Source organism: Colletotrichum spaethianum, assembly GCF_022836535.1.
Source record: "Colletotrichum spaethianum MAFF 239500 DNA, contig39, whole genome shotgun sequence".
In the NCBI taxonomy this organism is placed as follows: Eukaryota; Fungi; Ascomycota; class Sordariomycetes; order Glomerellales; family Glomerellaceae; genus Colletotrichum; species Colletotrichum spaethianum.
Window position 1 is genome coordinate 1 of NW_026054809.1, and position 136390 is coordinate 136390.

General features: G+C 48.0%; 37 protein-coding genes and 4 non-coding genes across 41 annotated transcripts; 24 read left to right on the top strand and 17 right to left on the bottom strand.

The window, feature by feature from the left end:
* Positions 1 to 1306: 1306 nt before the first annotated feature.
* Positions 1307 to 2082, bottom strand: ColSpa_10751 (uncharacterized protein; the record flags this gene model as incomplete). The annotated part of the gene is made up of 3 exons (XM_049276963.1): positions 1307 to 1531; positions 1659 to 1934; positions 2011 to 2082. 3 exons carry the CDS (start codon positions 2080 to 2082, stop codon positions 1307 to 1309), a joined length of 573 nt encoding a protein of 190 aa, XP_049132920.1.
* Positions 2083 to 4528: 2446 nt separating this feature from the next.
* ColSpa_tRNA_281 lies at positions 4529 to 4609 on the top strand. Its single transcript is given in 2 exon segments — positions 4529 to 4564; positions 4575 to 4609. It is a non-coding gene; the product is annotated as a tRNA-Gly (tRNA).
* Positions 4610 to 5846: 1237 nt separating this feature from the next.
* ColSpa_10752 (NADH-dependent flavin oxidoreductase nadA) lies at positions 5847 to 7344 on the top strand (the record flags this gene model as incomplete). Its single annotated transcript, XM_049276964.1, has 3 exons — positions 5847 to 6439; positions 6518 to 7087; positions 7152 to 7344. 3 exons carry the CDS (start codon positions 5847 to 5849, stop codon positions 7342 to 7344), a joined length of 1356 nt encoding a protein of 451 aa, XP_049132921.1.
* Positions 7345 to 8575: 1231 nt separating this feature from the next.
* Positions 8576 to 9394, top strand: ColSpa_10753 (target of rapamycin complex 2 subunit bit61; the record flags this gene model as incomplete). Its single annotated transcript, XM_049276965.1, has 2 exons — positions 8576 to 8631; positions 8665 to 9394. 2 exons carry the CDS (start codon positions 8576 to 8578, stop codon positions 9392 to 9394), a joined length of 786 nt encoding a protein of 261 aa, XP_049132922.1.
* Positions 9395 to 10647: 1253 nt separating this feature from the next.
* On the top strand, positions 10648 to 11382 carry ColSpa_10754 (uncharacterized protein; the record flags this gene model as incomplete). Its single annotated transcript, XM_049276966.1, has 2 exons — positions 10648 to 11041; positions 11150 to 11382. The coding sequence occupies 2 exons, from the start codon at positions 10648 to 10650 to the stop codon at positions 11380 to 11382; spliced, it is 627 nt and encodes a 208-aa protein (XP_049132923.1).
* A 49-nt stretch (positions 11383 to 11431) lies between these two features.
* ColSpa_10755 (uncharacterized protein) lies at positions 11432 to 12190 on the top strand (the record flags this gene model as incomplete). Its single annotated transcript, XM_049276967.1, has 1 exon — positions 11432 to 12190. The coding sequence occupies one exon, from the start codon at positions 11432 to 11434 to the stop codon at positions 12188 to 12190; it is 759 nt and encodes a 252-aa protein (XP_049132924.1).
* A 1529-nt stretch (positions 12191 to 13719) lies between these two features.
* ColSpa_10756 (putative acetylxylan esterase A) lies at positions 13720 to 15248 on the top strand (the record flags this gene model as incomplete). The annotated part of the gene is made up of 4 exons (XM_049276968.1): positions 13720 to 14039; positions 14119 to 14578; positions 14645 to 14669; positions 14803 to 15248. 4 exons carry the CDS (start codon positions 13720 to 13722, stop codon positions 15246 to 15248), a joined length of 1251 nt encoding a protein of 416 aa, XP_049132925.1.
* Positions 15249 to 16659: 1411 nt separating this feature from the next.
* On the bottom strand, positions 16660 to 17566 carry ColSpa_10757 (uncharacterized protein; the record flags this gene model as incomplete). Its single annotated transcript, XM_049276969.1, has 4 exons — positions 16660 to 17023; positions 17080 to 17269; positions 17326 to 17440; positions 17501 to 17566. 4 exons carry the CDS (start codon positions 17564 to 17566, stop codon positions 16660 to 16662), a joined length of 735 nt encoding a protein of 244 aa, XP_049132926.1.
* A 92-nt stretch (positions 17567 to 17658) lies between these two features.
* Positions 17659 to 18263, bottom strand: ColSpa_10758 (UNC93-like protein; the record flags this gene model as incomplete). The annotated part of the gene is made up of 3 exons (XM_049276970.1): positions 17659 to 17795; positions 17874 to 17967; positions 18069 to 18263. 3 exons carry the CDS (start codon positions 18261 to 18263, stop codon positions 17659 to 17661), a joined length of 426 nt encoding a protein of 141 aa, XP_049132927.1.
* A 1303-nt stretch (positions 18264 to 19566) lies between these two features.
* On the top strand, positions 19567 to 20908 carry ColSpa_10759 (uncharacterized protein; the record flags this gene model as incomplete). Its single annotated transcript, XM_049276971.1, has 3 exons — positions 19567 to 19592; positions 19693 to 19942; positions 20006 to 20908. 3 exons carry the CDS (start codon positions 19567 to 19569, stop codon positions 20906 to 20908), a joined length of 1179 nt encoding a protein of 392 aa, XP_049132928.1.
* Positions 20909 to 23198: 2290 nt separating this feature from the next.
* ColSpa_10760 (2-haloalkanoic acid dehalogenase) lies at positions 23199 to 23978 on the top strand (the record flags this gene model as incomplete). Its single annotated transcript, XM_049276972.1, has 2 exons — positions 23199 to 23797; positions 23852 to 23978. 2 exons carry the CDS (start codon positions 23199 to 23201, stop codon positions 23976 to 23978), a joined length of 726 nt encoding a protein of 241 aa, XP_049132929.1.
* Positions 23979 to 24854: 876 nt separating this feature from the next.
* ColSpa_10761 (endo-1,4-beta-xylanase G) lies at positions 24855 to 25618 on the top strand (the record flags this gene model as incomplete). The annotated part of the gene is made up of 2 exons (XM_049276973.1): positions 24855 to 25144; positions 25204 to 25618. The coding sequence occupies 2 exons, from the start codon at positions 24855 to 24857 to the stop codon at positions 25616 to 25618; spliced, it is 705 nt and encodes a 234-aa protein (XP_049132930.1).
* A 1459-nt stretch (positions 25619 to 27077) lies between these two features.
* On the bottom strand, positions 27078 to 28149 carry ColSpa_10762 (uncharacterized protein; the record flags this gene model as incomplete). Its single annotated transcript, XM_049276974.1, has 2 exons — positions 27078 to 27765; positions 27899 to 28149. The coding sequence occupies 2 exons, from the start codon at positions 28147 to 28149 to the stop codon at positions 27078 to 27080; spliced, it is 939 nt and encodes a 312-aa protein (XP_049132931.1).
* Positions 28150 to 28967: 818 nt separating this feature from the next.
* Positions 28968 to 29729, top strand: ColSpa_10763 (uncharacterized protein; the record flags this gene model as incomplete). The annotated part of the gene is made up of 2 exons (XM_049276975.1): positions 28968 to 29024; positions 29193 to 29729. The coding sequence occupies 2 exons, from the start codon at positions 28968 to 28970 to the stop codon at positions 29727 to 29729; spliced, it is 594 nt and encodes a 197-aa protein (XP_049132932.1).
* Positions 29730 to 30681: 952 nt separating this feature from the next.
* On the bottom strand, positions 30682 to 30933 carry ColSpa_10764 (uncharacterized protein; the record flags this gene model as incomplete). Its single annotated transcript, XM_049276976.1, has 1 exon — positions 30682 to 30933. The coding sequence occupies one exon, from the start codon at positions 30931 to 30933 to the stop codon at positions 30682 to 30684; it is 252 nt and encodes an 83-aa protein (XP_049132933.1).
* Positions 30934 to 33760: 2827 nt separating this feature from the next.
* On the top strand, positions 33761 to 34203 carry ColSpa_10765 (uncharacterized protein; the record flags this gene model as incomplete). Its single annotated transcript, XM_049276977.1, has 2 exons — positions 33761 to 33842; positions 33908 to 34203. 2 exons carry the CDS (start codon positions 33761 to 33763, stop codon positions 34201 to 34203), a joined length of 378 nt encoding a protein of 125 aa, XP_049132934.1.
* A 163-nt stretch (positions 34204 to 34366) lies between these two features.
* On the bottom strand, positions 34367 to 35212 carry ColSpa_10766 (endoglucanase cel12B; the record flags this gene model as incomplete). Its single annotated transcript, XM_049276978.1, has 3 exons — positions 34367 to 34455; positions 34504 to 34742; positions 34812 to 35212. 3 exons carry the CDS (start codon positions 35210 to 35212, stop codon positions 34367 to 34369), a joined length of 729 nt encoding a protein of 242 aa, XP_049132935.1.
* A 5809-nt stretch (positions 35213 to 41021) lies between these two features.
* On the top strand, positions 41022 to 41900 carry ColSpa_10767 (uncharacterized protein; the record flags this gene model as incomplete). The annotated part of the gene is made up of 3 exons (XM_049276979.1): positions 41022 to 41462; positions 41517 to 41752; positions 41810 to 41900. 3 exons carry the CDS (start codon positions 41022 to 41024, stop codon positions 41898 to 41900), a joined length of 768 nt encoding a protein of 255 aa, XP_049132936.1.
* A 266-nt stretch (positions 41901 to 42166) lies between these two features.
* Positions 42167 to 43092, bottom strand: ColSpa_10768 (uncharacterized protein; the record flags this gene model as incomplete). The annotated part of the gene is made up of 2 exons (XM_049276980.1): positions 42167 to 42707; positions 42803 to 43092. 2 exons carry the CDS (start codon positions 43090 to 43092, stop codon positions 42167 to 42169), a joined length of 831 nt encoding a protein of 276 aa, XP_049132937.1.
* A 977-nt stretch (positions 43093 to 44069) lies between these two features.
* Positions 44070 to 46814, top strand: ColSpa_10769 (nitrogen assimilation transcription factor nit-4; the record flags this gene model as incomplete). The annotated part of the gene is made up of 7 exons (XM_049276981.1): positions 44070 to 44132; positions 44414 to 44536; positions 44636 to 45040; positions 45242 to 45707; positions 45757 to 46069; positions 46126 to 46442; positions 46501 to 46814. The coding sequence occupies 7 exons, from the start codon at positions 44070 to 44072 to the stop codon at positions 46812 to 46814; spliced, it is 2001 nt and encodes a 666-aa protein (XP_049132938.1).
* Positions 46815 to 46855: 41 nt separating this feature from the next.
* Positions 46856 to 47939, bottom strand: ColSpa_10771 (tricarboxylate transport protein; the record flags this gene model as incomplete). Its single annotated transcript, XM_049276982.1, has 3 exons — positions 46856 to 46954; positions 47018 to 47179; positions 47235 to 47939. 3 exons carry the CDS (start codon positions 47937 to 47939, stop codon positions 46856 to 46858), a joined length of 966 nt encoding a protein of 321 aa, XP_049132939.1.
* On the top strand, positions 46941 to 47654 carry ColSpa_10770 (uncharacterized protein; the record flags this gene model as incomplete). The annotated part of the gene is made up of 1 exon (XM_049276983.1): positions 46941 to 47654. One exon carries the CDS (start codon positions 46941 to 46943, stop codon positions 47652 to 47654), a length of 714 nt encoding a protein of 237 aa, XP_049132940.1.
* A 2141-nt stretch (positions 47940 to 50080) lies between the features above and the next one.
* Positions 50081 to 50164, top strand: ColSpa_tRNA_282. Its single transcript is given in 2 exon segments — positions 50081 to 50116; positions 50129 to 50164. It is a non-coding gene; the product is annotated as a tRNA-Thr (tRNA).
* A 3396-nt stretch (positions 50165 to 53560) lies between these two features.
* Positions 53561 to 54577, bottom strand: ColSpa_10772 (4-sulfomuconolactone hydrolase; the record flags this gene model as incomplete). The annotated part of the gene is made up of 1 exon (XM_049276984.1): positions 53561 to 54577. One exon carries the CDS (start codon positions 54575 to 54577, stop codon positions 53561 to 53563), a length of 1017 nt encoding a protein of 338 aa, XP_049132941.1.
* A 1601-nt stretch (positions 54578 to 56178) lies between these two features.
* On the top strand, positions 56179 to 57909 carry ColSpa_10773 (quinate permease; the record flags this gene model as incomplete). The annotated part of the gene is made up of 3 exons (XM_049276985.1): positions 56179 to 56245; positions 56346 to 56768; positions 56828 to 57909. 3 exons carry the CDS (start codon positions 56179 to 56181, stop codon positions 57907 to 57909), a joined length of 1572 nt encoding a protein of 523 aa, XP_049132942.1.
* A 490-nt stretch (positions 57910 to 58399) lies between these two features.
* Positions 58400 to 60421, top strand: ColSpa_10774 (putative hydroxyacylglutathione hydrolase; the record flags this gene model as incomplete). Its single annotated transcript, XM_049276986.1, has 1 exon — positions 58400 to 60421. The coding sequence occupies one exon, from the start codon at positions 58400 to 58402 to the stop codon at positions 60419 to 60421; it is 2022 nt and encodes a 673-aa protein (XP_049132943.1).
* A 2706-nt stretch (positions 60422 to 63127) lies between these two features.
* ColSpa_10775 (uncharacterized protein) lies at positions 63128 to 64918 on the top strand (the record flags this gene model as incomplete). Its single annotated transcript, XM_049276987.1, has 2 exons — positions 63128 to 63263; positions 64572 to 64918. 2 exons carry the CDS (start codon positions 63128 to 63130, stop codon positions 64916 to 64918), a joined length of 483 nt encoding a protein of 160 aa, XP_049132944.1.
* Positions 64919 to 66571: 1653 nt separating this feature from the next.
* Positions 66572 to 67421, top strand: ColSpa_10776 (uncharacterized protein; the record flags this gene model as incomplete). The annotated part of the gene is made up of 3 exons (XM_049276988.1): positions 66572 to 67074; positions 67221 to 67287; positions 67353 to 67421. The coding sequence occupies 3 exons, from the start codon at positions 66572 to 66574 to the stop codon at positions 67419 to 67421; spliced, it is 639 nt and encodes a 212-aa protein (XP_049132945.1).
* Positions 67422 to 71237: 3816 nt separating this feature from the next.
* ColSpa_10777 (aquaporin-1) lies at positions 71238 to 72233 on the top strand (the record flags this gene model as incomplete). The annotated part of the gene is made up of 3 exons (XM_049276989.1): positions 71238 to 71546; positions 71612 to 71915; positions 71977 to 72233. 3 exons carry the CDS (start codon positions 71238 to 71240, stop codon positions 72231 to 72233), a joined length of 870 nt encoding a protein of 289 aa, XP_049132946.1.
* Positions 72234 to 72444: 211 nt separating this feature from the next.
* On the bottom strand, positions 72445 to 73778 carry ColSpa_10778 (putative esterase; the record flags this gene model as incomplete). The annotated part of the gene is made up of 3 exons (XM_049276990.1): positions 72445 to 73145; positions 73198 to 73395; positions 73454 to 73778. 3 exons carry the CDS (start codon positions 73776 to 73778, stop codon positions 72445 to 72447), a joined length of 1224 nt encoding a protein of 407 aa, XP_049132947.1.
* A 760-nt stretch (positions 73779 to 74538) lies between these two features.
* Positions 74539 to 75457, bottom strand: ColSpa_10779 (N-carbamoyl-L-amino-acid hydrolase; the record flags this gene model as incomplete). The annotated part of the gene is given in 2 exon segments (XM_049276991.1): positions 74539 to 74644; positions 74661 to 75457. 2 exon segments carry the CDS (start codon positions 75455 to 75457, stop codon positions 74539 to 74541), a joined length of 903 nt encoding a protein of 300 aa, XP_049132948.1.
* A 77-nt stretch (positions 75458 to 75534) lies between these two features.
* ColSpa_10780 (N-carbamoyl-L-amino-acid hydrolase) lies at positions 75535 to 75837 on the bottom strand (the record flags this gene model as incomplete). Its single annotated transcript, XM_049276992.1, has 1 exon — positions 75535 to 75837. One exon carries the CDS (start codon positions 75835 to 75837, stop codon positions 75535 to 75537), a length of 303 nt encoding a protein of 100 aa, XP_049132949.1.
* Positions 75838 to 76696: 859 nt separating this feature from the next.
* Positions 76697 to 77491, bottom strand: ColSpa_10781 (endoglucanase-4; the record flags this gene model as incomplete). The annotated part of the gene is made up of 1 exon (XM_049276993.1): positions 76697 to 77491. One exon carries the CDS (start codon positions 77489 to 77491, stop codon positions 76697 to 76699), a length of 795 nt encoding a protein of 264 aa, XP_049132950.1.
* Positions 77492 to 78228: 737 nt separating this feature from the next.
* On the bottom strand, positions 78229 to 78300 carry ColSpa_tRNA_287. Its single transcript has one exon. It is a non-coding gene; the product is annotated as a tRNA-Ala (tRNA).
* A 1004-nt stretch (positions 78301 to 79304) lies between these two features.
* ColSpa_tRNA_283 lies at positions 79305 to 79393 on the top strand. Its single transcript is given in 2 exon segments — positions 79305 to 79342; positions 79359 to 79393. It is a non-coding gene; the product is annotated as a tRNA-Gln (tRNA).
* Positions 79394 to 81247: 1854 nt separating this feature from the next.
* Positions 81248 to 81905, top strand: ColSpa_10782 (putative efflux pump mfs2; the record flags this gene model as incomplete). Its single annotated transcript, XM_049276994.1, has 2 exons — positions 81248 to 81567; positions 81686 to 81905. 2 exons carry the CDS (start codon positions 81248 to 81250, stop codon positions 81903 to 81905), a joined length of 540 nt encoding a protein of 179 aa, XP_049132951.1.
* Positions 81906 to 115689: 33784 nt separating this feature from the next.
* On the top strand, positions 115690 to 116598 carry ColSpa_10783 (uncharacterized protein; the record flags this gene model as incomplete). The annotated part of the gene is made up of 1 exon (XM_049276995.1): positions 115690 to 116598. The coding sequence occupies one exon, from the start codon at positions 115690 to 115692 to the stop codon at positions 116596 to 116598; it is 909 nt and encodes a 302-aa protein (XP_049132952.1).
* Positions 116599 to 120604: 4006 nt separating this feature from the next.
* Positions 120605 to 121249, bottom strand: ColSpa_10784 (uncharacterized protein; the record flags this gene model as incomplete). Its single annotated transcript, XM_049276996.1, has 1 exon — positions 120605 to 121249. The coding sequence occupies one exon, from the start codon at positions 121247 to 121249 to the stop codon at positions 120605 to 120607; it is 645 nt and encodes a 214-aa protein (XP_049132953.1).
* A 1625-nt stretch (positions 121250 to 122874) lies between these two features.
* On the top strand, positions 122875 to 123203 carry ColSpa_10785 (uncharacterized protein; the record flags this gene model as incomplete). The annotated part of the gene is made up of 2 exons (XM_049276997.1): positions 122875 to 123025; positions 123076 to 123203. 2 exons carry the CDS (start codon positions 122875 to 122877, stop codon positions 123201 to 123203), a joined length of 279 nt encoding a protein of 92 aa, XP_049132954.1.
* A 444-nt stretch (positions 123204 to 123647) lies between these two features.
* On the bottom strand, positions 123648 to 125558 carry ColSpa_10786 (high-affinity methionine permease; the record flags this gene model as incomplete). Its single annotated transcript, XM_049276998.1, has 4 exons — positions 123648 to 124028; positions 124293 to 124552; positions 124611 to 125309; positions 125375 to 125558. 4 exons carry the CDS (start codon positions 125556 to 125558, stop codon positions 123648 to 123650), a joined length of 1524 nt encoding a protein of 507 aa, XP_049132955.1.
* Positions 125559 to 132081: 6523 nt separating this feature from the next.
* Positions 132082 to 132514, bottom strand: ColSpa_10787 (uncharacterized protein; the record flags this gene model as incomplete). The annotated part of the gene is given in 2 exon segments (XM_049276999.1): positions 132082 to 132118; positions 132129 to 132514. Coding segments are annotated over 2 exon segments (423 nt in total).
* Between the last annotated feature and the right edge of the window lie 3876 nt (positions 132515 to 136390).

Consider the following 136390-nt stretch of genomic DNA (forward strand, 5'->3'; position numbering starts at 1 on the left):
CTTCAACAACATCCCAAGCCAAGGACTAAAGTCGGAACGGGAGAGACGTAGATGAGAGCCGTGACCATCATTACTACACAATCTAGGTACCCATGATCTCGTCTTGCTCCCGTGGCACTGGTAATATCATCAACGCCCAGCATCCCCACCCCCTCCCCAGTCAAAACGCTCCAGGCGTAGTTGCAATTCTTGATGGGCCAGTCTGGTGCGTCCCAGTACCTCGCTTGAATTCCGCTGCGGCTTGCCTTGTAAGTTTGAGCCCGAAGTATTGCTCTTTGCCGCTTGCTAAAACCACAGTGGACAGATTCGATGGTGGCCTTGAGAGAAGCCCTGGCATGATACGAGTTTTCCGGATAACACAAACGCCTCGAAACAGTAGTAAGTCCGTCCGTTGTTAACGTGAAGGTTTTTGGTGTCAGAAAAGCCCTCGAGTGGGGCATCAAGAAATGTGTGGTGATACTGGTGATATTCGCGGTGTTCCTTTCCATCAGTGACGTTGGCGTATGCTTCTTGAACTGTCGAGACGTCAATGGTCCCTGAGCCGACAACTACAAGAGGCGCAGTTGTGGTTTCTGGCACTCGGTATGAACGACTTCCGACTGAACTTCATCGTACCGCGTGAGGAATCGGCGCTCTCGCAGGCGGCGAAATTGACAAAGAACTATAGGCCAGGTTTTCCTGGCATAGGTCTTGACGTCAATGAGAAGAACGACGTGGGCATCATCTTGCGAGGGGTGGACGCTACGAATTCTGTTATCGGCGACAGGATTCTCGGTTTCGGATGATCTTATGTTACGTCGAGTGAGTATCTCATGCAGTGGGTTGAAGACAGGTTCTCAAGGGTTCGCTCCGGAGACAGCTCTGTCTCGCCGTGTCCTCACCGTTTTAAAGCCAGACATCTGCCTCAATACTAACCTATCCCGCTTCTAGGGCCGAGAAAAGAGGAACGGGGCGCTTGTAGTCGTTATGGGAGTGGCATTTGGAGTGCGTTACGGAGGATGAAACCTTTTCAAGCTAGAGGGAGACGTAGTCCTCGGGCATTATAGTTTGGAAATCGTAACAACGTTGGGATATTAGGTCAGTCAACCGCCTATGGCGAAAGAGTAATGCGTGATGAAGAAAAATTTAAACTTTGTATCCGTTGACCACTGAAGTTCCACTTCTAGCCATGAGATAACTCCGTGCTTATAACGGCCAATGGACCGAGGTTCTTGGGTCTAGCGAAGATTGTACACCGACAGTCGGAAGAAAGCCTCATAACAATGAACAGCAATACCGGAATTTCAGCATGAGATTGATTCCACCACTAAATGTCCAAGAAAAAAGTCTCTCCTCGCGATTTCATGGCCTCCACATTCTCCTCAGACATGTCCATCAACTTGTAGTACTTTGTTACCATCTCGGGCAACTTCGGTTCAGATTGCACAAGATCTACGACCTGTTTGCGAACAGTATCGGTTTTGTTCTCTTCCCGCTGCAGCAGTTTGGCCACCAGGAACCAAACTTTCTTCTCTTCATCCTTAAAACAAATCTGAAATTGACAATCATTGGCAATCGCTCGTCGTTGAGTTTGTTTCAATGGTGTGAAACAGAAAGAGGAGTTGTTGCTCACCTCTGCCTCACGTACAATTTCAACTGACCCAATTTGAATTTCGTACAACCTCCCTTGTCATAGGCATCACGCCCAAGCTGCCAGAAACGCGGCAAAGGGTCGCTATGGCTGCATCCTCGTCTTCAGCGGACGCGAGAGGGGCATCCAGGAATCCTGCATATGCATCTCGGACCTTTTCTTCGTCGGCGAGGTCGACGAGCTGGTTGAACGCAGCCTGCGTTTCCGAGATGGGTACTTGGGTTGAGAGAAAATCGGTCCAGGCACGACTGTATTCCTTCTCAAGAGCATCGGCATCGGCAGGGACGTTCCTGCGTAGCGCAGCCTGTATGGATCCGAGCATTGTGTTAGCTTCAGCATCACAGACAATTAGAAGCATAGTCCAGGGGACTTTGTCTTACCACAAAAAGATCTCGAAGGTCAAAGGTTGCCTTCCATTGCTCCTGGCTCATAATCCCGTCAGTAGATGGCATTTTCAGCTCTTTAATGCGGTGCTGTAAAAAAAGGGAGGTGTGACTAAAACAAAGCAGAATTTGTCTTTCAACGTTGAAAAAACACTCTTCCTCAGTTATCCAGGCAGCAGAGGGAGTTCCTCACAGTACGGGCGCCTGGCGTTGGTTGGACGACTAGTTTTATTTTGCAAAGCCACCGTTGCTTCTGTCCGTTCTGCTCAAAACAGCTGCATGCGCTCGCAGGGTTGCCTAACAGTTGGACCTGTGAGCACGCATACTGTCATCTTATTTGCGGGCCTTGCACCTGCAGGCATCACTTATGAGCGCAGGTTTATGTGGCTGAGGCTTGGCAACAATTTTACGGGCATTTCACTTCAAACTTCGGAAAAGATCTCATAGTCGAACATAGCTTCCACAAAACAGACATAAAAAGATTAAGTTTAAGAACAAACAAGTATAGAAGCATTTCAGCAACTACAGCCGATTTCCTGCGTGTATGCACAAACCTCTGGAGTCAGCCTAGAACAAGCGTTCACCCTAGTAGTGTCTCAAAATCGTCAGTAGCCTACCCCCGGCGAATAGGTGTTGCGAATACAAGCACCTTCTTTAGGGTCGGCCTTAGTAATGATTGTGTTAATTAATAATATCCGAGAAGTCCGGAGATTGGCCATGGTTTGTTTGACCTCCCATTTTCAAACGTGGCAGAAGACCTCGGCCCTTGTGCGACCTAGGCAGCCGCTTGCGCTGATTCCACGCTGTGCACTGCCAGTGTTCTAAGCTCTCATTCAGAAATGAATTATGAGAGCCCATGGTAGTTTAACGCACCTTACCCGGACGTCACACTTGCCTAGCCCTTTTGTATCAATCAGACAGAGTCGACTGACTTCCTCTTTGACATGTTTTCAGGCAAGGAAATGGCATGTAAGATTGAGATCCACGCGTTAAGGGTAAGGATCAACGAGTTCGTCTTTTCTTCCCCTGCTGTAGTAGCCAACGGCCACGGAAGAAGCTGTAAGGAGGCTGAGAAGAAACGTGGCTGGTAGTTGACGCGCTATCAGAGAGACTTCTACAACAGTTTTGCTCCTTATGCTTATTCCAGTCGGTTCCTTTGTATCTGAGTCATGGGCGGTGTCGATTAATTGCAAATGATGGAATCGATTTGACTTCACCAATTTCGAACCCCTTTGTTATTGAATCCTTCCAAGATGCACTAACCCAAATGCTTTTATTTTGTTATCGTTTGCTACTTTTCTTTGGATCCGCTCCACCTCCACGCTCTTATCTCCATATACGAACGATTTTGATTTTTCCGTTTCCCTGTGGATACTACTTTGGAGGAATGCGGTACATATTGCCTGTCAATATATTCTCTCCTGGAATAGGTTCTTTTCTGCATTCAATTAAAATCTCCAGGGTCGCCCCCCAGGAACTAACAGCAGCACGTTCCGGTGTCAGAGCCGCATCAACCTATACAGTACCTTTCGTGACCCATGGAGCTACACTTTGGACTACCCACAAATAGGGGACGAGCCTCAAAACCCAAAGTGCAGAATGCCGACATGACCAACGATTAACGAAGGCTGGCTGGAAATTCCAAGAAATCTGCTGTTGCCAAACCCTAGTATAGCCATTAGAAGAGCTTATAATTCCACTACGTGATTCACTAAGTTCCTTGGGGTGCTAAAGTTGCTAAATGTAGTTGACTTTGGGTGAGGGGCTGAAATTGACCGGTTTCTTTGATGATGGCTTCCGGTAAATATGGTATGCAGCTCGCTGACACACAATGTTTCGAACGTCTCTGGTGGGGTTAAAAGTGCAGTGAAATGGCTGGCAAACCGGAACACAATTCAACCTCCGCCCTCCCCCCCTCCCATCCTTGCTATCTGCAGTGCGAGAACGGAAACGACAACATGGTTGGTGGGTGATCTGGTCAATCTGCGCCCAGTCGCAGTCAGACTCCTGGAATTGGTTGTAGTTGGTTGGACATGTGGCCATCCCACCGACTGCGGAAACACGTCAACCCCCCTGCCGCAGGACAGAGCCAATAAATACGTACGAAGCCATTCCATCTATTCACGGATTTTCTGGAATTTTCGAGACCTCTATTCCCTATACATTTTGGCTGGGACAGAAGTATCAGTGATTGGGATATCTCGTGGGTTGTAACGGCCACGTGCCAGGCACAAAGTGAATGCGGCCTGAGGAGACCGGAGCGACGCGGTTCCGATTCATGTGTGGCAATGTCACGATGTCTATACTGAGGGCATTGCAACATTTTATTACAGCAGTGGTCCGGCTGTAGTCTCCAGCCATGAGCGGATCTCCAGTCAACGTGCGTTGGCACAAGCAAAGTGCTAGAGCGTGCGACGACATCTCTCTGGTAATTCTCGGGTTCCCACGGGTTCTTGATGCATCCCGTACGAAGACCAGCAACAGCGGATCATGGAAGCAAGCGATCCCATCACCAGCGCCGATGGTTTAGTGGTAAAATTCTCCGTTGCCATCTAGCAGCGTCGGGGAGCCGGGGGTTCGATTCCCCCTCGGCGCAATTCTTTTGCTTTTTGCCGTTATCCCCCGAGAGGAATGGGACGGCGGCTGCCCCGGGAATGACGAACTTTTGATCTGATGACCATGCTACCGGTATCTATCTATCTATGTATGGGCAGCGGGCCGGACCGTTGAGGCCGAGTCATGGAGCGGGCATCGGCATGACGTGCCGGTGCAGTCATTTTTGCCCCAGATCGAGGGAGCATCCATCCATCAGAAGTGGGATTTGGGGCCGTCTGCCATCGCTGTTATCCTCACAAACGCCGGCCGGGCACGCACCGTCTCCATCTCGCCGCTGAAGCTGCAGAAGCCAGCGAGGTACCCTGATGCATTGGAACCCCGTCAGAGACAACCAGAGAGTGTTACGATATGGGAGCCCGTGGACCCTAATGACCCTGACCCTGCCGCGGAACAGCGGATCGAAGTTGGATTAGAAATCTGACGGGGCGCTTGGCGGAGGGGTTTGAAGAAGAAGCGGAAAAGCTTCGCTCGGCTTCTGGTTCGGTCGCAGCAAAGCCCTTTGGCCACTAACGAGTCGCGGAGCCCTACGCTAGTCCGGGGCCGCGTCCCCCACCATGACGCACACGACTGTTTGGCTCTCGCGGGTGCCCGGTTTTGGCGCCGGGGGTGCTGGCCGATTGGATGGGGATGGGCGACTGTCTACCGAGCTGGTGGCCTGGATGGGGGTCGGGAAGCCGAGGTGTCTCTGTGCGCTGCTTACGCCGGCTCTGCGGTCGGTGCGGAGCGGGGCGGTGCGGTAGTTGCAAGACGGCGTGCTGAGAATGGTTGGATGTCAGGAGGGACAGCCGACAGGCAACCCGAAGCAACCCCGAGGGGGAGCCCTAGTCTCCAGTCATGGTGGCGTGGCAGCGGTGTGTCTGTGTGTGTGTGCCGGCTCGAGGATAAACAAATCATTACCAAGCAAACGTCCGTTTCACGTCAGTGGGCGTCGGTTTGGTGCTCCACGGAGCTTCCAAATCCATGGTAGTAATGACGAGACTGGGAGAGCGGCGAGCGAGAGAGTGGGACACGCATGTCCATGGACGCGTACGTACAAAAGCGCCGGTCCCTCCTCCGGAGCATCTCTCCAGAGACTGGTGCAGAGAATCAATATACTCTTATTGCTGTTTTTTGCTTCACCCAAGAACCATACACGCAAACTTACGTTTCGATCCCTTCTCGAGGCATAATTATTTTTAGACTTTGGATACCTCACACACACGCACATTACCTACAACATGGCGCCCAGGAGATTCGCCGCCGAGGACGTGGACCCCAAGCCCCTCGCGGAGCCTCTCAAGTTCGAGTTCTCGGGCAAGACGGCCAAGAACCGGTTCATGAAGGCGGCCATGACGGAGCGGCTGTCGACGTGGGACGCGCAGCAGGTCGAGAAGCGCGGGGTGCCGACGCCGGAGCTCGTCAACGTATACCGGCGGTGGGGCGAGGGCGGGTTCGGCGTCATCCTGACGGGCAACGTCATGATCGACTACGACCAGCTCGAGGCGGCCGGCAACCCCATCATCCCGCCCGGCGCGCCGTTCGAGGGCGAGCGCTTCGAGGGGTTCCGCAAGGTCGCCGAGGCGTCCAAGAAGCACGGCAGCCTCGTGCACGCGCAGCTGAGCCACCCGGGCCGCCAGGTCGCCTCCCAGATCAACCCGCACCCCATCTCGGCGAGCGACGTGCAGCTCGAGGGTGATGTCATGGGCATGACATTTGGCAAGCCGCGCGCCATGGAGAAGGAGGACTTTGAGAAGGTCATTAATGGCTTCGCGCACGCCGCCGAGTACCTCTACCGCGCGGGCTTTGACGGAGTCGAGCTCCACGGTGCACAGTGAGTCCCTCCATTCCCCTTCCCCTCTGTCGGTGGACAAGAAGTTTGAACGATGAACTAATACCGCTTCTCCCGCAGCGGCTACCTTCTCGCGCAATTCCTCGCGCCGAGCACCAACAAGCGCACGGACCAGTACGGCGGGTCGCTGGCCAACCGGGCACGGCTCATCCTCGAGATCGCGTCGGCGATCCGGGCGCGGGTGACGGATCCGTCGTTCAGCCTGGGCATCAAGGTCAACAGCGTCGAGTTCCAGGAGGGCGGGTTCACGACGGACGACTGCCGCGAGCTGTGCGCGGCGCTCGAGGCGCACGGGTTCGACTTTGTCGAGCTGTCGGGCGGCACGTACCAGAGTCTGGCGTTCGAGCACAAGCGCGACTCGACGCGCAAGCGCGAGGCCTTCTTCCTCGACTTTGCCGAGAAGATCATCCCGGAGCTGCACAAGACAAAGGCCTACGTCACGGGCGGCCTGCGCACGACGGCCGCCATGGTGCAGGCGCTGCAGACGGTGCACGGCATCGGGCTGGCGCGCCCCATTGCCAACGAGTTTGACCTGCCGCAGAAGATCATTGATGGCAAGGTCAAAAGCGCCATCGACACGCTGCTCGGCGAGGACAACTTCGGCCTCACCAACATGCTGGCCGGCACGCAGTAAGTTTGCCCCCCGGGTGTTTGACATCTAACGAGAGAGAGAGAGAGGACTGACAATCGACAGGATGCGCCTCGTGGGCCAGGATAAGGAGCCGCTGGACCTCACGCAGGACAAGTACAAGGAGGTGTTTGAGAAGTCGATGGCCAAGTGGTCGGAGAAGATGGGCAGCAACGCGGACAACTCGGCGTACGGCTACATTGACATTGAGGGCACGACGGTGCAGCCATTTGGCACGCCGTACGCCGCGGCGGCGTAAGTTTACGACGAGACGAGCACATGATGCATAGAACTGGCGTTGCTTAGACATAGAGGAATGAAAAAGTTTGGATTGTATGAGCAGTCGTGTTGCGAGTGGTGCCTGATGTGGTTGATGGTGATGGACGCTGATTGGTGTACTTTGCATGCAGCCTCGGCTATTCTAGTAAAAGATTGAAGACAAGACTGTTAATCACAGCAACGGACGGTATCATACCCAAACAAATGGCCGAACCAGCCGGGATAGCCCATGTCGGCATGTCAATTCCTCACGGCATCCTCAGGTTTCGGCGGTGCGAGCTATGGGATTCAATGCTTCGGGCTTCCCGGGAGCGCCAGGAACATAAGCGCCGGCCAACACACAGACGTGAAGAACAGGGGACCACGGATGACAGGCCGACAGGATATACACTACTAGGTACATACCATAGTCGTATGCAGGTTATCAGACCGCCAGCATGGAACATGCCAACCAAACCCTGCGGCGCGGAAGATCAGACTGGACAAAGTCAATTGCAGGCCACGGACGCTTCCATGACACAGCCACGCGGTGGAGGGCGTTAACCGCATGTGCATCAGAGGTCGATAAATGAATAAATGAATAAGAACAGAGATACAGAGGCAAAAAACCAAAAAGATACAACTGGGATGTACTATGTACCATGTACTGTATTCTACGTACTATGAATGCACTATGGGAAAAACGCCGGCGGGCAGTGACGCCCGCAAGCCCCACCTTCCCCCGCCAATGCGACCCCGGGACTTCCTTCCCTCCCCTGCGTACACATGGCACATAGTATATAGTACTACTTTTATGTATGGCAGGCACGTACACAGCACAGCACCCCTGCGCCTTCCTCCCACTTCCGCCCGCTTCCAGGGACCTTCCAGGCTCGCGGCACTAAATCCGGCGCCTGGCTGTCACCGACCCAAGCGGCAATCTCGTCCCAAGTCCCGCGAGCTTCCCCTAAACTAAACTCCCGTCCCTCTCTCATTTCCCTCCTCCCCCACCCTCGCGTCACCACCTCCTGAATGTGAATGTGAATGTCATAGCAGCTCGACCTCGCGGCGCCTCCCACTCTCGTTCAACTTGTGCATCGCAGCTTCGGCGGCAGCAGCAGCACACCAGCACCACCAGCAACAGCGATGCCGCGGACGACATCCGCCATTGCTCGACGCAAACACGTTCGCTAGATTGATCCAGACCACACCCTCGCTTGAGCTTCTCAAACATGTACGTAGCCACGCCCGCTCTCATTCCTATCTACCACCCTCGCACCCTTCGCAAGTGACGTAGCCTAGCTGACGGCCCCCCCTCCAGGATCGAGCCCGCCCTCCGTGTGCGGCGCGCCATCACGGCCAACGATGCCCTCCTCGTCAAGCGCATCCTCAAATCCCACCCGCGCCTCCTCCACAACCCCGATAGCTCCCCCGAGGGCCTCTCCAACTCGAACCTCCACCTCGCCGCCTCGCTCGGCCACCTTGCCATTTGCCACGTCCTCGTCGACCTGGGCCACGAGGACCCGGATCCGGCCCTCAACGAGCACCACCAGACAGCCCTGATGCTCGCCGCCGCCGCAGGCCACACCGAAGTCGTCCACTTCCTCTGCGAGCGCAACCCCGACGTCATCCTCCGCCGCGACGTGCGCTGGCGCGACGCCATCATGGAGGCCAGCCGCGGCGGCCACGACACGGTCCTGCAGATCCTGCTGACCTACGTGCCCCACGGCGCCCAGGAGGCCGTCCAGCGCGCCGACCTCGACGGCAACACGGCCTTGCACTTCGCCAGCAGCAACGGCAACCTGCTCGTCCTCCGCACCCTTCTCGCCGCCGGCGCCGACGCAACCCGCCGCAACGTCTGGAGCTGGACCGCCATGTCCTACAGCGCCACCGTCCAGGCCGAGGTCTACCTCAAGGGCCTCGTCACCGAGGTCGAGAGGCGCAAGACGGTGAGACACGAGGTCGAGCAGCTCAAGAACACGGTCAAGGGTGCCGCCGCAAAGGCCGGCAGCGTGCGGGTTGTTGAAGAGGACATTGACGTCGACGATTGAGCCACGGTGCCCGGCCAAGACGCCCACGCCGCTGTGCCTTATCGGTTGCAGCGTGGCGGTTCGGAAAGAGCATCATGATATCCCATTCGTGCCCGTTTTACGGGCTTTTCGCCAAAAAAGCGTATCGGCGGCGGCGACAACAGCGAACTCTGCACCGTCGGTGGGGAGCACCACACAGCTGGACGGAACACGGATGTGACGGAGCTGGGAGCTCCAGGCTCAAGATAAGCGCCGATAACCAACGGGCCCCACACAGCCGGCCACTACAAGAGACTCGCGGAACCCGACGGATTCTTAGTCCTGAATGCCGGCGACACATCGTTAAACATCCGCAAAAGCCTGCGTCACACAACACCATCCTGAAGCTTGCTTCCCCGTCTCTGCCAAGTTCAAGAAGACGGTTCCCCTGATGTCGTAGTGGACTTGCCAGTCTGGAAACCCTTCCGTCTGGGTGGGGAAGATGCCAAGTTTGGTCTGGCGGGCGGTTGTTGACTGGAAGAGGATGGCAGTGGCTGACCTTGCTTGAAACTGGCTCGAGAGAGTGCTGGGGTTAGTCAAGCTCTAGGCTGGTTCATCGCATCAAGCTCAATGAGCTGGCAAAGCAGACTCCTTCAACAGATGCAGTTGACAATCAACGAAGCTGCACGTAAGTGGAACGAGTCCTTGCAGACTACATGACTGCAGCTCAGCTAGAGCCCAGAGCTTTAGGTGTGGCTTAAAGCACAGAGCTACAGTCGACAAGGAACTCGAACACTTGGAGGAGGCGAACAAAGTGTTTTACTTCAATCCCTCAGTCGACGCTTCGGACTCGTTTGCCAACCACCAGCCACATGTGCGACACGGGCCTAGTCAGAGAGATGAACAACTTACACTAGCAACATGGCACATTTAGTTGAACAAGAGACTGAATTACCAACTATTCTCCGGCCAGAAGTGCATGCATGAAACTCGTCATGAAGAGCAGAAGCTCGCAAGTTGATTTCCCCAGCCCGCTTCGTGCTCAGCAGCGGTTTTTGCGACGGCAACACGGCGTTGATTCACCGCTAAGGCGTCGTGGGCTTCTTACTCGTCTCAACTCGGTTGCGCTGATGACGACGGGCCTCGTGGTCGATTGGATGAGCATCACCGCAATCACACGAGCAGGCGTCTCATGTATCAACGGCAGCGAAGTTGCATCACTTCTGGTCTCAACTCTGACGTTCTTCCAGTCACCGAATCAAACGCCGCCAAACACCATTATAAGTTATGCCGCGATGACTGGTCCTTTTTTATTCTCCATCCATCTCGCATCATCATTCGCTTCCAGAGTTTACAAGCCTTCAAGCTCGACTAGGCCAGCATCCTGCAAAGTCCCAGGACAACCGCTCAATATCTGCTCCCCCGTAACCACTCTCACAGAGGTCATCGTGGCTTCTCACAACTCCTCCTCCGAGGAACCGGAGCACTTACCGTACCCAGCGACCAAGCTCATCATCGCCCAGTATTGGCACTGCTCGCGAGACCCTCCATTCTGGGGATATCTCATCGTCGGCACCTTCTACGACCCGCACAACAATATCGTTTGGAGCACCGAGATCTTTGCCTTTCAGCCCGACACGCGTCGAGATCGAGGCGCTCGATCAGACGCATCGTCGGAGTCGGACGTGGGTGAGTCACTCCTATTCACCCGTGGTCATTCACTGCCAGTCAGCCACTGCGTCGGCTTTCCAGCCGTATAAAACCAGCCCCTATTCCCGGTTGCTGACCGTTTCCCAGAATCAACTTCTAGCAGAGAACTGGACGACCGATTCGCCCGCAGCCTCAACCTTGCTCAAAGCACCAGCGCAAGAAACCCAGCATACGCCCCGGCATACCCATCACACCTCAACGCTCAGCATTTCTGGGACCCGACGCTCGCAGGACCCGTCCCCGGCCACTGGGTCACTGAATACGACCACCGACTCGGAAACTGGGTAAACACCTGGCAGCCGGACCTCCCTTACTTCTAACCTTTCAACTCCAACGTTGCATCAAGCCCGCTCACACACCCCGAACAACATGTCCAACCCCGTCAACGGCCACGACATGGACCCCCGCCGGCCACTTTTCAGCCCAACCAATGGCGTGCCCATCCCGCGCTATGGCGACGCCTACATCCCGCATGCCGGGTGGGCCGGCGCCTACGGAGGAGCACCAGGCTACGGTAACTACTACTACTGCCAACCCGGCCCGTACCCGTACCCCTCTTACCCCGCCGCAGCAGCGCCGGTGCCCTACCCGGGCTCGACGGCCTACACGTGGCCCCACGCGCAGCAGCCCGGAGGCTACAGCACGTACCCCCTCCAGCCGGGCGGCCAGGCGGCCTACGGCGCGCGCACGGCGCAGGGCCACCCGGCGCTGGACCCGCGCAACCCGGCGGCGCAGCTGAGCAACTCGACGGGCGGCACGGGCTGCGAGCCGGGCTACAACTACTTCTTCCCGGCGGCGCACACCAAGATCCACGTGTTCCGCACGGCGCAGCCGCCGTGGCAGCTGCCGGCCAACGCTCGCGTGCCGTTCGCGGCGTTCCACGTGCCCGTCAACACGACGCTGGCCGAGGTGCTCAAGGGCTTCGGCGCGTCCAACCCCAACCCCAAGAAGAACAAGTGCTTCGAGATCGTGCAGGCGGGCAACGGCAAGTGGTACAAGGGCCTGTGCTTCGCCGGGGACGACAAGGACATGATGAAGAAGGCCGTCGCCGACATTGGCTGGGACGCCGGGCGGACGGGGCTGCCTGGGCAGAAGCCCGTTGTGTGTGTGTGGCTGGTCAAGGATTGAGGGTTTGGTAGACACGGGTTTGCAGGGTTGAGACTTGGGTTGAGTTTGCGGGAGGTGCGGGAGGTTTGAGTCTATTTTCTACTGCGGACGTGGGGACAGCGGGGTTGGTATTGGGTTTTTGTGTTGAAGTACAGATGAAGTATTGCGCTGCGCGTGGAATCCACTCTCTACTCTGGTTTGTTTCTTTCCTGTCCAATGCTGGGAAAGGTCCATGTCTGTTACACTGGAAGTTGGTGTGCCCAAGTGCCGTGTTACCCAGTTCTTCTTGCGCGAGATGCCGCTGGCGTCTATTGTAGAGTCCAATCGTCGCATACAAGCTTGTCGTGGCCTGCAATGCTCGTATTGACGCGGAGGTCATCTCTGTTAAGGACAGCGCCCCTTTTGCGGAGACTCGAGGGCAAATGTCCGTCTCTGATTGGGCGTTCCTGGCCCAACGATGCATGGGGCGTTGATATGAAAAAGAAAAAAAAAGAACCATTATAGTTGGTCATGGAGATGGAAATGGATAATGTCGTGAATGCTGGCCTTGTTTCTGTAGTTCATCTTGAGCTGGTCTGGTCCAAGTCCTCAACTCCCATGAAAAGGGCATGTCGACACGCAATCGTACCAATAATCAATGACCTGTCTCCCATCAACCTCCACCGCCGCGTATCGAGTACAATAACTATTGCACATCAACGCTCAAGCGCGGGATCTCGACTCAAAGGAGTCTTTGTCCTCCGTCACCGCGAAGGCGAGACTTTCCCATCTCAGCTGCAGAGGACCCGAGGAGAAAGTCTGCCCGGCTAGCGCCTTGGCGCGAATATATCCCCGACGAACGACGACCGCTCCCCGGCCAGAGTTTGTCACGGTTCGACCGTACCCTGCTAACGACCTCAGCAAGGGAGATCCGCTAGCCGCAACCGCGCGGAACGGTCCTTAATCTTGGTTCGGGGCCCGCATCAACGTGGTTATGCTTCTTCTTCGTTGTTCTGGACCAATTAGGGCCGCGTGTCTTGCCGGGCCAGGGCTCCGAGGTTCGTCGAAAGAAGCACTCCTCGCCGTAGGGCTTCGACGATGTGGGCTCGTCGCTTCCCGGGGGTTTGGATCTAGGAAAATCGCAATACGCGGTTTACGTTGTAGGGATGAGGCAAGATGAGGACGTAGAACGGGGAATTGGATGATGGGTTTCTGGCGTTGGTCTAGCCCCTTTTTCCGCCTGAGTGAAGAGGATCGAGCTACTTATATGCCGTGATGGATAGCTCGTTCTAGTAATGCTTTTTTCTCTGGCTTTTGGTCTTGTCTAGTTCCCTCCTATCTTCACTTTCTTCATTCGTTTGTCCAAAAGTGCGGTCTCGAGGAATTTGGCTGGTTCATGTTCTGATTGCCGCTTCGTTGACAGCATTACATTCCTTGTCAGTTTGACGCTTCACTCGTTTATCATTGTCATTCGCTACAAACATATTTTCTGAGTTCGACATAGACTCGACTCAAGACTCTTTCCAGTCACTCAACCATCTTGAACCGACCAGTTCAACACCAACACCAACATGCCGTCTCTTACCTCGACCGCTGCCCTCCTGGCTCTTGCGGCCACCTCGACCTTCGCACTGACCTCGACATCGACCAAGTCTGACCTCGACGGCTCCGTCTGGAAGGCTCTCGAAGGCACCAGCCAGCCTCAATCTCGCGCCGCGTTCGCCGGTCCCCAGCAGCGCAACCGCCCGACCAAGCGCCAGTCCGGGTGGAACCCGCCCTCGGAGCTGTCAGGCGCGCTGACCGAGGTCTGGGAGCACTACGAGAAGACGTACGACGGGTCCGTGTTCAACAACAAGAACTGGGGATGGGACCAGGTGGTCGCGAATAACGGGTGAGTCGTGCACCCCTTCCCGGGAGAGAGGCCCCCCGTACTTCCAGAAGAACTGACACGGTTATAATCCCACCCAAAGATCCCTCAACATCTGCGTCCGCTGGGACTCGACCGCCTCCGTGACCGCCGCGCAGCGCACCAAGATCGCCAGCGTCTACGCCGCGCAGTACCAAAAGTGGTTCAAGTGGGTCTACGGCTTCGACGGCTTCCCCTATGCCAACGTCGACGTCAACATCGTCGGCTGGGCCGTCCGCGACGAGGCCCTGCTGCAGGGCTCCACCGACGACGTCGACGTCTACACGTCCTACAAGGACGGCGAGGGCGTCCCAACCTGCGCGCCGGCCTGCGATCGCGCCGCGCACCTGAACGGAGATTTCAGCGCGTGCAAGGGCGGCGAGGGCAGCCACTTTGACCACTCGCTCTGGCTGACGGACGGGCTCGAGGGTGGCTTCGGGTACGACTGGGGGCAGCAGGTCGGCCGGGAATATCTGCTGAACAACATTGATTCCGGGAGCGTGCACATTCTGCTACACGAGATGGTGAGTCTGGTCGAGGGGGGATGAGCTGGTGGAGCGGTGTGTGCTGACGGTTGGTTCTTCGTAAAGGGTCACACGTTTGGTCTGGATGACTGTGAGTTTCCCCAAACACGAGTGTGTCTTGCTGAAGATGGAATGCTAACTCGAACACAGTCTACGGTATGGCACACTCATGAGCGGCGATTTCTTTGCGCGCACTTTGACCGGACTATGACTGACAATTGCAGACTGGACCCCGACCGGCCAATCCAAGTTCATCATGCTCGCCGGCTCCTCAATGGAAATCACCGACTTTGACGGCTGGATGTACCGCAACTGGTGGTACGAGCTCTCCAAGAACCGCGGCTGGACGAAGTCGTCCTCGTCCAACTCCGGTGCCACTGCATCGGCATCCGCCTCCGCCTCCGCCGCACCGACTGTCAAGGAAGAGGCCGTCGCGAGCCCCACTCCGGCGCCCGTTCAGACCTCCGCACCCATCGTCGCCGATCCCGAGACCACCGCCCCTGCCGCGGCAGAGCCCAGCGCACCCGCTGCGGGAGACTCGGATGCCGAGTCGGGCGTCACGGTCGCGCGGTGGGGCCAGTGCGGCGGTGGTGGATACGCTGGTACGACGGTCTGCGCCGCTGGGCTGACTTGCGTCAAGACAAACGAGTGGTACTCGCAGTGTCTGTAAACGATTCCGCTGCTGCGCCGTTCGCCTTGTGGGCCATCTACTTCGGTTGAGCGATGAGAAACACCGTTTGGCTGACCCATCCGTCAGGGAACTGTCGGGGTGTAAGTCGGTTTTTATCTTCTTCGTTTCTATATTTTCGGGGCTCTTGGAGGTCTCTCTGTATATAGACCTATTTTGAACTGGTTCTTTGGGGTATCCCCTTGCCATAGGGTTTTCTGGTCTAGCTCTCGAGTTCTATTCGCATTACTGCCTGCATCCCTCACCGTGATGGGTACTTGCCACGATGCAGCAGTCGAATTCGAGACCATTCTCCTGCAGTGCGCTTAAGAGCATAACTGAATGCTTGGTACCTATCCTGATAGACTCGAAGCAACAACGGGTGGAAACGAATTTGGAACGCCACCCCGGTAGCCCTGGCCCATCAGTAGTACTGGCTCGCCCCAGTGCTTCCGGTCCTATGATAAATCCCAATCCATCAACGACAGTTGCTGGGATACAAGTAGTCGTATCCGTGTTAAGGGAAGAGAAGTAAAGAGGTGCCGGGTGCTGGATGTAAACACTTTTAGGTAGTGAGTTCCGAAAATCCGCAACGAACCCAAGAGGACATGACGGCGCACAAGATTTGCAGGTGTTCAAGGCACACCCTTACCAATATGCCTGAGCGGGGGGTAAAGGGGATGCACTCTTCTATGTACTCTATATAAACCTGCAGAGATACTCATCTAGGGGACTCCCTCGTAAAGTCGCACAGGTACCAGCGGCACCAAAACGCGGTTTGAGAAAAGATAATCGATACTCCAGCACCGTACCCTGTGCAGTCTTTATAGCGACAGGGGTGAATGCATGCGCACGAGGGAGACCCGGTGGGATAATGTGTCAAGATCCACATCGACTTGTAGCAGCCTTCATGATGGGGGTGCCCTGACTAGGATATTTCCTTTTTGGTGCACAAGCTCTCCAAGCTTGGCAACCTTTTACGTCAAATACAACGACATTGCTGACGTAATGTCAAGCGCTCATCCCCTTGATTAGGACGCAACAGACAACCATCGTGAATGGGACCGCAGTGCTTTTGTGCGCGCGATATGTTACTCGCATACACGAGTGAATCTTGGAATGAGGCACACAAGAGAGGACAGCCGTCAACAACCAGCAGTCACACAAGTTCTGAAGAATTGGCTTTATATTGCAAGCCGGATGAATATACGTGTGCAAGAAAAATCAATAAAGGGCTGCGCGGAGAAAACTGTCCCTGCACAGTTGACATGGAGCAATCAAGTTCACCTTCTGAATGATTGGACATAACAAGCACCAGAGCATTTTCGGTTCTTGATGACGAGACTAAACACACATTATTGGTCGTCTGGCTGCTACAACCCCAATATTCCGCAAAAGTTAAACCTGACGTAGTCTATTTCCTATCCGGATCCGCGGCACCTTCGATTACGTCCACTTCTCCTGCATCGATGTCTGTGGTAGCAGGCGCCTCTGGAACCATCCGGATCAGGAATACCATGCATGGGATCGTAATGGCCAGAACAGCGGCGTTGATATAGAATGGAATCCTAGGGTCGGCACCGCTCGTGGAGTTGAGAGCATATGAGACAGCTTGGCCAGCGGTTTCAAAGGCTCGGAACAAGCCACCTGAGCGAGAGGAGGACCCCACATCCGTGGAGAAGGTACCCAGAATCCAGTACAATGACAGCTGAGTCCAGTATCCTGTCGAGAACATGATCAGGTAAGGAAGGTAGGCTTCGGCCCATCTCGCGGTGTGTCTATGAAGTTGCAGTCGTTAGCTTGCTTTCCAAGTATAGAGCACAGAACGACATACGTTTCATAGTCAAGGGCAACTTCCAACTTGCCCCCGCCGAACTTGCCGTACTCGATGCCGATCCAGATGAAACAGGCCGCCTGGGGAATGACCCAAAAGATAAACGAGATCCATGCGCGCTTGGCCTGCGACCACCGGCGCATGTCCAAGATTTTCCCGTAGACGATGACCATAACGATAGTAAGGCTCGCTAACAAGGTATGTTAGATTCAGTTTCGGTCATCTAGTGCGCACGAGTGCACTTACGTGTGATCAAAGAGGACAATGCGCGTGCCCGAACCGAAAAGTGTAGAGAAAGATAAGTCCCCATCGTTCCGCCGTAGAAAAACGAGTAGAAGGCGGGGATAGAAATGAGCCACGTCTGGTTATGCTTGTCAGCTACGCTCGAAGCAGTTTGAAAACTCAATGGCAGAATGCTCACCTTCTTGCGCTGTAGGTGCTTCCACAAGGCAACAAGCTCCCTCTTCCAACTTATATTGCTGTTCATGGGGACTTTTATACCATTACTACGTCGTACGCGTCGGGTGGGAGACAGAAGGGCAGCCCAAATCGGTCCGGTGCATTCTGTCAAATCCACGGTTAGAGGTTTCCATTAAGAACATTGCAGCAACACCCACCAAATGCAACAAAAACAAGATAGGTAGACCACGCAATGCCTCCTGCGGATGCCTTGGAGTAGTTGGTCGAAAAGTTGATCGCGCCTCCCATGACACTGCCTGAGTTTCGCATGGCAGACCATATACCTGCTCGACCACGTTATTGAAAGTAACTTTCACTTTTTTCAGAATGCTTACCCAAGTAAAAGCCCCTGTCATTTGGGTCCGGATAGGACAACATGGCGGTAGTCTCAGCAACGTACAGAAACCCGTTGGTGAAGCCCCCAACCAGCTACGTAGAATTATTAGCATTACAAATAACATTAGAATGGGCGTCGGCAGAGTTACCTTTGCAAAGAGAAGATACCAATCCACATCATACTTTGCGCTCACATAGTAAGCTGAGCCAGCAAGCGGCATCGTCACTGCGGCAATCATGCTTGACCACTTGATGCCAAACTTGTTGATCAAAGGACCACCAAAGAGGGTAATCAAACACCCGGCCATGTAGCTCAGCGCGGTCGCCAAATTCGCCAAGTACGGAGTCGAGAGGCCACCACCTCCAAGGTTAGAAATGGCGTCGGACATGGCTGGACCCATGAAGGAGAGGCTACACAATGACGCTCGTTACTTTCATGTTCGCTTAGGAAGCCATAAAGCCTTGGACTTACGCCCCAAAAAGGATCATTTGGAATAGAACGCCTCTATAGAATTTTGTAAACTTCGAGGCGCGGAGATAGGCATCGTCAACCTCCGCTGTGAAGCCTCCATCGTATACATGACTGGTGCCAGCGGCAACGTCCGTCGTGTCGGGCACTTTGTTGTCGTCTTTTGACTGTGAAGTTGCCATAGTACAGAAAGAAGCAACCGATGCGGATCAAGAATTGTGATGAAGGTTCGTGGATCTGGAGACCAACCGGCATTGACCTGTATATAATTGTGTTCATACCAGTAAGAAGGCTCTCATTGGTCCATTCCATTTTGTTCAAGTTGCCAACTATTCTTTCATCAGCCAGCACCAGCGACGACCACCCCTCAGTTCCCAGCCGCAGGACACAACGTTGGCTGGCTGATGCCGCTTATCGTTGAAAGCTTACGCAGTTTACCGGACCAGGGTCTTATCTTGGTTGTCAGGAGCCAGGGTTCCCCGGTTTATCTATCAACCACCCCAAGCTGCAGATAGGTAGATAAGCAGCATCAAGTCCGTATTGAGGAAGCATGATAGATATTGGAGTAGACTTTCTAGCAATTCACTGGCTCCTAAATGACTATGACCGGGCCGGGTGCCTGTTCTGGACAGGATTGCTGTTTCTGGCGCCCTGGGCAGTTCTCAGTTGCTTGGATGGGCGGACGGAGGCCGGATCTTTCAAGAATGCGGATTCACTGACTCCAGTATCCGCCCGACGCAATTGACCGGGCCGGTCAGTCTCTTGAAGACGTTTCTGTCCCCTGTTCCTTCTATCTTCCTGCCAACTCGCGGGACAGAGATGGCTTCCCACCTCCGCACTTACGTAAGCAGAGCCGATCGCGGCGAGGCATCTTAGATGAAAACCTCCTTGACCTCTTATTAACGGCGGGCGCGGCGGCGCTTTCTAACAAACCTACGCGATAGCAGTCATTCAGGCCCGTTTTTTGAGCTCAGAAACGACCCTTTCTACGCAGCCATGCCGCCTTCCCCACTCCCCGTTCCGAACTCCACGACCTCCTTCTGGAGGGCAACCCCGCACCCTCTAGACGATCATCGGTCTACCCCCGAGCTTCCAAGCCAGGTCGATATTGCAGTCATTGGCGCTGGTTATGCGGGGGTTGTGACGGTATATCACATACTCGAGCTTTGCAAAGCCCGTGGAGTTTCACCTCCGAGGATTGTGATTCTTGAAGCTCGGCAAGCATGCTCTGGGGCTACTGGACGCAACGGTACGCCTAACGGCCATCCAAGACACCCCAACACAGCCGTTTCTGACTAGTATGATACAGGGGGCCATCTCAAGCCTGACCCGTACAACCGTCCCTCCAGTCTCCTTGCCACGCACGGCATTGAGGCAGCGACTGAATGTGCGGAGTTTGAGGCCAACAACCTCTCCGAGGTAAAGAAGGTTATTGAGGCTGAAAGAATTGACTGCGACTTCGTCCTCACCCGTGCTGTCGATGCTTTAATGACTGACGCTATCTGTCACCGCATGAAATCTGGAGTCGAAACGCTCAGAAAGAATGGTGTCTCTGTAATGAAAGATGTGTACTATGCAGATGGCGCTGAAGCTGAACAAGTAAGTGAAATACCGTTCAAGTACGAAACTAGCTTAGCGCGCCATATCACTAACAGGATGCAGCTATCAGGAGTGAAGGGAGCTAAAGGCTGTCTTTCTTATACTGCGGGTCACTTGTTCCCGTACAAGCTCGTCCTCCATCTCTTATCCAAAGCCATTGACGCCGGTGTCAACTTGCAGACCCACACGCCTGTCAATGCGGTGACCGAAACCCCTGATGGGGAAGGCTATCTGACAATAACCACCCCTCGAGGCAAGGTCCGCGCTACCAAGATAGTATACGCAACAAACGCCTACACGTCATCCCTGCTGCCCGAGTTTGTCGACAAGATTGTACCTGTCCGTGGAATCTGCAGTCACATCACGCCCGGCAAAACCCCTGCTCCTCTACTGCCCACTTCATACATTATTCGGTGGTCAGACAACGAGTATGAGTATTTGATTCCGAAGCTGGATGGAAGTATTGTTGTTGGCGGGGCGAGAGCAACTTACTACCACGATTTGCCGTCCTGGTACAACAATGTCAATGACGATCAGTTGATCGAGGCTGCGAAAACGCACTTTGATGGATACATGCAGCGTGTGTTCCATGGATGGGAAGACAGCGGCGCGCACACGTCCAAGGTGTGGACCGGAAGTGAGTCAACTCGCCCAATCGAATTTAGTCCGAAAGCAGAGACTGATTATGAACTAGTTATGGGATACTCATCTGACGGGCTACCACATGTTGGTGTCGTGCCTGGAAGACAGAACCAATTCATCATTGCTGGTTTCACCGGACATGGCATGCCGCAGATTTTCCTGACCGCGAAGGGAGTGGCATCGATGATGGTGGCACAGTTGAGCTTCAAGGACACAGGCATCCCGAGAGTCTATGAGGCTACGCAACGAAGACTGGACAGCTCCACAAATTCGATACTCGAGAGCTGGAAGGCGGCCAATGAAGGGCCAGCAGCAAAGCTGTAACTGTGTGGCGGTGATTCTCACAGAGGCGACAACCTACCAAAAGAAGTCGCATAGCTTTGAACCAGGCAGTTGCGCATTTATCTTGACACAAAAAAGCCACTGTCCTCGAGATGTAATTAATGATAAATAAAAAATTGTCTATTATATAGCTAATACGATCTAAGCATCACATTAGTAGTCAAAGGTGTTACATTGCATGTTGTGTTGTCCGGGTAAGCTGCGGAAGCGCCACTCTAGATGTAGTTCTAGCGCCGATGACTGTACGTAGTCCGCATTAGTGCTGCCGCTGAAAGCATTAAACTAGACAAGGAGGGACAACAGCCGATGATTATGAAGACACCCATCCACACCACTATGATGTGCATATCGAAATGGTTAACCAACAAAACCAACTTCTGCTAACGATGCGGCCACAACCGTGGAACCGCAATTATGGCTAGCAAATACCAGGTGGGGTAGGAAGTGTGGTTGTAAGGTATGATGAGTCAAATCAGAATTGAATAGCAGTACTGACGCAATGTTAGACTGCTAGCAAAGCAGAATTAAATGTACTGTAGCTGACCATGCCAGACATGTCTTTCTTGATAGTGAACATCAATAGATCTCGTTAAGTTCCCGACCGCATTAGTAGAGGAAAACTTTAACCATAATCCACCTGTTTTGATTCATTTGTGTGTAATCAGCTGCACCGGTCACTAGACTTCCTTGGATGATGCAGGCCGTCCCCTTTTCAGAGTGCCACAGCTATTCTATTCAACATTTTTGACATTGCTTCAACCGTTTCAGAGGATTTCTGTGTAATCATTCTTCGTGTAAATATTAGCATCTGGGGCATCCTACATAGGCTTCGATCTCCAAGAATAGACCCTCAAGGGCACATGCAACAAGTGCAGGACTAATAAGCACTATATCTTCTCTGCGGTCATTAAATCGTCATATGACGAAGACCTAAACGAACTCGAAATGGAATGAATGTTATTTCGAGCTGCTCATGTCTCCATAGCCGTGATCTGAGGAGTGCCGGAAATAACACTTGGCCATAATGAAATGCTGCCCTGTGCAAAAGACCGAGGGGCGCCAAAGTTGCCCTCTGTCGATTCCTTGCCTTATCTTTCCATCAAATCTGTAACATATCATTTGATAAGCTCCTGCCCGAAGCCCGAGTCTCCACCCACCACTTGAGTCTTCAATCAACATTGACCTGATAAGCCCGGGCACTGAAACCACGCTGGAGCGAGCACCGGTAGCCGGCAGCTAATGCGAACGGCCCGGCCCCGGCACGAAAGCCAAGTATCTGGAAAGGAGCGATGGGCTCTATGAAAGATGCGCCTATGGAATGCCAATCATCGCGAACGGGGGTCGCCAATAAGAGAGCCAGAGTTGATTCCAGGCCAGCTCTCGATACAGATCGGTATCAATGTCGGTAATTTAGGGATGCTTAGAGCAAGACACAGAGATATTTCGAGAATTTGGCACTGCACTGGACCGTCCTTTCAGCAGATATCTGCGTTACAAGCATCACATCTGACGATTTAGTTTCGAGTTTCGGTTCACGATCTCTGTGTTTCTTTATGTCATTATTCCATTGAATCCTGTTTTTTTCTTACTGAAAATCGAAATGCACACTGGGTTACAAAGCGCTGGGCCAATTGCTTGCCAGCTTGATGAGTAGCGTCCTTGTCTTGGTTCACCCCCTTCTGAGGTAATCAATCGGAGAATGTCTTATCTCAGCCAGACCCCAACCTTCGGGATAATGTGGGTCACGATTGATTAAGCCCATGGGGAAGGTCATTTAGGCAAGCTTAGTAACCAAGTAGCTTGAGAGGGTAATGCGACGTACACACCCCTGGAGGTGTCATTGGATCTCCTGTCTCAGCCAGCGAAATGGCAGCATGCATGTTAGAGCACCGGGCCGGTGCCTTGATCGAGATCCATTGCAATGTCATCAGTCAAATCCAAGTAGCACAGTAGATAGATTGATACCGCTGATAAGGTTGCCGTGAGTCAACCAGCCTAAGGTTCCCCCCCGACAGCAGCGAACCGGGAACAGCGCCGGAAACCGACGTGGTAGACCCCGGCACTTTGATCCCAAGTGCGGGGGTGCGAGAAGTGCCGCAAAAGGGCGCAACCATGCAGTGCTGGCGGCAAGCCTCATATTTAATCTGCATCATCTTGGTAACACCAACAGTACACACTAGAAGACGCCCTGAAGCACCCTTGCGTCGTGTAACCATTTGTTCATTATTACCTCTTCACATCGTTTCGTGGCATCTTGTCTAATCTTTTCACCATGACTACTCCCAAGAATGTTGTTTTCGACGTTGTCGGCACGCTCGTCTCATACGAACACCTCTTTGAGGCCATTGACGAACGACTTGGTGAGAAGCTCCGGGCCCGAGGTATCCTCCCCAGACTTCTCGGATGGTGTTGGCTGGAGGTAGCCGAGCGCGAGTACACCTATCTTTCCATGTCTGGGCGTTACGTGGTGTTCTACAAGGTCTTTACAGCTTTGTTCTATCGATGCCTCCACTACGCTGGCATTGAGAACCCCCGCTCATTCGCAAGCGACGAAGACGTGACTTACCTGATTGATGAGTGGAAAAAGCTTCAGTTGAGAGAAGGAGCCGCTGAGTGCATTACTAAGCTTCGAAATGCTGGTTTCACCGTATGGTGCTTCACGGCCGGCGACATTGCTCGTGTGGGAGGCTACTTTTCTCGTGGCGGGGTCGATATGCCCGCTGAAAACCTGCTCTCGTGCGACACTTCCGGGTTGGCCAAACCGACCCCAGAAGCTTACACCCCTATCTTGGAAAAGCTCTCCGCCGGCGGTGGTAAGCCCTGGTTTGCGGCAGCGCATCTGTGGGATGCGTCAACAGCAAAGACCGTTGGGTAGGCACTTCTCGAAGGCGTCTTGCCGTGCTCCGAGTGGCTAACCTTTTGCAGATTCAATGCGGCATACTGCACTGCCATGGAAGGAGAGGCGCTACCTGAGATCTTCGGAGAAATGGATGTAGTGGCAGAAACACTACCCGCTATGGCAGATAAGATGATTGCCACCTTGGAAAAATAGGGCGCTGTCACAAATTAGGACTCTGAGGATTGGCAGATTTAATTGTTTGCATAGCGGATTGGATCCTATTAGCACTGAATTATAGGATCAACCTTCACTTGATCTCCAAAGCAAGCTTAATATTCCGGTTGTGAAGATTGGCCAGCCGTCTAGGTGATGCCCATGGATACCAGAAAGCAAGGCCTGTAGGGGGGTATCATTAACAACATGCAAGGTGCTAATGACTTTATCCTGTTTACGGAGCATCCGACTAGATCTGGCTTGGGATCCGGTATTATGTCATCGAGAGTATGCCGGTAGTAAAAGAAGAATACCTTACGAACAGTCCGTACCCTATCGGATTGCTTGAAGGCTCTCGGCTATTAGGCTAGCATGTATGGGATATAGTGGGAACTAATCCTTGGCAATGATTTTCTGTTATCCACGTGCCACGGGATCCCGGAGGCTAATGCTCTTATGGTTATTTCTTAGACTGACGGCAGGAACTTGTCCGATCCCTGATTAATAGAGCCAGAGCGTCTGAGCCATAACTAACCGACGATCAACGGCGTGCTGGGAGTTTAGCCGAGAGCCGATGTGCCCCTACGTTGCTGCCAAGATATGAGTGTACGTAAGTCGTCATGTCCCTTTCTCATGGCGATATTAGCCTGTAAAATAGCTAGGATACAGCCTAAATCCACCCTCCGAAAGCATAGACAATTTCCGAGACTCTCGTAAGGTCAAGATGGGCGTGGAGTTGGTCTATTACTCTAGTTGCAATAACAGCGAAACGTTACATATATAAAGCACTCAATTGTACGGGAAGATCTCAACCACCACCGCATCAACCAAGATCTTGTATATACTGGACCGCCAACTGAATCCCTGCTCGTCACTATGGTTTCGTTTAAATTCCTCCTCCTTGCGACAGCAGCAGTCACTGCCGTGCTTGGTCGCCCCTTCGACTTCCTCGATGAGCGAGACGACGGCAACTCGACTGAGATCCTTGAGAGGCGCCAGGTCACGCCTAACTCGGAGGGCTACCACAACGGTTACTTCTACTCCTGGTGGTCTGATGGAGGCGGCCGTGTTACATACACCATGGGTGAGGGTAGCCGATACCAGGTGAGCTGGACCAACACCGGCAACTTTGTGGGTGGTAAGGGTTGGAACCCTGGCACTGGCCGGTAAGACATCTCTCGAGTGAAAAGTTGCTGCTGTAACAATGGCTAATCTCTTGTGATAGAACCATCAACTACGGTGGCGCTTTCAGCCCCAGCGGCAACGGTTATCTGGCCGTTTATGGCTGGACTCGCAACCCGCTGGTTGAGTACTACGTAGTCGACTCTTATGGCACATACAATCCCGGCAGTGGAGGTCAGTACAAGGGCACCGTCACAACTGACGGCGGAACCTACAACATCTACGTCTCTACTCGCGTCAACCAACCCTCTATCGACGGCACAAGAACCTTCCAGCAGTACTGGTCTGTGCGCACCTCTAAGCGCGTCGGAGGCTCTATCAACATGCAGGCTCACTTTAACGCCTGGGCTAGCTATGGATTGAACCTTGGCTCGCACTACTACCAGATTGTGGCCACTGAGGGTTACCAGAGCAGCGGATCTTCTGACATCTACGTTCAAACTAAGTGGTATGTTTAGACCTCATTCGAAAGTTTGATATGTCAGTTGCTAATCCAAAACAGAGTCGTTCTCGGAGCAACTGAAGCAGAGCTGCTTAGGTGCTGCTTGAGACCCTTTTTTATTTTATTTTAGCAATGCGGAAGTGAGGGTGATGAATCGGATTTTTCAGAGACTATGTACCTGTTACTACGTTCTATCAGCTTTCATTACGCGCATTTTTCTGTCTTTTAATTACATTGCGTCTTTGGGCCCATGAGAAGCTAAAGATTGGTGTTGGAAGACCTGCCGTAGAGGTCTTTTGAGGAAGTATCCGAGAAGACTGAAAGCGGCAGGATGGTATGGTGACTTTTTTTTAGTGGCGGAGATAGCAATTAGGCTGGATGAGAAGCAATACTTGATCCAGTTACTCGCATCGAACTAACAATCCGAAAAGAACATTCATTGTGATAACCCATTGTATATCAGCTGGAGACACGAATAGTCTTGCGAAACCAGGTAGTTGCATGATGAACTAAGGGAGCAAAAGTGGTGACCGAAGTGGCCTTTGCAATTGCGATTCCATGCTCTGTAGTACGACGTATGGGACTATGTTGACCTAGACGGTCTAGACGCAACAGCCGTGACGAAGAAAGTGGCAAATTCGATTACACCTGACGAGGTTATTGCAAGCTGCAACGCAAATTCAAACAAGAATAAAAAGCAGAGTATAACACACGGGCAGCATGAAGAAGGACAAGAGCAACAGTAGCAGCGGCAGGGAATGGGAATCTAGAGCCAACAACGCTGCTATCAGCAATTGAAGAAGACGTCTGGGACGACTACGTTGCCTGGCCCTGGCGGAGAGATTATAAAATAGAAGTTGCTGAGCGAGCTGAAATCACCAGAGGATATAGGGCATTATAGGCCTAGTTGGACTCGTCTGTCAAGGAAGGATCTGATAAGCGCTGTCTAGATGGAGCAAGCGTCTGCTGCAAATATCGATGCAACAGCAGCAGTCCCTCTGCAGCGCTTGATCTGAGCATTGAAAACACAAATGACCCTAGCAACAGCTAGCACTTTAGTCTCTTTCCACGAAAACCACCGCAGGATGTTTTCAGAAGCAACGACCTCAATTGATCTAGTCGTGTGGTATAAGGAACATCACTGCTATCTGCAGTCCCAGGCATATAAGAGTCCAGAAGTCCAAGGACATGTTACAGCAAGGGGCGTCTTGAAGGCAGTGGTGCAGAAGCTGTTGGCTTGCGATATCCGTCCCAGGCATCCGAAATTTACCCAGACTGTCCCACTTTCGTCTGGGTTAGGCTGTTGCATTGCCCACTTCGACATCCATAGGCTGATTACCTAGACTTATCAGATACTGGCACCACTCATAATACCATCTTCCGGTCAGCTTTCTCTTCTTGTTTGATTCCAAAAACTATTTGATTTGATTGAACAAGTCAAAAGCTAGCTTCTACTTGGATTTGTTCTGGACTTATTAAGTGGTTTGGGAAGTCCCCGGAGTTGGCGTCCAGGTCGGGTCGGTTGGTATACTGGAAGGAACAAGGTCCGAGCCATTCTCCACAGGTTCTACATCCGCGTCGCTCGTCGAAGTCGAAGTCGGTGGATCCGTGGTCGAAGGCTCCGTGGTCGAAGGCTCCGTGGTCGAAGGATCTTCGCTACAAGCAGCGGAGTCCGAACCGTCTCCTATATTGATGTAGAAGTCGCCATTGTAAGCGGCGTCCAGGGAATTTTGGAAGTTGGCTTCTGTGAACGGGCACCGTGCGTATTCATAGGTAACGCCATTGAACTGATCTGCGGCTGCTTGCGGTAGTGCGTCCCAGCTGATCATCGGAGGAGTGAGGGCATCCTCGGCGCTGTCTGCCGAGGGATACACGTTAACTTGCCCGTCGTAAGCCACGAGAGCATGTGTGTTTACAGATCCCGTGCCGCTGTCTCCGGAACTGTAGATTGTGGATGAGCTCGATGCCTTATCCCAAGCTTCTGTGCCAGTGGAATAGCTGACACCGGCGACGGTGTAGTCGCTGGCAGTGGGGTTGCACTGTTTCGTGTAAAGCCAGACCACCACAGTCAAGTACCAGTGCTTATGGTTTTCGGTGTTGGTCTGGATCTTGGGCAAGTACCACGAGTACATTACCCCCGTGCTATTATCGGAAAACCCTACTCTAGAATAGATTTGGCCATTGCTGGAATCCCGACAGTCCCCACCGCTTTTTCCACTAGGTTTTAGTCCAGCTCTAATAGACCATTGATGTCAGCTATAGATCAAGTTATTGTATGAGTTCTCTGTGTGCATACCCATGGTAGCCGTCCTTGTCGACAGCGGCATACGGGAAACACCCGCTCTTGTCATTCAGGCTAGGCTTGAAGCGAAGTTCAAGCTCTCCGCGCAATCCACCCGCAGACTGTTGTTGTAAGGGTATAATGGCACTGTGGTCCTTCCATTTGTTGTCAACCGCAACATCTCCGTCACGTGGAGAAAGAGTACGGCCCGATACGAGGACGGTCAAGCCAAGGGAAAAGAGTGACAATAACGAGTGGCGCAACATGGTCAGTGTGTATAAACGAGAGAACACAACTAAAGGAGAAACAAGAAAGTTATCGACTGATGGGAGGAAGCTTGATAAAGATGAATGTTCGATTTAGGTCAAGAATTTTACGTATCTTCTATCGAACAAGGGCACTTAACGGGGAAGTCCGATTGCTATGGGGCTTATTGCTTTTTTCTAATATTAGACCACTATAATAGATTCCGCTGCTTCTAACCCCATCATCTACTGATTTTCATAACACTTTATAATATGGGGTTGGGGGTTGCGAGTCAGCACGCAGTACTGTTTTTTATTTCTTTTCGACATCTACAATTCCATTTCCAGTAGTGCTGGGCTTTTGCTGCTTAAACCTTATTATAGCTTTGGCAACTTAGAGTTCTCCAATTGAAAAAGACTACGGTCTTTCCGTTTGGTTGATTGAGTAAATTCCAAGTAGTAGTGTTATTAGCCCGAGAGTGACTTTTCCTGTTGTCTAAGCACGGCAACTAAGATCAGCATATTCGTAGAGGGTGAGTTCCCCACTTGAACAGCATGCGCATGATTCATTTAACTCTTTTGTTTTGCGTCGATTGAAGTCTGCTTTTCGAGATTTCGATCTGCGTTTCTATTATGGATTCAGTATCAGAAAGATTTTCGGTCCTTCCGTCCCATGACTCTTCGATCGTGATAATGGCTGATATATTATGTGCCGTCAGCCATTCCTTCATTTCCGACAACGCTTTCAGTCTTTTTGCCAATGCACTGTCTTTACCTAGCTAGCCCTCGTGCAGCTGTCACTCTTGCCTTATTTTCAATCACACAATCGCTTTTACAAAATGCTCTCACGGTACTTCCCAATCTTTTTCATGGCACTTTGCCCATTGATTGGCATAGTGAGTTACGACGACCTGAGTCAAACTCAACCTATTGAGGGATGGCCTTGACTTTCCTCTGAATCCGCTAACCCCTACCTCAGATATCCTGTCAAGCAACACGTCCTTTCGCCGTAAGTGATTCCATTGGAAGCTTGGTTTGGATTGAAATAAATAACATCATTGCAGGGCAACCAAGCTTACTCTGTGATCTCCCAAGAGAATGAGGACACTGGTCAATGGGTTTTCGCTGTCTATGCAGACGGGTACCAGGCAAAAGATGAGGAGGGCAATCAGGCGCCTGTTGACATCGTCGGAATAAACACAAAATCCAAACGCCTCACTGTCCAGTCGGCCATGAACGGGCTTGACACAACGGAGCCGCGCCTCAAGATGCGCCAGGTTCTCAAAGAGTGCTGGACGCTGGCGAATCTTGAGCCGTCAGAATTGAAAGAGGTGCTGGGATACCGAATTGAGAACAAGGATATGCAAGCGGCCATCGCAGACTGCCGCAAGGAGATGGGCCTGCAATCTGGGGATTCTTTTGAGATAGCCAGTACAGACACAGAACAGACCCACACGACCTGTTGGGAAAGGCTCGGAAAAACAATCTTCTCGTCTGCTATTAAGGGCGCCATAGCGGACTTCGATATCAACAAGCAGCTCGTTCAGGTCAAGGTGGATAATGGGGGAGCGTATGACCACGTCTACTACGAGTTTTCATAATGACAGCATCCAAGTAGAGCCTAGCATAGCGAGCATGAACAGACTATGATTCCACTCAGACAGAGTTCAATAACCTGGAATTAGCATACAGGACCTTGATGCAATGTTGTACAAAATTGTTGACTTCCGCTCGGGCGCGTGACTATATAGCCTAATGATCAGAGCCAAGAAGGCAAAGATCGCCAAGGTGAAAGTGCGGTCTCAACTATGTCTTTGGGGTTCGATACTCTGATGGTATTACTTGTTACTTAGCTTACTTGATGTTCTATCAAACAAGTCACTCAACGCGTCCGTCCTGTGATTATATATGCTTTGTCGCGAGGCTAGGTAGAAAACTATCACTACTAAAAAGATGGTTAGGAAACCCATCCCGATTCCCGTTTTCCAAGCAGGCCGTGCGTCGACCTCGAGAGCATCTGCATTTTTGAAAAGAAGGACCCAGCCGTGTTCAAGTCCCCTACTTAATTGCGTCCCAGCACAGTAGCAGCTGTCAAAAAACCCTATAAGTTCGAATATAGAGAATACCAAAAGCCATATTGTATTGCCGACGAGAAGGAACTGGCCGAAAAGCCGTATTATGACTGCGGCGGCTCCGCAAAGTGGCGTCATGCCATGGACGGTGAGGTGCCCCGTCGTATTTAACTCACGCTGATATCCTCGCATTGCGAAATGCGAGAGCCATGCCGATAACAGCATCGCAGCGCATGATGCTGTTGCAAGGATACCGTAGATGGCATAGCTCCCCGATCGTCCAGCCTGTTGTGCCCCGTTGCAACGTGAATGCCACGATGATGGATAGCACGGCGTGCCGCCAAAAAGTCGACATCGCAACAGGGGACATTTCGCTGAGGCTGGGATATTCGACTACTTCGTGGCCTGGCGGTCTTTCCGCAGCTAGAAGCTGCTGACGACTCCCTATACTGCATTTGGGCACGGTTGTTGTTGAGGCGGATTAGGTTTGTGTATTGCCGTAGTTACAGAACTCGGGTGCGAGCCCGCAGTCGGCGGAAATTTTGACGTAGTCGTCCTTCGTCATGCATGGCTGGGATGCGAGGCCCTTCTGTTCCTTTATTCTCTCGGTTGCGGCTTCAAAGGTCAGGTACAAACGATCCGCGAAGTTGAGCCAGGTGATTGATCGGGCGTAATTGAACACTGTTCCTTGTTGTCGTTGAGAGCCGACGACATCGAATATCCCTAGGCCCATTCTTGGTCGACTGTTTCGTATAGTCCTGGTAAGGGGGGTAAGTTTACACATCTCGTGTCGGGATCGGTCAATATCGCATTTTTATTGTCGCTGACCACTTCAATTCCTGTTTCTTCATTCCCGACGCTGATGCGGTTGTTCGCATTGCCGAAAGCTATTCAAATGGTATCCTCCTTGTTCTGCGTGCCAACCAAAACCCAACCTATGATTACGGGAATCTGAATAGAAGACGGCGTTAGCGTTTTGCTGGCTCGCTCGCAAGGAGCAAGCAAAGGTATAAACCCCCAGCCATATCCATAGAGACCCTGCCGACAAGACTCTTGCCTCATTTCTATCACCAACTTTAGTTTGTAGAGAGCCTATGGCAGTGAGGACCCAGGTAATGACAGCCACGGACAGCTGCGAATACAGAGATAGGGTGGCACCGCGACGAGTTGGTTTCAAGCTGCTCGCGGTCTCTCTCCATCAAGAAGTGTTCAGGTCCAACATTACTAGCCGCGCAAGCCAGCCATGTTTCTGTGACAGCCTAGCGGGCGCTTGCCAAGACTCTTCGGCAATGATTCGCGCACTCTTCATCCGGACCTTCAGCTGGTTAAATCCGTCACCCTCAACAGTCCTGGCGAGGTACTTGAACCTTCTTCGAATCCATCGTTTGTTTAAGATCGTCATCATCAGGGGAAAGGGCATAAGCACCCGACTTCCGAGACTCACGCATACGCTCATGATGTCGGCTCCGGTGCTTCCGGTCTCATATGGAAGCTGAGCTGCGAGAGCGAGCCATGGGAGTAAGTAGCTGGTGGAACCGGCGGCGAGACGGTTGAAATTTGTGACCTATGTTGCATTAGTCATATCCTAAAGTAAGAGGGTTGTGTCAATTTTCTCATCATGTTTAGGTCGTCCCGGCCGCAATACTCCTTACAAAGCCCTATGATTATCCCCCAAGCATCCTTGACATCAGCAACAGTCATTGAGTCGTTGAATCACGTGCCTTCATCATCAACCATGATTTCGTTTCTGATGTGTCACCGAATCCCATTATTCTTGTTGGCGCCTTCTTCATCCCACTTGGCTTTGACTTTTCCTGTGCACTGATAAGACCAACTCGCATCGCTGTCGCTATCCCCCTTAGGTGCGAAACTTTCCAAATGTTTTTCCAGCTCCTTGTCAATACCTTCCTGGGTAGTATATGCCTTCAAGTCCATTGCAGGGACCGGCGCTTTTATCAGGGTCGTGTTTTGCAAGGAACAGTCGCGAAATATGAGCTTTGCAATCATCGCATGGCGTTAAAAACCCCACTGACCAGGTGTGTGTGACTTCACCAAGAACAGGGCGTGCACGTCACACTCTTATACTTCCAATATAGAAGGCACGGGCTTTGCAAACCACTCTCGAAGGCAATCTACGAGCAACTGGACTGGAGATAAACCGGCAGCGGGTATACAGGTGGATTGACTGTAGGCAGCTTTGAGGCGCACCTGGAATTAGATGAGAACTGCAAGCTGGTCGATCCTTAAAGTGTACTAGTTCTCAGGATGGACTAGGCAAGCTGACTACAGCCTGTTACCTGCCACATGTTGTGTAACCACACCCATATGCTTCCGCTGCCACCCAATACTAGACTAAGTGCCTGGTTTTGGCCATCGATTGGTCGTCAGCGTCTCCAATAGACTACGAGAGCTGCTTCGGCCTAGCATAGCCTTCGAGGTCACATTGCCTTTTGCTCTTATAGACGACTCGCCGCTTCCGGGAACTTTGAGTCTTTCATAGTCACTGCACTTCGGTCGCCGGCCTAACGCTACAAGAGGTTGAATATCGCTCCTTTCATGTCTTCGCCCGAGATGTAGGAAGAGGTTCTGCTGTTTCTCGCCTTCACCGGCTTCCGAGATTGAAGACTGGCGAGTTTGCAAGTCTATTTCGCGCCACCGTTTTTGAGTGCATCGCTAAGACGACCATGCCTGCAAAGACAGAGACGCATCCTTGCACAATATCACGGTTCTCACAGTTTGGGCGAAGGTGAATTCTCCAAAATAGGATTCAAGAACTTCTTCAAAAACTTTCTAGCCTTGAGCACTCCAAACAGTAGGTGGACAAGACTCGTAAATGCAGCTACACTCAGCCGCATTGCCTCGGGAACCTCCGAGGCCCGAGTGGATATCACAAACGGAAGGTGGAGCCTCTTTTCACCCTTAGTCACCTTGGCAAATGCCCCTTTCTTGCTTGCAAGTCCGAAGGCCGAAGCGCGAGGCAAGTCGATTTTGGGGAGAAATTCTTACGACATCTGCAGGCGACAGGCGAGCCCTGTCGCTTCGGTCCCTGTCCGTGTACCATGGCTTTGGGATTCAGGCCTTTTATGTTCACATCCCATCTTCCCCTTCCGCTAAACTCAATCTCTCCGAAAACTCTCGCTCGCCCAATCAGCGTCAACCATCGTCTCACAATGGCAACTCTCTTCTCACGCGCGAGGTTGGCGACGTTCTCCAAGATCGTGGCTGGCACTGCCGTCGCAGTTCCCGCTGGATTCCATCTCTGGACACGTCAATGTGCGTTCGATAATCAATTCTCCCCAGCAACAGACCCGATCTTCCAGCATCCCTTCCTTAAGAAGGTGAACCCGAAAAACAACCCCGACTTCCACGACTGCTGTTTCAAAACTGTACCCTTCAACAAAATCAGGCCAGATCTGTTGGAGGATGCACTGAATGGTGGTTCAAGACTTGTGGAGACGTATTCGGCGGGTGTCTGGGGGAGATACGGTTAGCAGCCCGGTTATTGAGGTCCATTTCACCCGTACTGATCAGTAGTAGGATTCAGTATCCAACGGAAGATCATGGAAAAGGCTCGAAAGAATGAGTCTAATGCGACCGACCTCTGGGAAAAGGAGCAACTGTTGAAGAGCACATACCAAGTGGGTAGGTTACTCGTCCACCTGCATCTGATGCCTCCTTGCGTGCATCATGCCAACTCATCCTCGCAGGCACAATCTTCGCCGACGACTTCATTGTCGTCGACAAGTCCCCCAACAGTCTCATGCTCCGCGGTGGTCTTTCCCCTAGAGTTTCCCCAGAAGGTCCACGTGAGATGGACACCTTTATCACTCTCACCACGGAGCTTGACCCCCAGACCCGAGTCGCAAGATTCAACCTCAAGTCCATGGTTCTTGACGGCGTCAGCGAGGGCAAAGGCGTGCCTCTAGGCGGTGTAGAGATATTCATGCACCAGCAGTATGCCAAACTGTTGTTGACAGCCGGCGTAGACCATTGCGTTGCGTGATGAGTGATACCCGAGGCCGGTGCTGGATCATCTCCCCTCATCATGTATTAAATCCTGTATTACCACTATAGACTATAAAAGTTATGAGCAATCACGTCAAGGCCTATGCGCCCTGAGGTTATCTATGGTATCATAAGCAACCGATCACACACATGACTCATTCTCAGACAACATCGGCGATGAACTTGGGCACCACAAACTCAGCGGGCCCTCCGGTGAAAGCCTCGGTACCAAGCTGGTAGACTGTCCACGCTGTCAGCAGGTGTCTCGGGTCAAGAAACAGGGCTACGGCGAACTTACCCAGCATGTACTGGTTGTGCTGCGGGAACTGGAACTGGTGGCTCAGGTAGTTGAAGAACTGCTTCACGTCCGCGGTGAAGTGCTGGATCGGGCCGTTCACTGGCAGGAAGCTGTACACCTTCATTGCGCCGCCGTGGTTATACCCAAAGTGCACCTCCCACTGGTGTCCGCAAATCTCAACGTGTGCGATGGGCGCCTTGGACTCGCTAATGGGCCACACACCACCCAGCTTCGCGAGCCTTCACAAAGTCAGCTAACGTGCACTCGTACCCTTGCCCTCTCACTCAGAATGCGATTTGTCAACTCACCAGATCATAACCTCAAACTCTCCGCTGCTGTTCGTATGATCCTTGTCGGGATCCGTAAAGATGTCATACGCGACGTTCGCACGCACGTCCCACGTGCTGTAATGCCACTCGGCCTCGGTCGGCAGGGCCTGGATCTCGCTCAGGAGGCGACGCTCAAACTGCCGAGCGCCGTAGACGTACGACTTGACGTTGTGCTCACCGCCCTGCCACTCCCAGTCGGTCGACCACGAGATGCCCGCGGCCCCTGAGCCACCAGACGGGCAAGGCCCGTCATAGTGCGTGCGCTGGGAGCCGGAGGTGGCACTCTCGAGGCCCCAGGTGTTGTTATTGAGCTCATATCCATCGACGGCGTGGTAGGCCCATTTTTTCTCAAGAGTGACCACGTGGTTGCGCGGGGGCATGTTAGATGGCGGCTGCGCGGGGCGGGCTGGTTGGTCTAGTTCGTGCTGAGACGAGTTGTCGGAGGTTGAGCAGCAGGATCCCATGAGAGGCAACTCTTTGCAGATATGAAGACTTTGAACCACGAGAGACGGTGATCTAATATGAGGGGTAGTTGGAGATGGCGCGTGCGTTAGATAAGGTCTGGTTAGGAAGATGAACGAACTGATGCGGGTGGGTGGGCAGACGAGGTTAAAGTTGGAGAAGCAGGACTTTAGAAGCAGGAAAACGGAGTTTTGGGGAACAAGCACCCAATCTATGATAGTCGTCCAGGGGCTCGAGGGAGCCCTCTCGGCAGTGCTGGACCGCGGGGACTCCACTGCGTGCGTCAGCTTTGGTCCCTACCAAGACCTCACGGCTAGCTGGGCCCGTTGGCTGACGTCAATAGGTTGATGAGTCGCGTAGGTTGCGCAACGGCGTAAATAAGAAAGCAGGGCGACGGGGGGGTCTAAAAAGCATCAGACTGGAGGTTGGCAAGCCAAATATTGAACACCTTAGTGTTGTGCTTCCAGTTCAGGAACTTGGCGACGGCCATCAAGACGTTCCGATGAACAATAGAAGCCGCTGTGGTTGGAAAAAATGACAACCCCTTGGTAACCACATCAGTGCCAAGTGCCAAAACCGCTACACTGGGCAACTAACTGATTGGTTGTACAATTAACTTTCTCAACCAGGATCAGTTGCAATGAGCGCGATCAATCAGGCCTTCAGGCTTAGGAAATCGGGTTAATCAAATGATTCTGTCCCGATCGTCCGGCTTCATTAGAACTAAAGTACAGCTAACTTAGGACTTTCACGCAAATGTAAAATGCCAAAAGCCATTCCAATCTGGTGTTTTGACTGACGAATCAGCAAGGACCTCAAGCTGTACGGTTGATTCCATGCATATTGGCGGATCCTCGGAAGGCACGATCTTTCGACTCAACGACCACATGAAGGTTTCGGAGTAACATTCCAGAATAAATCTTCATTCCCAACGTTACAAATTGTCGAAGTCGTTATACATGTCTATTCAAAGGAAATCATTCTAGTAGCGATGAATCGTATGTGCGCATCAGTTTGGGTATCATTTTAATCGCGGACTAACAAAACCATGTTTGAGAAGCTACTGTCAGTCTGGGATGATGTAAGCAGTATTTGAGAACTAAGCTATGGGTGTGTGTCCAAAACACGCTATGGCAAAGGATTAACTTTGCGCAATCATGTGGTTTGATAAACCTTAGAACCATGTTGAATGTTATATGATGTCCAAAAGATGTTCGGAAGTATGACTTGTCTAGAGCGTACTTGCTGAGAATGATTTGTATGTACGATTGCTGTTCACTTTTTCCGTCAAAGGTCAATCATGCGCAACCGCTAACAGCATGCATTGGTATGAGCCAAGTAAAGCTCTTGCGATTCGCATGTACTTACATAAAGCCGCCTTCCAAAAAACAACCAGTAGTGTTCGATAACCGCTTGCGAGCATGCGAGGTTTGAGTATTGTTTCGGCACAACAGCTTACATTGACAGCTCGGGAATGCGAGTACGTCCTGCAAAGAACCAGCCTTAATATGGCTGTACGTACTCAATTTCGATGAGGCTATGGGGGCGGGGGGAACTCCATTTATATACTTGTTTGTTTCAAACGGTGAGTTTGATACATTTGTCGACGAGGAAAGGTCTTTTTCTATCATGTCATTGTGGGACCAGTTATGAGAAGGACGGCTTGGTCTTTCGCCATTCCCCCAGTAGTCAGAGCCCTTGATCGCTAAGACGAGAAAATGCAGTATTACCAATAGCGCATGACTGAAGCTGTAGTCCAAAAGTAAACAGCAATGGCTGTCTACCTTACCATTGCTCGAGGCATATGCTACCTGTAAGCTGCATGGCCAACGTGACAACTTTTACTAGGCAATATCAACGACTAGAATGATACAGAGCGTCTATTCAGAATGAGGTATTTAGATGCTACAGCTAGACGATCATTCATGAGGAGAAATACAAGGTGGGGACGGAAAATGCTCGAGGCTTGGTCAATTGGCATACCTACCTCTTTATGGCCCTACCTGCCCATCTCCCTTGGAATGTTGGTTGCACCGTTTCCCCTCTTCAACTTGCATGACAAATGGGGTGCAACCTGTGGCAACTAATCAATCTACCAGCGGGCATACAACAATGTCATGTTCTAGCAAGTACATGTAGGAGTTCTCAGCCCTACACGTGATTTATATGCTTGGAGGGAGGGCGGAAGCGAGAAGATGTGGAAGGTTTCTTCAACTCATTCTGGGTTAGGGTCTGAGTTTAACCCAGCACGTATCAAGTGCCGCTACTAGCCGCAAAGTCTCTAATATAGCAGTTAGTGCCCAGTGTGGAGCACCGAGAAAACCATGAAAGAGAAGAAGATGCTGACTGTCAAGTTCCTCCACCCCAAAGTCTCTCGCAGCTGCACGCCCTGCGTTCAATCCGCTCTGTGAGCCTCTCAATCTTGTTGATTCGAGCCGCGAAGCACATGACCATCAATCCCTGGAAGCTATGTGAATTCTTGGGACCCAAGGATGAGGTACGGAAATCTCCGACTCGGCTCCTCTCCCAGGACGCCAAGGCCTAATCAGCCTGGAAAAGTCTTGTACAAGACCCCAACGCCAAGGCGCCATGTGGCCGACTCGCCCGCGGCGACTCGTGCGCGTCACCGCCCAATTTTTTGGTTTTCGCTGTTTGTCCTCTTCACCCCGTCGTCTTTCCCCGGCGTGAGGATCAGAACGTGCTCTTGGCCGAGGCGGCGCTAATGCTCTGGGCGGGACGAGGCAGATGCGAAGCGACCGGGTGCTGGTACAACCGACACTGAAAGAAACCACGGGACTCATTCAAACAGGTGCGGAATCAATGGTTCGTTTCGAGATGCGCTGCCCAGCCGGGTGTCCAGCATTGTGATAATCACCGCCTGGAACATGCGGGCTCTTGTACGAGGTCTTGGGGTGAAGCAGTGTCGTACGAGGTGTCAAACCGGGGCACGCCCAGGGCCGCTAATCCCATCCGCATTGCGAACCATTGAAAAACAAGAGCCTGCCCAAGAGTCTTGTCTAGCCGGGGGAAGCCAAGTGAACGACTTGGTCGTGAGCACTTTGAAGTGGGAAAGTGATGCATCGGAACTGGAGGCTGTAGAACGATCGCCAATCTCGATATTGTTCGGAGTCATGTCCGTCATCTGAGCGCTGGCCTACGGGGCCTTAAGATCAGCGGTTCAAGAAGGGACAAGCTGAGCACCTGACTGGCAATGTCTTGAGTGACTTCGCCGGGGTTGCTTGGCGGCTCGCCAAGCAGTGCTACAAGGACCTTTTGGGGGGCCTTGAGAAGTAAAAGTCTGGGCAGAGCAACGCAGCGCAGACATAGCTTCTGGGCTTTTCCAATCCGGTGTTGAGATTCGGCAAGATCTAGGCAAGGGTAATGAGGGATTGCGCGGATGCTAGTTGCCAGTCATCACTCCCGCACCCCTCCAATGGACCCTGAAAAGTTACTTTGGGGGAGGTATTTTGGCTTCGCCCAGCAGTGGGTGAGACTGAAAACGGATGGGCTTCTTTTGTACCTCCCTCTCTTGCTGTTGTGATCTTGCAAGCGCCCGTTTGTTGTCAATTGTTTGGGTTAAGGAAGCTTCTGGATGCGTACACCTCCGTCACAGTGGCAGCGGTCTCGACCGTCTTGTCGCAGGCGCAACGTTGCTGCACGCGGACAACCATGTCTCGGTACTCCCATCGATCGGGCCGGGGTTTGCTTCATGACGGTTGCAGGCTCGTGAGAGTCTCTTTCACGATAGAGCTGCTGCTGAAGAAATAAGGAGGAAGAAGAGCAAAAACTAGAACAGGATGTTCTTTTTCACTGTAAGTTGCACGGTAGATTGCAATTACGCACCTATTCTTGCATGCCCAGGGCTCGTCAGACGTTTGCGCCGCAAAAGGTTCCCGCCCAGAACTTTGATGGTCCAACTCCCAAGCAAAAATTACCAAATGCTAATCTCCCTCTTCGTATCGTTTGCTTCCTTCGTGTCCATTGCGTTTCTCCAAACACTACCGGACACCACAGCTCCAGACTTGAGGGGAAAAGAGAGACACGGGGGATTGGCAGTTGTAATGACGGAACGGAAATGCAATGGGAATAATCCCGCCTGGCGCCGGACGAGCATGCTGAGGTATGCCGAGTCAAACAGGGCGCAATGCCAAATGTCATGGCGATGAATAGTGAGCCAGACAGGACAGCAAATACGTCCGAGACAGACGAATGCCATGGCCCTTGGCCAGCGCAACCGTCGCCTGCCCCTGGCCTCTTCGCCTTTAGGCCCTTCTGTGGTTGCTTCTGCAGCCGAAACGGCACCGCCATCCGCGGGAAATGCTCATGCTACCGCTTCACCTCTGGATGCGCCCAAGAAAGCTGCAGCAACCGCCCAGAAGCCTAGGCCAGCACAATGCAGCGCAGCGCTCCCCTGGGCACCGTACAGAGTGTCTGAGGGTCTGTTTGGTGGAATGGGCGGCACACCGCAGCCTGCTTGGCGAGTTTGGCTGTAACGTCTTCCAAGCGTACAAGCCCCTTTCCTACTCAACAGGCTCTGACCAAACAATATTTCCTATCGTCATGTCTGGCCTCGTCTCTTCAATTGTGCTGCTTCACTTGTGGCCTGCCATGTCGTGCCTGCGTTGGCAATGTGGCAGTGTGTACCAAATGCGCCCACATCCCGCCTTTGAAGTGTCTGGTTCCAAAGGCACGCTGCATCAAGTCCTCGTCTCTTACCGTCTCCCCCTCATTGGCAAACATCAGCCTGACATGTTGCTCGCCGCCGCTCATCTTGCTTGAGTTTCTTGGCGTCCTAGCTCCGGCGGGCTGACTGCGAACCCAAACACCCCAAGAGCCAAGCTGCGGTGCCCAGGAGATAAGTATGCCAAGACACCACCGAAAATCGTACATCTCTTCTTCTTCCCCCCGACAAGCCTAGGCGGGCCAAGGCGGCCTCTGTGGCCCATTTTGGAGTCAGTGAGCTGATAGCGCCTCTTGGCAAGCAGCATTTTGAGACCTCTCGAGACTCTCATTCTGTTTCTCATAGAACAGAAAATGCCCAGACTTTTGTCCCTCTCACTCTCTTTCTGCGCACTCTCTCTCTCTCGCTACTGTAGCCTTTGCCCAGGCTTTGCCCAGAAACTTGCCCAGCCGCCCAGCTGCCCAGTGAAAGCACTGGGCCTCGTTTTCCTTTTCTGTTGTCCCCTCCCCCTCTCACCCAGTCATTCATTCCCTCTCTCTGCCCATTTCTCTCGTTTTGAGTTTTTCTCGGGTTTTTCTTGGGAGGCGGTGGGAATGGTCAGGCGCAATCAGAGCTCTTTGCTCGGCGTCTCTGGGCTTTCCTCACTACACTCGAACGCACACTGCCCGTTTCTCCTAAAAGGTCGTTGAAGTCGCGCCAGAAACGTCATGTGGGCTTTTGTGTTCTGATCAACCCATCTCACCAACCGCACTGCACCGCACCCTGGCCTTTTGCTTTTCCTGGACAGCTCTTAACAACCCCCGGAACCCCCCCCCCCTCTCCATATCACAGCCGTCCCGCCTAGGTACCTGGACCTCCGTCAATGAGCTGCGCCCAGTGTTGACTGTGTGTGGGGAATCACCATCTTCTTGAAGATTAGCGACGCAAATCCTTAAATAACTTTAGGGAAGAGGAGTCAACAGAAAGGAGGGAAAGGAAGAAGACGAACCTGCAAAGGGGATTAGAGAAACCATACACACGACGCTGCCACCGACGCCGACGACGCCATGTCCCTCCACAACGGCGCATACAGCCATCAAGGCTACTCAGCGCCGCCCTACAGCCAGGGATATCACCACCCGCCCGGGGGTCAAATGTACGCCAACGGCCACAATAACACACAACTCTACTACACACCCGACAACGACGCCGCATCATCAACGCACAGCACATCCGCTCGGCACCAGCAGCAGCAACACTGGTATGGCCAGCCCGGGCGGCCCCGCTCCGGCGGCAGCGCCTGCTCGCCCGAGACGGACCGCTTCAACCGGAAGAGGCGCCGGTGCACCTACATGTACTACGTCCTGCGGCAGATTGCCATCATCGTGCCGCTAGTCGTCATGTTTCTCAACATCAACATCTATGTTTCGAGGAGGGGAAAATACCTCAACGACTCGACGAGCCCGGCGGACCCCATCTTTTACACGCTGTGGCTGACTGTACCTATCGTGAGTGCATGCGAGGTTGAAGTGAGACGACGTAGTTACTGACAGGTTCTGCAGTCATGTTTGCTGCTGATATGGTCGATCGCGGCCGTGGTCTGTCGCAAGAGGACACCGTATCGTGGCGGCATCCCGAAGCACTTCCATTTTGGCATGGAGCTGTGCTTCGTGTTGGGGACGACCATTTGCTGGATCCTCCTCGTCATCCAGATCGAATCCAAGAAGTCCAACGGCTACTATGCATATCCGTATATTCAATACGAGGCCGCTCTGGCGTTTCTCCTTGGTGTCATGATGTGAGTCTCTTTTTGCTCTTTCACCCTCACTGGGCCATGTAGACTAATAGCCCTCAGGATGTCTGAATTTGGACTCCTCGCTCGCGCCTGGTTCGAGTTCACCAACGACAGGACGCGACACGAGAACGAGGCCATGGTGCAGGTTTGATCATCGCCAAAGTACTCATGGTGAAATTGTTCGGGGAATGGAAAAATTGTAACGGTTATTCGGCACGGCGTCAACAGGATTGGAATTTGGGACCTCGATCAAGGAAAAACATCGGCGCCCGTCATTAGTTTACTGAAGAAAAAGACATGAGATACCCATAAGCGAAAGATACCATTAATCAAGAAGCATTCAGTTTCAGACAATAAACAGACGCCTCGCTCCCTTCAGTATCCTCTGATCCAGATGTTACATCCCCAATTTGCACTTCACTGGCCTTGGACCTGCTGTCGTTTTCGTTTGCGATACTCCATTGCCGACGGCAAGAGCAGCGCCGCCGCGAAGATGATGGCCCCGAGTAAACCTGATATAGCAAAGACCCCCAGGTTGCCGAGTTTCCCCATGTGCTGCGGCGGCTGCAGGACGAACGGCGAAGGCAACACTGTCGGCGTGTTCGTTGGCATGTTCGTCGACGTACTCGTCTCAGTCATCTTGCTACCGCCTGTGAACTGCCTGCTGGTCAGGCCCGAGCATGATGGCAAGTCACACCACACAGTAGTGGTTTCCACCTCCACGATGGTTTTCAACTCCGCAGTGTGCTCGGACGAGTTGTCAAGGTCTTCCTCCCATGCCCCTCTTGAAGTGATCACAGCTTGGGTCGCTGTGACGCCGTAGCCGCTCAACCGTTGTCCGGACACGACCGAATACACACTCAAAGCCGTGCCCATATCGAAGATGGTATCCGCCGAGGCGATGAAGGTGCAACTGGTCGCAGCCATGACTGCTCCAGCACAAACCCAGGGCATCAGGCTGGGGGAAAAAAGTTAGTCCTGTTCAAGACCACCATCGTGAGTGGAACCCATAGATCCTGGGATAAGACCTCGTAATAGCTAAGGGGGACACACTCAGGACAGCACACCATCTGGTAAAAGTTCGTCATGAGCGTCACATTCTTCGTGGGATTAGATAGACCCGCGGAGCTGGGCACCGCAGTGATGTAGAAATCACTGCTTCCATCGAGTGTGCGACCACATGCCGAAGTGTAGCCCGGGGGGCACCCGCTCCACGAAGTCGCGTAAGCCTCAACGCAGATTCCTTGGTAGATAGACGAGTCGTATGGATAGAGACAGTTCAGCGAGGGCGTGGTACGCGACAAAGAGCCGGTCGAAGTCGAAGTCGACGTTGGGGTGGTCATGTTGAGATTATCACATTCGCGGATTGAGCAGCAACAACGGGGGGCTTGGGTAGTATCATTGCCTCAGCTGAGAACCTGAAAATGACACGAAACAGGCTGAAGGCGATAAGGGGCTGGGGGACAGCATGCAGCACGTTTATATCGACCTACCATCACCAAGGGACTGTCATCGGACCAATCTCAATCGGGACGTGCCTGCGGCACAGCGGCACAGTCGCTGCTCAGGATACCCAGCAGGTACCTTGGAGTGCATGTTTGTGAGTTTAAGAGCACGACGAGTAATTGTCCCACATGAGATGTTGATTTTGTCAAGATTAATATGTACCTGTTGGTAATGAGAATGAAAGGTGAGGTGGAAAGCATCAGTGAGTGAGAGTGAGAGTGAAACGTGAGAGTGAAATGAGAATCGACATGAGATAGAAACAAACGATGATTACCTAATCTCGGTGAGCAGAAGCGCACGTGCGTTACACCGTGACGCTCGGCGGAAGGCTGGCGCAAGCGAGACTCTCGGTTCTCGGTCAAACCCCCACTTTCACCGAGGAGCGGGGCAATAGTCGGAGGGACGCATCGGGGAAAGCCGCTAACGATTGGGCGAAAAGCGGGCCGTGTGGGTCTCGTTCGCGGACTGTGATTGGCACTGTTGTCATCATCGTGGGGCCTGATTTGCTCATGGTCGTCTCAGGCGCGTCACACCTCAAAAGTAGCGCCGAAAATTAGCAGAGCAGAGCAGAGCAGGAGCGCTGAAAAACAGTGGGGCACGCGTCTCCCGCGATTCCCGACCCGGGCGAAGCCGTCGTCCAAGACCAAGTTCCAGTTCCCCAAGTCCACAGCGAACCCGATGTAGGGCGAGCGCTACCCAGCCGATTTCGCCGGTACTCTTTTTTCTCCACTAGAGGCACAGTTCAACTTCTTTTCGTCCCGCATCAACTTCGGGAATAGAGAGTGAGGAGAAAACTAGCCCATGGGAGATCACCATGTCCTCGACGAGGGCCATTAAGAAGAGCGCCTTCTCGTGCGAGCCGTGTCGCCGGCGCAAGGTATGTCTTTCCCTGCCCTTTTCTTTTTGTACCCTTCCTGCGTGTCTCTCCTTTCCCCGTGCGCCTCTCGTCTGCCGCGTTCCCCGCGACCGCGCCACAAACCCGTGACGCCCCCCCCCCCCCCCCCCCCCCCCCCCCCCCCCCCCCCCCCCCCTGTACCACCCGGTGCGGCGGAGGGCCGCCGAGGCGGGCGCACATCGTTTGACGATTGATCCTGCCTGAGGTGACCAGACCCGGACTATGTGCGGTGACTGGCACTTCCGGGCGATCGGGCATCTCAGCCTGCTTACGGCTTGTGGGAGAGGGGCCTTGGGTCGCTGATGGACGTTGAATGGCGGATAGACGGTGGGCTGACCCGGCGTCCGGCAGGTGAAATGCGGCGGAGAGCAGCCGACCTGCAACCGGTGCGCCGCTCGCGCGGATGAGTGCGTCTATAAGCTGTGAGTCCTCCTCCTCGCCCAGCCTCATCCGGGCTTGTGTAACAAGAGAGAGCTGACTGTCAGCAAAGCAACCCAACTCTGTCGTACACATCACGACTGGAGCATCGCATTAAGGAACTAGAGGCCCAGCTGGCCGCCGCCAGAGCTCATGCTCCGGGTCCCTCCGAGCCGTCAAGGACGTCGTCACCCAGCATCGGGCCATCGGCGGGCCAGTCGCCGATGACGGATCCTCACCACTTTGAGTCGCAGGACGAGGAATCCGTTAGCGAGAGCTTCAAGGGCCTCAAGGTCGACGACAAGGGCGCCATCACGTATCATGGCTCAACGAGTTTCTTCCAGCTGCCGGGCGACCGGCCTTCGGGGTCTAGGGATCATCAATCGACGTCAGACCACGCTATGCAGAGGCGTGAGAGGCTAGTTGCCAACGCTTGGCAACAGAGAGCTCTTGAGAACATGTCTGATATCCCGGTAGGACCCACCGCTGTTTGCTGAAGAGTGAGGCTCTCGTTAGCTGACGTCCCGCTAGGAACCATTCCAGTACCTGTTGAATGTCCACTGGTGCTGGATTCAGCCCCTTTTCAACTTCATCTATAGACCTGCATTCACGCGTAAGCTCACTGGCCCTGTCGATTCTGGTCGAGCGACTAATCTGTACCAGGCGATATGCAGACACTGGGACCATACTACTCCCACACCCTGATGAACGCAGTACTATCACACTCCATACGTTGGGGCCGGAGCGACCCCGCTACAAAGGAGAAGCTGGACGAGTTCTACGACGGCGGCGCTCTTTTCGGCAAGCACGCCCGCAGCATGGTCTTTGAGGAGCTCAGCCAGGGCATATGTTCCATCCCAACCGTCCAGACCTTGCTACTGCTCAGCGCCCAAGAGTGTAGTGTCGGCAACAGCGCACAGGCGTGGACGTACAGTGGCCTTGCTTTCCGCATCATCGATCATTTGGGTATTTGCGTTGATGGTCAGAGATACCCCGGCTCGGTACAGCTGAGCGACGAGGACGTTGAGATTCGCCACCGGCTTTTCTGGAGCTGTTATTTCTGGGATAAGATGATTAGTCTCTACCTCGGACGCTCGCCGTCGCTTCAACAGACGTCGGTGTCGCCGCCCCAGATCATGTGTAAGTTTTCTCTCTGGTTGTCTTTCTTCTCAGACTGACCATATGGCAGTCGACGACTCGTCCGAGAACGAATCTTGGACCCCGTTCGGCGTTGTCCCCGAGGGTGGCTGGAAGTATCCGCCGTCAGCGGCCCACTCGACCTCCTGCTTCATGCAGATGTGCCGGCTCTCGATAGTCTTCAACGAGATCCTCGTCCACATGTATGATCCCGTACGCCCTAACAGCCAGACCGAGATGCAGGACTGTCTTGCGAAGCAGGAAGTCGCCCTGCGGCAGTGGTGGGACGAGCTGCCGCCTCACCTCAAGATTGAGCCCACGGCCCTTCCCGCGCTGGCGCCGCCCTCCCACATCATCACGTTGAAGTAAGCGCCCCCCCTAGATTCCGTCGTCGAAAGACTGTCGTCTGACATTCGATTAGCGTACTCTACCGCACTTTCAAGATTCTCCTCTACCGTCCGATGCTTTCCCAGCGGAGCAGAGTCGGCGAGAACCTGCAGCCAGTACAGAGGTACTTGGGTGAATGCGTGACGTCTGCGACGGGCATCATTGCCATTTTCGATTTGTTCTGCCGCTCCTTCGGCATCAGCCATTGCGTCCTTTCCCTTTCGTATAGCGTGTACATCGCCGCGTCCATTTTCTTGCTCCAAGTCCAGTCCAGTGTGGAGGATACGCAGGCGCTGCGTCGGCTGGAGTACTGCGTTCGCATCCTCGCGTCCGTCAAGCGCATCAACCCAGGTAAGTCAACTCGAAGCCCGCCGCTCACCTCCACGGGCAACCCACTGACACATTCCAGTCATCAGCAGTGCCCTGAACCTCATCACCCGCGAGCTCGTCGGCCTGGGCATCGACATCGGCGCCCTCGGACTGCCCAAGACAGACGCGACACCGCCCATGGCAACCTACGGCATCCCGCAGGCCCGGCCGGTCAACGTGCCGCCCGCGTCTGTCCCTCCTGGCCCCGAGGCGACCAGCTCGCCCGAGCAGATCTACAACTTCCCCTTCGTCGACACACTCGGACCCGAGGCCTTCGCCATCGACCCGCAGGTGTTCCAGACCATGTCGTCCATAGAGCCGTTGAGCGTCCGGGTTGGCGCGATAGACGAATAACACAGCACAACGGATCTGCACAGCATTTCCCCGCGCCGGCCTTACAGGCGCTGTATATTGCCGGCGTCGCGGCCTGCTCGGGCCGACTTCATCAATCGCACCACCTGATCATAGACCGTGAACGTGATGCCGCTCGAGAGCTATCTCTCGTTGTCAGCCGGGGGGTGTTTCCCTCTCTCCCGCAATTCTTTTGTACAACTTACAGTCAGCCGGACCAGTCTCGGCGACGTGCCTCTCCACAACGCCAGCACGCCATCCTCGCGAAGCGTCTGCGCGGCGCAGTCCAGCATACCCTTGTACCGCGCGTCGACGCTCTGCATCCTAGTCTTGATGTTATCAAATGGCATCGACGCATACCTAGACACCTGTCATCAGCACACACGTTCAGCATCGGCCCGCTCGCTCATCAGCATCACCTACACCGTAAAAAACGCCACTGATCCCGCCCAGAACAAGCGTGCTCCCGATGCTCCCGTCAAGCATGGGCCGCCACATCGCAACCCGCTCCTGAAGCATCGCAAATGTCGTGAACCGCACCGCGCTGTTGGTGCCCTGCTTGCACAGCACCGGCGTCAGGCCGCTCCACAGGCCTCTTACGCCCTCTTCGCGGACCAGCACGCCGACGGCGCCGAGCAGCCCGCGGTTCGCGAACCGGCCGCCGGTGGAGGAGGATGCATCGTGGATCATTTTGGTCTTGATTGCCTCGCCGGGCGTGACGACGGCGATGCTCTCCGCCACGCCGGCGCTGAGGCCGCTCACGACGTTGATCCACGCCGCACGCGGCTGTCGTTTTCCATGGCCCGCGTCGGGGTCGGACTCCGTGCTGGCCAAGGCGTCTAGCTTCGCGCGAGTCGTCTCGAAAGCGAGGAACCGGATACCGGACTTTGCGGCGTTGGACGTCGCGAGCGCCTGGACGCCAGAGTAGATTCCCCTCACGCCGGAGCGGCGGACGGTGTCGCGGAGGATGGAGAGGGAGCTGGGCGGATGGAATGGCGTCGCCGCGCCATCGGAGGGCTTGAAGTATAGCTGGCGGCGAGTCTTGACGAACTCGGCCGGGTACTGGTGTAGTGTAGTCGTCGTTAGAAATGTGATACGTACTGCATACCATTTTTGTATATGAACCATGCTATCCGATCACCCGCACGACATGTGGGTATGTGGATGATCGGTCTAAGTTTAGGGTGAGAACATGGATGGTGAGACCTGGACTCACAGTGACGAGCGTTTCTGAAACCCCCGCAACACCGCCCGCTACGATCTTGGTCAAGACGCCGGACTGCTCCATTTTGTGGAGTTTTTCTTCCTCCCCTATCGTGGCTTTGGGTGTCTGGGTATGATCTGATAACCTCGGTGTTCGTCGGCACAAAACCGTTTGCGTGGAGCACTTGTCAGGATGGGCGTGATATGGTCCCTTCAGCCGGTTGCCGTTACTGCCGCGGAAGTTTCGATGTGATATACACAAAGCCGGCCGTCCGCCCGCCCCATCGCCGCATGGTGTTCCCACATATTATACCGGCTCTCCATCGTGCTGGTTTCTCTTCTCTTCCCCCCGAGAGGCCGGAGAGTGACCGCAGTTAGTTCTTCGGGCCCAAGAGCAAGAGAGGAAAGCCCACTCGGGCATGTTCCGAGGCCTTGGAGTGTCTTTGGGGGCCGGCGCTTCGTATGCTGCGTGGGGGCCACGGCGACGATGCTTCCCTCGGGCATCGTCCGTGAGGTCCGAATGCTAGCATCACGAAAGCCTGTTTGACCGCTACGTAGCCGACGAGGACAAACTCTGCAGAAATCACTTCTCCGCAATCGCTTCGCGCCGTCTCCCGTTGTTTAAGAGTCTTGGGGAGGGGCGAGACGGGGCCAAGGCTGTGTAGCTGGGCGGCTCGGCGCGTCCACCGCCAAGACCGCCGATAATCGTGAGAGGATCGTCGCTGAGCCTATCTTTGGCGAAGTGGCCTGTGGGTGTCATGATACAGATCATCCCGCCCGGTTCGGCGGAATTCCTTCTTGGTTTGCAGCTTCGGTCAACTTCCGACATGGGCGCGAGAGAGAGGGCTGCGGCACACAGTGATGAGGGGGACTGCATTGCAGGCCCAGGCTTTTGAGCTTTTGGGGGGTCAGAGGCCCAAAAGGGAGGAGAGGAGAAGTCTGGACTCCCATGGAAAATCTGGGGGAGGGACTAGCGCGTACATGCAAGATGTATCCGGAGGTTACATGTGCCTAGGCGCCCTGGGGTACCAAGAATGCGCTGACATGTGGCATGGCGGTATGTATGGAGATTGAGATGATGGACCACGGGGGGGGGGGACGGATAGGATGGGTTCGGGGTATCATCATGGTCTGAGGACCGAAGTGCCGGGGCCTGGGCGCGCAGGTGTGCGGGATTCTGTGCCGACTCGTCCGTTCTGGGAAAGCTGTGACAGTGCTAGTAGGGGGGCGTGGTTGTTTTGGCATCTTGCACCGCGGAGTGTGGGTTGAGTGTTGCGTTGCTCTTCTCTCGATGGCTCACGGGCAGGTGTTGACGGCCACGATCCGAGACGACGACGGGGGTCGGACGGGAGTCCCGATATTGAGAGTTTTTCAGAGCACGGGGAACGGGATGTTTACCGAGAGTCAGTTGTTCGGGGACCCGATCGACATTTCTCATCAAGGTCCTTGACTTGTGATGATGCTCACAAGGAAACTTTTGTGGGAATGTTTGCTGTCCGGTTTAGCGAGATTAAGCAATGATGGACAACGGCCCGCGGGTCGTGGGCAGGTTTTTCGCAACACTCGCTGTTAGTCTCGCTGTAACGGAGTCTAGGCGAACAGGGTAAAAAAAGACCCCTACTGGAAAACTATGAGGCGGAAGTCTTGGAGACGATGGATCGTGGGTGGGACTGACCGATGCCCGTCAGCGGGTATAGCTGCCGGGCTGGGGAAGATTTCTGTAGTGGTGAATGGCTGACGGGAACCCCGGTTTACCGACACGGGGAATGGCCGAGGTTGTTTACCACGGAGATGGGCCGAGGTGATGGGCTGAGGGTATTCGTGCGGATGAGAAGAGTGAATATTGGTCCGGATGGGAGAGAGATCGCGGGGTAGGGGTTCGGGAACTTCGCCGAGAAGATGTGGCTGCTTGTAATGTTGGGGTTTTGGTCGTCTGGTTGTGATTTGTACGGCAGAGATGACAGCTTCAGCAGCATGATCCACAGTGTCAGGTCGACGGTAAGATGAAGTGACTTTGAAAAATCCATGATATGTTTTGAATTTGTTACTTCGCACATACTTGCTAAGCCCCTTTGGCTCAGTGGTAGAGCGTCGCACTCGTACTCTTGCACACCATGCGAAGGTCCACGGTTCAATCCCGTGAGGGGGCATCCCTTTTGCGGTTGTCTGCTATCTAGTTGTTTTGTCATGTTTGTCAAACGAAGTTATCTTAAGGTAACTGACATGAATAGACCAACCAATCGGCTACTACATACTTACTGTTCTTGTGAAAAGGAAGGTCATGGTTGACTGTCATTTTTATTGCTTTTTTCGATGTTGAGCGTATGTCTAGTATCCTTCGTTTATTCAAAGATGTGAATGAACTCTAACATTATCGGCGGTCTGAAGAAGCACGGGCCTCTCTCTCCAATGCTTAAATCCTCTACAAAAGCTTGTCGGCAGCAAAACGTGCTTCGGATCACACAAGCTGGGTGGCGTGATCAGCGTCCTTCAACCCATAATTCTCTTCCGTAACCCAGCTGATTCCCTTGGCACAGGCAGGATCGTCAATATTGCAGGAGTCGTGGAGGCTGGGAGACCTCCCTGGGAAACCCTGGTTAAGTTGTTAGTGACTCGGTCATTTCTTATTGTGCATGGGCATACGGACCGATTACAAACATGCACCAACGAGCAGAGTCTAACTTTGGTTGGCAGCATGTCTTGGAATGCCCCCAAAGCAATGCAACGGCATCTGTATCATGTCAACAAACCCAAAGCAGCAGGTATTATCTCATTGTACAGGGCTAAGCTGTGGTCACCGGGGAAGGCATCCGGTGAAGTATTCTGGTCTGTATCCTGCACACAATCCTGCGACATGAACACGCCGCCACCACCACCAAGCAAGTCTCTGATAATGGGCCCGCCCTGTGAGAAACCAGACAGCACAGTCTTTGGGCCCAGACACCACTTTACACACTCAGTCACCGCCTTTAACGTGTGTGCGATTCCGCCCTCGACCGGCTCATAATAGCTCAGGTCGAAATCCGCCCGCTATTCAACGTTCGCTCACATGCAGTCCTGGTTCTTGCAGATGGCTTCGGCGATGGGTTTGCTGCATGTCCGGATACGGATATGGGATGGAACTTGGAGAATATTTGCAATGATGAATAGTCGATACCGAAGAAGCTGAGAGCGTCATCAGACTTTCTGCTCATAGTTGCCATCATGGTAGCGCCACGGTGCTTCGAAGATCTCGGTGTCGAAATAATCCCTGGGTTGGTTGGATATGAGGCAAACTATCCCCCTCCTGAAGAAAATGGTGACTTCATAGACAAGCTTGTCTCATGCCATAAGAAGCGGGGAAATAGAGCGATCTGTGCCTCTGTTACAGCACAGAGGCCCTGAATCCCTCAGTAGAACATTGTGAATAATAGATGTTTTGCTCGCCCAGAGACGGGAGTCCGGGGGTTCTTACTAAAGCCTTCCGAGGCCCGGGGGAGGGGGGTAGAAGCTGGTGGACGTTGCAGCAAGTAACAGTTCGCACTTAGGCGAATGTGCCCAGCCAGTTGGAATCTGGGGATCACTTGCCGTGTGTGAAACTCCCCGTGGGATTTTGTGCGGGGCTAGGTTTGTGCACGTGGGATTTGTTCAAGAACATGAGTCTTCAACACCCCCCATGCCGCTGTGGTGATAAGAATCTAAGATTGCCGAATTGGGCAGTTCGGGAATGCTAGCTTTCGAATGCTTGGATACCAAAGGTTCCAGCCCAGAGGCGCGATCCTTTGGTACTGGCGATCAACAGAAGCGAGTCCTACCAGGGTTAGGACCGAGCTAGCTGTAAGCATGGTTGGATCTCTATCAATGTCCACTGTGAGCCGTTGTTCCCGGGGCATCTCCGCAACGAATTGAATAATGCCGCCGGGCTCTTGGAATCATGCCACGAAGTACACTGCGCAATTCGTAATGATCAAAGTCCTGCAAGGGGTATCTGTGCAAGAATCCTAGCCCCATCACCTCCCGACTCTAACAACGCGCACAGGTAGTCCGCACCAGCTCCGGAGTGTAAGACCGCTTTTGTCTCCGACCAGTGTGGGCAGCTCCGAGCATTTCGCGAACCGTTCAGCAGTCCCCGTTAGTATCCTCCCGGTGGTGGTTACGTGTCATAAGACCCAGTTGGGCTCTTCCGCTGTGGCCCCGTCTCGAATCTCTTCCACGCGATCCGAAGCTGGACCACACATGACATGTTGCGCGGTGGCTCGGTGATGCAATGCCCCGATCATGGGGAGCTAACGTTGATCCTGGTCTTGAAGACCAAGCTGATAGCTGCGAGGTGCCGAGTTGCCGACTTGAGTGGTTCCGGTTAATCAAATTCCTTCAACGCCACTTGTGACTTTTTCCAGCTTGCAAGTAAGTTTGAATCATCTTACTATGACTGGAAGATGTGTTTGCACACCCATTCGGGACAAAACGTCTTTCAACTTTAAAAGCCTTTCCAGAGTCAATAAGAAGCCGTGTGTCCCTAAGCGATTATGATCGACGTTGTCGGTAACTAGAAGACTGTCTAATGTGCAGGCTGGTACTAGGTAGCTTGAAGACTACTCGGGACAAGCAGGCGGCGCTGAAGAAAATAAAAAAAGAAAGCTGCTGAAGAACCCCGCTGGGAAGAGCGATGATCAGAAAGAGAGGAGGGAGAGCAGACGGGAAGGAAGAGGAAGAAAAAGGACTAATAAGATGGCTCGCGTGTTGTCTCTAGTAAGGCCCCCGGAATATACAGCTGCTACCAACATTCGCCGGAGGTGTTATCCTTCATGCTGCCGTACAGTATACCGGTGTTGTAGAGACAGCCAGCTATCCGATCATGTCCAGTGTTGCTTTGAACAGCATGCGCACGAATCAAGAGAGGCTAGAAAGTTACGGGAGTGTAGTTGAAGACTTTAGGGCGGCCTAATCGCGAAGGCCAAACTTTATTTGGGGGTTTCTAAGAGTTGCTAAATTGCCAAGTCCGACAACATGTCTGCTAGGATATTTAACGTCCTAGCGACTGAATGAATAACTGCACCACTGCACAGTGCCACGCATGGATTGTCCAAGGCAAAATACTGACAATTGTTTCTTCGTTACCATTAAGTCGTTCTGAGTTTGTGAGTATGGAGCCCCAGCAATGTTGCCAGGATGCATACACAGCTTGTGTTTTTCGCCGTTCGCGTTCGGCATCTGTCCGAGAATCAAGAGCTTGGACCACTCGGTGTTGCGCAACTTACAGAGTTTTGGCTCATGAATCTCGGTCCCAGGCCGAGACGGTACCATAAATAAATCACACCAACTGAACTCCACAATGACACACATGTAGCGCAATACACTGATACACGAGATGAATTGAAGTCAAGTCATCACATCATATTACTCAAGTTCTAGAGGTTCATGGTCATGAAATCATATTGCGTCGTGAGCCCGACGTAAATGATGCTCAGTTATTAGCCACTCAAAGACAGCGCTGGCATCGCTATGTTTTAGAAAGCAACAGGAAACAACGCTAAAAGACAAAATAATGGCCGCTTTTGAATGCATCATTCTCTGTGCCGGGTATTCCACAAGTCCTCCGCATTGCCTCTGAACAGCCTGTCGACTAGGACATCGTCCTTGCCACACCAATCAAGAACCGTCTCCATCCAGGGTCGGATGTCTAGGCCCTCAAACCTGGTGTGCGGCCAGTCCGTTGCAAAGATGACCCTGTCTTTGCCTCGCAGGTGCAGGACTTCTCGTGCGATGGGCTCCAAGTCGCTGTGGTCGGCCTTGGAGCTCAGTCGGTATGGTGCTGACAGCTTGACGTAGGTGTTGCCAGCTCTCAACAACTTTGCCAGGGATTTAAAGCCCTTCATGCCGTATGGGTTGCGTGATGGCATGTCTTTGACGCAAGGATGGCCGAGATGGTCGATGCAGACGCGGACGCCGAGAGCTGGGACGATGGGTTCCAACAGCTCGATCATGGACATGGGCATGTACACCTGTATGACCCAGTCTAGAGGCTTGCAATCTTTTGCGTATCGATGTAAAAGCTCGTTGAGTTCCACGGCGTTGAGTGACTTTCCGACGGATGATAGGTTGATGCGAACACCTCTTACACCGAGCTTGTGCCACTCTCTGCGGGTACTCTCAGATAAGCTGCCGGGTTCGAAAGCTACAACCGCCCGGCCACGGCGAGGACCAAGGGCACGCAAAGCATCAAGAAGACAAGTGTTGTCGTTGCCGTAGATGGAGGGTTGTACGAGGACGATGTTGTCAATGCCGACCGATGCTTCGAAGGAGAGGGCTTGGTCGAGTCGATGTGTCTTGGGACAGTAGACGGCATCCTTTGCCAAGGGATACGCGGCAGGGTCGACTACGTGCATGTGGGAGTCCCACGCATCGCGGGGTATCCGCTCCGGAAGAGTCAACCTCCGCCGCGCAGGGACGACTCTGGGTATGAGTTTGTCGTCGTGTCTAGTCGACGTAGGAGCGAGGAGGGGTTGCATGAGCGCCATGATGGCCTTGAGCTGATGAAGGAGGGATGAATGTGCCTGAAGCATGCGCTTCTTGGGAAGCATATTGAGAGCAACCTTGTGAGTGCGAGCGGAAAAGGTCCTGGTGGTGGGAAAGATATGAGAGCTGCGGGCTTGTGGTCGTCGAGGCTGTAGGCGTGGGTTGATGGAGGTCGGCCGCCTGGACAGGCATGGAAGGGATGAATCCTTCTCCTCGCGAGAACAAACTGGCAACAAGGCCGACGTTACAGGGCTTTTGCTATCTGCAACAACGGACAATACAGACGGCGGCAGTGGAGAGGTGCGATGACGGCGGCGGTGCGCCTGCACATATGGACGTCGGCCCATTGTGCTTGGTGAGATTCCGCCGAAGGCCCGGCTCGTTGTGTGGATCATTGAGTTGCAGCATACTCGAGGAAGAGATCCAGCGGGCAATGCAAGAAGTAGTACTCTGTAGGAACGATAGTGGAGGTAGGTGAAGGTTTGGGATGAGGTGCAGATCAGTCAGTAAGTCAAAGTCTGGTTTTGGGGATTGAGAGTTCTGGGCCGTGGGCTCGGAGGATGACCGACCAAGGTAGTCGGAGCCTGGATGTTGAAGTCGGTTGCGGTGGTGAGCGGTTTGTGTAACTACGCATACATGACAATCACTATTTTCAGCGCCCTATGGAACCTGTCCGACGGCCAACTACAGGCGGGCTTAAGTGGAGGAATGGATGATTGACCTCCAGGGACTCGGGCTATTGGGCAGCGGCGGCGCCGCAGGTTCACTACGGGCGCGGTGTAAAGTGCGCGAGTGAGCGTCGCTTGTTTGCTGTTCGCCACGAGTCAGGGCGCGGACCACAGATGTGCGTGAAGGCCCCTCGGAAGTTGACCGAGGGAGGTGAGTGCTGGCAGAACCGAGTTCGGCGATGAGATGGACGACTGAGAGTGAGAGTGAGAGTGAGAGTGAGAGTGGTCTCTGCTCGGAGAGGCACACGGCCCTAGACTGGGGCTAGACTGGCCAGTAGCGAGCCGGGAATACTGCATGATGCTAAGGTAGCTCTACTGCGGTCTTGACGCAGCAAGATACTTGGTCCCTTGCCTTAGCCAACCCCCCGGCGCGGCACTCGAGGACAAGACTGGGCTGGATGAACGCAACTCCCGAGTGAGTGTGGAGATGCCTTACTAAGACGCCTCTGGTCTCTTGTTTCTGGCTTTTCTTTCACCCAAAGTTTCTCCTCTCCGTTCGGTCAACGTCCGATGTTTTCTCTGAACCCATCCCCCCACTCTCTGCAAGAGATCCAACTCCGCGCAATCGAGCCAACGAACGGAATCGTGGGGTTGAACAGAACCAGGGCCCCAACCTCCGGAACACGCGAGCTGTATCCGTCTTACCCCGTGGAGGATTTCGCTTCAACCCCGCGAAGCTGGGCGACGTATCCCGTCGTCTGCGGGCAAGGCGCGATAGAGAGCGAAGAGGACGAAGAACGGGGGAGGCAAACATAAAGACGCTCGGGGCGGCGGGCGTGTGGTGTGACGCTGTCAGAGATTGCGTGTCGCAAAAATAGGGGCCGGCAAGGGGAAAAAAAAATCTAAAAAAACTTTCCAGAGTTTCCAACCTGCGCCCGCAAAGCGCGAGACTGACGAAGCCGCTTCCTGCGACCACCGCAACATCGCAACCGCGGAAAATGGTCCATCTCAACCCCTACTATATACTGACAATCATCGTTATCTCGTGCGGGTCTATTCCCAAGGGTAAGTCCAACTCGGTCAACAGCCGCAGTCCATTAGAGACCAACAGCGATCTGTTCGCTTAGCTCCACCCAACACTGCAGTCACTGACTAGCTCCCGCAGGCTACGATGAAGGCGGCTTCAGCGCGTCAACGGGTCTGGCCTCCTTCAAGGAGGACTTTGGCCTGGTAGCTAGCGCATGGAAGGGCAATGACTCTGGCCTGGCCGACCGCAAGGCCAATATCTCGTCGTTTGGCGTCCTCGGCGCTGCCTTCGGCTCCCTCATTGCGCTTGCCGTCAACGACAGGCTCGGCCGGTTGAGGGCATGGCAGCTGTTGATCGCCGTGTGGATGACGGGCTGCTTGATGCAGGTCTTCTCGTCTGGCATCCTCGGCCTAATGCTCTTCGCCCGCATTTGGGGTGGGCTGGGTGCCGGCGGTCTCACGGTCGTCGCGCCCCTGTACCTGTCGGAGGTCGCGCCGGCCAAGTCGCGTGGCATGGTCGTTAGCATATACATGGTTGTCCTGCTGTCGTTCCTAACCATTGGTAAGCTTAATAGCGTTGAACTTCCGTCCAGGAATCCTCGTACTAACCAACCTGCTCAGGCTTCTTCATCAACTATGCCGCTAACGTAACGCTCGCCGCGACAAGGATGCAGTACCGCCTCGTCATCGCCATCCCGCTCATCCCCGTAGGTCTGGCGTTCATTGCATCCTTCTTCCTCGACGACACCCCGCGCTGGCTCGCATCACGGGACCGCGGTGACGAGGCGCTCGTTGTCCTCGCGAAACTACGGCAAACCGACCCGAGCGACCAAGCTCTTGCTCTCGAATACGAGGAGATTCATGAACAGATACGCAACCGGCAGCAGGTCCTCGCCGACGCATCCACCTGGTCCATCGTGAAGGACATTGTCACCATCCCCACTTACCGTACGCGGTTCCTCCTCGGCGCCGTGATGCAGACCGTTGCCCAGTGGTCCGGCGGAAACGGCATCACGTACTACATTCCTGAGATCTTCCGATACGCCGGTGTTGTCGGCGACAACACCTCCCTCATCACCAGTGGCGCGTACGGTGCCGTCAAGCTCGTCTTCACCATGGTATTCACGTGGGGACTGGTCGACGTCTTTGGCCGTCGACGATGCTTTCTCACCGGCTTGTTCCTGCAGTGCATCACCCACATATACATGGCAGTATACATGGGCATCTGGATGGATAGCAACAACAAGTCGGCATCCGATGCCGCCATCGCGTCGGTTTTTGTGTACGCCGTCGGCTGGTCTATCGGCTTGTGTACCGTGCAGTACCTGTACGGTACCGAGATCTACCCGACTCGCATCCGCAGCGTCTGCTATGCGACTAACATGACACTACACTGGTTCTTCCAGTTCGCTGTGGTGCGGGTGACGCCCAACATGTTTGTCAGCCTTAACCTCTGGGGCGCCTACGTCTTCTGGGCATGCGTCTGTGCCGCGGGTCTTGTCCTCCTCGGCCTCTGGGCGCCAGAAACGAAGGGCATCCCAATGGAGAGGATGGAGGAGCTGTTCAGCGGTCGGTGGTGGATGGGATGGCGGGCGAGTGTAGATTTGGAATCGAGCGAAACGAGGCCCTTTGGGAGGGGCGACTCGTCGGGGAAGGATTCAAAAGAAGGACCCTTTACGCATGACCGGAAGACGGATGTTTGATTTTTGTTATGAGCCCTTTTTTTTCCATCTTTTTCATCTAGACATGGTATAGAATCCTGTTAACGATCAACTGTGCAAGGGTCCGATTTTGGAATCCGTCGTCAAGCAAAATGCCGAGCATCCGTGGTATCGGATCGTTATCCCGAGCTAGCAGAGTTATTGATCGGAGCCGGGTCGGTCTATAAGTGGGGTTGATCGGCCGAAAGACCCGCTTTTCCAGACAGGAAGGTGAAGACGCGACGCTTACTCGCAGGATCAGATCCCCTCACCAGATAACGTCGCCTCAAACGTGTACTCCTCGTCATCACTGGCTGTCAGGTGCGACAGCTTGGCCTGTAATCAATAACAGCAAACGTTTGCTTGCAACGCGTCTTTCTCGTCACCATTGCCAATACCACCGCAGCTACTGCACTCGCGCTCTTTATATACAATCCATGCCTCGGTGCTCCGTTCGACCTAGTTGAGCTCGTTGAACCAAGCGAACGATAGCATGGAGAAGGGACACAGCTCGATAACCCAGCCGCCGTCTTCGCCGTCGAGACTTGGCAAGCGACTGATGCTTGCCGGCACAGTCGCTTTGATCGGGTTCGGTAATCTCTACCTGCACCAACACCATCTGTTAGGTTGGGAGTGTTACGGGACAAGCCACGACCATAAATGTAACTCGGCACTGACGCAAGACTCCCCTTTTGGTCGCTTTCCTCTTCCTCGAGACCCTTTCCGTCTCATTCCTTGTACGAACGCGTCCATTCCGCCGCCACTCGATGATCCTTATCCTGAACAGACTTGGGCGGAGCGCTTCGACCCAGACCCCTCTCATTGGAGCTGGGGCAACAAGACTGTCTCCATTGAGGGCGATACCGACCCTTACTCTGATCGCGGCATCTACCTCTGCGGTTACTTGGAAGTGCCTCTAGACTACACCAACAAGTCGGACGAGCGGATTGTTCGGCTAGCCATTACGAAGTATCAGGTCTCTGGATTGGCTCGCGTCGGTAAACCTGTCAATGACTACAGCAACCCGCCTCCAGGCGGCAAGAGTCAGCGTACTATCGTTATCGAGCCTGGCGGACCGGGTGGCAGCGGAACCTCTTACGCTTGGAGGGTTGCGGAACAAGTTTCTAAGCGCCTCAGTGATAGCACCCTCGATATCCTGGGCTGGGATCCGAGGGGAGTCAACATCACTCAACCCTCCATTGCCTGCTTTCCCTACGATGTCGACCGGGACCACTGGTCGCTCATAACCGGACAGTATTTGGAAGTGTCCGACGTAAAGCACCAGCTCAATCTTGCGGATGCCATGAACGACGCAACTTTCAAAGCCTGCTGGGAGACTTACGGAGATCTGGGTCGTTTTGTCGGCACCGCCTTTGTTGCACGAGACATGGAGGAGATCAGGAAGGCCCTTGGTGAGGATGAACTGACGGGCTATCTCGTCAGTTATGGAACTGGTATCGGACAGACGTATGCGAACCTGTTTCCCGATAGCGTCGGCCGCATAATTCTGGACGGAACCGAGTACGTACGTGATCATCGTCTGCTTGGCGGCTTTGGATGGACTGCCCTTGACAACGCTACGGATGCGTGGTACGATGGCTTCCTAGGCGAATGCATCAACGCCGGACCAGACCATTGCGCTCTAGCGAAACCCAAAGACGACGAGCCAGTCGTTCTCAAGGAACTGGACGCTCGGCTGAGAACGCTGATTTCTTCGCTCGTTGACCGTCCAATGATTGGTTATACAAAGAACAGTGGCCCATCACTCGTTACCTACTCGGGTCTCGTTTCCGCCATCTACAGCTCAATGTACAACGCTCAAAGCTGGCCGGCTCTAGCGAAAATGCTGTACGAGCTAGAACAAGGCAACTCTACACTGGCAGCTGCGTTCCTAGAGCACGCTTTCTGGGGATACGACCCTACGTTGCCAGCCACACCTAACAAGCGGCCTTCGTCAGAAGAACTCGGCTCCCTAGTTATCTGCGCCGACTCTTACGATGCACCACTTCCACCCAATGGACTAGACTGGTGGGAATCTCTGTGGGCTAACATGACTGCCAAGTCCTGGATTTCGGGCAATTCTCGATTTTTCAACGTCTTCCCCTGCCAGCAATTCACAAAGTACTGGCCCAAGCCCGCTGGGATCTACCGCGGCGATCTCAACCATACCCTCAAGAACCCAGTTCTTCTCATCGCAGAGACATACGATCCGGCAACGCCACTGCGCAACGGTCGAAGACTTTTGAATGAGATGGGACGGAACGCGAGACTGATTGCGCATCATGGCTATGGCCATTCGTCAAGAGACACGTCCAACTGCACCGACTCGATTGCCAAGACGTACATCCTGGAGGGAACGCTGCCCGATGAGGCCGAGACGGCTTGCTATGCAAACGAGAAGCCGTATCTTTATGGTTTAAAGGATAAGAGTGTGAAGACTTTGGTCAACGGGGACATGGATCCTATTGGCATGTGGCGTCAGCACCTTCACGAGATGGCTGTCATGAGGATTTGATCCGTCTCCTGTCACTTGGATGGAAGGATATGAACGGTGGTAACTTTTGTGGCAGACACCAGACAAGAAAGTAAAGCCAAACATATTTTGTAGCCGCAGGTTTTGACCCAAAAATATGGCCAGTCGCGGTGCTAAATACATCCTGAGTTACCATGCTTTGTCTCGACATTGGGTGAAATGTTGTCAATAAAGACAGCGCATGACCACGATTGAATAGTACCACATTATGAAGCACTCGCTCAAACTACAAAAGGGATTCCATGGGAGAGGCCTGCTTTCGCCGCGACAGTAGTACTGCGGCAGGGAGGCTGGATATGCTTCGCTCTGTTCGAATTCTAGTTGATTGTTTGTCATTGTAACAATCAAACAAGTAACTCCGAATCACGTGAAGACAATGCAAGTCTTCTTTTAGGCTATTGCACGGCGGCTGTAGAGCAGGGACAATCACAACTTGAAGGGTCGGTGTCCCAATGATATCCCACCAAGGATCAATGGACCTTACCTTTGCTAAGACCTGAACTATCTGCTTTAGTATCCAATCTCACTTCAAGATTGTTATGTTCTGAGACTTTGGATAGTTGAAGCTTCTACTTGATGAATGTAATTGGCAGAGTGAGGCCCAATGGCACCCAATGAGATACAACTAGAAACCAAATCGTCGGCAAACGCAATCAGTCGACAGCTGGTCAGGCAGCTTCTCTGAAAGCTGCACAGTAGGACTCCAAACAATGGCTACTTAGAGACTAGGATCCGTCCGCTACTCTCTCACTGTAGTAAATAACTCTGCACGCTATATCTCAGAGGAGGCAAGGGTCCAAATTTCTTACCAATACTATAGCGAAGCTTGCTTGTTTCTAAACAATGCTCACCGCTTAGTGACTACTCGTCGTTTCACAATAGTTTATTGCATCAATGTCTTACCCCATTGGTTCAAGTCTTGTGGCTGTATCCGAGAGCTTGACATGCGTCAACTTAAGCGATTTATGTTCTTCGACTTGGGCACATGCCTCGAATCCACCTTACGGAGCAGATGACGGCCGGCGGCCCCGACCTGAGACGTTTTCTTCGTATCCCGCTCAGATCAGATGTCCCCATCGGTGTCACGAACTGTCCCTAAAGTCTATTCAGTGGGTCCAATCCGGATCAGCGGAATCGCTGCTTCCAACGACTCATGCCTCGCTAGCATCGTATATGCTAATCAAACTACATTGAAAGTACTACAATACCCTGATTACTGGGTTTAGATGCTGTAGAGACCAGAAAACCAAGCTCTAGCGCCAATCTCATCAAAGTGGGTGCTATGGCTCGGTTTATGGAGTTGCAGGATGTGCTGTTTTATTTTAGCACAATTCCATTGTCGGCATAGCGTTTTGATAAAGCATGAAACTTTCTCAAGTCCGTAGCGCACATGCAATGGATCGTCTTGGAATTCGGTTAGTAAGCTTGGGATCTAGCGTGGAAGCCAATAGAGACGAGGTTGGACTGTCCCTTAGAAATCGGAAGAGCCTTTACCCAAGTGCATGTGTCTGAGGACACCTGCGGTCGCGAGTGTGATACGTAATGAACGCGTTTCAACAGCGAGGTAAATCTTTTGGCAAAGATGAATGTTTGTTAAGGATGGTCTTGGACTCAAGATGTGAAAGCGATGTCATAAAGAGATTGCTGAGAGGCTGGCCATTACCAGAGAGTCATAATTGAGATACAGGCCAACGCCACTATTGTTTTTTTTTACGACAATCAACTAACAACAGAAATTTTTCAGCAGAAACATCCAAATAAGACTAGATGGCAGTGATGCATTTGCTCGACTAATGTTCATGTCGTTTACGGATCATTTCGATTGTACAGAGGGCGATCCTGCATCGCGACCGTAACACCTGCGCAACCTTGGCAGGCTAGTGGTGTTCAGCGGTCAAATTCAAACTCGTACGTGATCTAGGGTCGGTCGGATTCCACCAACAACCCCTATGTTTTGATCGAGACCATACATCACACCGTGTGGTCGTGCCAGTGGCGGCATCGCGAGGCTGCAAAAATCCATTGCTGGCATGCTGAATGTAGGAATAAGGTCCAATCTCTCATTTGCCAAACTTTGCGAGGTCCGACCGAATGCGCAGCTATGACGAAAGCCCAGTGCTATAGATATTTTCGGGAGTCGGAGAAAAGTATACACGAGTCAGTATTTCAAGTACGCCTTCATCACACCGTTGCATGGCGCGTTTGACCCGAACTCTATCTATCAAGATTTGGCTGTATCGTCTCACCACCGCTTGGACATCCTGCGTAAACACACGGTACTAGTATGCCACGTGCGTCCACCATCAGTGCATGTGCGCCCAAGTCCCTAGACATTCGTGCATGAGGGGCAATTTCCGATTGTTTTCACCTAATGGACAAAGCTCTCTAACCAACGCTATCGCCCCTCGATGCTGCTCCGCTCGTAGAGTTCTCTATCACCCCCCCTCCGGCCTCACCTCTAGAGGAGCACCTCACTCTCCACACGCGCGTTTTAGGAACATTCGTCGAGCATCGACCAATTCATCGTCATCAAGCGCCTCGGAACACCATCGCGGGCCACCGCCTTGCCTTGTTACCCACTTACCCATTCCAGGCTACGCGGCCGGCTTCTCCGAGTCAGCAGTGGAACACGAACGATCTTGATGGGGCCGAAATAGAAATTTGCGACAGCACGTAGCAGCTGGAGCTATGAGGCTTTCAGGCACCGCCGTCGAGGCCGTGGTGCGCCGCGCAAGCATCAACCATTTGCCGGAGCCTCTCGCGGGAAAGGTCGTCAGTGTTATCGTCGCCATGTTATCAGCATGTCTACTCGCGAGTCTTTTTAGTCAGTAGCCTGTTATGACGGGACTGACCAACAACTCATGTGCTGACATGTGATGCAGTCATGCGATGGTTAACAGTAAAAGACTGGAGGATATTACCCTGGACTATGTGGCGTGAGTGTATCTCTGAAAACAAGCAGGCCGCCATGGACTATACTAACATTCAAAGTCGTAATACTAATTTACTTCTTCTCGTTTTTGTTTGTTTTCGGAACATCCATTCTCCAGTTCGGATTCGGAGCCGATCTCAACTTCCATACATGCTCCGCTGCCACTCTTTTCTGCTTAGGGGCGTATGTCACGACAAAGGTACGTTGATTATGAATCACATTCTTTTGATGACACTCGCTGACACTTGTATTGCAGTTGGTAAGTTAATGGCATCGGCGAGGGCCCTAAATGTTGCCTACACTGGGTGCTAACTATGCCACTTGGAGTTTATCTACCTCTTCATGGTAGACCGGGCAGTAAGTGATTCTACCATTAGCCAAAAATATTTGTAGTTGCAACATCCTGACAACCAATAAAGCATATCATCCGTCAAACGAGAAAAAGACGCCTGAAGTCGAAGCTTTACCTTGTAAACTCGTTTGGAATGCTCGGTATGGCTTTTGTCAATCTAATCTACCTTTTGACTAACCTTCCGATAGGGGTGTTCGTCCTGATTGTCATCATGAACTTCATCTTGTATAGTTCGACTACAGTTCATAAGGTCTAGCTTTCACTAACAGTTGTCGCAGCCGAATCACTCATTTCGAGGATGGTATTTGCATTATTGGGATGGAACAACCTGTACTGCTGCCGCTAATATCGTTTGACGCGGCTGTGAACGTAAGTTCTCGTCATGACATTGTATGCGAGCCTAAACTAATCCTTTCCGTAGGTCTACCTTACCATTCTATTCTTGCTGCCATTATTGAGTAAGCCATACGTCGTGTTGCTTATAGAAGTGCTTGGACGTCATTGTTGCTAACAACCGGCACTCAAGGTCTTCACTCCGTCAAGTACAACTTTTGGAAGCCATGGACACTAGACTGGCGGAACCGAAGAATTCCGCGAGCTCCTCCAAATATCAGACTGCGGAAACTTGTCATCCGTACTTTCATTGGGTCATGTTGTACGCTTTTCAGCAGTGTAACGTACGTAGCTCACTTGTGTGATCCTTTGGTACGAGACTGATACACTTTACCAGAAACCTCACCGTTCTTATGGCACTCAACGGCGAAGTTGCATGGCTTTGCTTGCTATGCTGTAACACTGATAGTAAGAACGCCTTTTCCTTATGATCGCTTTCCGCTAACAATTTGTAGTATTTTTCTCCGCTCTTGTGATCAACTGGATCACATCTCCGGGCCAAGAGTCAACACTACGGACTCTGACGCGGCCGTCGCGCGGCATATCCACATTAAATCCGGACGAAGCGGCGAGTGTTCCTCTCGATCCCGATGGAAACAGCACAGGGACAACCAGAAAGATATGGGAACAGAGACGAACCAAGACACCAACGACGATTGGTCTCGGGTCAGCCGATGATCAAGACGATGATTCTGAACAGAACCGGCATCTAGGGAGAGAAGCGCGAGATGACGCGTATGAACGGGATACAATGCATTTTGATACTCGAAACGAAGATGCCGACTACTCTAGACATGTCTGATGACTCTTGCATACGAACGCAGACCTGAGGGTCTTTTACGAAGCACATGAAAGGTTGGAATGGCCGGAGTTTTCGGGAAAAATGGATGGCCGGCGAATGAAAAAAAGATGTACACGTGTTGTAGCTCCATGAATAGATGATAGAGGATGGGCTTTGAAGAGCCCCGACTCTCAATGCTTACCTGAGTAATCCTGAAACGCTAAATCTCCGACCTGTCATTTCGACGACCTTGGATGGAGAGCAACACCTGTGAAACTCCTTTTCAAGACTAGAGGACTTTGCCGACTATCAGATGCAGTATTTGGTGATTCTGGCAATGCGTTTCGTACGAAGGATCGAAGTTGTAGACATAGATCGATTATTGTCAGGTTGTTGGAGAGTTCTCTTCGGTCTTCAACACATCCTTGGCCAACATCTCCACGAATGGGGGCCTCATGACCCGATGGAGAAGCATTTCAAGTTCAGAGGACATGAGTTACTTAAGTGTAGTCCTAGAAATACTTGCCCCTTTGGCAAGAAAACGGTGTGGCATTGATACTCTCGTCATTTCGTAAGCGTGAAGCTAATATAACACTGCTTTGCCCCAGTAATGGCGAGTCATTCAGTGATATTAGTCAAGCATGATGCGTCCAAGCCACACATACGGAGCGGGGTGTAATTATGACAGTGAGCCCTTCATTCAACAGTAACCAGATATGGAAGGGCCTGGCCAATAATCGGCCCTCGCTTTCCTCTGCAAAGAGATCCGTTCAGGATAGCCTTCCATGGTTTGTGATCTCAATGGCTCCGCTGAACAAGCTCGTGACTATCCGTGATTGGACTGATGGGGCCTAAGGCCGTATCACGACTTGAATGACTCAGGAGTTTCTTCGGAGTCCCTCCATAAATGGACGATATCACAGGGTTATACCTGATGATCTTGCCCGATGTAGGAGACATAGATAGAAAGGGGGTCCAAGGGTCCTTAACCTTGAAATTAGACTCAAGCCAATATCCCTAAGATCTGTTTGAACCCAATCGGAGCCGTTCGTAGGTCTCACGTTGTAGTGCGTCAACCCTCTTCGGGACCCAAGTCCGGGCTGGAGGTTAGGTATAAACGGCTGCCATATGGCCAACGTGCTGACTGGATCCGCCTCTGGAGTCCGATTTTCGGATTTTCGGTTCCGACACAGCGGCATCGCAAATCATGATAGGACATCGACCGTCCAAAGGGATCCTCTTAGTCACGCGAGCCTAAAGAAGACATGCTCCCCGAATGCCAGATTGTCGACTCACCGATAACTGGTCATCACGCGGGATGCTTAGAGTTGAGAGCTTCCCGTTCAACAAAACATCTCCATACGTTTCAGGGGGTGCCCCGCTTGTGCAATCAACCTGTCACCGGTAAACGCTGCCGAACGACTGCAAGAATTGAATATGATATCGGCGATGACCTTTCTAGGAAGGTGTGGTATGACGCCATGGCGATGGTTCGGGTTACGAACGGACCACGGACCATGAACACAACATTGCATTGATGTCTACAAATTTGATATAAACTGGCCATTGATTCCTGCCAATGAAGTCCCCGACCTATTCAACACACACTTTCTGGTATATTGTTCGCTCTATCTTGTCTCTACACCTGATCAAAGTCCTCGACTCAGACTTACAATGCGTTTCTCCACCGTCGGTTTCTTTTTCGCCTCTGCGCTGGCAGTCAATGGTGCGGCTGTTCCCGCCAACGACAAGGCTGATATTACTGCCCCTATCAACCCCGAGGCCTATGCTGCCGACGTCGAAACCGTCACCTTCACCGGTAACAAAGTTAATGGCGTTGTTGTCACCCGTTCCATCGAGGCCGAAAGCAATGCTTCCCTCAACGAACGCCAGGTCGGCATCACAGCCGTCGTTACTGCCATCGGCGGCGGCGTCATGAGTGTCGCCACCGGCGTTGCTGTCAATATCGTCACTGATATTATCCGTGCATACATTGATTGGACGCTCGCTCGCGAAACATTCACCAAGCAGACCACGTCCGAGATGTGGAAGCGTAACCCCAACACTAAGAAGTTCCACGCTGCCATCTGCTACAACAAGGGCTATCGCGTCAAAGACTCCAAGGGTATCGATGGCAAGGCCAGCGTTACCCTGCGCTCTAATGTCTTCCACGTCAGGTAAGCTGCTTTTTGCTTTGATATTCGGTTTCATTCGACCTTGACGGCCCGGTTACAGTGAAATCTCAAAGGGCTTCACTCCGGGTTTGCCAATTTTATGCTATCTTGCTCGATCGTTCTAGGAGAGAAACTAACATGATCTATAGTTATGACTGCATGTATATGAACGGCCCTAACCAGTTCTGGACTGACGCTGAGGGCGGCTACATTAACGTGAGTAATGGATGGCAGTCTGATAAAGTACACAAGTTTCAGCCCACTAACACATTGCACCATAGCTATCCTACACCTACGACCGTAACCACTGCTCTTTTGACCAGAAAACTGGCGATCTCACCTGCTGGTGAAAACTGTTCACTTGACCAAGGTTGTGGAAGAGTTTGTTCGTTCGGCAGCTGTTGTTTCCACTCAATGAGTCTCATTCTTGTAGAGCAGATACCCCATATCGTACAACGTCTTTTACGTAGCGCGTTGGAACAATCTTCCAACTGCCTCTGTAATGACTAGTTTCCTAATGTGATAGGCGGTTAAATAAAACAAGCGTTCCCCCGGGGGTTTTAAATCAAGATTGACTTACAGATGACCACATGAATATGGCCCGTTTCCAAACTTGCCTCACATGTTTTTCAAGATATCTTCGGGGACTCGAACTATTCAAGACGTGGCACTGCATGCACTTGATCCCATGTTTTGCTACCGCGACCAATTATCATGCGATCTCAATTGAGCCGCATTATACGATGTTGTCCTTGAGGCGCTAGTGACAAATGTCCCAGACTTCTCGACCCCGCATTTGGACGTCTTTGCAAACGTCACTCAACTTTCTCAATCTATTTCCCTTGCTAGTCTTATTACTAATTATTTCCTACCTTCGATTACCAGATTTTTCGCCGGAGGCATATTGGAATCCAATCAGACAACTCGTTTCAACAATGAGAATGCTTCAACCCAAAGCCATATGCCGCAGTCTGAGGCCCCAAACGATTCTGCAAACATCGCGGGGAGCAATGTCTACAATTACAAATCTCTGTTAGAAGAGAATGAGATCCGTCTTCTCTTCCTCAAGCCAGCAGTGGATGACCTACAGCCCCTCCGGGGCTTTCTCCATCATGAGTCGCTGAAGGAAACATACCTTGGCAATATGGCACCTCAATACGAAGCCTTGTCATATGTTTGGGATGGTAATGAAAATGTTGATAACCTGGGAACGCCGACTGGCCCTTTAATAGTCACGCAATCGCTACGATCGGCGACTCGCGGAGTACGGCACCCCAGTAAGCCACTATTGTTGTGGGCAGATGCCCTGTGCATTGACCAGCAAGACAACGAAGAAAAGTCAGCGCAAGTAAAGATGATGGGACGCATATACTCAGCTGCCGACCGGGTCTTGGTCTTTTTGGACAATGCATTAGAGCCTCACAACACGGACGTCCAATTTCCCCCCCTCCTTAGCAAAGTGAGCGGTGAAGAAATCAAAATCCTAAGGCGGATTGTCACTGGCGTTCTTAGCGGACTGCTTGACCTTCCCTGGTTTCTAAGAGTCTGGATTATACAAGAGTTCGTGCTGGCTCGATAAGTCAATTTCTTATGGGGACGATCCTTCTTTGACTGGGAGCTGCTAAGAGAAGCAATTCCTGAAGACAAATCCGGGATATGCGTCAGGGGAGAGGTCACGGAGACTGATGCCAATCTTCGCGTACCCCTAAAGACAATGAAACTTGGAAGGAACTTCTCTTTTATGATACGCCTGCGACAAAACTATCATGCCTGCTTGCGTTCACAGTTCCCGGAATTCACCAATCTTTTTACGGTCTTTGGGTACTTAGGAGATCCTCTTTTCGAGTCCACGTTGCCCTCCGACCATCTTGTCTCCATACTCGGGCTAGTAAGTGATAAGCCACACGAGCTAACCACCCCAAACTACGCCTTATCTCTTGGAAACACCCTTCTACGATTCCGCACTCATTTCGTGCAAAAGGGCAAAGTACTTGAGCTCCTACACGGTGCGGGGCTTGGAACGACGTCCCACATCTCTCCTTCAAGGATGCTAGCCTACAACCGCTCTTGTACCGACAAAGGACCCCTGAGTTAAGACATTGAGTACAACGCGGTTAATAAGCCTAAGTATAAAGTCAGCTTCGTCATTAGGCGCGATGTTCTGTCTTTACGGGGAATAGTGGTGGACGAAATGTTCGTCCGAGCCCCAGTCTTAGGACCCTATGGCCGCGACGTAGCGGGGCGAACGGCGGCTTTTTCGGTAGCGTCATCTCCTCGAAGAGAGACGCCGTTGAACTGTCAGAAGAACTCGAAGGGGGTAACCTCGACCACTTCAGCAAGTTCTGGTTGGACAGTCGCGATAATTGTGTAACTACAGACGCATTCATTGATCTTAGTCTTTCGCCTCAAATCGCTTGTTTGATAATGATGCGGTGAGCGCTACTTGCGATGAAGTCGATGGTCCGTTTGTCAAAAGGCCTTCAATACGACATACTCGAACAACTGTTGATGGCACAAACTGAAAAGTTTGTTCATGACCGCGAGAAAGCCAAAAAGAACGAAGAAGACGGCGTCCGTTCCGCTGCCAGAATGGCAACGTCAGACTCACAGCTCCTAGCAGACATTGTATTATTTTGGATGAGTCCCGACCTAGAGATTGACCCTACAGTCGAGTTTTCCACAAACTATAAGGATCGGGTGTCCAGGTCGACAAGTTGTTAGAAGGAACTGGACTATTTGTTAACACAACTATGGGAAGGTTTTGTCGTCCAATAAATGGGTACTTGGGTCATGTACCTCGCAAGGCAAGGAAAGGCGATACAGTATATATCCCACTTGGTGGCATCACCTCCCTGATTCTACGACGCAGTGAGGAAAGACCAGGTATGTTTCATCTTGTTGGGGCTTGTTACATGGATGGCATGGAGGGCGAAGTATTTTTGGGCCATGGGGACGTTGTAGATATAAGAATCTATCAATAATGCGTTTAAGAAAATAGGCCTAAAAGCATCGATGGATCCATCAAACTTGTGAAGTTCTTCATTTGGTGCTTCAAAAGTTTCACAACTTGTCTACAATAACTTCATATCGTGGACTTTCCTGTCCTGGCAAGTTTCTAGTCCCGGTTCAGTGTTTTTTGATTAAGCAGTATCATGATCATTAATAGGCTACGTTGCGAGAGCAGCGATATAAAGTATGCAATAATTTGACTAGTTGCTTCAAGGCGTTGATGGTAACCTGATAACGTTGAAATTGTTACCACCGTATACTTTCCACTTATCTCTTGAGTTTACCGTTATAACTATAGTTTGATTATCATTTTTTTAAGTATCTGGAAACGTCACTAGTATGTGGGAAGAATATGGCGAAAGGGAGAAGGTAGGGGGAGGGGACCGAGAGAGCAGCCTTCATTCCTGACCTAACATGATGATTACAGATCTGTTTTGTCGGGATCTGAAAGCTAACACTTAGAGCACGGAAAGTTCTTGGATGAGACTTAATGCCTATAACTTTATCCATAGTTGGAGTTCACCAAAGAGCCAGATCATTGACATGACGGCCATCGTCATCTGTGATTGACTACCTCGAACGGACTAGAGGTCCGAGCAATGAGAACTCGGTATGACTGTATATTTTCGAAAGTCAGGATACCGACTTCTCAGCAATAAAGGCTTCCAATAACAGAGCAAAGCAACTACTCTCTTGGAATCGAACATTGTAAAAAATACGCGTTGCATATTGATTGCACCAGTAAAGCAAAGGTAAAAAAGGATTCAAAGACGAGAGCAAACTTCCTTTCCGGACGTCTGCGGCTTGCGGCAGGAGGTTAGAGATTGGTATGATTGGTCGCCAGCCAGAAAAGTCTCACTACTAGTGTACCGCTGACGCGCTCTCTGCATCACGATAAGTCATTACGGCCGTTTTGAGTTAATCAAAAGCCAAACCCGTTGAGCTATACCCCATCAGAGCAAGCTGTCTCGATCGCTAAATTGCTTTGTTGTTTCAACCCCTATCGATGCTCTTTTCATCAATCCCGGCGACTTTTTCCGTAGGCCCAGAAACACGTGTCCCAGGTCCTACAAAGTGTGCCGCCCTCCTCTGGCTCCCTTGAGACAAATTTTCCTGCTTCCCAACCCCGAAACTTCCTCCAAAGTAAAACAATCGAGATGTCCACGCCTGATAAGCACCGCGGTCATGACCACTCCCATGGCCACCACCACGAGATCCACAAGCCACATCTCACCACGACGGGTGGCCACCTAGTGGCGGCATCAGGGGAGTTCGTCGGCACCTTTTTCTTCCTCTACTTCGGCTACGCCGGTCAGCTCATGGTGATCCTTCAAGGTGCCGATTCAGCCCCGGACGGCTCGCTCAGCAGTCAGGGTGTTGTCTTTATCGCACTGACCTACGGGTTCTCTCTACTCGTTAATGTCTGGACATTCTATCGCGTCAGTGGTGGACTCTTCAATCCCGCAGTAAGTCGAAAAATGTCATATGACTTGGATTGTGGCAACATTCAGCTTACCCCGGCCTGATATAGGTCTCTCTTGGTCTATCTCTCGGCGGTCAGCTGCCTTGGATGCGGTCCCTCTTCCTTATCCCTGCACAGCTTCTGGCTTCCATGTGTGCTGGCGCATTAGTTGAAGTAATGTTTCCTGGGAAAATCTCTCAAGCCAATTCCCTGCTTGGATCCCGGACCTCTGTTACTCAAGGTCTCTTCCTTGAAATGTTCTTCACCGCCCAACTGGTCATGGTCGTGTTTATGTTGGCTGCCGAGAAGTCCCGCGACACCTTCCTTGCACCAATCGGCATTGGCCTTGCTCTTTTCATGATCATGATCCCTGGTAAGCACTTAGCTTGTGTTAATGTGCTCTAGATTAACGGTAGGCTAATGAACAATCATAGGTACATTCGTCACGGGCGGATCACTCAACCCGGCTCGCAGCTTCGGGTGTGCCCTAGCCGGGAAACAGTTCCCGCATTACCATTGGATTTACTGGCTCGGACCAATTTTGGGAGCTGCGCTCGCTGCCGCTTACTATCGTTTTGTAAAATGGGTACACTATGAGGAGGCTAATCCAGGCCAGGACTTGCCAGTAGATCCAGAAGCTCTTGCGGCTCAGCAGCTGCATGGGCTGGTGCCTCATCCGCGCGAAGTTTAGCGCATCTAATCTGACATATACGTGAATGGATACGGAGGGACTGAGTAGAAGCATAGCACTGGCAAAAGCTTGCTTCACATGGATATTGATTATGGGACAGGAGTTAACAATTGGATTGATCACAAGTCAAATGTTTAATAACTAATGAGAAAGAATCCTTCTGCACATTGTGGTGATCATAAGAAAATACAGAATTTGCCACTGGAAACACCTACAGCTTTGCCAGAAGGCATTGCTTCGACAACTTTTCCGCAATATCATGTGCACCACCACCCTTGCTGTACATCTCTCTTAGGTCTTTTACAAGGATCTCTGGTCTCTCATGCGCGGCAAAGTGGCCACCATCCCCATGTGTAACAGCGAACACGACAGGACCCAGCGTTTTGGCATGGCTCAACGGCGGTACTGTCAGGTCCATGGGAAAGATGGACAACCCAAGCTTCACACGTGGGACCCATGTCATGTGCTCCGTCGGCCTACTTGGGTGGGCTACTTCGTAGTAGATCCTCGCACTCGCCTCGGGGCCGGCCTTGGAGAACTGGTAGACGGAGATCCACGTCAGGATCTCATCATCGGTCCACTGGTAACTGTCGGTCCAGTCGTGCAACTTCTCCAAGATCCATGATAACAGCGCGACCGGGGAGTCGGCCCATGCGAGACCCAACGTCGAGGGCTTGGTGCTCTGCTCAAGGTTGTAGCCAAAGCCTTCCTGTTTGAACCACTGGCTCCTCTCAATACCCTTCTTCTCTTTTTCGGTATAGGGAAGCAAGCTCTTGATGTACTGCCATGGGTTCTTCAACAATGATGGTGGGGATGCTGAAACCATGTTGATGTGCGAGGCCAAGACGTGGTCTGGGTACTGAAGGCCCATGAAACGGGTGATGCCGAAACCCCAATCACCTCCTTGGGTGACTGACTACTTGTTAGTGCCACGGTAGAAATTGGCAAGGACGAGAGGACTGACCATATTGCTCGTAGCCGAGCTTCAACATGACCTTGTGCATAACCTCAGCGTATTGAGGCAAGCGAAAGCCTGGCTTTTCCGGACCATCGGAAAAGCCAAAATTGGGGAGTGAAGGCGCGACGACATCGAATGAAAGCCCATTCTTCTCCGTCGTCAACAAGGGCAGGATTTTGAGGACTTCGAGGAAGCTGCCGGGCCCTGATGACGAGTCAGCTTTTCAGGTATTGAAGCTAAGGAACATTGTCATTCTGCTTACAGCCATGAACAAAAATCAAGGGAACAGCCCCAGGCTGCTTGCTCTTCTGATGCACAAAGTGGATGTCGAGATCGCCGAAGCCATCTACCGAGATGGTCGTCGTGAATTGAGGCAGATCGTTCAGCTTGGCCTCCGCAGCGCGCCAGTCGAACCCATTACGCCAGCGCTGGACGAGCCTCTCCACCTCAGAAACGGGGGTGCCATAGTCCCAGCTGTCGGTGAGTGCGAAAGCTGGCGGGAACCTGGCGATGTCAAGCTTGGCGTGCAGCTCTTCGATCTTGGAGTCGGGAACCTCGATTTTGTACGGCTTGATTGTAGATGCCATTGTGACTGCGTCTGGGCTTGTGTCGCTGATGTAAGAAGCTTGGTCCGGGTACAGTTTTATCAATCGAATTATTTGTAGCCTGGGGGAGGGGGGGTCGTCGACGATGCGGTGCGATCCAGTACTTAACATTCAATGCATGTCGGCAATGGGTAGAACTCGTAATGTTTTATGCTTGAATCCATTGAACGCGCCCTTGTTTAGACCTGTGTGTACTCCGTACCTATGGCGTCACGGACACCCGAGTACCGTCGCTAATTAACACCTACTCTCCTCGCGTCTTACTAATACAGCCCCCGCTGCTTGTAGGGGTTCTTCCGAGGTCTGGCCCGGGTGTTTCTCCAGCGCCAATGCAGCAGAACGCTGGCTTATGCCGCTGAAGGGTCCTAGTGGACTGACATCATGGGTGTGCCTGACAGAAACGCAATGAGATCAACACGCAGTAGGGCGCGACATTGACAAGACCCCAAAGGGCGTGCTGAGAAATCGAGAAATTCTTACAAACGAGAGATCGAATTTGAGGCATGGGTTGAAGGTATGAGCGAGTCGGATGGTATAGACAATGATTTTGTTTGGTTCTGGTCATGGTCTTTATCTAAGTGCATTCACGCACCCATTTATCGAGGTCAAGTCCATATGATCTCCCCTGCACTCACCGTGCCAAGAAGCCTCCGGGCGACACTCAATAGGTATCATGACGAGGAAGAAGGAAAATATGCGGCAAAAAGCGTTTGCTCCGTTCTTGATATCATCGGTTCTCGTCTCAACTCCGTCTCGCTCGTAGTTGGTCATAACTGACGACGGCTTCAAGCAGTGCTTGAGTGCCATTGGCACTATCAATCGTCAGCTCAAGTGTCTCAACATCAGGACTGCGTATTGACTTACCAGTCCTCCGGGCTGCAGTACTCCTCGGGGTGATGGCTCACTCCATCTTTACAAGGAACGAAGATCATCGTGGTCGGGCATCGCTTGCTCGTGTAGACGCTGTCATGGCCAGCGCCGCTCGTCAACGACAACCATCCATCGGGCCCGACAAGACCGTTAGCCGCATTCTCCACGGCTTGAATGCATTCCTCATCAAACTTGACCGCCGGCGAATCAGTGTCGAGCGTCCATTGCAGCTCAACACCGCGGCCGTCTTCCTTGGCAATTTTCTCAAAAGACTTCACGCATTGCTGCTGTACTTCTTCTACGACGGCATCCTCTGGGTGTCGAATGTCAAGAGTAAAGGTGACCTCAGAGATGATGGTGTTGGTAGACGAACTGGGCGGGATCTTGATGACTCCGGTAGTCGCTAAAGCACCCAGCTTCTTCGCAATCGCGTGGGAGGCTGCAATCATCTTCGAGGCCGCAAGCAGCGGATCCTTGCGCGACTTCAACGGTGTCGTACCCGTGTGAGCGTCACGGCCCTTAACAGTAAAGGTGTACCAGCGGTATGCCTGCGCACCCTGCACGACACCAATTTTCTTGCCGCTCTCCTCCAAGATGGGGCCCTGCTCGATATGCAGCTCAAAATGCGCACCTAGAGGAAACCCTGTAGATGCATCGCTTGAACACGCCAGAGCTCCAATGTAGCCGTGTCTCTCGAGTTCTGTTTTAACAGTCACAGAGGAATCAAAGATGTCGGCCAGGTTCCAAGCCCTCTCGCGCGAGATCTCCCCAGCCCAGACGCCGGACGACATCATTGACTTGGGAAAGCGGGCACCCTCCTCACTACTTTTTGTCAGATTTTGAAATGGGTTCTCCAGGATCGAAGCGCTTACTTGGTCCAGTTAACGATACCGACGTCAAATCGAGTTTGAAAACCCTTATCCTTCATGGTTCGCATTACCTCGACGGCAGCGAGAACGCCCAGGATACCATCGTATCGGCCGCCGCGGGGCTGTGTGTCGAGATGGCTACCCATTGCGGTCATCGGGGCCGATGAACTCAGGGAGCCTTTTCTTTTCGCAAACATGTTGCCCATCTCATCAACAGAGAGAGCACAGCCCAGATCTGCCACCTCATCTGCGAACCAACGCCTCACACGGGCGTCGTCGTCAGACAGAGCTAGCCGGGCCATGCCGGTTTCCGCTGGTCCTCTTTCACCAACACGTTAGACTGGCGCTACTTCCTCAACGAAGTTTAGAGAGTGAAGGAGAGGGGGGAGAAGAGCACAACGCACCTGCCATATCGATGAGCTGCACCCCATTGACACGTATGATGAATCGTTTCTTGAAGCCGGTCGGCGTTGATCTGTAGCCCTGATAAGGAACCCCGCGCAGTTGAGAGTGACCTCGCCTGACGGAACAAGGGTATTTGCGGCTTCGTACGAGACAACATTCTTCTGAGCGCAGATGAACGGGTATTGTGCTTGAGTGATAGTGAAAACGGGGGAATAGAAGTAAATTAGAAGACGAGATGTTCACGACATAGTGTTGATGAGAGTAGATAGGTGAAATGCATTGTACTTGATGGGGAGAGGGAGAGGGGAGATCGGCAGAGCGCCAACCCCTGGGCCATGTTATCGGCAAATTCACCCGACTTCGGGCGAAAGACCGCCGCCTTTCAGGGAGGGTTTTAGCGGCTGCATTAAAACTGTCAATAAATTGTCATCTACGCCCAACTCAAAGGTTGACGAAACGTTGATGAGATTGCTAACAGAGATCTTGACTAAGGCGATACCAGCAGATAAGAACGAATGCATCGCATAAGAATAAGTCTATCGGCAATGCCAAAGTTCTCTTCTTATGGCACTGTGAAGCTGCGAGATAGGCCTCGAAAACCAGTTTGTGGTCTTCCTCCACATCACGGCCCTGCTACTGCCAGCGCCTTTACCAGAGGCGGTGAGGCCCAGATAGACTTTCTCTAGCCAGATTCCAGCATACCCTTTGAAGTTTCGGTTGGCAATGCACCAGCAGATACCGCAACTGCCGAGGACTTTATAAGTATACCAGTTTGGGACACGAATGTTGCGGCACCAGTGTAAACTGTTGGGCCGGGAATCTTGTATGTCCTAGTAGGCGACTGGATATGTCATAGACGAGACCCTCCTCTGCAGGTTGATACAAGTCCATTCCCAAGATCCCTAACGGCTTGTCGGCTCCTCCACCCACGACCTCTATGTTGAAGCACTGAGGATAATGTTGCGCGCCTTGTCCCAGGTACCTCGCATAATGCAATGCAATGATCTCGTGTCTAAGGACGTAGTGTCCTGGCACGATCTTGGGCGGAATCTGTGCAGTCCAAGTAGCATTGTTTTGGATGAGGATGTCGCTGGCCCAAATTCCCCATGCGGTCGCAAAGCTGGTAGCGTTGATCTTTGGGTCGACAAGTCCGACCCTGTCAATAGCGAAGAAGTTCAGTTTAGTTTTGTCAGCCGCTTCGCAAGACCCGCTCTCTCTCCCACAGTACGCCAAATATGTCAGGACGGGGCCGTGATGCGACTCGGGCCAGCCCTGCCATTGGAAGCCGATGGTGTCGCCAGCGGCTACTGGAGCGTGGGCATGTGCATTGGTAGCGTTGATATGACATACAATGTTCGGCTTGCCGTAGCTTTCGGTGCTGACCCAACCGTCATTGTTTACTGATGTTCCCCACGCCGTGAGGATTTTGGGCGTCATTAGCCGCGGGTTGAAGCCTTCATAGGAATTACCATCGATCACGAAGTTCGTCACGTGGCTATGACTTAAACTCAAGCCAACAAAACCCGCTAAGAGGACGGCGGCGTGATGCATCTTTGAGTTGAAAAAGTTGACTTGACCACTCTGCCAGGGAAATCAGGATGCAGAGCTAAAAGAAAAATTGCAAAAGAGATCAATTATATAAGTAGCATCTCGGAGGCATCCGTCAATTTTCCAAGGACCGTCAAGGCACTTTGTTAGACTCTATGGATGCCAACGGGTACCAAACATCGTGCCAATCTGGAGCAGACTGAACAGCGAAACAAACGGCAGGAAATGGATTTACAATGACCGGACGGCCATTCAACCGGAACATTGCATCGTGTTAATGAACTTGCTCGTCCACTTAGCTTCCGGGTTTTGGTCGGCGGCTGACCGGCTGATGTCTGAGAATAAGGTGCAACTCCACAGATCTCGTCTACCTAGCACGTAGACGGCCCGATCTTTCCAAAGTTGCTCAGTAGTTGTTTCAATCTAGTAGATGACACCCTTAATTAACAAAGGGAGTGACAAGCTAGGTAGCACCGGTAGTCCTATCTAATTCGGAGGCTTGAGAAAAATGTCTTCTTCAAGGTGTCTTCAGGCGGAGGGAAGAGGGATCGGCACCAGTGCACACGATGCCCCGCAATCTGACCCTTTTTACTTACCGAGTGCGACGCTAATTTATTCGAGATCGCATACTCAGCAAGCCGCTTTCGCCATTATCAAACCACCTCATGCAAAGCCTCAAGAACGAAAGGCTACAATGGGTAGGTAGCATCGCAAGAGAACGCTACAGAAGCAAAAAGTAATGGACGATCTGGGAATCGAACCCAGGACCTACCGCATGCTAAGCGGTCATTATACCACTAAACCAATCGCCCACTGTTCTTGCTGCCTACCCCAGGCCGCTTAGAAAATATGTACCATGGATTTGCTTAGAGAAGACTAGTGGATCTCTCACCAATAATCCGAAAACACCGTTTTCAGTACGCCGAAATCCATCAGCGCAGCTGGGATGCATTATTCTTCGCTACGCTTGGCAGAGGAAAAGCGACATCTCAGTTCACTCTTGGCTTCAATTGGCCCATCAGGGTTGCTGTAACCAAAAGCGGCACCAAAGCGCGCCCTTTCATTGCTGAGCGGATTGTTGCGGCTTTCAGGACTAGGAGCAATTGCCTAGACTTGTTGCTTTCCACTTGTACAGAGCTGCACTTGCATCGCGGAGTAAGTACCCCTCCCTTGAGATGGTGAATTTCTGTCAAGCCCACATTCCGTTTTCTCCTTCGTCTAGCTTTACTACTCTTTGACAAGACTCCACTGGGCGAAATCGTGTCGCGTGCCTGGATTCCTCTTCGGACATTTTGAGATTACCCCAAGATCGTGGCGCTGAGCGAGACAAGAGACATGACTCTCCCAGACGCCACAAGACAGTGATTGGTGCCTTGCTAACCGGCACGACATTTCCGGGCTGCATTCTGGAAAGTTAACAGCGCTAAGCCTCACTGCTAAGTTGACCGGTTTCCGACCCCATGGTTCCGGGGCCAGAGGAGACGACTGTGTTTCTTTGACCACTCAGCTCTGAGAAACGCCATTCTCCAAGGTGGGCACAAGTCCTGTTTACTCTTGAGCGTTTGAATGTTCTCTTGCTCTGTTATGCTCTGTTTCCACTGTGGACTAGCATCAATCATTCCTCATTCACACGCTTGGGCTCTGACTTGATAGAACCCTCCCAGACCTGCTTATTCTTCCGGGATTGTGCTGGGGCTGTTGATGAGATCCACTTCACAACAACTGTGCCCACATCGAGGGCTCGAGCCCCTGTAGCGCAATCCAACTTCAACATTCCTCCGACGTGACCGTCTTCAAGAGAAACACCTCCTTAACTGGTCTATTAGTCTAGTTGGTTAGGACGTCGGATTCTGATTTCACCATCATATCCTTCCGTAGGCCCAGGTTCGAATCCTGGATGGACCTTGTTTTGCATTCCTCATCGATGCATAGTTTTTTAATCCGACTCGTTTTTGCAAGTGTCAAAGAAGGACGTTTCCCCATTTCTCCACCTTTCCGTTGTGGCTCAATGCCCAAAAATGGGGAAACAAGCTTGTGGCGTTTAGTTTGTGCTCCTCGGAACGTGGCGCCAGATAGCTCATAGAATCGAGTCCATAGCGCAGTTGCTGGTGTCTAGTAGGACTGCCTGCCGAGGTGCTCCACAGAGGCTGAGATCTCGGGAGAAATTACTGTTCGGAGATGCTCCTACTTAAGCTTGGGGTATCAAGATTCATCCTTCGATCCGACTGGGTGATTTTACAACGGACCCACCCAGCTGAGATGTGGCGGTCTACTCGCTCGGTCCTAAGCGGCATGGCATGGGAGCTCCTGTTGGTGACATACCAGCACGGTATTGCGAATGACATGTCCAAACGTCAGAAGCGAGAGTGGATTCGAGCTATGTGATGTTTACTCTGGCAACGAACAAACATATCACCGCAAGCCACAAGGGTCCGGGGAAACAGTCTTATAAGACTTCTGCTATAAAAAGGTCAAAGGGATCAAGCAAGTCGTAAATTCTCTCTGACAGATCTTCTTCTCCTTACTCTGATAGTTGTACTCTCTCTCAATAAATATATCATCAATCGATATCTCACTTCTATTGAAAATCTCACAATGGATTCACAAACCTTCAAAAAAGACGACATCGAGAAGGCCCAAAAAGTCTCTGTTACGGTGAATTCAGTAGCAGTATCGTACGAGTATCAAAACGCCTGCTCTGATGACCAGACCATGAGTCATTCAGTCGGGACTTGCCAGACGTCGTCAGATACCGAGAAACCAAACAACGACAATCAGTCCAATTCTACCCTGGTAAGATCTCACATTCACAGGTTCCCCATATCCCTCTGACAGTTGTTAAGTTACATGGGACGGGGGAGATGACCCAGATAACCCGAAGAACTGGACTCGGAATCGCAAATGGAATGTGAGTGCTACGTGTTTTGGTTTCATGCCACGTGCGTACATACTGACAGTACCAACAGACTTCATTGATCATATCGTCGTTTGCATTTCTCTCTCCCCTCTCTCCCTCAATGGCTGCGCCGGCTCTAAGCCCGATCGGTCGGGACTTACATATCACAAACGAGGTGTATCTTCAAATGGTTCTCTCGATCTTCCTTTTGACATATGTCCTCGGGCCGTTCATACTCTCACCATGCTCAGAGTTATGGGGTCGAGTACTAATTGTCAGAGTATGCAATTGGATCTTCATCATCTCCACCACATTGTGTGGGTTCGCTACTTCTAAGGAAGCAATTATAGCATTCCGGTTCATGGCAGGCATCGGAGGGAGTGCTGCAATTGGTGTAAGTTTGCACTGGGCTGGTTCTATGGAATGCCTATCTGACTCTTTGGATGCAGATGGGAAGTGGTGTGTTGTCCGACTGCTGGCAGCCCGAAGAGCGTGGGGAAGGAATTGCATTCATGCAATTCGCACCAGTCATCGGTCATGCGATTGGTCCCATCCGTATGTTCATAACTACCCCAAATGTGAGCATATTAAACATGCCTTCTGACATTCGCATCCTAGTTGGGGACTACATCTCCCAATATGCAACCTGGCGATGGGCCTTTTGGTTTGTTGTCGTTGTGAGCCTTTGTGTCCAGCTCGTTGCATTTTTCTTCCTCCGGGAGACTTACGCACCGCGCCTACTGCAGCTGAAGGCTGCTTAACTTCGCAAAATCCATCCAGAGAAGGCATTCCATACAGAATGGGAAAAGAAAGAGCGCACTCTTCCTCGGATCCTGCGAGCTAGCGTGTTACGGCCCTAGATCATGCTCGCTACACAACCTATCATCCAAAGTCTGGCGCTCTACCAGGCTTTCAACTTTGGGTTTCTTTACCTCATTATCTCCGGGTTTCCTGCACTATGGGAAGACCACTATGATATGAGTAACGGAAAGGCTAACTTGAACTACATTTCGGTCGCCGCGGGTTCGATGATCGGTGTTTTGATGTGCGGTCCAGCTATGGACGCGACCTATCGCAGACTCAAGCTCCGCTACGGAATTGATGAAGACCAAACGGATACTCCAGAGTTTCGTGTACCCTTGATGATTCCTGTCGTAATCATCTCACCCTGTGGTATATTGTTGTTTGCTTGGTCTGCACAAAATAGGATGCATTTCCTGATTCCAGATATAAGAAGGCCTCCTTAGCCCCTAAAACTTGAGAAACATTCTTTTACTTTAGCTGACCAACACCAAATACAGATTGGAATTGCAATTACTGTCGGAAGTAGTATGGAATCGTACCAATGCATATCAGCCTACATCGCCGACTGTTTCTCACTTCACACCGCCTCCGCACCAGCTGCTTGCTGCTTCCTCAGATCAATGGCCGCTTTCGCATTCCCGCTCCTTGTCCCTGCACTTTTCGGTAATCTCGGATAGGGCTGGGGTGGCAGTGTGTTGGCAATTGTTGCCGGGGTAGTGGGCGTACCAGCCCCTCTATTGCTGTGGAAGTTCGGACACAGCTTCGAGCTCATAGTCGGTCCGAAACTTCTCAATAGACCATATAATTTTTTCCAGAATTTTAATTGTATCCGTGTATCTATATCTAGCTCCATGTTTCTCAAATAGACGTGTAGTAAGGATGAATCTAGGATGCCCATCCAGTTGGTGGCAAAGACATGTGTCTAGTCGACCAGGTCCGAGATGCCTCTGGTGTATCAACGATTTAGCACAAGGGAAGAATGTTCGATTCAGTTTTCTGCAAGGGTTTGATTACTGCCATTGAGAAGAGTGGCCCAATATTGGATGGCCTAGGTCAGCTCGCCCGACTTTCACTTCTTACGAACCCAACACTGCTGTTAACTGTTAAGAAAACATTTCATCTCATCCGTGAGACCTATGCTTCTAGTGAAGGTAACGTGCATTACGACACAATGGCGTTGGTGGAGCATGTCCCAACAGCTGCATCAGTCATGGCTCATTACACACTTCATTCTTTTGAATTTCTCACTGTACTCATAGGATGTGTCTCACATGCGAAGAGGAAGCAAGCTCAAGGTGGTAGGACTAAAGATCATACCAAAATCGGTTAAGATTCATCGCAATGAGAGCTAAGCTGCAGAGCATCTCCGCCATGTCTGCGTCTAAGGACTCCTTGAAAATATATCCTACCGGTTCTACTACCAATTCCATAATCTGTTACCACCAGACATATGATACGCAAGTCAGGGGATATCTTACGACACTCCACGAGATCCAGCCATCGTTCCCTTGCGTGCCCTCGAAGGGAAATCGACTAGGCGGGGTTCCAACTATGGCTGCTGAGACGCCCAAAGCCCTTGGCAATATCCTGCTGAATTATCAAAAAGCTCTTGATTAAAAGGCCAGTTTGTATGTATATACTGACGAAAAGTGTAAATGGTCTACAAAAAAGTGACTGATGTCGCATATGGACTGCCATTCAGAGAAGATGGACATTACCCTCGAAAATGATCGAGTTCAGCTAGTGGAGAGCCAGGCAAGAAGGTTTTTTGAAGACATCACTGGCTTCTATTAAAATGGGAACGAGTGGCTTTTTAGTGTCATCATTGGACCGACTACTCGTGACGCTCACTTGGTGCTACTGATCTCCCGCCCCCAATATTACGGAAAACAAGAACCGGTACCCGGGACTTTGCTGGAGTATGCGGATTAGGTAAGGACCACGAAGGCCTGAAAAGCAGTACCTAGGGGAGGCTGACTGTGTGGAATGTCTTCATGGGGCATGTGGCTGACATGGAGCTGTGAAACCACTAAGCAATGCTAATGACATTGTAGTTGAGGCTTTGATGGAGATTACGAGAATAAATGGCGAAAATATAAAATACTGAAAATAACTCAGCAATAACAGGTGATTGTTTTAAGACGAGTCATCACTGGAATGAAATTCTTACGTCGATTTGAGTTGAACATGATTTAATACTCACCATCAACCGAGTTCATCTTCGTCCCATCAACTCACATTTTTCACACTTTCAAATGATATTATCTATAAATAGGCAATGGTCATTGTTTCAGCTATTAGAGTTTGAGACAAAGAGCTTAAGACGACCAAATGAAAATGGGAAAGCCGGCACCATAGTAATCTTTCCAGGCCACCAGTTAATTACCCGTTTGATATCCGTATACCGGTTATTTAACGCTAATCATCCTATCCTTGGTAAAATTCTCATGCGGAGAAACAGTGCCCATTTTTGGTGAACAAGAGCAGTTTACGAGTACATATCATTGTTAATATGGCCAGTTGATAGCCTTGAAGGAAATCGGCAGTTAAATAGCTGCCTAATTGTTTGGAGCGCTTGAGTTGAGAATTGCTCTAGTCCTAGAAAGGCTTAGACAGACGATTCACCGCAAGTAAAATACACTCAATGGAGCATTTGATGTTACCCCCTTGCCTATGGCAGGGATTTTATGGGCTTCGCAAGCTGACATTGGTCAGCTCGGTCTCACCCTTGCGAGTCCCACATGGTTCTTCCGAGGTTAGTGGGCACAGATATTATCTGGCTCGATCGTCACTCGGATTCCTGCACCTTGACCTCGGACTCAAGAGTTCTTCCCATCAGGCTGCGTTGACCGAGGCGTGGAACGGTCGCCATTCGCCCTAGACCGGCACCAGACAGCCACAAGCCCGACGTAACTGGCTGGCTCGGATCTCGCGGCCACAACCAAACAAGGCTGGCTCGAGCCTGTTCGACACGCGGTCGAATTTAGCGCAAACTGTCAAGAATAATGGCTCGGAAAGGCAGCCGAAAGGTCAGGACGGGATGCTTAACCTGCAAGTAAGTCATAGTTTAATGTCCTCCGATTGGACCTCGTTGCGACCCGAGATTAGGGGTCCAACGTGACGATGACGTCGGGTGTCTAACGGTCGGCAGAGTCCGCAAGATCAAGTGTGACGAGACAAGACCTTTCTGTAATCGCTGCACCGTCACTGGCCGGAAATGCGATGGCTATCCGCACGTCGCTGGCTTGTCCGATGTCTCATCAAGCTCCCCTGGCTCGTCCATCATTACACTCCAACCGAGCCGTGCCTCTCCTGGTATCAACTCACTAAGCGACAGTCGTGCCTTGCAGTACTTTTCAGAGGTCGTGGGGCCCCTCCTGTCAGGGGCTGTAGATCCCTATTTCTGGACTCACATCGTCATGCAGTTCAGCACACTTGAACCCGCAGTTACACACTCTATTCTAGCCATCAGCGACCTTTACGAGCAGTTTCATACCGGAAATGCAGCAGTCGCTCCCCGGGACCACAGTTTTGCTTTGCGGCATTACAATGCCGCCATCCACGAGCTGCAGGGTATGATGACCCGTGAGAGACAACCCGTTGTACTGCTTGTCTGTCTGTTGTTCATTTGTATCGAGTTCTTGCGGTCAGGACGAGAGGCTGCCATCAGACACTGCAAACACGGTGTCGCAATCCTACAGGACACCCACAATGAGTTTCCCTGGACGAAGGAGCATCTCCTCCCACTTTTCCGCCGTCTATCAGAATATTCCTTCTTTTTCAGCAGTGAGAAATCAGACTTTCCAGACCTGAGCGGACTGGAACACCATGTTCCGCCTAATTTCTCAACCTTTCAAGACGCCCAGTTGATGATTGATGATATATACTCTCAAACACTTCAGCTCATGAAGAAAGGATACCCCTATCGTTCTGAGTCACTTATAGGCAGTGCCATCCCGCCAGAACTACTCGCACAACAAGACAAGGTCAACAAACTGCTAGACAAATGGAACGATCTGTTTACTCATTTCAACGAGCATATTGAGTACTCGTATACCCCTGCCACGAGGGTTTTCATGTTCGGGAAGGATTATCTGCCCAAAATGCTCCGGGGGTTTCTTTCAACGCGCTATGAATGCTGTCGTATCTGGCTTAACATGGCTTTCGACAGTAGCCAAACTGGATATGATAAGTATTTAGCTAATTACAGCCGTCTCGCAAAAAATCTTACATCAACTCTCAACCAAGTTTCAGAGCAATCAAAACTATCGAGCACTACTTCAACCACCCCAAAGTTCATGTTCGAAACGGGATACACGCCGATGCTATTCTTTATCGCCACTACCTGCCGTCATTTGGAAACACGGTTAGAGGTCTTGCGTCTGATGCCCTTCCTGGGCCTCCCACGAGAGAACCTATGGGAGATGGCTACGCTTTTTGCGATGGCACGGCGGGCCATCGAGTTGGAGCATGACGTATCTCTGGACCCCTACGGAAGACCCCTTTCACCGATCTCGTCAGGCTGGAACCTGCCAATCAATGAAAAGAGAATTGTGGATATGTGGACTGAACCAAAAACCGAAGAAAGAAACATTATGGACCATGTTGTACGTGGGAGGATCGTTGGATTCTTCAGGCGCAAGCCCGACGGAAGCACCTCACTTCACACTGAATTTGTAGAAGTGAGAAACGTTAAAGAGGAACTAGACAAACTTCATCTCGGCTCGCCTTTGATGATTCCATAGTAATTTCATCTTCTTAATTTCTAAGCCTCGGTCCGTACAGGCGGACAAACACTACACGTGTCTCATCTGGTTGTTACTTCGACCTCAAATGCTTCCCCCACTTTAGGAGATGGGTTTCGACTTCCACGATCGGAAGGTACAAGACTTGAATTAAGCTTACTGCACGTGATCTTTATGGCCACCATATCTTGATCGAAACCTACCATTATATTATCTATAAACGGACAGATAACAATGTTTCCAATACTTACTTTAACAACGATGATTCTTCAAAGATCGCCATTACTGCTCAGCGATTTGAACCGGCAGGCGAACAGCAAAAATTCCAGGCAAAACATATATCTTCAAAGTTTGATTTAATACTACGAGCATCCAATCTGCAATTTGGGTACGCTGACCAGTTCCGTTCCGAGAACTAAGTCTATTACACAGGCCCGCAATACATATTCTAACAAAATTCCTACCGGGCGACGACAACTGACTAGCAACATATGATTCTCACGCCTAACAACATCAACTCTCCCTTTTGTTTTATGCCAGGTAGTTGAAGTGAACAAATAGTTTATGACTGACGACTCAATAGTAAACTTACCCTCTCTGATCAGCTTGCTCACAAAGTATGGTATATATTAGCCCTGGTTCGCTTGAGGATCAGAGAGAACCGATGACTTAGAATCAGCACTTCGGGGGCAGTTCTGCACAAACCAGATTACAAACACCAAGAAATTGTGAACTAAAATTCCATGAAAGATATCGCACCTAATTTTTGACTTCCATCGCCACTGATAGATCAGTCCAGGGCAGGGACATCACCCCATACTTGTTTATCGTCCGACACTTTCAGGTAACTCGTCTGTCTGAGCTTAGGATCCTAGAGAATCCATATCAGACACCTAAATCTAGGCGAGTACCTGTCAAAAAGTAATTTGAATAACAAGAATTCTTAATTTAGTGATCCGTTGTGTAACATTGTCAATAGATAAGCATGGCGACTTGACCATAAATAATTACTTGGACGTCGTTGACCATAGTTAATGAGGTGAACGGGCATTACTGCATCACAAAACCTCATGTTATCCCATCTGAACTGCTAGCTCAAAATGCTCGGGTAGGTGAATCGCACGACACGATGTTGTCCAAGCACTTTGACAAACGCGCCCCGCAGTGAGTTTTGAGAGAATTGCTAACAGCTTTGATGGCCACAGTTTAGCTCGGTGCCACCGTAGTGATCGGTCTGCCCGAACACGAAAGAGACCAACACACCATTTCCGTAGTGTCAATAGATTCAGTTTCGTGTTGATCATAAACATTGCTCTATTGCTCGACTTTGTTGAGTCCCATTACAAAGAACAAGAATTGCGTTTTTTGAGTTGGCATCTGAAAAAGGTTCCTTGGTTTTGGGAATATGTATGACAGTTGATTTACTACTACCCGCCTTCGCATGTCACATTATCGTCTAAGAGTCTGGCTTTTTTCAGAGTAACGCATGTCTCCGCAAGCCGTTAAAGGTTGAATAAATTAATTCATTCGTTCGGTCAGCGTTGGGGGCTTTCAGATAACTTTCTTGGCGTAGTGACGTGTACAGCTCATCTATGGTTCAATATGGCGGTGATGTGGCTACAAGCTTTCGCGACATGCATGTCTTAGTAAGTCAAACATCCAGATTCTCATCCTGTTTTCAGTTTAATGACCCGTGTATAGAAGGAACTCTGCAGTTCCAAGTTGGAGATAACAACTATTGATACAAGGACATGGCACTCGACGGTTCAACTTAAAGAGCTTCAGTGAAACATTGCCCAAAAGCAGCGTATTTCATTTCGATTAGTAAAAAACTTAAATATCCTGTCAGATGGTTAAGCATTCATCATCAGAATAATCACCACAACCAGCAGCTAGCTAAGTAACCTTATACTATCGACAAACCGCGCTTCCAGTGACCATTGATATTTCAACGCATTTTCGTTCAACAAGTATCCCTCAATGAATACTTTTAGATAAAATCTTTCAACTTAACGGCATACTTCAAGAAGGTCGTTTCCCTCAGTCGTTTTTGCCTCTGTCTCCAGCGTCCCTGCTGACGCCGAGTATCTAGCCCGTCACGATGGCAATGATGACCGCCTCCACTGCGTCACTGTTTGGATTCCAACAGTAGGTGTTTCTGCAGTTGCTCCTGCCTTTTGAGGAGTCCCTCTCGGTTGTTACCACCCAATCGAGCCGGATCCATTGACTGACATCATATCGGTTCTCAAGGTTTGGCCTTACTTCAAACTCAATGAAACTGACACAGATGACGCCGAAATGAGAATGGGCTGTCAGGAAATGTAGAGCAAGGCGAAGAGATGAAGTTTTCATCGGATCTAGGGGACATAAACGAGCCTAATGTTAGTGAAAAGCATCGCAGACATCCTTGCTGTCCTGCCCCTGCGGTAAGGTTTCCTATCCCAGAATATTAGGTTCGAAGTAAAGCTAACAAGCCATAACGGGCATCGAGTGCAGTATCCAGTCGATGTGTGGCAGTTTCTTCTCCAGCAGTTGATTCGACGTGTCTTCTACCAATGGTTCAGAATGTTGTGACATGACAATGCATGTCTCCGACTATGCCTCACCTGTTTCTTAATGTGTGTTCCAATTCAACTGAGTTATTTATAAGTCGTCCCCTATTACTCCTGAAAATCCTTTGACACAGGTATATAATAATACTGAATACGTTCATCCAGCGACGGCTGCGCCAACAATTTTTGCATCGCCCCACAAGCCCCCAATCCCATAATCGACCAATGCGCGATGTTCACCCGCGACTCCGGCTCCGGCTCCAGTCGTTCAGTGTGTTTGACCGACGGTTTACAACAAAGTAACTAAAGCCTGTATCATAACTGTCACAGCCATTCCGTATTCAGTAACATGATGCATAGCGCTCATGGTCTACAGTCTTGCGAAGAAGATCTCTGTCATGCCGGTTGTGGCACCAGTCCCAGACCCGGCTACTAAATGCGCTCCCCCGATCGTCTACAACACGAAATGAAAACCTGTGTTGCTTCTGCCACGACTATCGCGATGGTTCTTGCTCGTCCTACGTGCGCAATGGGCGAGATGGCATATTCTGCCAAGTCCTCATACAACTATACTGCATATGGTAAGTAGTTCTGGACATGACTCGAGGCAAGTGTAGGCTTGATGTCATTGGCAGATGCTAACAACCCCCTGTGCCATCATGACGGGTTAAGCGTGATTTTCTGCTCTTCTCCACCCTGTGTCATAGTGATGCTACGTGTTGGGACTCTTGCTACAGGTAAATATCCTGTCGTCGCGAACGTGAGCTTCAGCATCATGAACAGCTTTCCGATCTCTGGGATAAACTACACCAAGCCCACAAATACTTCAGCTGTAGAGACTTGAAATCATGAGGTTGTCGGAAGTTTGAGCCTTACATGCACAGACTAGAATTTTCCATTGGCATCTTTATAACTGCATGCTTTTCTTTAGCTGGGTTAGGAATCTCCCATATTCATAGTTGGTTCTAATCTTATGTTTTGTAAAAGGCGGAGTTTCGGCGGTTCGTTCGTCAAGTAGGAGACGGTTCTTGTCTTGATGTTCTGGTTGCCGGCGAACGAGTACAGTTTTTATCTTAATAATAGGTTTCGATACTTGACATATCGAGCTCGTTATGAACTGAGTTGTTTTAGATAGCTTAGGTTAGAAAGAGTAATTGCTACAAAGTGACCATCCGTTGTTCGCATGATCAAACTCATTTTGACCAATCATGTTGATAACCATGCTAGGTAGTAGCGCCCAATGTATGCCTTTCGTCTTTGGAAAATCGCCGGACAAACAGTTGGGCGGCCTGAAGAATAAATGAAAATGATATGGTACGCGAACCTGGTCTGCTTTTGAAACCCACAACTCATGTTCTGGTAAATGCTTCAATACTTTCCCGATCATAGTCATGGTTCTCGATATTGCAGATCGCACCGCAGGCGGTGACGTGCTTTAGATGAAGGTATGAGTCAGTCTTAAAGTTAGGTAGATCCGCTGCATGAATAAGACCGGACACGGACATGACTTTCAGGGTTTCTGCTTCGTAACATTGCAGAATCTCTTTGGACACTCGAAAGAGCCCTTAAAAGGGTTTATATCCTCTAGGTATACAATGGGCAAGTACTTGGAACCGTTCTTGTCTGACCATAGCTATAATTACGAACCCGAAGATTGTGGCAGCTTGGAAGTTGTCGCGATGCCCTCACGCGCATCGCGCAGCCTTGTGAGATTTGCGCCGGGCCCGGATTAACTATTAGTCCAGTCCCTTCATGCAGATCTACCACGCAGAATATATATTTATTTGTTTTAGACAAAGTAATTTTACACATAGAAATCTAAGCCGTTTTCCTTATATCTTTTTTACTTTAAGTAATAACTCTATAATAGTTATAAGCTTAGCTTATATTATACCCTTAAACTACTATATCTAGAGTATATTATAAGCTAAAAAATTTCTCTTAAATAAATTATTTTTATTCTCTTAAACTAATATCTCTAATATATTTATTTTTATTAAAGCTATAAAAAAACTTAAAACATAAAATAATTAGCCTTTATAATATATAACTCTTTAGCTTAAAATAAAGTTAAAGTATATCTAGAAATTTATTAACTTAAATAAACCTAAATAAAAAAAAAAAAATAAACCTAAATATTTTAATAAAATCCTAAATACCTTAAAAATTCTTACTTTTAATAAATTTATTATTAATATAAATCTTAAATAAACTAATAATAAATTTCTTTTAATAATAACTAATTTAAACATTAAGGTTATATACTAAATATATATCTTAAACGTTAATATAAAAATAGTTATTTAAAAATAATAAAAGAAAACATTTAATATAATTAATATATAAATAAAAATATTAATTATTAAATTACTTTTTAAATTAACTTAAATAAAAGCTTTAATATAAAATTAAATAATATTTTACTTAATACTTAAGATTTTTAAATAATAATATATATTAAGTAACTTATTTAGCTAAACTATTATTTAAAAAAAATATTTAGCTTTATTAGATTAAGTAGCTTTAAGTATTAACTTATTTATTTAATTAATAAAATAATAAAATTTTTATTTTTATATAAAAATCTTAGATTTACTAAAAATCTAAAGTACTTTTACTTTAAGAACCTTTCTAAAAGTAGTATTATATAAAATTACTTTATCTTAAATAACTTATAAACTTATAAAAATTATTTAAAATAAGATAATAAGCCTCTTAATTAAAAACCTAAATAACTATATAATAATCTTAACTAGTATTTTATAAAAAAACTTATTAATAATAAAGTACTATAAAAAAAGGCCTAATATCTATATAACCCTAGTAAATTATTCTATTATATTAACTAAAAATAATATATACTACTTTTTACTAAAGAACTTAAATAAAATATATATTTATTGTTGAATAGATTCTCTCTTCCTAAGAGAACCTGTTTGTATAATCATACTTGGGTTAAAGTTAAAGTAAACCAAAGATATATTTTCTATGATTATCTTCCTAACTACAAGACTTAGCTTTTATACACAAGATATATGATCTTATACGTCCCTAAGTCAGTTCAGCATGAATATACTTTTGATCCCCTTAATAGATAACCGAGAGCCAAATATCCAGTCTATACCCTCTACCATAATGTGTGTCCTTGAGTTGTGCGTGTTATATAACCAGCTAGTACTATTATTCCAACACTCACAACTTTTTCTTTTATAACTATATAACTCCCTGTAGTATCCAATCAGGTTGTACTGATTATGACATTAATAACCTCATTATATAACCCTGTGGGTTAGGCTATTTACGTTATATAATAAATCACTAATATTAAAACTCTAGGCAACTATCTATTTCCTTTTTGCCTAGTTAAGTAGGCAAGTCATATATTAGTAAAGTTCCTTCTTTCCTTATTAACTTCACTTCTACTCCTGCTATTAATATACTTTCTTTCCTTTATATAGTAACTTTAGCTATTTAAAACCCTTTTTACTTATTTTTCTTTTTTTCTGTTTTTTTTCTTCTTTACCTTTTATATATATTACTTTCTTATATAATTAATTAATAATAATCTTCCTCTTCTTTATTAATTAACTCTAATAATAACTACTTATACATAAGATTTCCTCTTATATATTTCTTCTTACTAATTTATTAATAATACTTTACATAATTAATCTATTATATTTCTTACTACCCTTAGTAATTTAATCTTTAGTAATATTAGTATATATACTAATATATCTAGTAGTTATTAGCTTCATCTTCCAACTAGCAACACTAATAATTACGCTCTTTTATTAGCTCTAGCTATTAATATACATTACTTTTATTCTTACCTTATCTTTATATATTAACCTTAACTGCAGGATAAGGAGTATCTTATTATTAACATACTGTTACACAATATCAAGATCTACGTTACTAGCAACACTTTTGTCCAGCAGTTTGTTGCCAGCATTATCCGCCGCCAGGGCTACTTCCTTACAGTCTTGGTTTAGTCTTGTAGTTGTACAGCCATTACCTGTAGTAATAAATGCATAACTACTGACTCCCTGCGCTTCCGCCAATGCACCTGCATTCCCACCTTTCAGGGTAGCGCCTACGCTAAGTGCGTCTAGCAGTTGCACAGCGCTTACTGCACCTACTGCAGTCAAGATATTAATTTGTCTGACAACCCAGGCAATAATAATAATAATGATAACAGTAGCCCTAGTAACTATAAGGCTCTTAACGTCACTAATACTTATAAGCCTTATACGCCTAGCAGCAAGCTTGGCAAGAACATTAGCAAGGGTAGTTGCTTCCTTAGCACTTCTACTAGCCTTATAGTTATTAACAAAAAGTAATTATATAACTTCTTTTCCCTGAAATCTTATACAATAATCAAATAGATTACATAATATAGTAATTCAAGAAGGTTATAAATATAGTAGAGGTATAATTTAATATTAAGATTAGTATTAGTAATAGTTAGGTATATTAGATACCTTTTTAAGGTTATACTTTATTTTTAGATAATTAGTAATATATAGTAATAAGGTTATATAAATTAATTATTAAGTGTTTTTTCCTAATCTTTTAATATATACCTTAATTTAAATCCTTAATATATTTATTATAATTAATTATTTAAGTACTAAGTTTAGCGATTTCTTAGTAAAGGCATTAATAGGGTTATCTTTCTTATTAATTTATTTTACTTTTAAAATCTTTTTTTTTTATATAACTTATATAGACTTATAATATTAATTATAAGCCTCTTTTTATTTATTATACTTAGTTATATAAAGTACTTATATAGAAATTATAAGTCTAAATAGATAATAACTAGAATCTTTAAGAGTTATAATATACAAAGGATCTTAGTAAGTATTATACTAAGAGATATTTTACTATTAAATCCTATAGTTATCTTATATAATTTACTTATAAGTATACTTTATATAATTTTCTTATATTTTATTAAACTCTAGTATATAATATTTCTTTTAATCTAGAAGTCTATTGTTATATAAGCTATTTTTTTAGTTAGTATAATAATAAATTTAAGTTGTAATAATAGATCTAAGTTGTTTGTAAATAATTTATTTATAAAGATATATATCTTTATATAATAGAGATTAAGAGGGATATATATAAGGCTTTATATAGAGTTATTAATTTACTACTAAAGTTATATATTTAAAGCTTTAATATTTTTTTTATTAGGTTCTTTAGTTTAAGTTATAGTTAATAGGTTATATAATGCTTCTAGTTAATAGATAGATGTGAGGTATACTCCTCTTGCCCTTTAGGAAACATACTATTAATATATATTGTATACATTAGGATTAACGAGTTTTAGGTGCTTTGCCTAGCCTTTTTAAGTAAAAGTAATGTAGTTATTGTGTAATTAAATCCTTTCCCTATTAAAGTCAATTTCATTATTAGGTAATAAGGTAGTCTTTGGTTTTATATAAAGTCTTTTTCTTCTTAGTTCTTTTTCTTCTCTCTAGGAAAAGGCAGGTGTAGTAAAGCTAAGTATATTATTTGTCTGTATAGCTATAATCCTGAAGGTATTTAGTCCTTCTGTTGTATATAGCAAGTATAGATTATATATTAACTCTGTTATTTTTAGATCTTTCTTGTAATACTTAGAATAGGTTTTGTACTAGTATAGGCCTAATTCTATTAGGTTATATAGTAGTTTTAAGATATAAAGAAGTGTGTTTTTAGGGTATTTGTCTTCTAATTCCTTAAGTAGTTATGTAATAATTGTTCTAGTTAGATAATTGTTTAACTATATATATACCTGAGTTATGTTTTTGAGTTCTTTTTTGTATTTGTAGTTTTATATAAAGGTAAGTCTAATTGTAAGTATAAGCTTTTAGCTTATCTGTTGGATAGTAGGTGCCTAGGTTAAAAGTTCTTTTTTTTTTTAGTCCTTATACCTTTATATAATAAGTCTTAACTTCTTATATAGCTTAAATAATAAGTTCTTAATCTCTTATATTATTTATATTTTATAAATATAAAAGTAGTTATACTCTTTTAGATTATATAGTATAAAGGTAAAGACTTTTTAGTTAATAAGGTTATTTATCTCTATTTAGTCTGATTCTTTGTATAGAGTACTTAGTGTTATAATTATATTATTAAGCTATAACTTTTCTATTAACTCTTTATAGTCTTTTTTTTTCCAAATTAGAAATACTTAATTAGTATATAGTAATTATTATATAGCTCTTTTCTAGCCTTTCTTTAGTCTTTTTTTCTTATTTAGTTGTTTCTAAGGAATAAGTTGTGTAATATCTGAATCTGACTGTGTTATGTTTTAATGGTATGGTTTAACATGTGTTGTATAAAACTGTGTAGGACTATTAACTATCTTAACTATTACTGTATAGCCTTTTATAGCCTGGACTTTATATGGTCTAGTCTATCCCTTGTTTTTTCTCTATACTAGAACCTTACTTTGGATTAGTAGTGATAATATGCTTTAGAGGTTAGGGCTATTTCTGGTGTTGATTGTACGATTAATCTCTACTTCTATACAAATACTTTAAAGCATTTTTATTGTCTTTTAGATTACTTTTACCTTTTAAGTGATTTTAGGTAATAAAGGTGAGTCCTTGTTAATCCTTGGATATATACTAAAGATAAGTAGTGTAGGTATAATGCTATGTAGACTAGCTATGTTATTCAATGCCTTCATAGCTATCTGGAGAATGGTTTCTTTGTTTATGTTATGCTTAAGCTTAGTATATAAGATATTATATATACGCCTTAGAGGAGCGTAAGCTCTTTTTATCTTGTTTACTGCCTAGTAGGCTTTTACTAGTATTTCTTTATATAATATGCTTATAATATTAGCATAGTTCTTAAATTTTACTAATATAAAGTTTATATCTAGGTTATATATAATATAGTCTGGTAAACTAATATATATGCTAATCTAGTACTTATAAAGTATATTCTACGTATCTTATACAAATAAGGACTTTAGAAAGGTAGCTCCTTAGAAGCTTGTCTCTGTGTTAATAACATATAAGGCGTTTTTATCTCTTAGTTGTATAACATCTATAACTATCTTATAGTTAAAGTAGCTTTTGTCTTTAAGTGTAAACTTAAACCTCTTTAGTGCTAAGTTATATAATTAATAATAATAACAAAACTTCTAGACTTTTTTTAGAATATTAATATTAATATTATAATACCTAGTCTTTTTTAGGAGGTAGTAAAAACGGTTTATATAAGGATGTTTAAATCGTTTATAAAGCCTTTAGAGTTGTTCTTTTGTAAAGAACATACTAGCCTTTATATAACTAAAGTTAAAGAATAAGTAACCTTATTTCTGTATAACTAGGATAGGTTTTTTATCTTACTATATAATTACGTTATTAACGTTATTGAAATATATACTTAACCTATTTATATTATATAATGAAAACAGGAATAAAGTAAAAGCATTAAAGATATAATATATAACCTTTCTAAGCTAATTCTTTATTTCTATAGTATTAACTAATATGATTAAGTTATTTGCCTTAAATTATACGTTTATTAATCCTAGTCCTTAGAATATTACTATATAAGGGTTCTCTTATAGGTATATAAGGACTTAAGGTTTTCTTATAGTAAAGAACTTTACTACTCTTATATCTTATAGTTCTTTTTAGTATAATAAGATATAAGGATTATATAACAAGAATTAATAGGCCTTTAACGTTTTTAGTAATAAAAAGATATTTTCTTTTGTTATATAATGGAAGAATAAAGAAGACATTAGGAAAGCTGATATCTCTTTATCTTCTATGAATTCTCTCTCCTTATTATATAATTCGTCTACTAGGTTTTTTCTTTTAAAGTTAAAAAGGTATAAAGCAAAATCTCTCTATAGTTCTTATTTAAGTATACTATATGCCTAAAGGTATTAGTCTTTTGTATAATTATATTCTTTATCTAAATAATTTATAGACTAATAACTCTCCTTTTTATATATAAAATATCTTTTCTTAGATATTATATAATTAAACCTAGGTTATAATAAAGGTTAACCTTTCTAAGGTTATTAAGAAGATCCTTTGTTGTTTAATAGTCTATTATATAATAGTTATAAGTAACTTTTGTTATTAAAATACCTTTTATCTATAAAGTTAATGTTATATAATATAGACTTTTTGTTTAAAGTAACTTATAGTAATACTCTTAGACTAGAAAAGAATTACTTATATATATAATATGCTTTAAGATTACTTAAAGTAGTTTTTAGCTTTAGTATACCTTTATATACTTAGGTGACTTATATATAAAGTATAATCTTTCCCTGAAAACCTGGGCTAAGTACTTATTATATAAGAGGTATCTTGTTTAAGAGTATCTCTAATACGTCTATTAGATTCTTATCTAGATTATTTTGTCTAACTTATACAAAGGATAGACTTATTTAATCTATTTAATAGAGAGTATAGTTAATATTAATATTAAAGTATATTTCTAATATATTATATATCTCGTCTTATTTTTTTGTTGGTTTAATATAATGGAAATAAAACTCTTCTATATAATTAGCTAAGATATCAGGAAATACTATATAGTATTAGTCTTTAGTGATCCTAAGATATTAACAAAAACTGATAAAGACCTTTGTTTTATTATATAAGATATTATATAGCTTACCTATATAATTCCTGTTTTTTCTTTATCCTTTTTAAAAGATTAAAATTATAGTTAGCTTATATAATCTATTCTAGATTATTTGTCTTAGTAATAGGTTATAAATGCTATCTCTTTAATATAAAGGTGTTATATAACCTTGGATTTGTGGAAAACTCTTAACCTCCTATGTAAATCTTGTTCCAGGAGGTATGTTTCCTAAAGCTGATTATAACTACTTTTATACAATTAATATTTAGGTTATTTGTGTATTATATAGGGGCTTAATTAGCTCTATTATTAGTTTAGCTGTGTTTTAGGGTAAAGTTAATTTAGGGTTTTAAACAGGTGTTTAAGTTATTATAATTGTATGACTTAGTGTAAGTACTGTATAAGTAGAAAGCTGTTCTTCTTGCTTATTAAACTTTCTTCTAATCTTTTTGATGAATTTAACTAGCTATTAATTTATATTTCTTATTAATAGTAATTAGAATCCCTTTAGCTTAATAAGTTATATAAACTCTGCCTTGAATATATAATAGACCTTTTCTTATTAGAAGGTAGACTATTTATTAAAATCTTTGTATAATAATATTATTAGGTTTTTCTTTAATTGCTTAAAATAAAGTATTTCTATGTTAATATATATAATATATGTAGTTATCTCTTTTTTAGATAGTGCCTATGTAATATTGACTAGATTTCCCTAGCGTCTAGGATTCATAGTCTTTTTCTATGTATATAGTAGGATTTTACTCCTTATACTTATTTCTTTATATATTAATAGGTATTTATTAATATTATTATATTAGCTTTAATGATTATCTTTTAGATCCTCTTAGGAAGCTATGTTATGTTTAGTAGTTATTTTGTATTATATGACGTTAAAATTGGTTTATTTAGTGCTATAGTGCACACTTTGTACTCTACATATAATATAATAAAGATTCTTATTTAGTTTAGCTTAGTAGGTAATAATAGGAATTTGTTTTATATAATAGTAAAGTAAAAGTTATTTTTATTTTATTTACCTAGTTTAGCTTAGTAGGTAATAATAGGTAAGATTAAGGCTTTTTAGTATAAGAGACTTTTTAGTATAACCCTTTAGGTATCCCTAAGGATTTCTTGCCTTATATAAAGTATAAGATTACCTAGTAGCCTAGCTATAAAGCCTAAGTCTTGTCTTTTTACTTTTACTAATCTGTAATTATATAAAGTAATCGCATAGATTGCTAAGCAACTACTGATTAGTGTTAAATGGATTCTCTTTTCCTAAGAGAACCCGTTTATATGATCATACTTAGGTTAAAGTTAAGGTGAACCAAAGATATATTTTCTGTGATTATCTTCCTAACTACAAGACTTGGCTTTTGTATACGAGATATATGATCTTGTACGTCCCTAAGTCAGTTCAGTATGAATATACTTTTGATCCCCTTAATAGATAACTAAGAGCCAAATATCCAGTCTGTGCCCTCTGCCATGATGTGTGTCCCTGAGTCGTGCGTGTTATACAACCAGCTGGTGCTGTTATTCTAACATTTATAGCTATTTATATTACTAGCCTTTACTTAAATATACCTATATAAAGAAAACCTTTACTAGTTACTTACCTAGACTAGCTTTAATTACTAATAATAATATATAATAAATCTATAATTAAATTAATAACCCTTAAAATATAAACCTCTAAGCTAAATTTACTTAGAAAAAGTAGCTCTAAGTAATCTTTTTATCTTAAAAAAAAGATCTTAAGAAATATAATAATAAAATTAATAATAACAAAAATAATAACAATAGACCTAGTAATAACTTACTATTAAAGGTTATTACATATATTATTAACCTTACCTTATTTTAACTAAACCTAAATAAAGCTACTTAAAAAAAAGAAGTTTATAGTATCTTTATTACTTTATACTTTAGCCTATATATTTTTTTATATAACACTATATTAGATAACTATAAAGCTATTTACTTAATGAATAATATATTTCTCTTAGAGCTAGGTATAGTTTAAGTAGTTAAAGAAAGTAATTAATAAGTTAACTTAAGTACTATTTTATACCTTATTTATATAAAAAACAAATATATAATTAAAGGGATTCTTAGAAGTTAAAATAAAGTAAACTAGGACCTTATACTTAAGAATATAGTATATATAAAGAACTTTTATATAAATGTTATATTAAAAGCTTTACTTTATATAATAAGTATTTAGTACTTAAGGCTAGATTATACTCTTTAATACAAAGAGTATTTAAATAGCTTTATAGTTAAGTAACTTATATAAAAAATAAATATTACTTTCCTTAAATATAAGCCTCTTTTTAACTACTCTTTTTATATATAAATCCTAATAAATAACACATTTATAGTTAATATTAACATAATAAAGCTACCTTATTACAACACTCTTATATAACCTTTATACTACAAAAAGAGTATTTACTTAGACCTTACTTAGCTTTAGTATTTATAAAGTAGCTACCTAGGACCCTAAGCGCTTAAGTAATTAGTCTTAAATGCTTAGAAAGTAAAGATCAAGGCCTATAAGAGATTAGAATATTCTTATTACTAAATAGCTTATATAAAGAAAATAGTCTTAAAATAAAGATTAGAATAAAGGTTATTTTACTTATATTATAAAATTACTTAAAACCTCTTTAATTACTTTAAAAAGTATAATAAGAACTTATAGTTTATAGTAATTAAAAACAAATATATTAGCTAACTCTGTTGAATGGATTCTCTCTTCCTGAGAGAACCCGTTGGTACGATCGTACTCGGGTTAAAGTTAGGGTGAACCAAAGATGTATTTTTCCGTGATTATCTTCCTAACTACAAGACTTGGCTTTCGTACACGAGATATATGATCTCGTACGTCCCTGAGTCAGTTCGGCATGAATATACTTTTGATCCCCTCAATGGATAACCGAGGGCCGAATATCCAGTCTGTGCCCTCTGCCATGATGTGTGTCCCTGAGTCGTGCGTGTCGTACAACCAGCTGGTGCTGTTATTCCAACACTCACAACTTTTTCTTTTGTGACTGCACGACTCCCTGCGGTGTCCAATCAGGTTGCGCTGATTGTGACATCAATAACCTCATCGTACAACCCTGTGGGTTAGGCCATTTGCGTTGTACGATAAATCACCAATATCAAAACTCCAGGCAACTGTCCATTTCCTTCTTGCCTGGTTGAGCAGGCAAGTCACGTGTTGGTGAAGTTCCTTCCTTCCTTGTTGACTTCACTTCTGCTCCTGCTGTTGACGTACCTTCCTTCCTTCGTACGGCAACCTTAGGTATTTAAAACCCTTCTCACTTGTTTTTCTTTTCCTCTTTTCTTTTCTTCTTCACCCTTCGCACGCGTCGTTTTCCCATACAATCGATCAACGACGATCTTCCCCTTCTTCCTCAATCAACTCCAACAACAACTACTTGTACGTAGGATTTCCTCTCGTACGTTTCCTCTTACTGATTCATCAATAGCACCTCGCACGATCAATCCATCATGTCTCTCGCTGCCCCCGGTGGTTCGATCTTCGGCAACATCGGTATGCATACCGATGCGTCCGGTGGTCGTTGGCTTCGTCTTCCGACTGGCAACGCCAACAATCGCGCTCTTCTGTTGGCTTTGGCCATCAACGTACGTTACTTTTGTCCTTACCTTGTCTTCGTACGTTAACCTTGACTGCAGGATGAGGAGCGTCTCATCATCAACATGCCGTCGCGCGATATCGAGATCCGCGTCACTAGCAACACTTCTGTCCAGCAGTTTGTTGCCAGCATCATCCGCCGCCAGGGCTACTTCCTTGCGGTCTTGGTTCAGTCTCGTGGTCGTGCGGCCATTGCCTGTGGCAATAAATGCGCGACTACTGACTCCCCGCGCTTCCGCCAGTGCACCCGCATTCCCACCTTTCAGGGTGGCGCCTGCGCCGAGTGCGTCTAGCAGTCGCACGGCGCTCGCTGCACCCACCGCGGTCGAGATGTTGATTTGTCCGACAACCCGGGCGATGATGATGATGATGATAACGGCGGCCCCAGCAACTACAAGGCTCCCAACGTCACTAATGCTTGTGAGCCTCGTACGCCTGGCAGCAAGCTTGGCAAGAACGTCGGCAAGGGCGGTCGCTTCCTTGGCACTTCTGCCAGCCCCATGGTTATCGACAAGGAGTAATCGCACAACTTCTCTTCCCTGAAATCTCGTACGACAATCAGATGGATCGCACGATATGGTAATTCGGGAAGGTTGTGGATATGGTGGAGGTACGATCCGACATTGAGATCGGCATTGGTAGTGGTCAGGTATATCAGATACCTTCTTGAGGTTACACTTCGTTTTCAGATAGTTGGTAACGTACGGCGGTGAGGTCGTACGAATTAATTGTCAAGTGTTTTCTCCTAATCTTTCAACGTACGCCTCGATTCGAATCCTTAGTGTGTTTGTTGTAATCAATTGTCCAAGTGCTGAGTTTGGCGATTTCTTGGTGAAGGCGTCGGCAGGGTTATCTTTCCCATCAATCCATCTCACTTCTGAGATCTCTTTCTTTTCGTACGACTCACGTAGACTCATAATATCAATCATAAGCCTCTTTTCATCTGTTGTGCCTAGTCGTACGAGGCACTCATATAGAGATCGTGAGTCTGAACAGATGATAACTGGAATCCTTGGGAGTTGTAATATACGAAGGATCTTGGTAAGTGTCGTACTAAGGGATATCCCACTATCAAATCCTGTGGTCATCCCGTACAACTCGCTTGCAAGTACGCTTCGTGTGACTCTCTTGCACTTTGTTGAACTCCAGTGTATAATGTTTCCTTTGATCTGGAAGTCTGTTGTCGTGCGAGCTGTTTCCTCAGCTAGTACGATAACAAATCCAAGTTGTGACGATAGATCTGAGTTGTTTGCAAATGATCCATCCGTAAAGATGTACATCTTCGCACGATGGAGATCAAGAGGGATATATGTAAGACCTCGTGTAGGGTTATCGATTTGCCACTGAAGTCGTACATTCAAAGCTTCAATATCCTTCTTATCAGGCTCCTTAGTTTGGGCTGCAGTTGACAGGTCGTACGATGCCTCTAGTTGACAGATAGATGCGAGGTATGCTCCTCTTGCCCTTTGGGAAACATACTGCTGATGTGCATCGTGCGCATCAGGATCAACGAGTTTCAGGTGCTTTGCCTGGCCTTTTTGAGTAAAGGTAATGTGGTCATCGTGCGATTGAATCCTTCCCCCATTAAAGTCAATTTCACTGTTGGGCGATAAGGTGGTCTTTGGTTTCGCACGAAGTCCTTTCCTTCTCAGCTCTTCTTCTTCTCTCTGGGAGAAGGCAGGTGTAGCAAAGCTAAGTGTATCGTCTGTCTGCATAGCTGTAATCCCGAAGGTATCCGGTCCTTCCGTTGTATACAGCAAGCATGGATCGTACGTTGACTCTGTCATCTTCAGATCTTTCTTGTGATGCTCAGAATAGGTTTTGTACCAGTATAGGCCTGACTCTGCTAGGCCGTATAGTGGTTTCAAGATATGGAGAAGTGTGTTCTTAGGGTATTTGTCTTCTAACTCCTTGGGTAGTCGTGCGATAATTGTCCTGGTTAGACGATCGTCCGACTGTGTATATGCCTGAGTTATGTCTCTGAGTTCCCCTTTGCATTTGTAGTCTCGCACAAGGGTAGGTCCAATCGCAAGTATGAGCCTTTGGCTCATCCGTTGGATAGTAGGTGCCTGGGTTAAGAGTTCTTCTTTTTCCCAGTCCCCATACCCTTGTACGACGAGTCTTGACTTCTCGTACGGCTTAGATGACAAGTTCTTGATCTCTCGTACCATCCGTGTCTTGTAGATACGGAGGTGGTCATGCTCTTTTGGATTGTACGGTACAAAGGTGAAGACTCCCTGGTTAATAAGGTTGTCTATCTCTGTTTGGTCTGATTCTTCGTACGGAGCACCTGGTGTTGTAATCACATTATCAAGCCGTAACTTTTCTGCTAACCCCTTGTGGTCTTTTTCTTTCTGAGATAGAAATGCTTGATTGGTACGTGGTGATTGTCGTACAGCCCTTCTCTGGCCTTTCTTTGGTCTTCCTCTCTTGTTTGGCTGTTTCTGAGGAATAGGTCGTGCGATATCTGAATCTGACTGTGCTGTGTCTTGATGGTATGGTTTGACATGTGTCGCACGAAACTGTGTAGGACCATTGACCATCTTGACTGTCACCGTATGGCCTTCTATAGCCTGGACTTCGTACGGTCCAGTCCATCCCTTGTTTTCTCTCCATACTAGAACCTCACTCTGGATCGGTAGTGATAGTATGCTCTGGAGGTTAGGGCCATTTCTGGTGTTGATCGCACGATTGATCTCTACTTCTGCACGAATGCTCTGAAGCATTTTCATTGCCTTCTGGATTGCTTCTGCCCTTTGGGTGATTTCGGGCGATGGAGGTGAGTCCTTGTTAATCCTTGGATATGTACCAAAGACAAGTAGTGTAGGTACGATGCCGTGCGGACCAGCTGTGTCGTTCAATGCCTTCACAGCCATCTGGAGGATGATTTCCTCGTCCGTGTTGTGCCCAAGCTCAGCATACAAGATATCGTACGCACGCCTCAGAGGAGCGTGAGCTCTTTCTATCTTGCCTACTGCCCAGTGGGCTTCTACTGGCATTTCTTCGCACGATATGCCCATGATGTCGGCATAGTTCCTGAATTCTGCTGATGCGAAGTTTGTACCTGGGTCATGTACGATATGGTCTGGTGGACCAACGTACGTGCTGATCCAGCACTTGCAAAGTGCATTCCACGTATCTCGTGCAGATAAGGACTTCAGGAAGGTGGCTCCTTGGAAGCTTGTCTCTGTGTCGATAACGTGTAAGGCGTTCTTGTCTCTTAGTCGTACGACATCCACAACTATCTCATAGTTGAAGTAGCTTTCGTCTTTAAGTGTGAACTTAAACCTCTTCGGTGCTGAGTCGTGCGATTGACAATGATGACAAAACTTCTGGACCTTTTCTAGAATGTTGATGTCAATGTTGTGATGCCCAGCCTTCTTCAGGAGGTGGTAAAGACGGTCCGTACGAGGATGTCCAAATCGTCTGTGAAGCCTTCGGAGTTGTCCTTCTGTGAAGAACATGCTGGCCTCTGTGCGACTAAGGTTGAAGAATGGGTGACCCCATTTCCGTACGACTGGGATAGGTTTTCCATCCTGCCGTACAATCACGTTATCGACGTTGTTGAAATATGCACCTAACCTGTCTGCATCGTACAATGAAAACAGGAACGGAGTAGGAGCATCAAGGATGTGATACGTAACCTTTCCAAGCTGATTCTCCATTTCCATAGTGCCAACCGATGTGATTGAGTCACTTGCCCCGAATCGTACGTTTGCTGATCCTGGTCCCCAGGATATTGCCGTACGAGGGTTCTCCCGTAGGTATGCAAGGACTTGAGGTTTCCCTACAGTAGAGAACTTCGCTGCTCCTGTATCCCATAGTTCCCCTTGGTACGATGAGATATAAGGATCGTGCAACAAGAATTGACAGGCCTCTGACGTCTTTGGTAATGAAAAGATATCCTCCCCTGTCGTGCGATGGAAGAATGAAGAAGACATTAGGAAAGCTGATGTCTCTTCATCTCCTGTGAATTCTCCCTCCTCATCGCACGATTCGTCCACTGGGTTTTCTCCTTCAAAGTCAAGAAGGTACGAGGCAAAATCTCTCTGTGGTTCTTGTTCAAGTATACCGCATGCCTGAAGGTATTGGTCTTTCGCACGATTACGTTCTTCGTCCGAATGATTCGTAGACCAACAACCCTCCTTTTTGCACACAAAACATCTTTTCTTAGATATTGCACGATTAAACCTAGGTCGTGATGAAGGTTGACCTTTCCAAGGTTGTCGAGAAGATCCTCTGTTGTCTGACGGTCTATTGTACGATGGTCGTAGGTAACCCTTGTTGTTAGAGTACCTTCTATCCACAAAGTTGATGTCGTGCGACATAGACTTCCTGTCTAAAGCGACTTGTAGTGATGCTCTTAGACTAGAAAAGAATTGCTCGCACGTGTGATGTGCTTTAAGATTGCTTAGAGCAGTTTCTAGCTCTGGTACACCTCTGCACGCTTGGGTGACTTGTGTACGAAGCATAATCTCCCCCTGAAAACCTGGGCCAAGTGCCCGCTGTACGAGGGGTATCTTGTCTAAGAGTATCTCTAATACGTCCATCAGATTCTTGTCTGGATTGTCTTGTCTGACTCGTGCGAAGGATAGACTTGTCCAATCTGTCCAATAGAGAGTGTGGTTGATGTTAGTGTTAAAGTGCATTTCTAACATGTTGTACATCTCGTCCCATCTCCTTGTTGGTCCAATGTGATGGAGATAAAACTCTTCCGCACGATCAGCCAAGATATCAGGAAATACTGCATGGTATTGGTCTTCAGTGATCCTGAGGCGTCGACAAAAACTGATAAAGACCTTTGCCTTGTCGTACAGGATATCGTACGGCTTGCCCGTATAATTCCTGTCCTTTCTCCATCCCTTTTGGAAGATTGAAATTGTAGTTGGCTCGCACAATCCATTCTGGATTATTCGTCTTGGTGGTAGGTCATAGATGCTGTCTCCTTGATGTAAAGGTGTTGTACGACCCTGGATTTGTGGAAAACTCTCAACCTCCTGTGTGAATCTTGTTCCAGGAGGTATGTTTCCTGAAGCTGATTGTGACTGCTCTCGTACAATTGATGTTTGGGTTGTCTGTGTATCGTACGGGGCTCGATTGGCTCTGTTGTCGGTTCAGCTGTGTTTTGGGGTAAAGTTGATTCAGGGTTTCGAACAGGTGTTTGAGTTGTTATAATCGTACGACTTGGTGTAAGTGCTGTACGAGTAGAAAGCTGTTCTTCTTGCTCATCAAACTTCCTCCCAATCTCCTTGATGAATTCAACTAGCTGTTAATTCACATTTCTTATTGGCGGTAATCGGAATCCCTTTAGCTCAATAAGTCGTATAAACTCTGCCCTGAACGCACGATAGACCTTTTCCCATTGGAAGGTAGACCATTCGTTAAAATCTTCGTACAGTGATATTGTCAGGTTTTCCTTTGATTGCCTAAGATGAAGCATTTCCATGTTGATGTACGCAATATACGTAGTCATCTCTTCTTCGGACGGTGCCTGTGTAATATCGACTGGATTTCCCCAGCGTCTAGGATTCACAGTCTTCTTCCACGTGTACAGTGGGACTTCGCTCCTTACACTTATTTCTTCATACGTTGGCAAGTATCCATCAATATTGTCATATTGGCTTTGACGATTGTCTTCTGGATCCTCTTGGGAAGCCATGTTGTGTTCGGTAGTCGTTTCGTATCGTACGACGTCAAAATTGGTTTGTTTGGTGCCGTGGCGCACACTTTGTACTCTACGTACGGTACAATAAAGATTCTCGTCCGGTTCAGCTTAGCAGGCGACAACAGGAATCTATCTTGTACGATAATAAAGCAAAAGTCGTCTTTATCCTATCTACCCGGTTCAGCTTAGCAGGCGACAATAGGTAGGATTAAGGCTTCTTAGCACAAGAGACTTTCTAGTGTGACCCCTTAGGTATCCCTGAGGATTTCTCGCCTCGCACGAAGTACAAGACTACCCAGTAGCCCGGCCGTAAAGCCTAAGTCTTGTCTCTTCACTCTTGCTAATCTGTAATTGCACAAAGCAATCGCACGGATTACCAAGCAACCACTGATTAGTGTTGAATGGATTCTTTCTTCCTGAGAGAACCCGTTTATATAATCGTACTCGGGTTAAAGTTAGGGTGAACCAAAGATATATTTTCCGTGATTATCTTCCTAACTACAAGACTTGGCTTTTGTACACGAGATATATGATCTCGTACGTCCCTGAGTCAGTTCGGCATGAATATACTTTTGATCCCCTCAATGGATAACCGAGGGCCGAATATCCAGTCTGTGCCCTCTGCCATGATGTGTGCCCCTGAGTCGTGCGTGTCGTACAACCAGCTGGTGCTGTTATTCCAACATAAATAATATTTTTACTAATAATAACCTTAATACTAAGTAACCCTTAGCTAAGACTTATATCTATAATAGGGATAGCTTTATATATATAGCTACTAAGTATACTTTGTTTAAAGAAACTAAAAGAGAAATATAAAAAGATAACGCTTTAAGGTAAAACTAAGAGGCTATATTAGATACTTAGTAAGCTATATTTAAAATATTTATAACTTATATTAAATATAAATCCTTTTATTTTAGTAAATTATAATTATATAAAATATAACGTTTAATAAAAGCTAATTCTATAAAAAAAATAATATAAAAATAATAATCTTAACTAAAAAAATATAAATAATTATAAATAATATATAATACTTAAGTATAACTTATAACCTAGAATTCTATATTCTAAGTATTATAAAAAAAGCTAATATTACTTTAATCCTATAAAAAAAATACCTTTTATAATAACCCCTATTACCTACTTTTATACTAAAAATAATATTTCTAAATAAAAAGAAATAAAGTAACTATAAAATAAACTATATTTAGTAGAAAAGGTAGCTATTAACCCTTAAACCTTTACTTAAACTAAGAGACATCCTAGATTAAGAGATTAGAACAATAATAACTATTAAAGACTAAGCTATAATAAATAAAAACATATTAAAATCCAAAGAAATTAATTACTTAACTAAAGTAATTAAAAATAAAATTATTATTTATATTAATTTACTTCTAAATAAGAAAAATAAGATAAAAAAAGAACTAATAATATGTTTAAGATTAGTATTTATAAGCTATATTAACTAAAAGCAAAGATTAAGTACTAATAATTAAAATAACTTAAACTATAATACCTTAACCTAACAAAGCTAATACTAATAAGGCTTACTACTAGAACTAGTAATAATAGGCTAATTTAATAAAACAAAAAACACTAATTACTTCTTTATATTTTTATATTTAAGATAAAACTAGGATATATTCTTTAATACTTTTTTATTAAAAAGGCAGAAAGTACTAGATAAAGAGGCTACTAAATACTAAATAATCTATAGTTATATTTATATATTAATTATCTAAGTAAAGTATACCTAAAAAATACTAAAACTATATAATAAAAAAAAAATAAAAGAACTATTACTTTTACTAAAGAACTAGAAAAAGCTTCTAAACTTTTTTTAATTATATTAGGATTTTTTTTTATAAGTAGTAATAACTAAGATTTAAAAGCTTAAATAAATAAGTACTTAGAAAGTAATAAACTAAAGCAAAGTTACTTAGAAACTAATTCTCTTAAAATAAGTCTTTTTATATAAGATAAACTAGAATAATCTCCTTAACTATTATAAAATATAAATTTATATAAGAAGTAATATATAAGAAAAATATCCTTTTAAATAGATATATATAGTAATACTTATAGTATAAACCTTTTATATTATAATAGTTATTATAGCTAAATTTAACCTTAAAATACACTAATTTAATATAATTAACGCGTTTTTAAACACTAAAAAAGGACTAAATAAACTACTTATTATATACTTCCTCCTAAATAGCTTTAAGATACTAGATAAAATCATTAAATTATAGTATATACTTTATAGTCTTAGAGATATACCTCTCCTTTAGTATAAAGAACTCTTAAGTACCTTATATTATCTTAGAATAAAGGCTATAAGTAAAGACCTATATCTTTTTTAGACCCTAAACAAGAAAATACTTCTCCTTTTTTATATTAATAATATCTTTATACTTTATTACAAGTTTTATATAAGAAACATAAAGAAGATTATAAAAAAAATCTAAATAATATATAAGGTAAAAGACTAAGGCCTAGCTAAATAATATCTAAGTATATAAATCTTATATAACTAGTTAAAGTAAAAGATCTATTTAGCTTACAACTAATATATTAAGTAAATTACTAAAAGATTTAACTTTATTAACTTAAGGGTATTAACTACCCTATTACTAATAGTTATACTTAAAAAAAATAACCTTTAAATAACCCTAGTTAATATAAAGCGTTTCTAAGAGAAGGTTAAATTAATCCTCTATACTATAATAATAATCTAACCTAATATTACATTTATATATACCCTATTTTCATAATTCCTAATAAACCCCTTATACATTTACTAATAAATAATAAACTAAGTTATTAAATACTTATATTATACTTAATACCTAGTAATATACTTTAATACTTTAAGAAGTATATAAATACTACTAATTATAAGTAATGCTTTATTTATAAATAATAATAAAACATAAAGATTATTTTAAAGATATATTATTTTACTCTTTAAAGGTTTAATCTAGTAAAAAGCTACTTAGTAAAACACTATTATAATATTAATAACTAAAGCTAAGCTCCTTAGCCTTAAGTATATTATAAAAAAAACTATTACTCTTAAGCGTCTTTTCTAAGACATATAACTTAAGCTTAGTAACATATAAAAGATTAATTATAATAATAATTAAACTATTTACCTTATTATAAGTAAAAGTAACTAAATTTTAATTTACCTATAATATATTAATATTTAAAATATATAGCTTTAATAAGAATATAATAAACATTTATTTAACGTTATATATATACTAATAGATAATATACTAATAAATAGTTTTACTAAGAACTTTACTAAAGCAAAATTTAAGTACTTTAAAGTACTTTTTAACTTATAAGACATATAAATAAAAATTATATATATTAAAAAAAAGGTATTAGTAAAAAAAAAATACTTATAAGCTATTTAAAATTATTATTAATAGCCTATAAGCCTTTACTCCTAGTAAAAACCTAAAAAAGAAGTTTTTTTAGTACTACTAACCCCTTAAAAGTACTATATACTAGTCTATAAAGAGCTAGTATATAAGCATAGTTAATATAAGTATTAACTAACTAATAAGGCTATTAATTATAGCTTAAATAGTATTTACTTAACCCTTATTTATAATAATAATAGCTATACTAGAGGTAAGACTACTAAATAAAGCTAAACTAATTAGCGTATTTTTACTAAATAGTATTAATATTACTTTACTATACTTCTATATATTATACTAAATATCTTTTTAAAAAAAGGTCTACTTAAATATAATATAGCTTTATAATATACTAATTACTTAACTAAAAACCTATAAAAATAATTAAAACTAAATAAATAAATATTATATATAAAAATATATACTTAAAGCTATATTATTATACTTTATAACTAAAAACTTTTAAGCTAAACAGTAAAGCTTAGAACCTTTAATAATTATAATATAAGGGGTCTTACTAAGCGTATAACGCTAACACTTAAAGGTCTAGCTACTACTTACTAGTATATATTAACCTAAAAAGTCGCTATATAGTATACTTTAAATATACTATAGGTACTTAAAGTCTCTTTAGAGGGCAAGCTCTAGGGTCTTAGCGTATACCTTCTTTTCCTTCTTCTTATTCTCCTTCTTCTCCTTTACCTCTTCTCTTAGTATAAACCTAAAAATAGCTATCTCTATTTAATAGAATTAGTAAAAAGTTTAAATCAAATAAAAAAAACATAATATACTAGCTAGCTACTAATCATAAAAGGCCCTTAAGACTATATTAAAGTAGGCTTAGGCGCTAAGAGAAGGAAGTAACTCTGAATTATCCTTATCCTTACTTATAGTACCTGTAAAGAGGTTAGCTAGAAGAGGAGGCTATAAGCTGTCCTTTTTAGTGTTAACCTCTTTGCTATTATAGCCTTTAATAGGAGAAGTTTATTTTTATATATTAATACTACTTAAGATATAAAAGACCTAAATAAAAAATAGATATATAAGAAAAGGAGAAACTATAAGCTAATTACTAAGGGGATTAAGAGAGCTACTACTCTTTTTATTACCCTTATGTACTTTATTACGCTTTTTAAGTTAAGCTATATACGTTATAGTAATATAAGTATATATAGTAGCCTTTTTATTAGATTTTAAAGGTATTTATTTTTAAATATTAATATTATATAAAAAGCCTATAATATAAGTAAATATATATATATATAATAAAAATAATAATATCTTAAATATATAATTATTATTATTATAAATAAAAAAAAATAAAAAAAAGGCCTTTTTATTAAGCTAAAAAAAAATAATATTATTAAAAAAAATAAATACTTAACTTAATAATTAATTAACTAATTAAAAGCTATTAATCTAATTAAATTATTTAAAAGTAATAAAAAAAAATTTTTTTTTTATTATTAATAACTAAATATAGTATTATATAATTATTTCTTTTATATTTATTACTTTAAAAGTAAATATTTATATTTTTATTTATTCTTTTAAAGTAATTCTTTTATATATAGCTATTATTAAATATATAATAGTTAAAATCTATTAATTTGCCTAAAAGGGTATATCATAATACCTTTACGTATATTATATAGCCTTATGAGATTTGCGCTAGGCCTAGATTAACTATTAGTCCGGTCTCTTCGTGCAGATCCACCACACAAGATATGTATTTATTCGTTTCAGACAAAGCAATCCTGCACATAAAAATCTAAGCCGTTTTCCTTATGTCTTTTCCACCCTAAGTAGTGACTCTACAACAGAAGTTATGTACACCTGGATGAAGAAACCCAATTATTCAAAACTTACTTTGAGGGCCGAGATTGATCCTCCCGTTCTCCTGGTCAGCCAGTACGGTAGATTCTCTGTATGCTTCCCAATAGTGAAGGAATAGTGATACAAGCATTGGCTGAACAGATGGGTGCGGGTCAAACTCCGAAAAGGCAACGACATCATACCCTTGGCACAGAACTAGCTGAAGTTGCCGAACCATTGAAGCTCTCACAGAGTCCAATAATAGTATCGGACTTTTTTGTACAGTACGTTTCCTTTATATGGGACGCAGCAGCGGCCTGCGCCAGTGACTAATGTTACTGGGTCCCGGGATATGGAAGTAGGAGTACACTCCGTGCTGCCACACGCGGAGCACCTCGCTGTTATGTCGACCTAACCCTATGCAAGTGGGACAGGGATCATAGACATGGACAATAGCTGACACTTTGGAAACGTCAGACTAACCTAATGATGGATTCGCCACTCTCAATCCCCATTCTTCTAAGGTCATGTCACATTGCAAGTGGGTGTTGAAGCCTGTAAGTCCGTGCCATCCGTATGGACCTGCGCTCGGCTGGGGAAGAGGTGATTGCACCTTCCCATATGGTAATGCAGCGGCCGTCGACTTGGCAGTTGACTCCCGAGAAGCCGAACCTTCAGTATGTTCCTTTTCAGCATTCAAAAACTCGGAATCCTCGCCATTGTCCCTTTACTCGGTCGAGGGATAGTGGAACAGCATCAACGCACGGCTAAACCGTCACACTAAAACCCCAGAATACAAGGAATTATTATCCTTTGAATTGTGTAGCCGAGCAAAACTACACCTGAAGATCGTGTCAGTTTGGAAATTCACCCATACGTGGGCCCCTACTCTCATATAATGCACCAACAGCTTCGGTCCTGACGAACGGCAGTGTGGGCTTTAGGGTCATAATTACCAACAACACAACCAAAAGGCCTAATCTTCTTGGATAGAAGAACCTCCTTGAAAATCAGGGTCAGTACACTGGTCCCCAAATGTCCCCTGCTCCGTTGAAGAGGATAGGGTGCTACCAAAAGGGTTAGGTAAGATGTGACACAGAGTGGTGGTTGCGGCAAACCTTCCCGGCCGTCGAGTGACGGGGGAGTACAAAAGGAGTTAAGCGCGTCCAAGACAGAAAAGGGACTTTTTGAAGCTCGTAGACGAACACTTCTTCCGGTTTGCCCCTCTACACGGCGGTGCACTGTACTGCCAGCGTAATTGCCTGTGGTACTGAGAGGTCGAGAACTTTCAGTCCCTGTGAACGTTACGCTACAAGCCTCCCTAGGTAGATACTCGAAGGTAAAATCATCATGCGTGTGCGGAACCATTCTGAACATTCCAGTTTCTAAATTCCTCACACAACTGAAAGAAAGAGTCTCGACTGCGAATGTAAATCAGAATGTCATTATTATGAATACGCGACGCGAAATTCTTGTCTGACACGGGCTCGAATGTCTCCAGGTCGAATTCGTCATCAGTAAGACCATGCTCCAGAAGGAAAACAGACGACCAACCACAGCCCAATTATCCAGAAAGTTCCCAGAGAGCCTGTGCTCCATGTGATCGAAACATTGGTGGTTATCCTAGTCAAAAATGGCGTTTTCGGCTTGGGTTTGGCGCTCCACCAGCTTGCATTCGGGTGCCCACACTCGGTTCATCTAACTACCGCGGTTCCATACCGAGATTGCTTCGGGTGCCGCAGCTCCCAAAGCATGAAAAGGAAACAGATCCGTGTTAACGACAAATTCATAAGCAGACCACATTGAACAGATGTCACTCCGTCTTGACAGTTGGAGTGACGAGCTCTTGACACGATGCACGATTAAAGTGGTGATCAAAATGGTCAATGAACCCCATCGTTTGTGCATGTGCTTCTCAAAATCCGTTTTATCCTGGTTCCTTGCCAAAGGTGTGGTACAATGTATTACCCCGCTACTAGACTGGAAAAGTCAAGGGATCTTTGGGGGTTCAGCAGCTGCTTATCTTTTCCCCCTGGCGGCATAGAGGCTCCCACCCATCAACGTGTAAGGACAACCCGGAAGTCAGTCCGTAAATTTTTGACGAACCAGAGGTCACGGAGCACCTCCGGCCACGGAAATCTTTTCTGCCCCGCTTCGGAGCTTGCCCCTATGCACGGGACGTGTATTGGTGAGACCTCATTATACTGGGGCAGAAACGATCTGTCACCACCACGCCGTGGATGGAAGAGAAAGCTCATTGCGAACTGGACGACTCCCTGCACTGATCCATTCGAGGACCTAGCTTCGGCAGCCCTTGGCTGGTAGGAGGGTCTAGATCCTCGATGGACGGTGTCTTTCTGAAGCCGTCGCCACGGACACCGCAATCGACGGAACGTGGACTAGACTCCGGGCGACTGCGAAGCTCTCCTATTGGGCTCTTAACTCCCCCCTCTAGCAATCGTCTCCTCTAGCAAAGCTTCGAGACGTGGATTCCCTTCAGCCACATTATGCGGCCAGGTAACACAGACCATTCTCCCTCCCGGAGTTGGAAAACGATCATCTCATTCGTTGATAGCCCTGGGAACTGCTCCGTGGGATGGACAGGAGAAGGCGAGTTTGCCGTCCATCGAGAACTCGGCCTTTTGAGCTCCATCGTCGACCATAGATACCGGAAGTGATTGAGCTTACCAGGGTGCGCTTCCCGCAAATGTCAAGGGGATGGCCGGGCCCTCTTTAATTCATTTGGGGCGCTTGCTCAACTGAGACGTCATGCCTCGTTCAGTCTGGCCACGTTCTGTCGCATTGCCCCATGTACACTTGTCGCAGCCTGTGCCTTCGGCCCCCGTACATCTGGTTCAGGTTGTTACTGCGGGGAAACTCAGACAAGCCTGCCACATCCATATATCAGTCCGTTGTGGCCTGAAAAATTCCGGGCCGTTTTGTTGATGGTTGTAACTTGTAAAACCCGTCCACTTCCTGGGAACAGAACACCGCCCCATGTTCGTTGAGTTCTAGCTCGCGGAATTTTGGTTGATTCTTCTGTTATAACACACGAAACAAACCCTAGATTGGCTAGCATCATCAATCGACCGAGAAAGCCAAACCGTCGAGGCTATATATTGATCGCCTGCCAGAGCAATCGTACCATCAGATAAGGGTCATTCGCAAACGATACCTTTCGAGCTCATTCAGGCGAAGCTGTTTTTCTCTACCCTACACGTCTGCGTCTTCCCGACGAATACGTACCCGCAGTATGCACTTAGTGGCAGCACTACCCTATTGCACTATCCTAATAGCACTCTTCTAGACTATGGCTAGCAGGCTCCCATTGGCACCATTGCCAAAGACTATAAGCCGCCGAAAGTCAAGGGTCTGCACGCGCGAGGCCTGTGAAGTGTGTCGAGAGAAGAAGGCCAAAGTACGTCCACGAGCGAGTTTGACAATTCTCGATCCACTGGATTTCCCGAGCAATGTTTAACAGTATGCAGTGCGATGGTGAAAAACCATGTTCGCGATGCAGGTCTCGGGGCGAGCAATGCGAATATCAAACTCGATCCCACCAGACAAAACGCAGTCTGCAAGCCGAACTCGAAGAATTAAAGGGTGCTCAGCGTCAACGCGATGCCGTTCTTGGGGCCCTTGCGGCACCAGGTCAGACTCACGATGTGCTTCTCCGTTTGTGGAGCGGCGAAACCTTCGACAGGATATATGAGAAACTCGAACCGCACCACTCTGCGTCTCCAACTACCAGCGATGTGTCGGACTCTTCGAGCCAACCTCGACACATCAAGAAGGAACCATCCTGGACCCCTACTCAGACACCTCTTTGCTCTCCCCCAATCCTGGACTACTCAAACTCGACAGACTTGCACGGGTCAGAAACCAGTCACATCCAGAGCGCTATCGAGAATCAGAACCCGATATCCGACTGCACGAAACAAGAGGCAGATGGGATGATGTCACACCTCGAGACGTCTATGCTCAGCCACATGGCTCTTCCAGATGTCGCCAACGAGTATGATGCTACGGAGTATACACCTACAATGCCATTTGGCATGTTCATGGAACACAACACCCCGCTTATTACGCCCGATGCGTATTACTCCGGCCAGACGTATCCTATGGACGACGTCAGCAACATCAACTGGTGGGAGCCTGGGGTTTCTGACCCTATGCTGTCAAGCTACACCGTTTACTCTTCTACAAATCACAGTACTTGGCCGTATCCTCAATTCTTGGCACCGGATCTCCCAAGCCAAGCGCAGTCTAGTCACTTACAGCCGTCCTCGATGCAATCCCCTATAAATGATGGATCGCCTTTAATATCTCGTTCATCGTCACGGGAACAACCGCACCACAGCAACGGTTCAAGCATCGCCAGCGCAGGTGAAAGTCAATATCCGACTCCACCGCCCCCGAAGAAACGAAAGCTGGGGACCAAAGAACAGGTCTCTTTAGTCACTGCTGGCACTAGGAATGACGGCAAAAGCAAAAGCAAGGCTTCGAAAGACTACAAGGCCCAGAGCAAGTCCCCAGTTCAGGAAGCTCCATCACACGACCGCGAGCGTCACAGGCGGGCCTCAGCTCGTAACTGGCAAAAACAAAAGCAGCAGACTGCAGACCTCGAAGAAGCGATGAATATTGCCGAAGCCCGTAACCGCGAGCTCCACCGCGAATACTCCGAAGTGTTGAGCCAAGTCATGGATGCCAAAAACGCACTCATGGACCACGCCAAGTGCAACCATCCGGCTATAAGCAGCTGGCTACGCTGCCAGGCGACTAAATACGTGCTAAACAAGGGTGCCGCAGTAGACAAGGAACAGAGAGACCAAACTGAGGCGGGGGAGATGGCGGTGCCGGCGTACCCGGTGGGACAGCAAAGAGCCGCTTGCAGATGACACTGCGATGATATGAGTTCTCATTAGTTCCACGTCGAAAGGTGCATTTAATTGTGGGAAATTTCGTATGTTGAAGCATGAATACGTGGGTTTGCCAAAAGGGAAAAGGAGTTACTGGTGGGGGACGGTGGGTTGCGCCGTAGTTTGGTTTCCGAAGCAAGGCGTTCAAAGTCAAGAGTTTGTTTACTACATGGGATGGAAAGGGGACTATTTTATGGGGTAAAGCGCAGCAATGAATACTTGTTTGCTTAGTTCAAGAGAAAACATTCTGGAATTTCTGATGCAAGATCAAGGAAACAACCCTTCATTCTCACGATCGAATCCACTTCACCATCATTGTATGTGTGATTGTCCTCCCAGTGGGCTTCTAAGGTAGCCGAACACTTGGATACGGCGTAGTAATGCCCCTACCGCACAGTATTGAGTGACAGGGATCGTAAGCTGTCGAGGGGTTGGGGTACTTAGTTGTACTTGACGACAAGCAAGTTCAGAAGGAATTACGTTGCAGCCAAGACTGACGATGAATCTGTTCCGTTTACTCCATCGGTGTCAACTCCGTAATAAATAAGCTACTGGATCGGGCCCCTAGTTTGGATTTGTCGCCACGTCCCCAAACCCTCTTCAATTGCCGTTCCCACGTCCTTGCCAGGCACATACTTACAGGCCCCCAAAATTTAGCACCTTGACACTTTACATTGGACGTGTCAGCTCTTCAGGGCAGGGTTGCGATGTGGGGTTCAGTTCAGTTAGCAAACCCAAGAAGCTCTCATTTCTGCGCAGCTGTGATCTCATCCTGCAGAACGTGTGATCGCCTTGTTGCCAGTCTGTTGAACAAACCCAGAGGGTCTGGTACCCAAGGCACTCTGCCTGTTGCAGTGGGCTCGTCAATAACTTTCGATTCTCAGTAGTGGGTTGGCTCTCAACTAGGCAAGTATGTCGCTGTGGTTCGTTTACTCAACATCCCTCATATGTACACTAGGTAGCCACTCACTAGTCCGCTGCTCTCCTTGGATTCAGACCAGACACAACGGAACAGAAACCGCAGCTGCCCCAAAACCAATCGTAGGGAGAGGGATGGCCATCAACGACTCAACATTTGCTCGAGGTACTGAGACGAACTATTATTCATAGAGAAATACTGCTGCGCTCTATCTAGTCCCTTAAACCGCTGCAGCATGCCAACGCAACCCCTTCAACAGGGGTAAGCGATTGGATCTCGGAGTCGGCTCCGTGTCTGTGGATCCCCAACCCATCATGCAATACTCCGCAGGGAAAAAGAAAGCTAACAGGCCAGCCCTAGATGTTTGATGTATACCAGCTACCGCGTGGCTTCCGCCTGTTGATATTGGCTCTGGTGTCCTGAGAAATTTAGATTTACGAACCCCTGTAAGCTCACACGCCATCTCCAAGCGGGCGCTGTCGTTGTGCAGTTTCAAATCCCCCGCTATACACAAAGCTGGGGACACCCCCGTTCGCCCTATAGCTTACTCTCGGTCCGGTCTCCGGGCTTCACCATAGGCTGTCCCAATGGCGTGCCGAGACATTGGAGTTGTGGCCACGTAGATCTCGGATGATGTGATCTATCATCTTATCCAAGCCCTGGCCTCTGGGTCACGATACGACGATAGCAGGCTGCAGGTAAATGTCTGGAAAGTGTTGGGTCACACATCTTTCACAAATTGCACAAGAACATAAATATTACGACTCAAGTTAGAAATGATAAGCAAGCGGCTGATGAGCCGCGCTAATCCCGTGAACTCTTTGTTGTAGTGATGGCTTAAGATCAGGACCCCGAGTACACTACTTCGGCCCTTTTGTTTCCCAAACGCACATGGCATTAATACCCTGATAGGTCATCAACTAACACCTCTAATTCTTTGCTGTGCTACAGCGCCATCGCGAACATGAGTCCAACCTCAACAATAACCATTGACTCGCTACGAGTCATTTCCAGGCTAGGCGCTGCGACAATGGGAGTATCCTTAAAACGCAATAAGGCTGACATGAACCGTCTTTATTTCCCGGTCGAATATAGCGTCGCCCGGGGAAAGTTGCGGGTTACAGCCGTTAGTTTTTATATTTCACGGAGTGGTTATATTTTCGGTTCAGCGTAGGCTTAAAATCAAATCTATCCTGCCAGGCTCGCCCCACCGCGCGCACTTCTCTGGGCTGAGACTTCGCTCTCTGCGGTGCGGATCAGTATCTACTACTTCTTTTTATTTTAGCCTTTGGTTGTAAGACGCCAGAATCCAGACTGGTCGAAATATTGTGATGGGGTGAATCAATCGTCCGAAGTAGACCAGAAAACGCAGCGCCGGGAGGCGCACGGAATGCGAAATACAGAAAGGACTCTGTTGTCTCAACCTCGAAAGTGCACCAGTCACAAGTCTGCCTTTTTAAGCAATTGGAGGTATCCGGGGATTTCGATGTTACAACCGGCTTGATACCATAATTTTCATAGCATTTTCCGGAACTGAGACAGTCTGTTTCACCGAAACATTCCTGCGCTGTCAGATAATCAGCTTGCTGCTGAACACAGCACCAGACGGCAATGTGACATGACTCCGCCGCGGTTCTAGCTGGCCTCCCTTAGTCCCACTAATCATGACCACTATACAGTACTCAGATTATCGGTAAGAGGATGTGAACTCATTTCTTTAAGCCTTCAAGGTATATCGTGGGACTTCTCACGTCATTCTAAAGCTGGTTTGGTATTGAGCCGGCTTGTCGTTAAGACGGCTGGAAGAAATCCGGCGATCCATTTTGCTACTCGGACACCATTCTCTTCATTGCAGAAAAGCCAAAACAGCCTAATGCAAGTAAGCAGCGATTCTGCAGCCGGTTGGAATAAAAGAAATTACTCGGGCAAAGATTGATGTGGGTGGGTTACTGCAATGCGTGAGACGATGCTGACGCCATGATCACCGGCAGTTGAAAATTCGCTAACGTGTTACCTAGCGGAGTCAGTGAACGAATGCGGTTCACACGTGGACACAAGATTTTGCCATTCGCCAATGTCAAACATCCTCCCATGGTGGCGAATACATAATCATCACAATTCTCTTATAGAAAACAATACGTATCCAAAAATTTGGATCATCCCCTTCGCTCATCGGTGATTTCCAATAGAGTTATCTCATCTCAGAAAATGAAATTTGTAGGTCAAAGAACCCAGTGTGGGAAGACTACCAGCTCTCTCTGGGCACCTAATTTACATGATATTCAAGTACGCAATACCCTTTCTAACTAAAATCCGAGTAAACACAGGTATTTATACTTGCATTATCTTGCTTCTGAATGAAGTTCCACGGTAGTCTCATAGCGAGCTGCACGTCATTTTGCAAAGTGATTCATATCCTGTCAGGGACTCCACAGGCCTTTGGCCGATCTAACGTCAGGTTTGTCTTCATCCTGAAGAGCCATGTCCCAGTGTTGAAAAAGAAGATAGTGTAATAATCTTGATTGAATGCTAAGTTGGCTACTGCGACTTGCTCTAAGGCAATAACCTCCGTTAATGGCAGATATGCTCACATGTTGCCTTATTTAAGTAGGCGAAGAATGCCGCCGTTGTGCGTTGACGAAATCAATCTACACTCTGTTTCACTCATCAATAGTCAATGTAATGGTCTTATTGAACGACTAGAACTGAATTTGCTCGGTCCCCAAACCAGTGCATGACTCCAGAATTGCGCCAAAGTAACACGATGCATGTGTTTCATATTCATAGCAGTGTTCAACGCTATAGAAATTTCCTGGGGATATTTTGGGGAAACGTGTCACGACTGTAGTTGCTTGTCCGATTGAGTGGACATTATCCAGATCTTGTTGAACTTGTCTGATGAAGTCTGAATAGCGCTTGAACGCCTGGTATCCAATTATCATCGTCTATACATATCTATAAAGTCATTAATCCCATAGCCCTCGTTTAATGGCAACAAGGGAACTTTTCGTGGTTATCATCACTTCCAGCTTCGTCGTTAACCATGAAGCCTCATCGTACAGCACCTTACTTCCGACCACCGCCATTGGCTAGACGGTTGACCAACAAGCCTCCAAGCGTGGCCTGCAAGGCATCCTTCTTACTTCCACCCGAGTCTTTACCTCCGTGTGATCCATTGGCGTTGTTATTGAACGCCGCAATGGCCGCAGCGCCAGCAGCAGCTGTTGCCATCCTCGTGCCTTTCCTTGACCATGATGTCTTCTCCTTTCTCATTCTCCAAGCCTCCGTCGCGCAGGCGACAACGGCGGCACTGGCAGCTGCTTGAAGTATTGCTGCCTTATCCGATTCGCGACGCTGCAGCCCTCTCGACGATCCAGATGCCTTGCTGTCCCGCCGTCGGCTGCTACTACGCCCGTATCCCCGTCGACGGCGCCGGTCATCCTCGCTGTCAGAATAGTCTGAATAGCTGTCATGTCGACGAGCGGAGGGCCGGCTGGATCGGTGGTCTTCGGACCGGGCGCGGCTAGGCGGAACGGGACTAGGAGAGTATCGCTGGCTGCGGTGGGGCCCTGCTCCGCCGGCATCATACTCGTGAGCGCTCCGGGAAACGCGGCGTGATGCTTTGGGTCGTTCGTAGGAGTAGTCATCGTAGTATGTGTCATCGTCGTAGACGGCGCGGTCTTTGTGGTGGCGGTCGTGTCGTGACGGCATGATGAGCAATCAGAATAAAAATATCTACCAAAAAGTGCCTGGATTTCTTTTGAGAAGCTCCGGGAGCGGAAAGGCTAGGTCGCGGAGGCTTGGTAGCCTATCGAAGAGCAATTTGCTTTGGTCTCTTGTCTAGCTGCAGACAGTGACGGCTTGATTGTTTGATGCGATTGCGCTCAGTGTCCTATTGCCACGATCCGATCAGGGCAGCACGGGGAGGAACTAAGGCCGAGGGAAGGGCAAGGGTGAAACGTTCAAATTCTTGGTATGATTGTCGAGAATGTTGGAAAATTCACTATGTGGAAAAGGAACCACATAGGTAGTCCAGAAAAACAGAACACTGTCAGTAAGTGGGGAGTAACTTCATTATCAAAGGATGTATTTTTGGTTGCGTTTTCCTGTGCGTAAAACATTGGAAACCTCCAAGAACTTTACTGGGCATTTCCTCCTTACTGGCAATTGGTACCCGACTCGGCAGGCTGAATCTTGCTTTCGGGACTTTCCCCTGAGTTCAGGTTGCTTTTACTGGTGGTGGGTGATGTAAGGACTTTTGAGACGGGGCGGGGATCATTTCTGTTTCGAGTTGGAGCTGAGGCGTGCTAGGGCGACGGGAGACGTCAATATGATGCGGCCCGCGCACCCGTTTGCTTTCCACAGCGGGGCGAAACACAGCATGATGTCAGACCGAGCGAGCGGGGAGAAGTCTATCTCGGTGAGGCCTGACGTCCGCCGTTAAGAGTTCGTTTGGATTCTCGGTGAGCGTCGTACGGGCCACACTTCCTTATTCACCATGTTGTTACTCAACGCCAATGATGCACTCAACCCGCCACGATGTCTTTGAAACAATATATCTGAAGATGGCCACAAACGCAATACCATAGTATGAGCAGCTTTTTCTTTTCAACAACAGGGAGTAAAAAGGCAGAGTTACACGTAGATTCTGAAGGCAAGTTGTGAGTACCGACATACTGCCCATTAACTGGACCACGAGTGGGCTTAATTCTATAGACTTCTCACCGAGAGAAGTCAGGAGGCTGGAGGTTCCCCAGCCCCAAAAGCCATCATGATACTGAGCTATAATTCAATCGGCGTTCAGACGATCGATCAGGGACGATCGTTGGGGTTTTCGATCTAAAATCAGGGCTGAACAAGGATGAACATTTCCCCTGCATTGCTTTTGCTGGCTCTTGTGGATGCGGGAGCTTCTAGGAGACTGGTCCGGTCGACAATCTGCCCTTTGAGCCGTGGAACGTGGCGCCGTTAGCGGCATTGAAATTCTCGTGGAAACCAGTCTTTCCTAAATTGAGAAATGCACGGTTGCTGCAGCAGCGAGCTCGGTACGCGTTATGCGCGTTTGCTTCGCGTAAATGATAGCGTCATAGACGAAAGGTGAAGGCCACGATGATATCACGATATTGACCGTGGTGTTTGCAGCCTAGCGAAGGTAGAAAACGACGTTAGGCCGGTTGCCAGAATCTCTATATGAAGTTCTTTGAATCCGGGACCAAGATCTCTCATTGATCTCTTCTTTATCATCATCACAATACTCATCATCACAATACTCATCATCAGTGTTAAACTCAACATAGTTTTCCATTCACCATACACATATTACGGCTTCATTCATCATGCCCTCCAACGAAATTCCAACCGGTGAGGTTAAGGACAACGAGTACGTTTCTCGTCAAGGCGACCATGAGCCCATCAACGTCCTTGGTGATGATGCCAAGGTTGAAGACCCCATCGACGCTGAGACCGCTGACTCCGATGCTCAACTTGGTAAGTTGATCCTCAAGCAAGATCTCAAAATATCGCTAATCAAATGTTAGATCGTGATGACAAAGAGGCCATTGATAAGAGCAATATATTAAAGGAGCGTACCCGGGGCGCTCAGCCTGCTGGAGAGTACCGCGAGCCCGGTGACACTGAGGGCCTTGAGGACAAGCAACTCGAGTAAGCCTTGGTGGAGCAGGAAATATCAAAGCTTAATGTAATAATACGATAATCTGGATTCTTAGCATCATGATGCTTAATTACTGAAATGTTTTCATTCGTAGTAGAGTAGAGCTTGTCAAACAATTCGCTCAATGCCTCCTACCTCAATTACATATGCTTAAAATCCGCATGATAGAATTATTGCCGTGTCTCGTCAAGATTACAAATAATATTATGATGGTGTTCATTATAGTACTTGGACCCCTTATAATAAATAATCTCACATATTAATTATGTCTAGTGATTGCATGACTGGCTATGCTCATGTTTGTATATTGTAAAGCATTGGGATCTAAACTGTTACTGATCATATGGAGTATACTTTTGCTAAGTAAGCACGATTGGTCTCCCGTAATTATTTAACACCTTGCCAACAATATAGCTGACGAAGTAGGACGGCGTTTCCTTAATCGATGGGTCCCGAATGGCCATGCTTGGTGCTGACCTTACGATATCTGATTACCTCGTTACCCTCCTGATCATAGAATCTCTCAGCCACAATTTTATAACCGCCGATAGCAGGGAAGATCTTGGTCCAGAAACCCCAGTAGACGCCGCCCAAGAGAAGCACGCCGACACCAACGATGGGGAAGACATAGTAGGGGTAGCCATCGGCTGTCCAAGAGCCTGTGGGAGGGATGAACGGAACGATACACAGAAAGGCGTTGGCGAGGACGTATAGAACGGTGATTGGAAAGTAAGTATGCCAAGGCGAGGTCCAGCTCTCCTTCTTGTTCCACTGGAGGTAGAGGAGGCCGCTGCCATCAAAATTAGCCAATAGTCCAGACTGTAAGGTCCATTGAGATGGAAGACATACATTCCAACGAACGCGTTGATCCAGGCACCGGGGTATCTAGGAGCAGGTTAGCTTTCGGGTTTGAGCTAGGATTTGGATAGCTACTCAACGTGTAGAGATCTGTGATGAAGTTGTATGCTGGACCCGCCGGCGGAGCAACGAGAACGATGACAGTAACAATCCAGTGAAGGAACAGCTGAGCAATAATTAGTACAAGAAACCCAGGGATGACACCATCACTTAAGGATAACATACCGCTGCAGCAGGAGCGTTGAAAGGTTTGTTCGAAGCCCAGAAGCGACTGAAAGGCAGTAGACCTTCCTTAGCCAGCTCCTGATTTAGACGGGCGTGTGCGAAACTGACAGCAAGCACGTTGCCCAAGTTGCTAATGGCAACGAAAGCCGGTAGAGCTCTGGCACCGGCGCTGTTGCCGAAGACGTTACGGAAGAAGACACCAGCGACGATAACCTCAGACGTGGCAAGCTCGGTCTTAGGGATGGCAGCAAAGTAGGCGACTGGTGCATCGTTAGAACACCATAGATCAAAACTCGCTACTAACGGGGATTTGCGTACCGTTGGCGAGGACATAGAGAATAGTAACACCGCCAATTGCGATGGGAGCAGCAACGGCCAAAGTCTTTCGCGGATTCTTGAGCTCGCCGACGACGTAGTTGGCGTTCTCCCATCCTTTGTAACTGTAGATAATACGAAGGAGAGCAGTCGCGTAGCCGTAGACACCACCATTGCCGTATCCTTCTCCCTCCTCGATGCGGAAAGCGTTGTCAAAGTTGTGGGGATTCGGTACGAGACGACGGCCGGCAAGGGCGGCAAACCCGGAGAAAACGATGAAGAGCAGAACAATGACCTTGAAAACGCCCAGCACATTGAAGAGACGAATGCCCCACTTGGGTGTGATGGCGTGAATGCCAACAGCGAACGTAGCTCCGGCAATACCGATACCGCGGGCGACCCAGCCGTCTGGTGAGCTTGATCCGGACGCGAAGAGAATGTAGCGACCGAAAGCAAGAGAGTTTCCGGAGGAGAAGCCGAGGAGAATCATTTGCGAGGCCAGGACGCAGGTCGCGAGGTACTTGGGATGTTTGTAGGCGCGTTCGAGGTAGTTCTTCTCGCCGCCGGAGCGGGGGATCGCGAGACCGAATTCGAGGAAGACGCTCATGCCGCAGAAGGTGAGGATGCCACCAATGACCCAGAGCATTAGCGCGACGCCCACGGAGCCGGTAGATTGGAAGATACCGGAGGGTGTGGAGAAGACTGGGTTGCGATTGTGAGTGCGTATTCACGTCGCGGACCTCCATCGCTGGACTGTCAGGACTTACTTCCGGTACCGATCATCTTGTTAAGAATCAGGAAGACGGCGCCTGTGACACCGATCTTACGCGACTCCTCAAAAGCGTATGTCTCCTGTTGCTTGACAACGCCAAACTCTTCGGTCGAGACATCGTCCCGCGCAACGTGATTGTCCTCCCCGATATGATGGTCGTTTTTGAGTGGTGAACTCATCGTTGTCGGCGCCTTTGTGCGTTGCAAAGCAATGCCAGCTAGAGACTCAACAACGCAGTAGCAGACTGAAGCTTGCACAGTTGAGACAGGACGATCAGCCGACGGTGGGTTCTCCAGGAGAACCGTTCGGAGCTATATATGTGTGCTCTGCAGACGAGCTCCCTGTTGCATCGCAACCCAAGACAAGACCAACGGTGAACGGGTGATCATCTCATGCAAGGCGTCGCACTGCTGAGCAGGGCCCCGCACGTCATTGCGATGCAACGTCACGCAAGGTTCAAACTGCGTAGCGACTTCTGGCTGGACCACGAGGATGGTATGCCCATGCAATAGAGACATGTGGTCGAAGGAAAGGGAGACAAAAGGCAACAGGTATCGATGAACCTTGGGAGCTTTAGCGAATCAGACGTGGAGAAAACCACAAAATAGCCTCATCGGCCTAACACCCACCCTTTCAAATCTTAAAAGTTTTCACGGCGCTCCAAAAGAAATCGTGCATTTCACATGGATGTGTACCACGAGCGGCTGACACGAGGCGGCGACGGACGCTACTGGGCTCTCCAGGGCGTAAGAGCTGCTCCTCAGCTGCCTTTTGAAGCTGAATCGCCATTAATGCCGGCAAGCTCGCGAGTACGCGGCCGTCCACTGAACGTTCTCGCTGATCGCGCTGAGAGTGCTGTGTTGTCTTTGAACGGCCAGGATAGGTGAGACGAGCGTCGCCGCCAAGAGGGCGTCAGCAGGCTGGGCTATCTCGGCGGCGGCAAAGGTGCCCGGGGACCGAGCTAAAGGGCTTCCAGTTGCGGAAGGTCGTTGGAAAGCTCTGGAGGTGGCCGTATCTAAAGCATCTTGGCGTTCCTCCAATGCTGGAGTTCAGACTGTGCCGTTGGAGCATCCTGGGGAGCCTGGGGACCCCAAGACCGCTGTGGAGCGGCACAGGAGGCTAGAAGGGTTCTCATCTGCCCTACGTTGCAGCGCCAAGGAGACCGATGGTGAGAATGAGGAAAGCCAAAGGGCTTTTGGTCGATGTCGTGCTCGCGGGGGTGAGATGGCGACAGAGGCCGGTGCAAAATGCGCCATTTGGCTCATCCTGACTTGCTGAACGCGCCAAGCAAATGTTTTGTTTCGCGCGCTAAAGCCTCGAATACCCGCTACCATGCATAGCCTAACTAGTCTAAGTGAGATTAACTTTAAATAATTATACACTATAATGAGCCGGACTACTTGAATCGAACCAAGGGTCTACGTCGACGTGCACTCGATTTTTCAATTTCTCTCATAAATAATGCATTCTACTTCGAGTATTTCCTACTTTCTTCGAGAGAAATACTCCTCGCTCTGATTTGGTTTCTTCTTCACTGGCCGGGACTTATGATGCCTAATTTTGCCCACGGCAGTGAGGACGGGTTCAAAACCAATCATCCCAACAGCTGAACCTGCTTGGGCCAAATAACGTCTTCGAGCATAAATTAGCATATCTCTCGACGCTCCGACTGCAACCAAATTAACCTTGTGCATCATCAGATATTCTGGCCTTCATTTCAACTTTCCTTAGTTGAACTCGGTCAGCCACTGCGGCCCACAACCATCCCGGAGCTTGGTACATTATGTATTTGGGCGCGGTTGTAGGAGGCCAAAGGCCATAGTCCACATTAGCTGGCACCCCAAATTGCCCTGCCATATACCTGCGATGTGCTGGTCTTCGAGCGATATTCTTTCAGCTTTCGCCAAATCCCTCCAAATACTTCTGCTTTCACTAGGTCGAACCAAAGATGGTGTATCAAAAGACCGTCTTCATCGGGAAAAGGCTCACCGCGGATCATTCAAACATGACAGAGTGATTGGAAGTGATCCCCCCGTTCTAGTCCAGAAATTTCATGGTAACCCCCTGGAGAAGACCTCAGCTGTGTTCCTCTGTATAAGTTCTCGGATAACCTGTCGTTAGCTAGTGTGAAATCACCTTTGTAGAGAGAGGTCTTCTGCCGATCCTATGCTCCTCTGTCACTGACCGCGTTGGAAACTTCAAAGACCCACAACGATGCTCCCACGATAACATACGGTCAGACTCGAGAACCATTTTGATGTGAAATATCGGTCATCTTCGACGATGGGCATTTGGATTCTAACCGTGCGAGAGCGAATGGTGAGCAAATGGCTCGCGGGTTGTCGAAATATTGCAGTAGTGTCAATCTTGACAGGAAAGGCCGGATTCGTGACCCCAGTCAGGGAGTTCGTGATATTGTTGGAACAGCACCCAGTCAGTCAATCAAGAGACGCCTGACACTTTGATAAACAAATCGAGATATATATGGTGTTTGACATGACTGGTAGTTCTTCGAAAAAACATCCATCCAGTAGTTGAGTATAATTGAGCGTAGTTCTTTGCTGCAAGTTTTACTGGCTATTTGCTGAACCCAGCAATAGAGGGGTTTTGTATTACAGCCATCGATGGTAGCATTTCTAGTCATCATTGTTGACAAGAAGGCTATATTACCCTAGAAAACTTAAGTCCGTTGAAACAGGTAGAGAAAGAACCCGAATTGGTTATTAAGTAGGCATTTTAATGCCCGTCTTCTGTTATGACCTGATTAACCCAGCTTCTAGCAACATATGTAATGCCATCATCCTTGGTAATCCAAACATCTGTCTTTGTTTCATGACCTTGTAAATAATCTAGACAATCGATCAACAAATTGCTCCCAACGTATGGGGGTAACTCGACTAGTAAACCCCCCATGACAAGAGGTACTTACTTCCTTGGAAATTGAGGAAGGTCGGAACAGCCCGGAATCCAACTGATCCAAGGTCGTCGATCGTAGATAGAAATCTTCGTTGTAACTGAATCTGCAAGAGAAAGCTCCATACTGAAAGTTGCTGTATTTCTTACCGGTTGACTAAGCCTCATTAAGCTAGGGGAACCGTCTGTGTTCTCAAAATGACAAGTCTGCCGACGTGATACGTGCAAGGCCAATCGCCCCGGTCTTCTCAGCATAGCTTTTGTGTTTGAATGCATAAAAACTCGGATAGTTCAAAAAGAAGCCGCTACCATTTACGGAGCTCGTCAGGCTTCTCCAGCTCAAGAAGTAGGGCTTCAGAGATCTACCACTTGTTGTATCGGAAATGGAGCTGTCGATCAACGTTTGAGACATTCTCCGGCAATGACACACTGCTGCAAGTCGATTCACGAGCATTGTAAGTCTTGGTGAGCTGCGAAATTTCTTCTTAGAGGTATATCCAGCAGCGACTGAAAAGAAGAGCAGTAAGAAGCAGTTCTTAGTTTTTAATTCTATCAAAAGGTTTCCTGGAACAGAAGACTAATACTGGTAGTTCAACAAGTCCGAAACTGTGGACATAACTTTTTGAATAGGTATATCAGCCGCTAGGCCAAGCATGGGCATCGTATCATTCAAAGATGCTGGCCGTGTGTCGACTTCGCCTGAGGGCAGGTTTCGCCGCCCAGCAAAGTCCAAAGTCCGGCTCTTGGGGTCGACCTGCTGCCACAGCCACCAAAGTCTGTCTATCTGCACATGATGCAAGAAGAAGAGAGGATCTATAGGATGTTTAGGACTCGGCCAAAATGTAAGAAATAAATGAACTTACCATTCGGAGAAGTTGAAGGAAATAAATCCCCGCCCACAGCTGAGTGAATCGCGCCATGGGGGTCTGTTTCCAGAGCAGTTGCAAAGACGGAAAAGTTACCAGAGTTCTCAATGATGCCTGATACCTTCTCTGGGGAGTACAGGTCTCCTTCGTACCGGCCGGCATTGAGTCCAATCCCGTCGTTAAATCCGCGATTCAGGCAATGTGGCCGCGCCGTCGTCTCAAAGTATGAGACTGTGAAGTTGGCAAAGGCGCCGTCGGTGACGCACATCGTCAGGGGGTTGGGCCGGGTCGGAGAGACCCATCCGCCGTTCAGTCCGTTTCCTCCGAAGCCCATAGTTGCATCGGAAGAGAAGACAGGGCTCTTGGACATATCGTCGGAGTCTAAAGTCCAGTCCCAATAGGTCATAGAACCCTCATAGTTGCACTCGTCCCGTAATGCCATTTCATAAATATGGACGAAATACCGATGCCATGGGAGGAACTGGGCGACGAAATGAACTGCAAAGTTGAGCCAGGGTCCCACGTAGACGTTCTTGATTGTGAGCTGGATACAAACTTACTTTCATTGTTGAGCTTAGCGTGCACGTAGGGGAAGTCATTGTAACGCGACGTTTCAAGACCAATCTTGGACGGCAATCTGTCCAAGCATTGCACTGCGTCAATGTAGGCCGCTTTCGCAGTGTCTGACAACGATCTCCATTCGACTCTTGCAGATGGTTCTTGTGTCGGTGCTGCGCTGGTCTTGGCAATTAAAGAAACCAACAACGCGATACTGCTGGCAGAGTTGGAGTACCTCATGATGGCTAGTGATTGATGGCGATGAACAGAAGTTGAAGTGGATTGGATTGCAGAAGGCGAGTCATATTGGGCCCTAAGTATGACTTTCACAACAAAATCTCGTATTCCTTGATCCACACTGGGTGCTGGGGTCTATCCGTCAATTTAGCGTGCAATTTCAGCAGTCTCGTACAGGAATTACCCAGGTGATCCCTCGGCTCCGACCCATAAACAAATACGAAACCGCTCTTAGCTAAATCCAGGTGCAGGGCTTGAACAATGGAGTTTGATTAATAAGGAGAAGAACAGGAAATGGATAGTGCGTTCCGGATAAGCAGAAACGCCGGCAAGAACTCGGATCTGGACCAGCTTGCTTTCGGCGCATCTTACGGTCATCAAACAAGCTTCTGTATTGGTTCTGCCTCATTGTTTAGTATCCAGCGTGGCATGTAGTCTGTCACAAGGTTGGCTGCATCGGCGTCGGCTATGTTGAAAGGCCTCTGCTAAATTTAGCTTTCCACCCGTCTTGAATCCCTAGGAGATTAAGAATCACCCTAGTCGCATGAACCCACATGCTGGCAGTAGTATCCAGATTCGGTGTGATCTTTGATCGAAACTTACCGTGTACAGCCCCGGGCTCCTGTTCATCCAATTCGAACACTGCAGAACCCAGCATATAGTAAACGGAACTCCACCCGATCTACGATGAGGGCACGAAACTGGGCAGTATTGCGTATTTGGAAGACAATGCTGTGCTCCATAGACATAGGTTCTCTTTTTGTACAACTTTGATACACCAGTGCACGATGATCAGCAGCGGACTTTGTGTAAAAGTCATCGCTAATCTAATATTTAAACAGCATGTCTAACCGAAACTTGATCATGTAAAGAAGCTTTCTTACTGCCAAACATTGAAGGAACACATCAACTGGGACGGAGAGAAATAAGAGGGACTAGCTCAGAACTCCGAACATACTCCAAGCAAAATTTCAAAATGCGCATGAAGACAGCATCGTTGAGCTACGTCGCATCATGATCCCATCGTCATCGAATGAGGTTTTTGCAGCACTACGACGAGGTATTTCCATGGGAGTTTTTAGGTCGTGATTAGAGATCTCCGCTATCCTAATGTCTGTCGCGGGTCTGTCGTCTGCGTCCTCGGCGGTGCTTCGGACAAGAGTAGATTGAGACGGTGACTCTGTCATATCGCCATGGCTTGCATTCAGAGAAGGGTCTTGACTTCGCGGCCGTGAGGGACTTAGGGTAGTATCGTCCGTCTCTAGCGCAGAGGCGGACCGGAGAGTGTTATATCTCGAGGGTTCGCTGTGGAGATTCATGCCTGGAGGCCGGCTGTCTTGGCCCAGTACGAGACGCACATGCCCTCCACCCGCACAGCAATCTCTGATATCATCGAATATGTCAATAACGTGGGTGAAATAGGCGATCCTTCGATCATCTTTGTTCCCGCCATACAGGTTTCGGCCCCAGACCTGGCCAATAAGGCGCGAGGTTTCGTCATGAATCACTGCAGCTCCCGAGTCTCCGGGTATTCCAGGACCTCCGCAAATCCAATCGTTAGTTGATCCAATCCCGTCAGATTCTTCGAGAAACCATTCCCTGGTTGGTTCATTGGGTATCTGATGAACCTCAGCTGGCGTCTCACACACCACGGCGTATCTGAGCCCACTAGTGCGTCCGGTTGTGCGGATGATGCTCAACTGAGGAAGTTCTGTATGTTCTCCTCGGATTGGTTCTGAAACGTCGTGGAACTCTATCCCAGGCGGTGCATATCGTAGTCGATTTTGAAGCAACTCGTCTCCAAGTGCAACACAAAAGGCCCAGTCTGTTACTACGCTCATGGTTTGTTTCTTGTTCTGCGGAATTGAAGTTGCAAACCGTCTGAGAGACTCGGAAAGCCGCCAGGTCCGATACATGGGCCCTGAATGTGCGTGGAGCTTTGCGATTTTTGTCGGTTTCTCATCCTCTTGACAGTCATTCGGCGCCGGGTGAACCAGATAGTGCTCAGGAACAACAGAATCTATACCAAGCTCTCCGCAATTCGGGAGGTCCTCAAAGAGATGCCAATTGACAAGCCACCCTTGAGCATTACCGAGCGTAACGGCAGGACCGAGAGTTGCGGCACCGTCTACTCCTTCGACTCCAACAGAGTCACCGCATACTTGCTTCAAGTACCTTGACGGATTTTTGGGGTAGACCCAGTTGTCTTCCTCTTGGTTTGAATCAGTTGTAGCGGCGGTATGCTTGATGGTTCCAACACGAAATTGAACTTCGACACTGAGTTGCTGTGCATTTTCGAAACATAACATTACGTTGTGTTTGACCTTTTGATCAACGCCGCTAGGAAGTACGTCAGGCGTCATGACCTCAACGATTCGCTTGCTGGCTGTGTAGTTGAACTGGATGGTAATGCTATAGTCGCCATTGTAGTTGTCGTTCAGGGTCTTGCGTAGATGGGGCAATCCTTCAGACTCCCATAATTCGTTGAATTTCTTGGAAGTTGCAGCTCGTTCTTTCAGTCTCTCGCGCAACTGTTCAAGATCGGATGCGTGCTTTGCCATTCTGGTGGGAGTAACTGTTGTTGATACTGGAAGTGCGAATGGTGTTTTGATTGGTCTCCCTGCTCGGGGCGACACGGGTGTTTCCTGCTCCTCTTCTGTGATGCGTGGCGATAGAAATATTGGCATGGAGTTGCGTTTCAGTTGCTGTGTTTCAGATCGTGCCGATTGGAATGGATGGGTTTGTCGGCGACGTAACAGCGCGTGTTTGATTTTCGATGCCGCAGAGCTTAGTGAACTGCCTGCACTGCTAAGATTGCTGCTCCACGTTGTAGTTTTCGTAGACGATCGAGGTGCGTTCGGCAATAGCTTGTTTGAATATGGGGTTCTCAAACCTACATGGGACTCAGGTGCCAGCTGAACCGATGCAGCTGAGTCGCCATGGTTTACGTGTTCTAGGCTCGTCAGATTTTGCCACGGGCGCGGCTGTGTGAAGTCCTCCGGAAGTATATTTGAGTTTGAGGATCCGAAGGGTAGACATCGCCCCAGTTGCCACTCATTTCCTGTATTTATCGCCTGGGGATGAGCTTCGACTTTCTTCTTGGGCTCGGAAGGTTTCTCCCTAAGATGCCAATGGTTAGTTATCAAAGCCTTTGTTGCACCAATCTCCACACTACTCACTTATTCCTCGCCCCTTTCTTGGCTTTCTTGGGCCTGGGCCTCTGGCTGCGACGCTGGCAATCTTGTTCGCGTCTTTTGGGTATAAACGCATCTTTGATTGACCTGACATCTTTCCATGACTTGGGCAAATGCATTTCAGGACGTATCGTAAGATGGTAGCTATGTTGAGGTTGGCTCGGAACCCACGTTGAAGGAGAACTGGCTAAAACACCCGAAATCGAGAGTTGTCGAATCCAGTGCCCATCCGTCAGGGCCTGCCATGAAAGTCATACTGGAATCAAATACCCAAGCTCAGCTGAGCCTGATCGTCTCTGCGCGGGCTTGTATCATCGAGAATGGTGTTGTAAAGCCATGGCTGCCTCATGGCGTTGAGGCTGTGTACGGTAGAAATGGATGTGGAAAAAGTCCTACAGCCTACAGCAACAGCCTAACTGCTCTCGGGGCGGAATGATGCCCTGCGTGGCCCCCAATACGTCAGCTGAAGGGCACTATTGTGTCTTGGGCATGCTTGACCCGCCTATCGAGGCGGGCTGTGAGCTTCTCGGCCAACAGCAGGGGTGTGATTGGCCATAAGATATGTGCTAAGCCATAGGCTTCGATGGCCTTGGTAAGTACGGTGCAGTCACTCCGCGAGATAAGAGCCTCACTACAAAACGGCAATCATTTCCGAAGCTGTAAACCGTCAACTTCCTCTTCAGGCACATACATATTGTGGTACTATGCTCGTCCTGACCGCTTTTTGGTGGACTCGTTATCCCGTTTCTATGGTTTCAAGATGGCCGGTGTCCCGCCATAAGTTGCATGAGATCCCGATGTTTACAGAGGCCTATCATTGTTCCCTGTAGAATAATACGGAATATTTGCAAGGTTGAAGCTCTTGAGCTAGGGATTTTGGAGCAAAAGCATCGTGTTTCTGAGACGCTGACTAGCGGTAGCCCTACGCTTGACCGATGGATCTATAGCTTGTCAGTCATCCATGGTCTCAAGTGCATCAGCAAAACCTTGAAAACTATGATCCTCACCTCTCCGCCCAGAGCCTTACCAATATTCCCAATCAACAGCTCTGATTGTTAGCGAAGACGTTCCAGTAGTCTCGTGAACCTCTGGCCGCTGAGCATCAGGCCTTCTTGTGCTCAATCATTTGGGCAGGTCCTAGTGATGTAGTGGGCACCGTCCACAAAAGAGCCGAAGGAGAGATCTCCCTGGCCTTACGAGTCTGTACAAGAAATTAGAATTCTCAAAGTGAAGATAGAGTGATCAATATCCAGAACGAACGCTCTGTCGAGGTACGTCTTTGTACCAGCCCTCGAAGAACCAATCACAGAATGTTCTTTTAACATCGTTTTACTCAGTTGTTTGGGCAACGCTGTGTTTGGGTGACGAGGAAGAGGATGATAGGCCCCCCTTGATGTCCGCGGTTTCGTATAGACTATTTACATGAGACCGTGTATACATACTGAAAGCGATCTCCGTAACTATGTTTGCAAGAGCCTGTAGTTGAAATTTTACCCAACCCCATAGTTGAAGGAAATTTCAGCCGTTCGCCTCAAGCAATAAGGGCATACCGAAAGGTTTGCACTGGCAACTATAAGCAGGGGGTGATGCTAAAAAACCCACCTAAGAGATATTAATTGGTGAAAAAAGCTTACTGACGCCTGTGTCTAGTTCGGAAAGATTAAAGTAATGACGCGATGTGAAAGACTTACCGGAAACTCGAATCTGGGGTTGTAATGGTGGTTGGTCGTTCGTGTTTCCTAAGCACTAATGGGGGTTCGGAGTTTGTGAGGAAGGCCGATTTGATAGCCCAGGTGTGTCGCGCGTCAAACCATGGTCATACTTGTGCGATCCCATGCATCGGTGTTGTCTTTCATGGAAAAGTCAAATTCCGGGAATCTCAAGACAATAAGCCTTCTAGCACGCGTCATGTATAAGTACTCTGAGTCCTATGGGACAAAGATGGCCATGCAATAACTAGACCAATTGCGGCAGTTTTCTTTGTTACACCATAAGGTCAGAGAAGCCAAAGACCATGAGTGCATACTTAGATATGTTGATTATCGTGGCCGTCATTCCATTCACCTGCCTCAATGCAGCTGCCATGGTTAGACGAAGTTCACTAACTATGGCCTCTTACAAGTTTGATACAATTTTGAGGTGTAATATGAAGCTGATGTACGAGTTTTGACACAGTGAATTCGACCGAAGCTTTCCAATATAAAACGCGGATTTCTTTTACACTCGTTCATGGCGTCCCTTCCATGTTTTCGATGCGCACGTAGGCGATGGGAGTACTACTGATTTCAGACAACGGGTCTCAACGTGATCAGTTAAGCCACCAAGTAGAGTGAGAAACCTGGAGAAGAGACTGTTGGGCTGTATTGTAATTTCCTGGGCTAGTGCTTTCACAGCTGACCATAACTCTGTACACCTTATCATAGCCTCGTTGGCTCAGGTGTGATCCGGGCTTAGAGGTAAGGATACGCTTGATTCAACACAACCCAAATGCCTCGCTTCACTGATTCATGAGTCTATCTCGTCATTGTTGAAAATCTCAGCGAACGCCTTTGGAAGCATCGTTCAAAGCTTATAATTGATGGCTGGGAAAGAACTCGATACTTTATCGCAACAGCTACCATTGGGTAGGGCGATGGTTTGGTCTTGATTGTACATCATACACTCTCGCCTTCTCGAGTAGTAGTGACAGGTAACGGCAGTTAAAAACCGATAGTTTTGTCATACAAGGTGGATTGAACTTGTAGTATGTATTATTGCTTCGCAAATTTTATACAACCTCTGCCTCCATTACGGGTGCTGGACAGTCGGCATCCACTTAGACAACAAGACCTCTTATATGGTTGATGATATGACCCTCGACTTGCCTAAGCATTAGTCAAGTTTCTTTCACCTTGATTATACGACCCTTCGAGTACCTCCTCTTGTTCTCACTTTGTGTCAAACCTAACCTGAGCACGAAGCCAGTGGAGTTTGTGTGTCGACCGCAATGAACCGGAACTAGTATCATAGACCTCCAACACATGGTCCTGCCACCCATTTCAACACGCCGGGGCTTTCACCCTAGATTATGATGGTAAAGAAGTCACTGGATGCTGCATTTTGCTAGGGACCGTTCGACATTGTCATAGCGTCTTGGTCAAGCCAAGACCGGGCGTTGCAGTCTTATCGAAGACGTCGAGAAGCTTTCCACGTGCAAGTCGGGCTTACCCTTGGCGTCACGGGCCGCAAACATCCCAAAAGTCA